Genomic DNA, 140260 nt, shown 5'->3' with positions numbered 1-140260 from the left:
GTGCAACTGGCAGAGATCACAATTCCAACAAATTCCATTGTCCTCTATCTGTAGATACTACAGCTACAGCTGTATCGATAACTACATGGCTGAAAAACCCAGCTATCACTAAATGGTGACCTAAACCTGTTTTGTTTTTTTTTTCTTTCACTCAGAGACATGTATGTGCACCTCCCTGCAAATAATTTCACCTAGTTTTGTGGTGTTATCCAACTGAAAAAGAAACCAAAATATGTGAATGAAAGTTCAAGGTTTACTTTGAAACAAAACAAATATCAAACGAACAAAAAAATCCTATTTAGAATGCAAAAAAAGTTGTGTCTGTTCTTGATTTCCTTTCCCCATTATTTTCATTCCTAGTCAATCACCCTCTTTGACAGAAGTTTGCACATAAACTCAATAAATCTTGTTTTTTCTAAGGCAGGTTTCATGTCCTGCTAACTACACCCTAGTGATAGTAGTGTGCCAAAGTGCACTATGGGGATTTGTAATTCTTTTCATGCTACCAATGTGAAAGTCAACGACCTGACTGAAAAGAATCAATTCCCCCACACTGAAGACACCAAAGGATTTCCTAGCTGCCTGTGGAGGAGTCACAGAGTTCCAGCAGTGCTCCAGCATCTGCTTCCCCTCCCTGGACATTGCAACTGAGGATTCTGCATCCTGCACTTAACCTGCCTGTCTGCTTGCTAGGGCAGAACCTCTGTGGATTCCCCTGCAGAAGCTGTTTAGTTCATTTAATAGCCACCTCTTGCTGGTTCACATATTGGTCATCTTGCAGGAAGCTTTTGTTTGCTTCTGCAGATGATTAAGTAGCTGCATACAGTTTAGGTTAAATTATCTCATAAATATTTCATTTGCTGTTTGAATAGTAATACTTCAATACATAGACCATCTGAATTTCCTATTCTGCACTCTTGCAATATGCTATTTTATTGCATTTAGCGGTTAGTAAACATTATAATTGTTATTAAATATTAAATATTATTAATGTTGGCTTGTTTCCAGATCATTTATGTAATAGATTGCATATCTAGACAATATTATTTGTATTTCTGCTTACAGAATGCCATCTGCCAAACTAGTTACCCTGTAGATCCCTTAAAGATTGGCACTGGGAAACCATTTGTGTTGTCAAAAATAAAAGAACCTACAAGGGATACAATTATGGTAAGCCTACTCATAGTATATATATTCCCCCCAGATATTAATCCAGATCTTGGAGCTGAGTACTTCTGAAAAAGATATATAAAAGCTGCTCTCAAACTGTATTATTTAGAAACTCGTTTTAATAGCTTAGAAAACCTTTTTTATGTAGACTAGACTATTGATTTTATTTGGCTGCAAAACTCTATATGGAACTGAATTTAGATAGTTTGAGGTTTCTTTAATTTAAAAAATATGTAAATAGCAGTAGCACATCTGACAGCTGAATAAATCATTACCATCTATGTTCCCACTGTGATTAATAAATAGTCATATTTTAAATGTTTCTTATCTCCTTTTCAACTTTTTTAGATATCCAATAGAAAATACATTCAAATGCTAGAACTGTGACCTGACAGATTTTCCATGCGACTGTAATTGATGATCCCATTTGAAAAGGACTAGCCCTTCACATTTAGATGAAAGAGTTACAAAGTAATTCCACTGCTGTAGTTAAGTTAGCATGTCAGGGGGAAAGTGTACAAGTGCAAGTGGAGCTTCTGGTGCAAATGAAACCATGTCATGGAAAGAGCATTTTGCCATGCTTATCATTGTCCTTCACAGATGTGACAAAGGTCTAGGCTAAGTGACTATTTCTGGCTTTTTACAACATAATCCTGCTGTACTCCCAGCTAGGAAGTGATACTAGGAGGTAAAGATACTTGAATTTTCACACACACATATTGCCCTGCTTGAGAGATTCAGGTGTCCCAAGATTTGAAAAACACTGCAGAAAAGCCATAGCTGTGTTGGTAGAAAAGCACTTGCTTTTACAAGCTGTGCCTCCTTTAGGAGATCTCTGATGACTTTTGCTCCATAACTGCAGCAACAGGTTTTTCTCAGGGCTTGCCAGCCTGCAAAAACTGAGTTCTACCACGGCATGAATATCTCAAGCTGTTTTATATACTGCAGTGTCATTTTTACATAAAAAGCTGCAGTAATTAATACCAGTTTATTATTGGTGTCATATCAAGTGATCTGTAATATATTTTACATGTTTTTATTTTAATGATGTGAAAAGTCTCTTCCTATTACCTCATGCTGGTCCCTTTTAAACAGGACTGTGATACATACAACTGTGCCGCTATTAACTGTGCCCTGATCCCATCTGACATATATCAAGTGAATGTTTCATTAAGAGTATGGAAACCTACCATCATAAAAGTAAGTAAATTCTATTTTTGTTCAGAATATTTCAGAGTTGAGAAACTTAATCCAGTGTTTCTAATGTCTATTAAAATTGTGTCTTTCATTTTCTTAAGTGGCCCCTCTAATATTTGAAATTTTTTCTTTTGCTATTTTAAAAATTTCCTTAAAACTGTTGTCACACGCACTTTCTTATCCTTAAAGTAAGTACTTAAAACTTAGCAGGAATTTAAAACCATGGTAAGAAGACAACCCTTACTTATTCTGTATTGATGGTCCTTTTTTAATAGCTACTTATCCATCCACAAAGTCTAGCCCAGCGGATATAAGGAGGAGTACAAGGATGCATATGTTTTTTTAACTAAGTCTTAATCTGGAAAGATTTCTCAACCCTAGAAAGGATTTTCTGGATCACAAAGAGCAGAAGAGAGACAGTAGCATTCAAGGATTAATTAATATTTCTTTGATATCTCTGCAATCTACCCTTTTAAGGCAGTATTGCTGTCTTGAAAACAATAATGTGTGTAATGTGTGTGCTGAAGGTGACATACATAAGCAGTTTCACTGACTTGCACATTTTTCAGCATCTCCCAAAGCATTTTTTCTTTCACCCTCCTCATTGCTACGAAGTTTTCTACTTCAAAATACCTAACTGTAAACCATAGTACCTACTCTCTTCTTTTAGGCCAGTATTCACAGCTTAACCCTTGTTGTGAAAGCATTACTTAGGAGTGAGAACTCATCACTGATTTTGAGAAATGACCATCAAAAACTAGAGGTAAGGACACGATAATTGACGTATTTGTTCTTCATAGAATTTATTGTGCTATGGAATCATTCATTTTCATTCATTACTAATGAACTGATTGTTACCTTTAGTGATGCATTATCCTACTCTAAAAAGAAGTGATTTCATATTATAGAAGAAGTCTCAGAATTAGTCAGAAAATAACACCAAAAGCCCAATACCCAACAATGTACCTGGGTAAGGATACTATCTGAATTTTTTCTGCTTGCTGCAATATAAATAATTCCTGCAGCTGTGTAAATTAAAAATATAATTAAAATTCCTTTAAAGAATCAATAGGATTTGAAAATTGTGCTGGGTCAATTAAAATTGATCTTACTTTGTATTTCTTTATTATTGTCTTATTTATTCTTTCTTTCCACTTCGTTACTCAGGATACATATTTGAAACAGGATCTTTTATTTTTCAGAAGTTCACTATCATTTTCTTAGATAAGGAAGTATATAACATGATACTAGTGGTGTCAGATATAAAGAGAAATGTCTTAAATTTTGTTAGAGGTATTATTTATCCTTTTAGTACTCTTAATTCCAAGCATTTATAGTGTTTGAACATTGGTCTTTTGTGATAACTTGTACATGCACGAGCTTATTTACTACAATGTCAATTTTTTAAGGAAAAATCTTATTATGAGTTCTTATTGATAATACCACAAAATTTAGAAAAGTAATATTCAGTGTGAATTACATCTTGCACAAAATATTTTTGAAAATTCAAAAATCAGAGGTCCACTGCTATTTAGAAATTTCTTTTAAGTGATAGATTAAAATTCAGTCCAGGAGTCAAAACACAGCTGAGAGGCTTGCAGATAATGAGACAAGGACTTTCAGATTTACCTTTTTCAGGCACAAAATTTCATGGTTAATGTTCAGCTCTTCAATGCTCTTTTGAACTATAAAGTTAGTCTCTAACAAATTCTTCAGTTAATTCAAACTCTTACACGGTCACATTTATTTAAATGTGAATATTACTTATTCCTGTATAGTTTACACCACATATGCCTTGTTTAAAATCAAATTAGTATCTACACAGCCTTTTACACTTTTGCTTACCTCCATCTTTCAGGGAGGCAGGCACTGAGTGAGGAAGAGTGTACTGAAGAAACTCCTTAGCTTATTCTTCCACTACTCATGATTTTGGTCCTGTGTCCTTTATAACAATGACTACTGACTTGTAGCAGGGACACCCTCGTGAATGAATGCACTTAGAAAGTGCAAAGTATTGTGTAAACACAGGCTTTCCTGCTGGAGATTATTTTCTTAATTCCTTCCTACAAATTCCTGTAGTTAAAATGAAGTGATACCCTGGAAAATCACTGCATAGTGATCAATCACTGCTGCTGTTTTGATATTTTAGAATGACAAATTATTTATTGCTTACATTCCTAACACTTTGCAGACCATGATTAAGATTTCCAAAGAACATCCACCAGGTACAGTGCCCTTATGGGTTATCCTCCTGAGCATCTTCGCTGGACTCTTGATTCTTGCTCTGCTTATATTTGCTCTGTGGAAGGTAAGCTGCACATCCTTGTCTTCATGAATATAAAAAAACATGCTTAAATTCTCTGTCATTTCTTTCTCATAGAACCTCAGAGACAGTAATATTATCTAATAAGTAGTGTGAAATCTTGTAGAAATTACAAAATAATTAATTACACTGCATTTTTCTGATGTGTAACAAGCGGTGCTATCCGATTGAAACCTGTAATGCCATTATGTTAGGGAAAGAAAAATAAGATATTTTAGTATGAGTAAGGGTTTATTAAGGGATTTTTCTATCAGCTTTGGCTGTGACGTTTGCCAGCTATGTTTTCTCTGTGCAAGGGATGCTAGGCCTGTGGTGTAAGTTTTGCCACAAGTGGGCACTCTTCTCCAGGCTAAATATTTTGTTCCTGATTGCATTAGACAGTTACAGCTTATAAATTTAAACATGCATGATCTCTTGAAAATGTTGACATTATAAAATTAAATATCATTTATTCAATTGAGTAAAAATATTACTATTAAGCGCTTTAACTTTGACAATATGTGAGCAAAACAGTGGTTCACCAATCACTCTGCTATATATTAAACATACTTAGTTTTTCCATTCCAGGAAAAACACTGTCATAGTTCAGTGATAGAATATTAACTAACTTTTTACAGTAGTGTAAGTATTAAAATAGTAGTAAGAACCAGCTCATGAATGTAGCCAGTATGGTTTGTATGCTTTGAGCAGTTCTTAGTCACTTTTTTTTCTTTTCTTTAGGCTGGATTTTTCAAAAGACCACTAAAGAAGAAAATGGAGAAATGAAAAAAAAAAAAAAAAAGCAGAAATTTTTGCTCAGGTCTGCCTCCAAAATGTTACTGTAAAATTATAAACTTAGATGCAGTGGTTACAATGCTTTCTAAATGCAGGTGCATTTAAAAACCCCAAGAAACAGAAAAACAAGAAGAAAATCAAGCACACATGAAAAAGAATGATGCAAAAAAAGAATGAACAACCTTGTGGCATTTTGTGATCTTCTAGTATTTACCTTTAAGCATTACTCATTTTTGGAGAGTAACTGAGTTCAAAGATTCTAATGGCTTTTAATACGGAAAATTTGTAGTTATATTTTTATATACCTGTGTCTGTGGAATAATTTTTCATTCCAAATTACACAACAAGTCAGCTTGTATGTAGCAATCCCAGTCTTTTTTATCACTTTATGATTTTCAAAAGGAAAATGCATCATTTTCAATATTCCCTCCTAATGTCAGTTCCCTGGAAGCAGATTCTCAATTCACAAGGCAGAACATGTAAACTTTGAGAATGCACCAAATACCGTGTGATAGCTGATGCAATGGCAACTCAGAAGACAGAAGCACGTCCAGAATACTGGGTGAAAATTACTGAAATACCATGGATTTCTCTTTCAACTCATTTTAGCATGTCGAGCTGAACCAAGGATACTCCAAGAAAGAGATTTTTACGGTCAAGTGGACCATAAAGGGTTGATCCATGAAATCACATAACTGTTTGAACTTAAAATATATTTTTGGCAGGCCTAAAAATGCGCAAATCATTCAAGCCCATCTGATTGCACACTGTACTCAAATAAGCAGGGGCATAATTTTTACCTGCAAATTGAAATGTCCATATTTATGCAGAAAATGTTTAGAGTCACCCTGAAAGTTTGACTCTTGCTGTATATCTTGGAGTAGCCAGCAGGGTGCTTCATAAACTGTCACTGTAAATTTCTTGTGTAGCTATTTAATCCAATGAGTATAACGTGTACAAAATAATAATTATCAGAAGAGCACAGATAGGAAATTCAGCACTGGTAAGCTTCTTCTAGTATTATAAATCACAGCTCATCTTTATTACTTACGAGTTTAAGAAGTGATGAAGAATTTGCATACTAAATAAGCACTTAACAAACGATGTTTATTTTGTGTCAAAGATTAAAAGTTTATATGAGAATACACTGAAATGTAGATAGCAAAAAGTTTCTTTAAGAAATTTTTTTCTTTCTATTTAGTTCATTTAGTTTCTTCCTTTCTTTCATGCACTTGTCTTCCTCCCATGAAGATCTCTCCCCAGGGCTCATGGCTGTGCTGTGACCTTGAGAGCTTCCTGTGTTACTTGGAGCCACACGAAATTAACAGGAGAAAAAGGATGCATGCTCGCCAAGTGTGGTGCTGCCTCAGCATGAGTCAGTATTGATTGCCAGTAGATCAGAAAATGCTGAGGAGGTGTTCTAAGTTCTGCAAGACATACTTGTTGGCAGAAAAGCTTTACCTTTCCAAGGAAGCCAGGAAAACTTGTTCCTCCTCTTGGAACAAACGTCACTGAAATACTAAAAAAAACAAATATCAAAGCAATTTTCCAAAATGTTTTTGCTTATCATTGTCTTTATAGTAATAGCTTAAAAAAAGAGTAATAAATTTTATAAAGACTTACTTTTCAAGAAGAGACTATAGATTGGGTTGAGCATGCTGACAGGTAAAACTCTGAAAGTGTGCCAGAAGGTACTTCATTGCTTGAAAGATGCTGTCACTCTTCAGTCCCATCTATTTAGTTCCTAAATTGGAGAAAGGAGTTACTGGAAAAGGCTGACATTTGTGAATGCACCAAGTAGGATTGAGTTTGAAAGTGTTTGCAATTTCTTCTTGTGTCTGTGGGAAAGGTGGTTATTTCACAGCAGCAGTCTGCTGAAGGTAGCAGTATGACTCAGAGGAGAGGGCAGAGCCCTCCATGGGAACACTGTGGGTGGCTGTGCTTCACAGAGCCTGGGAGAGACGCTGAGACAGTAGACATGGTTGCTGTGCTCGTCTGGACAGCTGGAAGTGCACCCCGCCTGAATGGGATCTGGGCACAGAATACATGAATGGAAGCAAAAAAGTGTCGTAGAGGAATTGTGGATAGAATCCCTGCATCATTCATTGTGAAGGAAGCCAAAAATGTATTTGTTGAGCTGTGAAGATAAATTAATATAGTGAAAATATAATTTTCACTCCCAAGCCAGACACAGGTTTTACTTGAAGAAAATTTATTATTTTGCTTGAATATATTTGATTGAAAGGTTTAAATGGCACTTGTGACCGTAGCATTTGAACATGTTGGAACTGTAATTTTTTTTCTCACAGTATCTCTGAAAAGGCATAGCAGTGTTGTTAACCTCTTATGGTTTTGTCAAGGAACAGAATTATGAAGGAATTTTGACTCACCTGTGCACATGTAGAAAGTCTATGGTGGCAGAGGAAATACTTGTATTTGTTATTATTCATTCAGTTTGTTAACAATGAGGTCACTTTTCCTGGCTTCATAAAATTACTCACAAGTTGTGTAAGACACACATAATTCTTATGCAGCATACTTCTAAGTGTTTCACTATTTAGTTATGATAAGCTGTTAACCGGAGCTTTTCATTTTTCTCGTGACATTTCATATCTTATTTTAAAGCATCAGCCTAACTGCAAAATGTCTAGGTCAAAAGAGCAGTCTATTTCCCTAGATAAACTATGCAAAAATAAATCAGTAGTATTTATCAAAGTAGAGTATGTTTAAGATCAGTGTTTCATTTTAGACCTTTGCACTGTAAAAACAGTAATAAGCTTAGTATAACTACACTGCTTTCCTCATTCATGATGCTTTCTCTCTTTTCACATTTTTCCTATTACCACATTTTCAATTATAGTATCTTTTAAATAAGATAAGTATACGTACATACTTACAAGTATGTCAAGGGGATAGCACTATAGCACATTATTCTTACACGATTCTTAGTGATTAGTAAACTATCTGTTTTTATCCTTACTAGCCTTTCCACACAGCACTGGAAGAGCTGTACTTTACTGCTTTTCATGATATACAACAGAAAAACCTACTGAAAGCAACATTGCAAATATCAGGAACATCTCACTTAAATTTGGCAGGCGCTAAAGGTACCGGAATCTAATTTTACAACATGTAATCAATTTTATTCCTAAAAATAGACACATTAGCATTGTAATGTGGTTCTAATAACTAATAAGATAAATAATTTTTATTTCAACAAAAGCATGTAAAAATTCATAAATTGGGTGTGTAGCCTGAGATTAAGTAACAAAAGGATTCTGGCCCTCACAGCTCAGTTCCTAACTTCAGCACTGAAGTAGGTAGCTTAGTGGGAATGGACAAGCTACTTTTCTATAGGGCAGGAATTCTCTGCACACTCCTGCTTCAATATCAGGTTGTTCTAGAGTTTGCTGATCCCATACATGATTTTAGAAGACTTAGGAAACAGCATCTGAATTAGACCAATCTCCCTGAGCAGCTGCTTGGGCTCCCTGGGCAGTTCCTTGCTTGTCTGGTTTCCCTCTAAGTCATTATTATGAGCCATTACTACGGACACAACCCACCTACCCTGACCCCTTACCTGAACCCTCTAGTACACATCCTGTCCTGAGTCATTTTGAGCACAGTGTTCCTCTTCCTCAGAGCTTGAGTCAGGGGAATCCACCTTAAACTGAAGCCAAGGGTTTTCATCTCACATGGCACCAAGAGGCTGGAGTTAGGGTCATACTCATCTAATGAGTTCCACATAATCTAACTGGTTAATTTCTTTAATTGCCTATTGTATAGATGGTCACCCATTCAAAAATAAAAGCAAATAAGATAATCAGAATGTACTGCTCTTAACTATACCACTTAACAGGAATAAAAGGGGATTTATGTACTTTTAAATAGAACCACAACATTCTGCACAGCATTTTCTTTTTCCTGTAAAAGTATTCTATGTGCTTTATTGATTAAAAAGGAAATTGAGTCTAACAAATCTCCTGTGTAGTTTGTTTGCTTGTTATTGATATAAGAATAATATAAAATCATCTCAGTACCTAAAAACAAATTCATCTAGCTGTCAATAGAAGGGCATTGTAGAAACAAGTATTCTTGCACAGCATAACATCCAGGAGAGCTTGATGTGGTCAAGCTGTCATAAATGCACTGTCATTAGATTTATGGACTTTGTGCTTACACCCATGTTTGAAAGCTTTTTAGAAGATCATATGACTTCCTGGCACAGAGTTGTTTCCATAACACTAAATAAAGTTGGAAGACATATTCATTCATTCATCTAATCATTCTTCCTGTCCAGAGATTCTTCTGTACAACTTATTCCTGTAACCCAAATAGTCCACAGTCTTGCATAATTGTGAATGATTCACATTAACTTCCTTAAACCTAGTAAACATTTGTATCAAAACTTCCTAGAAGATAAAGATTATACCTTTTATATCAGAGTTAACTTTTAGAAAAGTTTACAAAATATGTAATAACTGTTCTCTCATCAGAGACTACTTTGATGATGAATCACAATTCTCTAATAGCAACATCCTGTCTAGTCATGGGGGAGTGCTTACCATAGTAACTGCTCTGAAAGTATCTGATCATTAAGAGTTTGCTGGACATTGTCCATGGGAGCATTTCAATGAAGATCAGGGAGAAAAAATCCATTTCTATTTTTGTTTGTTTGTTTTAAATTGCTTTTCAATTGAATTAATGAATAACTAGAATCACTTTCTCACAGCAAGAAGTGTAATATGTGTGATTTGCACAGAACTGGATTAGAATTCATTGCATTTATCAGAAACAGCCCTCAGCACTTCACAGTTCAGAGATAATATCACTTCATGCAGTGGGTGTGGTTTGAGGTTTGAGCCCTGTAACAATAAAGAGTCATAAAGATTAAATTGCTGATGAAGTTTTAGTAACAACTGGCTGATACCACAGTTTAGACAGCACAGCAGGATTATGTTTAAAAAAGTGGATGATAAAATGAGCTATCATCAATGAAATCATGTTTTAGTTACAAAGACTGAGGGCTGACACCTCAGAGATAATGGATTTTGTTCATTCAGTTTAAAAAATTGAGTGAAAGACTCAAGGTAGATTTTGATTCTGACTCTAGCACAGTGGGGCATAGAGCTACTTTACCGTTTTTCCCTGCTCATGCACTCACCCTTCTGCCCTTCTTTTCCCACTTTCTGAGCATTCTCGGAAAGGACAGGATTCCTCAAGGGCTCACTGAATGTTGTGTCTCCCGGAGATTTTCAAAGAAATGGGAGAGGGAGCAGAAGTATTCAAAGTAGATTGGAGTAGATCTAGTGAGCCAGTTGTCTTGATGGACTTCATCCACCCCCTTTGCCCACTTGTTCACTTTCAGTGCTGGTGAAATCACTCTTCTTGGTTATAGTTCAGCTTGATTTGGTACTGGAAGTTACTACTTATCACAAAGCTTCACATATCTGTTTCATATACATATGGTCCTTAAGGTTTATTCATGTTCAGGGTACTGTTATTCTTCCCGGGGTAAAGAAATAGGATTTCTTTCTCTAGTGAAACTTTTTTTATATTGTTTTCCGTTACAACACATTTTCACTCTATCAGAGTGGGTAAGATGAAAAACAGAGGATGTCCTCAGTTTTCCCTGAAAAGCGGTTGAAGTTTAGCAATTCTGTGACAGTAATCTGAGAAAAGTAGATTACTTTGTATCATTTTGGAGAACACACAGAGAAATTTTGCTCAGTATTTTCTCATGGTCCAAATTAATAGCCATTCATAGCTCACTTTCTTGTATGCCACCTCATAAAATCTCACTGACAAAAGCCTTACTCTGGCCTCAGCCATTTTACACTGTGCCAGGATAGATGCTATTACATCTCAAAAATTTTAGGGCTCAGCTAAAATTTCCATTTACCCTGATAGCCAGGAAAAAAAACCTGTTCTGGTGGCACCAGTGATGAGGGTTTTGAGACTCTCAGGAACTCCACAAACTACTAAATTGCTTTTTGGTTTTTTTTTTTAATTTGAGGTTCAATTTGAGGATCTGCCAAAATTAACTCAGAGTCCTGGCTCCTGTATGTCATGAATTCCCAGTATTTGGAAAATTGCCTACAGTTCTCAGTGAACAGACAATTATTAGAGAGTAATATTTGCCTTATAACGTGCTGCTATGACATAGTTCATAGAATCATTAAGGTTGGAAAAGACCTCCAAAATCATCAAGTCCAACCTTTGACTGAACACCATATCAAACAAACCACAGCATAAGGTACCACATCCAAGTAATTTCTTGAAAACCTCTGTTCATCCTCTGGGGATGCTGATTCTACCATCTCCCTGGGTTACCCACTTCAGTGCTTGACCATACATTCACTGAAGAAATTCTCCCTAATTTCCAACCTAAATCTCCCCTGGCAGAGCTTGAAGCTATTTCCTCTTCTGTTGCATGTAACCTGGGAGAAGAGGCCAACCCCCACCTGGCTACAGCCTCCTTTCAGGCAGTTGTAGAAAGTGATAAGGTCACCCCTGAGCCTCCTTTTCTCCAGGCTAAACACCCCCAGCTCCCTCAGCTGCTCCTCACAGGACTTGTGCTCCAGACCCTTCCCCAGCTCCCCTGACCTTCTCTGGACTCCCTCCAGCACCTCAATGTCTTTCTTGCAGTGAGGGGCCCAGAACTGGACACAGCACTCGAGGTGTGGCCTCACCAGTGCCCAGTACAGGGGGACAATCCCTGCCCTGGTCCTGCTGGCCACACTATTGCTGATCCAGGCCAGGATGCCCTTGGCCTTCTTGGCCACCTGGGCACACCCTGGCTCATGTCCAGCTGCTGTCACCAGCACCCCCAGGTCCTTTCTGGCCCCTCTGTCCCAGCCTGTGCCGCTGCCTGGAGTTGTTTTTACCCACAGGTAGGACCCAGCACTTGGTCTTGTTGAACCTCACACCATTGGCCTCAGCCCATGGATCCAGCCTGTCCAGATCCCTCTGCAGGGCCTTCCTGCCCTCCAGCAGATCAACACTCCTGGCCCAACTTGTGTCATCTGTGAAGGGACTGAGGGTGCACTCAATCCCTTGTCGAGGTCATTGATGAGATACCAAGCAGAACTGGCCCCAGTACTGACAGCTGGAGAAACAGCACCAGAGACCAAATAAAATCTTTGAAAAGTGCAACATGCCCACCTTTGCACATGGCCTAACGGCACAGTTTCAGTCACATGTCACAAACCCAGAGAGGGGGCATGACCTCTCTCATCACATGGCATGACCTCCTCCTCCATGGCCATCCTGCCAGCCCTTCATGCAAAGAACTTTCAGATTTTACTCCAGTTTTTGTGGGCTGGCATGTTGGTTCTCCCCAGACATATTTTCTTAGAAGGTGAATAAGATTTTTGCAATCTGGTAAGGAATGTGTTATAAATACATTAATAACAACAGGAAGATGAAGGAAAACCTCCATTCTTTATTGAACACAGTAGGGGAAATATAGTTACCAAAATGAGAAAAAGGCTGAGGTTCCTCACACCTTCTTTGCCTCAGTCTTCAACTGTTAAGACCAGTGATCATCAGGGCAACCAGCCCCCTGAGCTGTCTGACAGGGATAGGGAGCAGAGTAGACCCCCTGGAAGGAGGGGGTCTTCCTTCTTCCCAGGAGGAAGTAGTCAGTGACCTGATGTGCCACTCTGACACCCACAAGCCTGTGGGACCAGATGGGATTCACCCACGGGTACTGAGGGAACTGGCAGAAGAGTTTGCTAAGCTGCGCTCCATCATTAATCATCAGTCATGGCTAACTGGGGAGGTCCCAGATGACTGGAGGTTGGTCGGTGTGGCTCCCATGCACAGGAAGGTCTGGGAGGAAGATACGTGAGACTACAGGCCTGTCAGCCTGACCGCGGTGCCAGGGAAGGTTATGGAACAGATCATTTTGAGCCTATGGGGATCAGAGGCATCAGACCCAGTCACTATAGGTTTAGGAAAGGCAGGTCCTGCCTGACCAACCTGATCTTCTATGACCAGGTGACCTGCCTGGTGGATGAGGGAAAGGATGTGGGTGCTGTCTACCTGGACTTCAGTAAAGCCTTTGACACTCCCCCAGCATTCTGGAACAGCTGGAAGCCCAGGGCTTGGACAGGTGCACTCTTTGCTGGGTTAAAAACTGTCTGGATGGCCAGGCTCAAAAAGTGGTGGCCACATCGAGTTCATGTCCGGTCACTGATAGGCTTCCACAAGGCTCAATATTGGGCCCAGTCCTGTTCAATATCTTTATTATCCTGTTCAATATCAAGATCTGGATTAAATGTACCCTTACTAAACTCACAGGAGACACTAGGTTGGGTGTGAATGCTGATCTGCTGGAGGGCAGGAAGGCCCTGCAGAGGGATCTGGACAGGCTGGATCCATGGGCTGAGGCCAATGGTGTGAGGTTCAACAAGACCAAGTGCTGGGTCCTACCTGTGGGTAAAAACAACTCCAGGCAGCGGCACAGGCTGGGACAGAGGGGCCAGAAAGGACCTGGGGGTGCTGGTGACAGCAGCTGGACATGAGCCAGGGTGTGCCCAGGTGGCCAAGAAGGCCAAGGGCATCCTGGCCTGGATCAGCAATAGTGTGGCCAGCAGGACCAGGGCAGGGATTGTCCTCCTGTACTGGGCACTGGTGAGGCCACACCTCGAGTGCTGTGTCCAGTTCTGGACCCCTCACTGCAAGAAAGACATTGAGGTGCTGGAGGGAGTCCAGAGAAGGTCAGGGGAGCTGGGGAAGGGTCTGGAGCACAAGTCCTGTGAGGAGCAGCTGAGGGAGCTGGGGGTGTTCAGCCTGGAGAAAAGGAGGCTCAGGGGTGACCTTATCACTCTCTACAACTGCCTGAAAGGAGGCTGTAGCCAGGTGGGGGTTGGCCTCTTCTCCCAGGTAATCAGTGACAGGATGAGTGGACATAAGTTTAAGCTGCACCAGAGGAAGTTTAGATTTGACATTGGGAGGAATTTCTTCACAGAAAGGGTGATTAGACATTGGAATGGGCTGGATGATTTCAAAAGTCTTTTCCAACCCAATTGATTCTGTGATTCTGTGAACACTTTTTTACAATCAACTAGACAACACCTGATCACGTTACCACATTTTATCTGCCACCTTTTGGTACTTCATCTTTTACTCAAGGTTTGTAGTTAATTCTAGATAATGTAGCAAATGACCAGGAGAGAATAGGTCAAGTTAAGCATATATAGATATACCAAAAGTGGGGTTTATTTTATATTCAGTGTTATTTTTTATTAGAGTCACACACTTAAGTTGCAAACAATCTAAGGAAAAAATAAGAAAATAAATCCCTCACAAAGTAATGCATTAAGACTAAAATATTTCTCACGTAATTAGTTAAAAATTCAGTGGGATTCAGTAGAATTTGTTAAGGGAGTCAGGTTTGCTAAAAATGCCTACCAAATACTTGAGCAACTTTTAATGGCAGGAAAATAAAAATGAAGAATTTATAGATCTTAATTCCAAAAAACGGAAAACAATTACGATGTTTTCAAAATAGAAATGGTCAAAAATGTAAACAAGGGCATATTCTAAGGAAATAGAGGTTCCTGTCTTCTCATCGGGTACTTTTAAATCCTCTCTGATAAATATTTTAAAGATATCCACTATTTTAAAGAGTATGTGTGATTATTGGAGCTGTATCAAGGTTAATACTTTGGTAATTGGGCTGAACTTCCTGAAGGAGTATATCAGCTGCTCTAGAGACCCTGAAATTACATATGTTGGGTTAGGCTCCCCTATAGGACCTCACTTTTGGGATCACAGGTGAACGGAACACTTCTTCACGGGCTTCATTAAGTCCCATTTATATAATTTCCCCATGACAGGTATAAGGTTTCCTAACCTGAAAAAATAATTGGTGAAAATATGTGTACATATTCTGTGCTGGGTAGAACAGTTCAGTCAAAACAGCAAGAAACAGGTAAATGTGTGTCGGTACATCCAGAGTAGGAAATGGTGCTGTGCATCAAGAGCAAGACCGGAGAATTCCTGTATAGCACTTTGAGATGATCGAACCAAAGTTGCAAAAGAGTGTTAAAAAGGTGGGGTTTGGATAGTAGCATAGCAAAGTTCTGTTTTGTCCTCTACTTGTTGCCTATGGATACCTAAAATGCCTTTTGCATATTTTTGACCTTTTCCAGTTTTATTTCAAAACTGAACTATTACTGTCTAATCTACATCCTCACAGCTAATTTTAACATTTCCTTTACAGATTTGAGTCTTTTAAGTAGCTTGTTCTTTTTCCTTTCCGAGCAGCCCTTAATGTAACATTTTTGTTACAGACACCATGTTTCTGTTAAAAACAATTACTGATATTTGGAGGCTTTCCCTCTAGCATCTTCAGACAAATCAGAGTGACCTGGAGCGATGCATCTTGGCCTCCTGTGGGTAAATTAGTCACTTTTCCAAGATTTCCCCCCAGAAATACATAAACAGAGAACTCCTAAGTTTTGCATACCACAGAAGCTCTGATTCTGTGGTCAGCCCTTGCAAATGACAAAAATGGAAATACCTGCATATTTCTCTGAGCAGGTTGGCATTAATTTGTACATTTTTTCATCACATTAAAAAGCTAGAATAACATGCATAAACTGTAAAATTGATTGTTAAATATGTCTTCACCAGAATAACTTTTAAAAGCAAATATTTGTTCATTATCTTCACTTCGCAATGTTTATTTTTTCTTGAAAATGCAAAAACTATACTGAACTTTTCCTGGTGATAAAGCGACCTACTTCACACAGTCCTTACTGTGAAAAGGGAAGTTTGTTTGGGCCTTGATAACAAAATAGATTATTCTAATGTGCAAGTAAACCATATTTGCACAGAACCAAGTCTGAAACCTTGCAAATCAGCTCAGGCAGACATGGTGGTTTTGGCAAGAGTCCCTGTAATCGATGACAAGCAGACATGACAAGGTGCTATAAAACATCATTAAACAACAAGCACGTGTACAGCAAAGGGTGTATCCGACCCCATTTTATAGCGCAGAGATAAGGAACACTAACCAAACTGTTCTCTGAGTAATTTGATTATCAGTGTAGGTGAACAGCAATAAATAATAATTTCTCTGAATATGTGCAATATATGTATAAAATTTCTGAAGTGAGTCAGAAAAGGTGAAATATTGCACAACCTAAAAACTTTTGTTTCCCATGGTATGCAAAGTACAGCTCAGGATTATATGAGAACATTGTTATCAAATGGCTTATAATAATTTAAAACAAAAGCATTCATCTAAGGGAGTATTGTTAAAGAATACAGTAATTGTCACAGTGTTTATTCTCCTACAACCTATTCTTTGTAAACACAGAAGAATGTTGCTCTAAGAAGCAACACCCTGGGAGACACCCTTAGTGTGTGAGAAATTATTCTTCAACATTGTGTCTGGATGAGAAAGAAAGTTTCATATCCTAAGGGTAAATTTATAATGAGAATGATGTAACTGAATCAAAGACATTGTTCCTTAGGAAACTGAGACATTAGTCTGCAGAGGTTATTTTAGGGTGGGGAAGAGGGTGATTCTAGGTTTATTCCATTATTAAGAAACCATTTTTCTCTATGCTGTGGATTTTTGTTTGTTGTTTTTTATTGTCCTTTCATTAGTATTTATTAATTCGTGCTCTTCTTCATCCTTGTGGAAGTATAGTTTTTCCTTCTTGTCCCGGAGAGGCACACACATGTATACACTCAGTGCAGATAGAAAGAAAAGCTGCCATGGCTGCTCTTCCCCTCACAATTTGCCTGCTGGTCACTGGATCAGTCTGTGTGCTGAAGCTGGTGTTACTACTTCCATAGCTGCACCTTGAAGTGTCTGCAGGGCTTCTGTGACACCGTGCAAAAGAAACACAGTGCTACAGTGCTCCCAGAGGCTTGCAAGTCATCGCTGGTGATGACTGACCAAGGGTTTTGGAGAAGGCTTTGGACTGGGCTTTGGAGAGGGATTTGGAGTTCAGCAGCAACAGTATCTTGGGAAGTGCTCACAGTTCATGTACAAGATCTTGCACTGGAATGGGTAACATGCCTGTGTGTCCTGTAAAGTAAATACATGGAAGAATTCAATGTAAGTTAAGCAAAGGCAGGTCTCTGCTGCACTTCCATCAAGTGGATTTTAACATCCTGATGGAAATTTCTTTAACCACATGATGTCTACATAAAATACCTGCTGAATAATTCCACCTGTTGACAAGTTTCTTCATTTTAACTTACAACTCATTTTCCGATTGTTAAAAACAACTAAGAAGCTGAGAGAATACATGTACGCCTTAAATAATAGCTACGATGTGTCACACCTAAAGGGCCGTGACCTAGAGGCTGAGACGGGTGAAGGAAGGAAGAATTTCTATTTCAATTTGCCAGGCAAACTGTCTTTTTCATTACACGATGTTATGCCAAGAAGTTCAAATTATTCAGCAGAATTCATTGTACAAAATGAAATACATTCCATATGAAAAGGTAGTCCCATAAATTTTGATATTTACTGGAACTGTGGGATGGAGAAAATGCATGTTTCTCAAATACTCTGCACATGCAGTACTCAAACAGTGCTGACAAGGCTAGGTAGGATGAAAGCTACACAGCACTTTGCATAAGAATTCTTTCTGATTTCTTAGGAAGTCAAACTTCTCACCTCCCTATTTTTACTGGCTTCGATTCTCTTTGTCTTCCTGGATATTGGCCTGGGACTTAAGACAATGTAGGCAGTTATTTTGCCTAGGCAATACATCCTCACCATCATTGCCAACTTCGAGACAGTTTTGTGGCAAGGTTTCTGGATCCTGTTGCACTACTGCATAGCTGGGGGCATATTCTGCAGGAATTTCATTTGAAGAAGAAGATATAGATTCAGCGTCATTAAACATGCAATTTAATACTTGAGCAAGTATTAAACAGCCACTCTACATTGTTTAATAAATACAGGTTTAAAGACTATTCTGCAAGTTTCTGCCACCAGAGAAAAAGAGGCATTCCCACCCCTCCACAGCGCTGTTGTCCAGGGTGCCCCGGGCGTGAATCAGGGGGATGGGAAGCAGGAGAATTAGTTTGTCAGGAACAATATATCCAGCTTGGTCAGCATACCAGGGCAGGAAGAAAAGATAAGAGAACTCTGATAAAACCAGGGGGGTCTCAGACAGATACCCTGCAAACTAGCTCAAACCAGTCTCAAAGGCCAGGGATACAAAAGAGCATGTGCAGGGAAGAAAGGTTAAAAGTTGAGGACGAGGAAGACCGTCAGCCTTCCTCCAAAAGATCCCCGAAGACCCCTACCAAGAAAACACCAAACCACACTGCGCAAGCGCAACGCGGATGTAAATGACTTTTGGGTTCATTATAATACGAAGCGAGGCTGGGCGGGGCTAGGTGATGAATATGTATAGGCGTGCTGCGAAACTTAATGAATATGGAACCTGTAACCCTGTAAATACCGAGCTGTTGGCACGCATGGCTTTGGAGGAGCGATCCCCCGTGCGTCCCAGCTGGAAATAAACATACCTACTTTACTACTTCTTTAGTAGTGGAGTTCTGTCCGCTCTTCAGGCGGGGGTGGTGGGTGTCCCGATCCCGGAGCCCTCCTTCCACTGCAGCGATGAGCAAAGGGTACGCAGCCTTGGGCAGCGCCAGGCGGGGGGAGCGCGAGGAGTTCTCCTCCAGGGAATGAAACTAAGGGAGAGCCGCTGGGAGCAGCCCGGCTGCAAAGCCTGCAGGGGACAGCACCGCCAGCAGCGCCGCGGGTGTGGGGGCGAGGGGCAGGGGACGGGAGGAGCTGCCTCCGGCCCCTCCACGGCCGTGGACCGCAGGGGGCGTGGAGGAGGAGGAGGAGGAGGAGGAGGAGGGAAAGAAGGAGGAGGAGAAGGAGTATTTGGGGGCGGCTCGGAGCAGGTGGCGCTCAGTGTCGCGCTGCGAGGCGGCCAGCTCGGGAGCGGCACCGGCCCGACCTCGCACCGCGCTGGACATGGGCTCCGCGGGCGCGGCGCTGCCCGCCCTGCTCCTCGCCATGGGTACGTGTGTCTGTCCCTCCGCTCCGGGAGGGAGGAAGGAAGGGAGGAAGGAGGGAGGGAAGGTCCACCCGCGGGTGCGAGGTGCGCAGCGGGGGGCGGCCGCGGCCCCTCCCGCGCTGCCGAGGCCGGGCAAAGACGCGTGGTGAGTGCGCGGCTGCGAGCCGGGGGGCTGTGGCTGCTGCGAGTGCGATGCATCGGCGGCGATTTTAAAGCAGGTTAAATTCCTGGAGTGGCACGGATTTCACTGTCCCGTAAATGGAGTGTGTGTGCGCTGGCGGTGTGGCGGGAACGGGAGCAGTCCGATGTGTGAATTTAGGGTTACACGATGATTATATCTTTTTAAACACGAAGATGTTATTCTCTTTGTGAATGGTGTTCCTAATTTCCAAGAGTCCTCTAGGTCTGTAACCACCCTGTTGGGCAGATGTCGCTCCTTGGAAAAGGATAGGGAAACTTGAAATCTCCTTCTTCTCTTGGCTAACTTAATTACCATTACATATATTTTCCTGGGAACTATAAGCAATCATAGTCACTTGCCATGAGCAAATTCCCAGGCAGTTTCAGAGTTTTAATATTACTGTATACTCTCACAAACCCTTAATTAGCAAGTCACCGAAGAGGCAGCATGAAAATGAGTTTTCACTGATGAGCTGTTCCAACTTGTTCTTTCAGTAACTATAGTGAACACTGCAGTGGAATGTGTGGCTTCAGGGTATGAAATAAAATACAAAAATATTAACCTGTGATGTGATATACAGTACACAAACAACCTGGCATTTTTAAAAAAGAGAAAAATTCTGAAATGTACCAGTGGGCAAAACATTCCACCCTGTACTTTTGCTTAATCTATCCTTTATTCTCCTGGTTACAGCTACTGCAAACCAGGACCATCAACATTCCCTGTAATTCATGGGGTCTTAAGACTTGCAAAGGTTTGTAGAGCAGTGCTGAAAGCAGAAGATAAGGACTGATTGTGAGAGGAGGATTCCCCTGGCATTGCACATGACAGAAGTGGGATAGGTCTACTTTGTTCAGGCATTATCCATGATTTATCTTAATTCATACACCTGAAAGCTGTCATAATTTTGATTTCAGATGTGTCACGACATTTGATGTCAGCAGATGTAATTACCAAGTTAATACTTGCTCAGGCCTTTTTGATCTTTTAGAATTGGCAAGGAAAATAAAGTTTCAGCACAGGAGGGTTTTCCCTAAGTGTTTTTGGAGTTCTGCTATGGTGGTACTCTTGTAGCTCCTCCACAATAATTTTCAAATTGCTTGAATTTTAGTGAACTGGTTTACATTCAAAGGCAATATTCTTGAATTTAATTGGGATATCTTAGCTGAGTTAGTCATTACCTCAAGAAAATATTCCAAGTTATTCCAGACTTGATTTTATGTCACTATATTAACTTCCCAAATATCATCTATATTAAATGGATCACATGGGGGAGCTTTGTTGTGTCTCCAAATTCAACTAAAATTAGTGCAACATTGAAGTAGTGGGTTACTCTTGGTTGATGTGTACTTTTGTGTCTGGAAAGTCACTAAGACTTCGTAGATGCTACAAGAAGAAAAGATTTGAAACAGAACTACCATTTTGATAATATGACTTTGCTACCAACCTTGTTAATTGTTGACCGAAAAGTATACAGCATAGAGAAGTAGATTATATTAAAAGGAATAAATGGTGCATTAACAGGGCAACCCATGCAACAGAGCACGAACATTTCTGTTGTTAAATGCTGCTGATAGGTTTGCCATGTCCAGTTCTTTAAATTTACATTTTAAGTATCTATTTTTTTTTCCTTATCCTGTTCTTAAAAGTCAAAGCCAAAACCGCCCAGCTCTCTCTGAGAGTGAGGCCAGTGGAAAATACAGTAGCTTTCCTGGGCTCAATTCTGTTAACATTTTCTTTGGAAAGCTCTAGTGCCCTCATACTTCAGAGGAGATATTTGAAATTTGGCAGGAAGGTGCTATTTGCATTGTCTACCTAAATTTGGCCAAGTAACAAGTCTTTGCAAAACTGTATTCCTCTGGAAAGAAATGTATTTTTATCAGCTAGATTCTAACTTAATTTATCTCCACCTTGTTGTGCACCTTAGTCAGATGTTTCTGTGTGAGGTCTTAGGTCTACACCTGCAAACACAAAAACATTCTCTCTTGACTTCTCATGTTATTTTTACAGTAATATTCATTGTTGTTTAAGTCACTCTGCTTTCCAGTTTGCTTCTGGATGGTAGTCTGCTGACTGTACTGCACGCTCTTAACTGCTGCCTGGGCTTCAGATGAATCAGCTTGTTCTCCTTTTTATGAGAGTCATTCACTTCAGAGTGAATTATCAACTGATAGTGTTGGAGGGCCATACCTAGGGGAGGAAGTAAAATTTGGGGTGGCCTCATCTATACTATCTCAGCAGGCCTTCATGTTGAAGCCTACTATGCACCTTCCTCCAGCAACCCAGGCTGTGAATGATACAACTCTTAGCACATCTGTAAAATCTCCACTCTGTGAAGTACACACCCCTTGAACTCTTTAACTCTGGAATGAAAAATTGCAGCGACATAAGGATTTTGCCTTTTGAACTACAGGTGTACCACAAGTGCCATGGATTCTCAAATCTCCCGGTGGGACCCAGGCAGACTGAAGGAGAAAACAGGTTTATCTGAAATTGGGTGGTGTGAGTGTATTTCTCTAAAAAGTTCAGTAGAGTAGAGGATTTCCAATGATGGGGACCTTGTAAACAATGAGCAGTAAGGCTCTATAGAGGAAGAGGAAACCCTACTTACAAACTCTTTTTCTTCAGTACGCTTTTGTTTAAACTGGGATGGAAGCTGTGATAATGGCATTTAACATGCAGAAGTTGGAAAGTGCCCAAAGTTAGCCACCTGGATTTGTCTCTTTTGCACATCAGTGCATCTTGCTGTCACCGCCTAAAAACAGAGAAAGATAGTGTGACCAGAGAACGAGCTGGAACCTCTGCCTTGCTTAGTTTTGAAATTAGAAAGTGGTCTAATGAATGAAGATGAAACATAGGATTGAGAGAAATTTTTTTTTTTCTTACAAAAGTGGATTCTTTCTCTCTCTCTCTTTCTTTTATTTTTTTTTCCACAAAAGCTGAGTACAATTTCAGATGAGTCATTTAATTCAAATCTTTGACATGTGGTTGGAGCTTTTGTGTTCTTCTCTTTCTCTTTGTTCAGCCAGGGGTTCTCAAAACTGAAGCTGCGTTTTCACGATCTGGTTAAGCTGACCTGAATGTGGAGCTGACACTGTAAGGACATTTCGTCCACTCCTGGTTGCATGTTTCCACCAGTTACTCTGTGCTATCGTTATGGCTTAGGCTGGGGAACAGGTCAGGGACCCATTTGCTTGATTAATTTTTTCCCCCTTTTGAGCCAGGTTAGTTTTGGAGATGAGCTAAACTGATCCTGCTCACTGGAGCAATTTATTTGTTAGTGCTGGCATAGGGGACAGTCAGAACTCATGGCCAGAGGAGGGAGGAAAGCTGGAAAAGTCCCTTTCACTGGTAGCTGTCACTTCCACTGGCTTGAGCTTTTTGTGCAAGTACATCTTGACACGCAAACTGCTCTGTATTCACAGCTGTTTCTGAAGTCAATGGAAATGTGAATTTCAATTTGAATGGGGAAAAAAAGGGGTTCTAGCTGTATCACTAGATATCCAAAAGTGGTAAGTACATTTGGTTTGTTGTTTTTTATTGTTGTTGTTGTTGGTTTTTTAATGGAGCTAAGGATGATGTCTCATTTCACTTGAGGGTTGAAAAATAAATCCTCTGTCACTTGCAAATACTTAAATGTTTGTGGTCAAGATATGTAGGCAACAATCCACAAGGAAGATGATAAGGTTAAAATCATACATAAAAAGTATATGGCAATGTACAGAGCAGGAAGTACTAAACTGATAACTGAAAAGCAAATGAAAATTGAACATTTGGTGCAATAAATGAAGCTAAAAGTGGGGGTGAAAATGCAAGACATGATTTTAACACATGCACATGCACACTAACTTAAGTCTGTACAGACTATTTTGATTTCTGCCTTTCTCCTTCTTTGTGATCACCTTTTGATACCTTGCTGTCTTATTATCATATTTGTGAGTAATGTTAATGTTAAAAATCACTCTATAATCTGGAGATGGATTGAAAGCAGGACTCAAACATGAATTCTTCTTAAAGTAAAGCTGTCTCTAGCTTTTCCTTTTTTCTGAGGTAGCAAGTAGTGGGAGCACTACTACGTATTATTTTTGGAGTTTTGCCTTTCACAGCATTGCAGACTGAAGTAAGGCTTCATTCATACTGCATTACAGGACTTGTATTTTGTATTATGTTTATTTTAGAAAGCATACAGGGTATTACCATCTGACACCTAAACACATTAACGGTTAATATTTATTTGTGCATAATTTGGTCAAAGTCAACACAAGATCCTACCAAAAAGTTTTAACTGTATGCTGCCTCTCTCTGGAACAACCTGTGAATTGTTCCTTGCTTTTTTGATTCAGTGTCACGGAACTTTAATTTAAGAAGTTAAGTAAAAGTACAGCTACTCCTTGTTTTCATTGTGCTTCCTAGCCACTATACAAATATTATTCATTGTGGTCTTTCTTCACTATTGTAATTTTGAATGAATGAAAGTGGGGTTTGCGTGTACTTCATGTAATGTATTTTCTTGAGGGCTAATAACTGGAGTTAGTAAGTGTAATGCCTCAATGTCTGTAAAGCTAAGTGTGAAGAAAGTACTTTCCTTTAGGATTAATGCAGGTAAGAGGGAGTTTCTGCATCTTCAGATGAGTAAAGCAAGTAGTTTTCCCCAGCAGAAATCTTGTGTAGCCTCTATCTAGTGTTGTTATTTCCATTTAAAGGTTTCCTTTGTTAGACTCTGTGCAGGCTGGTTCCCATTTCCATGGTGACCATGCTGAAATGCAGACAGGACACAGGCTGGATTCTCATCGGCATAGCCATGCACTTGCATACCAACACATGTTATCTGCTTGGCTTAGGACATTTCCATTAGCAGTTTTAATGTTTAGAGCTTCTTTTTCTCATAGAGATCTTTGGCCTTGCAATACTACACAGTGTTGGGATTTCAGACCCTGTGCAGCAAGACAGAACAAGTTGATAAGCTTATTTTTTGTGTAAATAATTTGGCTCTACTGTTCCAATTTAAATTAGTCAAGGACATCAGAGAACTTTCTGAGCCTTAGGTGCTTTTTTTTTCTATTAAAATGATAACACAGAAGGATTTTTATTTATAAACCCTTAGGTGAAAGACTGACATATATCTGTGCTAAATAGTTATAGGGACATACCCCTTCTGAAGGCACTTATAAAAGGATAATAAAAATAGGTGAGTGTGAATTAAGATAAGTGATACCTTCTGTCTATATTGGTTGAGTGTGAGCATGTATCTTTGTGAAGCAACATGCAATAATCTTCTTGCTGCTCATACTGCCCTAATTTTCTGGAGGTGGAGAATACTAAAGGCATCTAGTGGACTCAACATAGGCATTTCCCTCACTTCCAAATCAGGCTGTGATTTCTGACTTGACAAATAATCTCAATATTCTGAGTGCTGGTAATTGTTATTTTGAATTATTCCCTGAGTAGCATTTTGGGATCTTTAGAGGAGAAAATTTTATTTTCTCCTGGAGATGCATATGCTGTAAAAATAGAATAAGGCTTGCATACCATTCAGAACTTAAAAGAGCAGGCAAAGAAGTAGGATCAACACAGCCTCTTTGAATGGAGGATGAGCAAAGACATTTTGTGTGCAACTGAATGGCATCTGCATGGTTGAATGTCACACATGATGAATGTCACGGATTCTTTTGTCCCTTTCAAATTGCTGTTAGACAGGGTGAAGGGCTTGGAAGTTATGCACAGCCCTGGTAGAAATCTTGCTTTATTCCTGATTTATTTTGCCCTTTACAACCTGCTTCCAAGTTTATAATTCTTCTCTTATTTCATACAGTTTTATGCCTTTTTTTTTCTTAATCACACAGATCTCCTTGGATAATGTAGTTGGTTATTTCTAGAGAATAACAGACAATGAGGAAATATTGAGAAAAATTACTGTCAGCAGTACACTTCAGGGAGGGAGCATATTGCACAGCAGAAATACCTAAGGAAATACTGGAGTTTGAGGATGGGGAGGTGAGTGGGGGGTGGATGGCTGTGAAGGATTGAATTAGATTCTTACCTTTTATGTATATGACAGCTAACCCATCTTCCTGTCTAGCTATATGTCTCAAACATGAGTGACCTTAAGCAAGAAAGCTGGCAGTGGTTGATGCTGTGTTAAGACTGCAATACAAAGCTGTGTGTAATGACAAGACTGCAGACAACCAGGCTGCTTCACCCATTGGATTACCTGGTAAATTACTACCTCAGCCAGCTGCAAGATAAATCTTCTTACCTGACAGAGGAGCAGCTGACTTGCGCTAGGCCTGCATGTTTAGTGGAGCTAAGGATACTGTCACTAGAAGTTGTTAACCCAGGACTTTCTGGGTGTTATTGCTGTGCCGTACTCTGTGCTGCCTGAAGTAAGGCAGCTGCATGCCGGTAAACCAGCGGAATGAGCTATCAGTGTGTCTAAATTTCCACATGCACGGCAGTCACTTCTCATAATTCCTCAGTTTCTGAGACTGTTGTATTCGTGTTTCCCTTCAGCTGTGAAAACACACTGGGTAAGAAATTCTACTTCATTGCATATTTTGATAAACCAACAAAACCGTAAATTACTACATTTCAGGCCTGCATTTATTCTTGTCTGGTCCCGTTCTCTTAGTTGAGTAAATGTCTGTGTAGGTGCCAAATCAGGGCAACCTATGTCAAGAGTTTGTGTCCTGGTATCTTAATACCAACATGCTACAATAAGAGTAAAATACAAAATAATCCCCTTGAGGCACCTGTCCAAAGCAGCAGCAAGTGGAATATTCTGTCCTGAGGCAACTAGCACATCCTAGATACCAAATATCACTGCAGAGGAGGGTGTGTGACTCAAATGTCTCTGTGCCTGTATTCTTATTTGAATTTCTATTTGAAGAGAACGTTAATTGTTAACTAAAAAACTAAAATTTTAATAAATAGTTTTTCAGTGATTCTGTTTTCTTAACAGTAAACTCTAATAAGACAATGATAGCAGTCTAATAATAATGAATTTGAAAACTAATCCAATATTCCTACTGTGTAGTATAAAATTTAGTATTCTTTATATCCAGTACTATAGGTGCACATAGAACTGATTGAATTTATAGACATTAAACTCAGATTTAGCTGAAATTCCTCTAATGATAATTTATCTAACCTTTCCTGAGTAGAAAAAATTTAAGTGAGATGACATTTCCTTTAACTATGCTCACCAAATAAAATTCCCATTTAAATATGCCTGAAATACATATAGGTCAAATATAAAATAGGAGAAATGACTGAGAATGAGCTCTTACTAGGATGGGCAAAACTATAAACAGAGAAAAATCCAGCAGCACTACTCACATAGTAGTCCTTCAGTAGCTCTGCTAATAATAGTTATCCATTTAACTCTAGCCAAATATTCTTTCATTTCACTGTCTCTACTCTTTTTTTTTTTATTATTTTCTTTCTTTTGGAGGGGTTGGTTGGGGTTTTTTATTATTTTTTGTTTTCCCTTCCAAGCTGCCAAAAGCCAGTTCATCATATTGAACAGTAAAAGACATACTTGAGTCTCTGGATTTGTACTTCTGAGAAGCTGAGAGCTACAATAGACCTTGGTTCTGTGAAGACAAAAAAGCGGCTGTTCTGCTTTTGTGGAAGCAAGTATTATCTCCAGAAAACTCTTCTTAAATGTACATGGACCCTTCTTTCTGACCCCGAAATGTACAATGGCTGCATTTTACAAATAAAGAAGATAACTTCCTTCTGAGCTCTGACTACAGATAGCATGTCACCAACCTGACCGCTGGCATCTGGGTAGACGCAGTGTGGTGTGCGGGCTGAGGGCTGGGAGAGTGCCTGTTGCAGCCCCACTTCACCTAAAACAGGGTCCCTCTGCCCCAGAGTGCGGGTCAGGTGCCTTGGACTAAGCACTTTAAAACGCACAAAACCCCAACTTCTTACAAAGCAGGAAGACTCCTGCAGCTAAGAGGTGGATCAAGGGTGTTTGAACTCCATCCTTCTCAGGCACCTGCATGAGGTGCCTCCTTCTGTTGAGGTCAAGGAGGGGGAGGAATTTTGGGAGACAGGCATCCAGTTCAGCTTTTTTTCAAGAGGTTGCTGCTTCATAAGTAATGGTAATAGTCACCTGGCAAACATGGTTTAGTTCTCCCTTGAGTCTCGCAGTGATGTAGATTCACCTCTCAGTGTTTTCCAGGAGCCTCTTTGCTACCAGGCAATAAAGCAGTCAGACAAGCAGCCTCTACTCTGTATATTGAGACAAGGTCTCAGTTCATCCCGGGACGTATACTCATGTTTCCAGACAGACAGGCAAAGGTACATCTTGTCTGTGGCCTAATGTCTGGGCACTCACGTGGGAGGAGTTCCGAGTTGGCTCTTTTGGACCAACTACCCATGCGATTACATTCGGTAATTTTGTTGTGCATAAAAAGAAGTTACTTAGCTATTTAGTTAAATAATTTAATTATTTCAAGTAGAAATAATTAAGTTGAAAATCCTTCATTGCCTCTTACTATTGTATCAGAGTGGGTTAACAGTAGGATAGGTTAACAGTAGAATACTTTGCTCTTAGGGCTGTTTCTACACCTGATTCATATTCTAAACTTTTGTGCAACTTCGTGTAATGAAACCTAAGTGACAGGTAATTTTAGGTTCATTTTGGGTTAGGCAGCTGCTGAATTCTGGGCTTCCTGGATTGTTTTCCTGATTTTAATGTGCCCAAATTCTGCCTAGGCACTATCTGATGCCAGAATTGATCATTTCAAGGTGCATTAAAGTGCAATTTCAGGTGAGTGATTGGGACCACCTGCCTACCATTCAGGATGGCCAGCCATGAGCTCCTATTAAAATCAAAGGAGAGAAGGAGTCATTACTTCTGGCATAGGAGAACAAATGTTCTGATAATTATAGCTCTTCCAAGTATTGTATTATATATCCTGTGGTGCCTTGGAGGTTTTCTTGTTGCAGGAAACTGATGTAGCAAACTTTTTACAGCTGAGGCTACTGTTATTTCTGCGGCTGTCCATGAGCAGTGCAGAGAGCTAAACGCCCAGCTAGCTTCAAAAGCTGTGAGGGAGGAACAGGGTCTTAGACATGGTGTCCTAAAAATGGCATGATGACATGGTCGCTGTAGCCACTGCAGTCCTCATGCTTCAGGCTGTGACACTGCAGGGGCAGATGGATGGATGATCCCTCAGCTTTTTTCTAGTTTAGCCTTTCAGGTCACATTTAACAGTGATATTATATGATATAACACATAATACAATATGTTATAATACCGTGTAATAGCCTAGAGTGTGATATGGATAGGGAAGTACAGACACATGTGGTTACTTTCCCTTCTTCTTGATATTTGTGTGAAAATATGCATTTTTTTCTTTGTACAATCATGTTTTCATAGCAGCTGAGAGGAGCAAATGTGGCAAATGGGGTATACAGATAGCAGTAACATTGCTTTCAGTGGGATGACATGCATTTCCTCTCTTACAGTTGTAATGTGGCTCAGGCTTCTCTGGCTATATTTGGAAATATTCCTGGTTTAAAAAAGACAAAATGCAACCACTGATAGCATGGACACAAGGAAAGAGAAACTGCTGGAGTGAAATGCCACTTGGAAAGTCAGTTTTTATCATAGGGAGGCATGCTTTTTTTTTTTTTTTTGTGTATTTACCATCGTTACTTGTGAAGGCCAGTGACAACTGCATAAACAACATATATGTGTGTACAGCCTGTTAGCCTCACATACTTTTAATCTCTTTGTGGTCTTGAGAAAAAATTGTAATACTCTAAGGACAAAGTTGAACAATCCTGTTTCTACCAAGATTAAAAAAAAACGCATGGCATAATAAAAAGATGGAACTTAGGTGAATTTTCTGTAAAATAAAGCTTTTCCCCACTGAAAGCCTGGATGGAAACATGCCAGGATAATACATTTGAGATGGCTTGAATACTTGCTGTCTTTATTAAAACCTCATAGGAAGTTCTCAGTCCTGCAGGAACTGCTCCTATGCATTTTTTTGGAATCAGTCCTTGCGTGTACTGTAGGTTGTCTGGATTTCTTAACTGCAGATGAAGAGCAGTTTATTTGTCTGCTCTGGCAGCCAAGGAGGGCAGTATCTGGGCCACAAGTAGGGAGTTACCAGGAGAAAGACAAGTCTTGTAGAGTAACTAATGAAGTAGTGGGTAAGTTTAATTAGATCTCTTACTCTGCTGCGGTGTTAGAACAATAAAGTAGACAGCTCCTAGTTGTGTTACCACAGTCTGTCCAACATTTCAGTCACAATGCATGTCCTATCATGTTTGTGCTGCCTTTACAGCAGGTTATTGATAACTTCTCAGTGCAGCTCCTTGGCATTCCAAACCGTTGCAAGTGAAAGGCAGTGACTCAGGCTTTCACACACGCAGAGGCTCTCAGGCTGGAAGCTGACCTATTTCCAAGAAGAAGCAGTCAGCCAAATAAGCCAAGAAAACTTGCTGGAAAGGAGGGGAGGAAGAAGGGTGGGAGGATTGTTACTAAATGAGGCATTGTTTCTCTTTTGTTCTGAGTGGTGGATTTGGTGGAGGCTTTTTTGCCTATAATTTATTTCTACTCTAAATGCTATAATTTCTGTTAATTATTAAGTAGTTTGAGATACTGTAGCTGTTGTGAAGAAAAACTTGGTCTCAAGATAACAGAAAGTTAAACAAGTAGATGAAGTAGTAAAATGAAGATGCCTTTTTCAAGCTTCTGTAAACATAATGAAACAGCAACAAAGAAACTGATGTGAGGATTATACGATGTTTCTACTTCCAGTACAAAAGGCAGTGTCTTGCCAATGACTTTCTTTGCTCCTTTCAATTCCTGTCAGAGGTTCACATTGTGTCTATTTAGGAGGTTGTTCTCAATAAGAAATCTGTTCAGTTTTAAATTTCAGATTAAACGTGATTATAAAACAGCTGGTTTAGTATACAAGCTATCTAGATGCCATTGTGAGTATCTATCCCCGTGGGTGTGCGTATTGAAGAAAAAGTTATTACAGAAAATAGAAAAGTGAATATAAAGGAGAAAACTAATGAGACTTTTTTTTCAGTTATGTTGACTGTACTGGGTAAATGTTAATATACCTTTCCAGATGGAGTTATAAGTTGTCCTTTATTTTCCTTGCTTGTTGGGTTGGATTCCCTGTGCCATCTGTGAGTATTCTAAAGATGGATAAAAAAGATATTTTGTATTTATGTTCCTTTGAAGGAAAGTCCCAAACAGTGAAACCAATGTAGAATTGCTCTTCTAACATGAGAACTTGATTTGATGCCCTTACCTGTGCCTGCACGCAATGCACATGCCAATACAGTAAAATGGATAACAGTGGAGACTAGTACATTACAAAAGGAAAAAAATCTTCACTTTTTTGTGAAGATTTAGCTCATTGCAGTGAGAATTGCTCAGTGGCTTCTGAAAGCTATGATGAAGAACATCCCTATTGCAATTCAATAGACTAAATTAACTGCATGCTGGTTGTTTGTTTCTTCATGTTTTCACAGTCTTGTCAATAAAGCATTCAAAACATAATGTATTATGAAAGTTGGGTAGTTTTTCTGTAAGAATACTTGATTAATTCCAGTTGGATTATTGTTCTGATAATATACATTCTGAATAATAAGGGAGTAACGTTACTCTTACACCAAAACGTTGTTCCATTTAATAAAAAACAGTAAAGTAAGATTAAATATATTTAATATAAAGCAAATACTACTTTACTGCCCTTTTTCATAACTTTATTGCTTCCCCTTCCTGCCTTCATTCCACCTTCTGACTAATATTTCAAGGACAATAGGTGATTATAGTGTGAGGGGTGTCTGTAGGTGCCTGTACTCCCTCTCTAACTTTGGAATCTGTGAGCCAACTGCAGCAAACTTGTACAGGGATGAAAAAATAACCAGCTGGGCATGAGACTGAGACAAAAGTGCTTTTACAAGTTCCCTGATAACTAAGGAGATCCAGTGAGACCTTGCACAACAGAAAATAGCTGAAAATCTACCCCGAAGAGAGCACTTAGAAATCTTTCAGTCATGGAGAAAGCTTGAACCAGAGTGTGCATCCACTGTGAGAGGAAGTCAGTGGAAAACAACAGCTACAATTTCTCTCATCCCTCCCACCCCTTTCTTTTCTCTGTCCCCAGCAGGGTCTGACAGGCTTTAGGGCACTGCTGATGGGTGTTCTTTGGAGGTAGAAGTCTTTGAGACCAAGGGAAAAACTTTCCTCATGGAATTTGTAGTGGCTCTCTTGGAGCAGTATAACATAAAGGGCAGAGCAAAGCCCTCTTCTGGAATGAATAGATATTTTTAAAAATGCTAGACTGAGCAATTAAGGCAATGCCAGCAGTACACATCTTAGTGACTGCCAATCTAAGAAACTGCTTCAGGAAGCAGACAATAATCCAGTGGGGTTTTCTTGATTCATTTTTTCCCCCAATAGCAATTTGTAGATGAAAAACCATAGTGCATGGTTTTAGCATAATGCAGGTCATGGCCTTGCTTTACTTTGGTGACTACATGCTTATAACTTCCACCCTCAAATCCCTCAGTATGCTGCTGATTTTGAGTTTAGGTTTCTCAGGGTCAGCTGCCCTTCTGGAGCTGGCACAAGGGGCAGTGGTTTTAGCTGTGGCTGTGCTACCCAAGTGGAGGGGAGCTGCCAAGGATGCGCTCCGGGCATTGTGACTGACACAAATGCTCACTCACAAAGACAAAGGGTTACTCAGCTGGGTTATGTAACAAACTTTCTCTGGTTTGTAGTTAGTAGTTGTTCAAAGAAGTGAACACCATAACAGTAAGGAAAAAAGGTGACATTCCCTACTGGCAAGGTTAATATTAGATATATTTAAAACTAGTACTTAGTGTGTGGTGGATCCTTACAGACTCAGTGGTCAAACTCCATTGTCGCTTCTTTTTTCTTGATACTGTCTTTGCTAGACCTGTTTGATGGAAAGCTATAAATAACAACAGCAGAGAAAGCCTCTTTTTGACTGGATATTTCAATGAGAGGTGACATTTGGCATAACCGAGTCTGTGTAATTATGGTATTTTTTAATATATTGCCATTTTAAATTGGAAGATCACTTTTGCAATGTAGTAAAATGTGGTTGAAAATTCAATCTTTACTATTTAGAGTTTAAAAAATGACACATTTATTACGATACTTATGATACAAAATACAGACTAATAATATGTTCAGTGTATTCTATTAGAATTTTATAAATGTATTTCAGCAAACAAAATAATCAAATACATAAAAATCTGACTTCATTCTTTTTCATCCAGTTGAATTTTTTTTAATGCTGGTTAATCTGAGTAAGGGGTTTCAATCAAACAACTATGATAATCATAACATTAAATGATTGATTACCAAACAGATATTTTCTGCTTGATCCCTTTAAGCTGTGAGCTTTGCTCACAAAATCAAAACAATTATGAATTGGGTGTACCTAATATGAGTTTTACTTCATTAAAACTTGCTTCAGCTTGTACTGCAAGCAGAATGAAGCAAACAGAAGGCATTAGAGCTATCATTAGACATGACATTTATAGTTACAGAAGAATTCCCACACGTTGAGGCTTAAAGGTGCCCAGTCATGACACGTATTATTTTTTGTCCTGCTAGGAGAAAAAAAAATGTTGTTGTTAAAGCATAAAACCAGCTATACACCTACACTGCAGCTCCCATGGCTCACACTGCAATAATGCAGTTGCTGAAATATGGGAATTCCCAGGAAAAAAAACACCATGTGAAGAGATACTCGAATTTATTAGAAAGATTATAGTTTCTTTTATCCCATTATGATTTTTTTTCTTGCATTTCCTGTCTGAATCTTGATGTTGGGAGTACTCTGCTTAGTGAAGGTGTTGCGTTGTCTTTAAACCGAACTGCCCAAATGCCCTTCCCAGCAGAGGAACTGCTGCTTTTGAAGTCTGCAGAGGGGCTTTCAGAAGCTTTAGGCTTGTATCTGGCTTCCTTTGTTCCACACAGTCTGTTTACTTGACTGTAAATAAAGTGCCATTTACAGACAGAAGTTAGGAAGTGGATTTTTACTTGCCTGACTAATCTTTCATCATGATCACTAGGTCACAAAGTAGAAGTCTGTCACCAAAAGCTATTAAAATCCAGATAGTGAATTAGTTTTCTTTATTTCAAGATTCTTAAATTATCAAAGTTCATTGCCTGAAGGCAGCAACAGATACTGAATCGTTCCAGCCTAGAATATACAGTACTTTGAAGCTAGATATTTCAATGATTGGCACCCTTTTAATGCATGAGAGACCCTCTTATTTTGCACAGGCTTAAAATAGGTTTAAAAGAAACTTAGAATTTTCTCTTTTTTTGCTGCAAATGCTCGAGTTTCTTTTTCTGGATACTATATTAAGACAGATGTACAAAATGGATAAAAGATGTTCTTACAGTGTAAGCACCGTATAAGATGGAGGAAAATGGCAGGAAAAATGCCCAGTACATTATTGCCAGTATAAACTTGCTAAGCCCAAACCAACTAAGATTTGTGTGGAGTAGATGTAAAAAAACCTGCTAATTATTATAAAAATGTGGAATTTAAAATGTGACTGAAATATGCTGAAACTAGGCTCACTTGATAATGATTGTGCTGAGTCAGATTGTGTTTGCCAGCCTTTCTACTTTGATTTTTGCAAAGCAGTTGTGAGTGAGAGGCAAAGCTGATCTGTAAGAATATTGCAGACAACAGTATATCTTCAGAGGCTGGGTTTTATGATTGCTTTTTTTGCTCTTCTCTTGTCACTGTCCTCAACTGTCTGCCTGTCCAGAAAGCAAACATGATAGAGGCAGCTTTGAAGAGACCTGTGATCTGGCAGACACTTCTCCATTATTCCAGTTGGACATTTTTGCTCTCAAAGAGCAGTGCTCTGATGCTGCAGTAGTGCAATTGTTTAAAAAGAATAAAATCATGCCCCAGTGGTAAATGGGAAGGATGGGTAAAATGGTTCAATGAGTAGAAGGGGTGGGTTACTGGGAAGAGTAAAAGGGCATCGCTTCTGTAAGCTGTGGTGAAGCCCAGAGTAATTACAAGGAGTTGAAGTTTCCCAGTGCAGGGGACAGGCAATGCCCTTGCTCCTTGGGATAAGCTCCCATCTTGGAGAAAGCAGGACCACAAGGAGTGGCCCTGGGAGGTCCAGGGATGGATGCTGCACAGTGGTGGGAGGTCAAGCAAGGAGATGAACAGGCAACACATAACCCAGCACACACTGTGCTGACCCCATCTGACTTGTCACAGCACCCCATGAGAATTTGAACCAGCATGGGGACTTTACTTCAGGCTGTTGGCTGTCATACCTGCTTACCTGTAGTTTTACCCAGTTCTGGAGGAATTTTTTGCCCTGCCTTTAGAATTTAACAAAACTCTCATCTTGGACATAGATTAGAAACATCTTCCATGTATTTGCACCAAAATTGTCCAATCCACTCAGATGTTCAACAGTGTTACCATTTGGCTTGTGATGTGATTTGCTAATAAGTGTGTAACAGTCCAGAGAGTCAAGAGTTTTTCTCTAAATGTCATTATATTTTGGGTCAGACTGGAACTGTTTGTCATTCTAGATTGCTTCTGTCTCTTTGTTCGAAAGCCAGGGTTTATTTTCCTGTACAACATATAATGTGGAGGGTTCTTGTGTATTTACATGCAGGAGAGCACTGTGTTATAGTTTCCTGTGGCCTCTTGAGAATGGGACATTGCTAAATTGTGCTTGATTTCTGACTGAGGAAAATGCAATTTAACAACAGACAGAAAACAACACAGGATATGACATGGAAAAAAATGTTTTTATAAAATAAAAGTGTATTAAATCACAAAAGAATTACCAGCAATTTTCAATTTCTATCTCAATACACCTCTTCTCTCTCCTCAAAACCCAGACATAAACTGTGATTATATGAGGTTGTGTTTAGTGTCAAAAGGATTGCAAAACACAGAGTAATGAGTCTGTACATATTCTCTTCTCCAGTCTTAAATGGCATGACTCAGGAAATATATTTGTCTCTAAGGATGTTTCTCAAGGAACTACACTTTTAGCAGTGGGTGACTCCTTGCCTTCCAGAGGCTGACTGTAGATAATGGTTGTTTGAGATAACTAATATATGATTTCCTGTTTTGAATTTGTGGTAAAAAAGTAGTAACTCTTTTAGAGTTGTATTTAGTCATCTGCTAGTGATCTTTGTGTTTTGAATTCTGTGGGCGACGGTACAAAATGCATTGACAATTTTTACAGGTCATGAACTTTGCCTGCGAACCTGTGGTTGTGATTTTAATATTTTCTCTATGATGTTACTGTCATTATTACTATTACAGTTCAGCTACTGTGAAGGGCTGTTTTATGCTGACATAAACCCTGCTAACCTCTCTTCCAAAACTGCTCCTGGGACCTGGGAGAAAGTGATACCAACAGTAAGCTCTCTGCCCATTAGAACTAGAGAAGTGTTTAGAATTTGAGCTTATATTTTTAAGATGCCATCTCTCCTTAAAAGGTCCTTGTTATGAGGGAGTATGGAAGAGGCTGCTTCTTTACAACACAATGACTCATACTAAATAACCGTGGTGAGGCCTATTTGTGTGTAAAGCAGATAAAACTCATTCTGTCTGGGCACACAGGAAGGGAGGGGGAAACATGAGTGATGTTGTTTAACCCATGAGCAACTCTGTGAACCTGCCTCACCTGGGAACCTAAGGGACCAGCTTCGCAGTGCAACCACAGGCCACGATTTCTTCCATCATTGTCATTTTTGGAGGGTTTTCAGGAGCTTTAAGGTGTTTCTCAGCTGGGCTGTAGCTTGTTCCTGGGATCCCACCGTTGTCTCAATCCTTCCACCTCCATGCTGGGGAAGGAGTTGCCTACTTACAACAGAGTCTCTCAGGGGAGTCTGGCCTTTTTCCTGCAGCTGCCCCAGTGGGTATTCTCCTAGATATCCACCTATTTCTTGCTCAGACAGAAATCAAGCCCTTTGTGAATGAGGAGTGGGCCCCCATGTCCTACAAAATCAACTTTGTCCCCAGTCCACATTGCTGGTTCACCCCAGAATGGCATGGAATGGCACACCATTATTCCTAGTGCCCAGGGAAAAGCAGTTAGTAACAAAACCACATCTAAGTAGAGTTGCAGTATTAAGTGTCACGATTTATTAATGCTGTTCTACCTTGCATGTTTGTATTTCTAAGTTTTTCTGTTTGGACAACTGTTCAGACTGTTTGGACTGAAAACAAAGACTTCTGGTGTGATAATGAAATGACTCAAAAACTTAGGTTTTCTGATGCAGCAGATAATCTCATTTTTATTCCGGTGCCACAAATTAAAATATAAACAGTATTAGCAGATACAGTCAGGGCATTTTGTCTGAGCATGGAAAGTTGAGGTGAATGGAATTGCACCCAGCTGGTGGACAGTTACAAGCAGTGTTCTCCAGGGCACAGTTTTGCTTGATATCTCCATTGACCTGGATGAGGGGATTGAGTGCACGCTCAGTCAGTTTTCAGGTGGCACCGAGTTGGGTGGTGGGAGTGTTGATCTGCTGCAGATCATATGCAGAGGGATCTGGACAGGCTGGATCCATGGGCTGAGGCCAATGGTGTGAGGCTCAACAAGACCAAGTGCTGGTTCCTGCCCTTGGCTAACAACTCCAGGAAGCGGCACAGGCTGGGACAGAGGGGCCAGAAAGGACCTGGGGGTGCTGGTGACAGCAGCTGGACATGAGCCAGGGTGTGCCCAGGTGGCCAAGAAGGCCAAGGGCATCCTGGCCTGGATCAGCAGTAGTGTGGCCAGCAGGACCAGGGCAGGGATTGCCCCCTGTACTGGGCACTGGTGAGGCCACACCTCGAGTGCTGTGTCCAGTTCTGGGCCCCTCACTGCAAGAAAGACATTGAGGTGCTGGAGTGAGTCCAGAGAAGGTCAGGGGAGCTGGGGAAGGGTCTGGAGCACAAGTCCTGTGAGGAGCAGCTGAGGGAGCTGGGAGTGTTTAGCCTGGAGAAGAGGAGGCTCAGGGGAGATCTTATCATTCTCTACACCTGCCTGAAAGGAGGTCATGGCCAGGTGGGAGTCAGTATCTTCTCCCAGGTAACAAGCGACAGCACAAGCAGAAATGACCTCAAGTTGCACCAAGGAAGGTTTAAACTGGACATTAGGAAAAAATTCTTCCTGGAAAAGGTTGTCAAGTATTAGAACACTCTGCCCAGGGAAGTGATGGAATCACCACCCCTGCAAGTATTTAAAAAGATGTGTAGATGTGGCACTTGAGGACATGGTTTATTGGTGGATTTGGCAGTGGTTGGGCAAGGCTTTTTCAGCCTAAAAGATTCTGTGATTCTAATGTACCTCAGCAGGCTGTTGATGTGTTTGCTCTGCCATAAGATTAATTTATGCCTAAAGGTAAAGGAGGATAACAGACCTCTGAATCATACATTTTGCCTCCATTCAGCTAAAACATTAGTAATGCTGTGACTTTTGTTAAGGCCAACAGTGAATGAGTCATTGATCTCTGCCCACAGTATCACAACACATGTAAAGAGTGCTAGAGAGGCATTTCACAGAGGCAGGGTACTGTAGCAAAAACACTGTTTTTTCAAGCATGTGTCAAAGGCTGTATTTATTTTCTTCTGTTGTGGGAGCTGTCTCAGATGAAGAGCCTTTTTCACTGGGATCAAAATTCTTCTTTAATTGCTTCTGTGGTAATCATAATCTTTGTCTTAACAGGCATTCTTCATAACTGCTGTGAAGCCTACAATGTTGGGCTCCTGGAAGCAAAAATATTTTCTGGTCCACCAAGAGAGCAGTTTGGATATGCAGTTCAACAGTTTGTAAATGAACAAGGCAAATGGTAAGCAATTTGAATGGCTTGGTTTATGTCCAGCCAAAAGCTTAAGTAAAAAATGTTGCAACTCTTAATATTTCTTTTATAATTCCACATTTCTTTTAAATGCGTTCTGGCTAACTCCTTTTTATATTAGACCTATATTTTTACAAATAAATGCTTGGGGTTATCAGACCAAAAGTTGAGATATTCTAAAGACATATGCATGTGATGGTTCAGACTCTTTTCCTTAACACCATGTGACCTGAGGTCTTTCTTTCAGTAATCTTTTACTTTCATCTCCAGTACCCTAATTTCCTTAGGCTTACAACTTCTCTAGAATTTTAACTCACATTTCATTCCTTCATGTACCCACAGCATCTTTGTTACACTTTACATATATGTGGGATATTTTTCCCTTTTTAACATTGTTAAGGTCAAAAACAAATTATTAGAGCTGGGGAGTTCTAATTATTAATATTAAATTAAATTAAATTAAATTACATCTATATAATTTTGTGTCTGATACAGTATTAACTGCTTGCTTTTCAAGGGATGGTGTATTTGGCTGTCTTTAGTAACACAATCATAACAAAGTCTTGTGTCTGCTACATCTCTTCAGCCATAAAATTTGACCTGAAATCCAATGTTGTTACCACAACATCGGGCTTGATGAGCAATTAGTTAAAATTTTTTTTCTAGAAATGTTGTTTTAACAAATTACAGGGACTAAGCACATTTAGTGGAAGACACATTGTTTCCTCTTCTGCAGCCTCCGCAGTCACAAAGCTTAAGGTGTCCTTACATGTAAGGACTATAAGTCTGTGAAAGTAATTGAGAACTGCTGAACTCTTAAATGTCTGTTTGCGTGTACATGGCTTTAAGTCTACAGCAGGAAGCCACACCAGATAATATAAATTATGGTATGCTGAGGCACTTCAGATGTGACATCCTCCATAGACTGAAATGTGTCAGAACCCAAATAGCCACAAACTGGTGGTTTTGCTTAAGTGACAACAGACTGATACTCAGTAACTGCACTTCTCTCAGTAAAAAGAAAGCGAGAGGTCAAAATCTGAAATTCATGGAAATGCATGTGAAAATGCATTTTGCAGTTAAAATTTGGAAAAACAGGTACAAAATTACTGAGACAGCAGAGACGTTTGTGACCGCACTGCTCAGAGGCACCGCGTGGCTGCAATTGGCTACACATGCAAATGCACGACCCCTGAGATCTCAGCAGTGTTTACCTCCAGGGACCAGGAGACAGAGGAGAGCAAAGCTGTATCCTCGGAATTAAAACCTTGGCATTTCCTCTCCCTCAGCTCGGTAGGCTTCCAGCCTACCCCCACCCCTCATCTGATGCTGTGATGGCTTCTCACTGCATTTTTGCCTGCTTTAATTGTGTTTAGTCACCCATAGATCAGAGATCTCTTTTTTTTAAAAAAAACAACTTCTGTGTAAAGCCACTGAAGGAGAACAAGAATGTGCGCCATGTGCCTGTAGTGAATTGAATGCTTTTGCCTCATACATGGAGAAATTGCCTTGTGTTTTATACTTCTCAGTTTTTCTGTAAGCTTGCAGCAGAAGCAATAGGTGCCTAACTCACCCAAGCTATTTATGTTTTATATTTCCCTCTTCTATTTTTGCTTTTGATATAAAAACTCCTCCACTATCACTTTCTTGCATAATGTGTGCTGGACTGCAGGGAAAAAAAAAGTAACTTTTTAACTTTTCCTGTCTTACAGAATCATAGAATCATTTAGGTTGGAAAAGATCTTTATGGCTGTGGAATTCAATCAATCTTCTCCTAAGTATATGAATATTTTTAATCTGGTAAACTTTTCTGTATATAGGCACTTCACCATTAGTTCTTTAACTGCATGATGTCTGACCTAGCTCCAAAAGTCAGGGAAATTTTATCAGCTCATTTTCAAGTAACTAGGACTTGTTAGAGGCTCTTCAGTGAAGAAAAGCCGTTTTTAGTCTCCCGCTAAAAAAATTATTAGGCAAGCTTAAGAAAAAGGTGAGTCATGTTCTACTGTCTCGTTCTCTTGATTTCTAGGCTATTTTCTTTTTCTTGGGACAACAGAGCTTTTTCCTGCATGCATTATTAAAAAAAAAAGAAAAAACAACCAACTAAAACCCAAAACAAAAAAGCCCAACCAAGCAGACAAAAAAACCCAAACAGAACAGTCAATCTGATTCAAGCTGTTCAGTAGGAGTTGTTTTCTCCTATGAGCAACGCAGAGGCTGCAGTCCATGCAGAGAGTTCTTGTTGACATGGCTGAACTGGGAACAAGATAAACAGTCTGAGATAAGATCAGGGTGATTATTTCTGTCCAAGGCGAGCATTCATCATCATACGCTTTTGTGAAGAGATCCTCACTGTGCAGCAAGAATGTGTTGTATTAGAAAACTGTCCAGGCACAGAGTGGGGCTGCTCACCACACAATGTGCTGCTGGGGTGCCCTCTCTCCCCAAGAGAGGTTATCCAGAATCTGAGGTCCACCAGAAATTTTATCATTTCCTAGATTTTCCTTAATAAATTAACAGGGTGCTATATAAAACACAGCTTTAAAAATCCTCCTGTACACTCTCGAAGAGTAGAAAGGAGAGATAGAGAAACACAAAAGATGCAGTTATATTATTCAGCTGTATTTCTGGGAGGTGCATCTCCTGAGCCAGTAAGAACTATAGAAATGATAGAGAGAGAAAAATTTTTGCTGAATTGGTACTGGTTTTCACTTTTCTTGGAGATGAGTTCAGAGAGAAGAGGGAAGGCAGTCCAAATGGGAATGCAGGACTATTGAAGAGTTTAGTACAAGTTAGGATGCTGTAACACAAACCACTGAGGAAGACTTTTTGTGTAGAGACAAATGATCCAGGATAATTGGGCACTGGTCTGCTGTGCATTGATGAGCCTTGATGGCATGTGATGCTCATAAATAAGGACAAACTTGCAAGTCAAGCACAGCTCAAGCCTTTCGCAGTGTCTGGTGGGAATTTAAAAACAGGAGCTCTTTAATGAACTCAAGGAAAATTGTGAATACCAATAAAACCCATCAATTAGAAAAGTTTAAGCAGGTCACCACACAAGTAATCAGACACCACAGAAACATCATTCAGTTTATGCTGTGGTTCTCCCTGTCAAGAGGCCATCTGCATTTGAATCCTAAATTGAGACTAAAATTTCTGTAATTTTATAAACATAGTCTTTTATAAAGCCAGATTGTACCCTGCCAAGTTCATCTTGAATGTGCATTCCCTGAACAGCAGCTGACAGTACATTCTTCAGAGATGAAGAATGCTGAGCATTGGTTTTAGATCTGTCACAGGTGAGGAAGATTGAAATAGTTGTAGATAACTCTTAAAATATTTCCTCCTACACATATGTGTCTTCTGACACATGCTGAGCTGTGCCTGTGTGCTTATGATTTTCAATTTTTAAAATTAATTTGGTTTTGAATTTATATTGTGGGATTTTTCTGTCTTAAAGTATTTTGTTTCACTTCACATGTCGATAATGACACCTTAATATACAGTGCACTTACTGATATATCACATAGTTACTGCACTACCAAAAATAGTTTAAAAAATCATTGCCTACTGCTCAGTGGTTACCAAATACAGTGGCCTTTCTCCTGAGGGTCTGTTCTGCCCCTTCAGACCAATAAGATGTTTTTCCAAAAAGACACATTTCTGTATGAATTTCTATTGAAATAAGTACATTTTCAAAGCTTTCTGATTTTAATGAGGATGGCCATTTCTTTTGAGGAGGGCAATTTTTTTAATTTTTTTTCCTAACAGAAGCTGCCATTGTTACAGCTCTGTTGTTTCAGTGCCAGCACCATTGCTAATGCGGAGTTCTTTACCCAGCTTTTGTTTTCCCTGACTGCATGCACCACAGTTTGCCCTTTTCCTGCTTGGAGAAGCTCTAGCTGCTTTTTTGTAGGACTTCTGAGTTTGTCACTCAAACTCTCTTGCCACAGCTCACTGTAGTTTCTGAACTTTTGATTCTTGTTGAAAGGATCAAAATTTTAGATAGTGAGAAGTGTTTTAGTGTGCACAGAGAGGCATCTATGAGAGTGAAGAGTTTTCTGGTCTTCATATCTAGTCATCACTTCCTGTAATTTCCTGTAGGAAAAAAGGCCAGATGATCTAAGAGGTCCTTTCTACTTTTATTTTCCTATTAGCCATCTTCATGTTTAGAAAACAAAACAAAACACAACACAATGAAGAGCAAATACATGAAAAGAAAAAAAAAAAAAAAGAAACCAGAAAATATAAAACATGCTCTGACAACAGCTGGGAATTCAGCCCTTCACTATGAATTCTGATTTTGCTTTCTGCTACATTGCAGTTTGCTGGTTACTAGCTTTGTCATGGTGTAATTTCCCAGAAATAATTCCTGTTGCACTTTGATCTGCCACTCCTCAGCTTGTGTGGTAAGGCATTTCTGCTGAACTTCATTTGACTTCCTAGTGCTTCGTGTACAGTGTTGGAGAATGATTAGGGAGATGAATAATAAAATCAGTAGAAATATTACATTATAGTCACTATCGTATTGTGTAAAGACAGTCTGCAAGGACACATAAGGAAATTTTGTAAAAATAAATATTTAACTCATGGCTGAAAATTACCCTTAATTAATACATTATCCATGATACAGTTTATTTGGAAACAAGCATTCTCAAGTATTTTAGTACTACTTTCTTGCATTCTTTCCTGATATATTCTGTTTCACTTTGCCTCATGCATCCTGTCTAATCACAGTAAAAAGAAAATTTGTAGTTAGCAGGATGCTAGCCAGATACTCCCTTGCTGTCTTCACTTCTGATGTTTCAGAAAGATACACATGCATTTTCTCAAAGCAGCATTGTGTAACTCCCTACTGTAATGGTTTATGTTAACTTTGAAAGGCAAGTAGGACTTCCTGATTTTTAATGTAGATTAAGGTTAGTATTAAATATAAATAAGGCAAAGAATACAAGAGAAATAGAAATTATGTTATTTCCTAAAGCATTTAAGGTTGGCAATTAAAAGTAGAGGGCTAAGCTTGGCTTATGCCAGTTAATAATTTTTTCTCAGGCATGTATTGATGACAGGTTAGTTAAATCAAATAATGGAATGGGTTTAACAGCTATGTTCATTTCTGAAAATCACAGTCAGTAACAGTCAGTTCTAAGTGTTAATTTCTGTGTATGGAGTGGCATTTTTTGGCCTTCATCATAGGTATGACATTGAGATTCACAGACTCTGCAAATCTACAGGGGATATAGAAAAATAAGTTAATAAAATAACTCCAAGTAAGCTATGAGGGGTGCAAGATAAATGAAAGACAAAATAAAGTAGCTTTGTGCACACTTGGCATAGATTAAAAATTGTATCTAAAACAATAAAAGTTAATCTTGTTTTGTCTTATATTTTCCTCTTTGTACCATGCAACAGCTTCAAGGTTAGTTTCAGGGGTAGCAAAAGTAAAATTATCTTGTGAGTATCAAGTTTAAGAAGTGATGGTTCCTTGGTATAAGCAGATGTTTGGCTTGCAGTTAATGTTGAAGGCAGGGAAAATGGGAGCCAAATAATGTCCATGGAATGAGCAAAACTATGCGTGCTGAAAGGGAGAGAGCACTTTTAGCAAACACTGGGGATGATATTTGTCTCTAGTTTATGCCATTAGCAGGGGTGAAACTTGGAGATAGCTTGGAGTTAGGCTTGGATTTGGGTAAGCTAGTGCTGGACTATGCTTCTGTTTCTCTTCTTCTCTGGTTCTCACTCTGCTTGTGAGTGAAACTGTGTGCACTGGGCTCTCAGGAAAACCTGTGGCCGCACAGCAGTGCCAGCACAACACAGAGATTCACAGATTTCATGGCCAAATGGGAGTGGTTGCAGGGGTTATTTCCAAGATACAAGGTCATTCCCTGAACTCTAGCTGTCATCCTGCAAGAACTCTGAAATGTTTGCCTTCTGGGAAACTTAGAAAAAACATACAAGTGTTTATAAATGTACACAGTGCAATGTTCAGCTTGGCAGTTAATGCTGGAAAGCTGTTCCAGTTTCAGATATTGCACATGCAGTGTTGGCATCCATTTTAAAACTATTTCCTGTTTCCACGAAAACTCTTACCCCTTCTCTCCCATGAGCCCAGTTAGCATTTTAAAGCCGTACCAAAATTGGTAGTACCTAGCAAGGTGGGAGAGTGTAACACCACGTCTTCTTCCTGTTCCTCCTCCTTCTTCCTCTGACTATTGACCAGCTCCAGCCCTCTGTGTCACTGCAAGTATTTGCAGATTATGTTATCTGTTGGCACATGACCAGTGCAGTAGTTGCTTATGAGCTCTGTTTATTTGATACTGAGCTGCAGCAGTTCTGGTTTCCACTGTGCCTAAAAGACTCAGAAACACACATAAAATAAGAAAATCAGAGGCCTCCTCATGGCTTCTGTAATGTACAATGTTATGATAGAGAGAGGTGTTTATATGAACCTAAGATGCATATTTAGAGATGCTGGAAGTACACAAAGTCCTGTTCCTGCTGCCTGCATAATCAGTGTTTTCCAACAAGGTAATTGAGAAGGAGTTAGGCATTCTTAAAATATCCAGACACACGAGAAAGATAATCTGAAACCAAACCCCCAGTTGAATTGGTAAAATAATGTTACTTGTGTTTAATTGAGGTGAAATAAACTAAAAAATGAGTACGCAGATAGCAGTATTTTTTCTGAGCAAACTAGAAAGGTCTAAAACTCTTTCTTGTGCATCTAAAACTCTTTCTTTTGCATCTAAAACTTTTTTGTCACAACCATTTTATTCAAAGTAGTAATAACATTGCAGCAGAAAAATCAGATGATCCATAGGAAGTTAATACTATATATAGCAATTGCTTTGAAATATAATAATTTCACAATTTTTTTAGTAGTGTAAGGTATATTTGTGTTAGCTACCTATAAAATTTTAGAGAATAAAAATTTTGCTTCAAACAACCTATTGACACACTAAAAACAATGGTTTCTAATGGAACTCAATATTCTATATTGGGCCCCTATTACTTGTCCTCTTACTGTCCCCAAAATGCATTAATTGCTACCATGGATTGTTCTGTTTGAAAATAAAGTCATAGTGCTGCTGGAGCAAGTACCCATGATCCCTGCTTTTCAATAATCTGTTTTATTTTTAATAACCCTTGAGATCATCTTTTGGAGAGTTGTGATGAAATATAGGTGTTCTTAAGCAGTATTCCCAGAAGGTGAACTAAACAATTTTGTGAAGGCTTTCAAATAAAGATTAAAGGAGTCTTGAAGAGCAGATACTGGAGGGGAAACCTTATGGCAAATGAAGAAATGAGTCAGAGAATATTAATCACTTTGTATTGCAGGCAAAATGATCACAAGTATTAACTTTCGTGTTCAAGATCAGAGACTTTATGCAGCAGATTGTTACAACCAGCAGTACTTGCTTTCTGACTCAGTGTTATCAAGGTGTGGTAGTGTTCAAGCTCAGACGTAAGTGTTTGACTGCTGCTGAGCAGATCCTGTAGAAAACGTTTCTTATCAGTTAAAAGAATAACCTAAAAGGAACCAGTTAACCATTAACAGACAGAACAATAAATAATATGTCTCTCGATCCTCAACATATATATTTCTAAGTTTTTGTGTACCTGTATATATTGGTATCTTCACTGTGTTTCGTCTGACCTGCGACACAATGTCACATTAAAAACAGTACATGTGTTTGAGGCAGCTGAACCCCAAAGGCTCTCCCATTCTTCTTCTCCACCAAAGCTGCCCCTGGTGAATCCAGTGTAAGGTATTGACATGCAAATAAAGCTTCTGAACAGTTCTGGAGAAGACTCCTACACCTGAATGCCTTGGGTGCTATATCTCTGGAAAGCATCTTTTACCTGTTATCCATAGTGAGCCATGCATGCTGAATTTTCCAGTATCATTGAGGATCTAATGACATTCCTTTTCCTCTAGGTTGTTGGTTGGATCACCCTGGAGTGGCTATCCTGCTAACAGAACTGGAGATATATATGCATGTCCTGTTGGTGTGTCCAAAAACACATGTAAAAAACTGAATTTACAAGGTAAGTTCTAACTGGCAATGTCTTGCTGCAATTGTCCAGTTTTTCCTTGTGTATGTATGAGGCCAATCTATTTTATTAAAACTTTTTCTAACTAGCTGTCTTCATAATCTCAGATTCTGTGGGGTGTGTGTGCTGCAAGGCCTCAGTGCCAGCTGCTGATGAAACCTGTGTCTCTCTGAGCAAAAATTGGTGCCTGGCACTGGAGTCAGGCCAGGTGGTGCCAGCTGCTGGAGGCACTGGGGTCTCAGTGTCACCCACTGGAGCAACTGGGGTCTTTACCCTGCAGCCATGGGGCAGGAACAGTGTGGGTCCCAAAGCCAATGTCCGGCAGATGCAGGGCTCTGTGTCATTGAAGGGCTCCATGCTGGCATCCAGGGGTGGGTGGCTGGCAGGGCAAGTGTCTCTACTTTCCCTAAACCAAGTAGGGGTGGGCATCTGTGTTTGCCAGCTAAGTATAAAATGGAGTTCAAGTCTGGATACAGTGAAAATACAGGGCAGCAGAGTGTCCTGAGTTGCCTCCTTTATGTTTATTTGTGGTGCAGACCATATCTGCCCTCCACTGCCCCTTCCAGTTTTCTGTCTAAAGCCTGATACTGGATCAGAGGAGTCTGGTGTCCTGAGGAATGTAACAGTAGCTACTCAGCTGCAGCTACTCAGCCAGCCAAAAATATGCCATAGGTAGATCCTTTTTTCCTCTATTTCGTCTTCAGGTGTCTTGAGAGCAGATACTCTAAATGGCCATACTTAATTCATGTCTACAGTTAATGGTTAGCAATTTTTTTCCCAAAGATTGGCTTTTGTTTCTTTTGTCTCAGAATTGTACACAGCGATTTGGAAAAGGTGCCTTAGATTCTGAAAAGTCAAGTTTTTGAAAAGAATTCTAACCTAGTAAATTGCTTCTACATCTTATTTATTTATCTGTCATTACTTAATCTAATTTTATTTCAGCTTTAATAAATATTCCAAATGTGACTGAAATTAAAGAGAACATGAACCTTGGCTTGACTCTGATACAGAACTCAAAAACGGGAGGATTTTTGGTATGTATCAAGATCATATTCAGTACAGACAGACACTCCTGAGGAGACTGTAGAAACTAGAATTCTCCACATTTTTTCATAAGTCCAAGCTAAATGTATTTTATTATGCAGCGTGTATTAGTGTATCTTTTCCATATTTTAAAATATTGCATCCCACTGCAATTACCTAGGGTCCAAAAGCAATTGTGAAATGTATCATTAATGCAGGAATATTGAGAAGGCTCTCCTTGATCGTTTACCTAAGCATCCTATCCGAATTAATGACTCAGTAATTTAAGTCAGACAATATACACAAGAATATTATACAAGTCTTGTATAGTTCTGATTGTGCTTTCAAAAGACTTTATATAATCTCTCCTCCATCATTTGCACTAGCACAGGCACCTGTTCTCCTGAGATAGTAGGATTTCTAGTCCCATGGAATTGTGATGTGTTTTATTTGGTTAGCAAGCTGAAGGAGGATGCATTTTCTCTGTGTATATTCCACAAACCACTGTCCTTGGAGCCTGCAAAACAGAATCTTACTCAAAAGGAAGCGAATGCCTGTTTCATGTGCTTTTTTATGATCCTAGTCATACGCATGAAAACTGTTGCTGTGTAGGTGTACTCCACTTTGATGTAGCCATGTGCAGGAAATAAGTGAAACAATAAATTACAGACAGAAGACCTCTAGGGTGTCCTTAAGCTTTGTAATTTTTGTTGCATCTTCCTAGTAATCACAAAAATATTCAAATATTTATTGTATTCATTAATACATAGCTCAGTTTACTGAAGTACTTAGAAGTATGCCTAATTCCAACTTCTTCAGCAGCTCTCTTGGAATTAGTAAAGTTACTCATAACTTCAAAATGCAGCAACAGGGCTTTTCTTGACTTGTGGCTTGAAAAGGCACTGATTAAAAAAATCTTACTCTGTCTCTTAAATAATACTTTCAATTACAGGTAATGTCCTATGCATACCCACTTTTAATCAGTGTGAGTAACTGCAGTGTTTTAAAATATCTCATGCAAGAAAATTTGTATTTTCTAATAATATTTAAACTTCTCTCAATTAAAAAGAATTTCCTGCTCCATATGTTACTGATTGACTCTCCTTAAATTGCATGAATTAGAAAAGGTTGAATTCTAAGACATAAACAGCCACGTCGTTGTCAAAAAGGGCTTCTTTTTAACATGAGGAGAATGGAGTACTGGAGACAGGTGCTTATCTGTGACTCAGCCTCAACAAATACCAAAAGCCCCATGACTTAGTTGTGGCAGGTATTGGACCACATGCATGGACTGCCCGCTCATAATTGCAAGCTGCTGCCAGCCAGGACTTTGCTCTGAGACTCTGCCTGTGGCAGCTGGCCTCTGTGATGGGTTCTTTGGGTTCTTTCAGGGTTTCCCCCTCCCAGCTCACTGTTCTCCTTCCTCCTGTGGCCCCTCCACATGCCTGTCCTAGTCTGTGCTGCGTGCTCAGTCCCTGGGCTGCTTGGCTTGGAATGCGACCCAGGCTGGCATGTCTGTGCTGCAGCTCCCAAGCCCTGCTGGTTCAGCTGCTTGATGCCATGGGATTGGTTCCCACAGGTATTCTAAGTACAGGGCAGTCTATTCCCACACGCTCATTACATTTTTCTGAGGCATGCTTAGTCCTGTTGGAGAGGTGCTGAAGAACTTCACTGATGGTTAACAAGATTTTTCTGGATTTCCTGACTAAATTTTTATCAGTTCGTTTTCTGGGCAGTGCTTTGCCTTTAGTTGAAAGAAGAAGCTCTCATCTCCCTGCATGTAAAATCTTCTTTTTGTATTTGACACCCCACAACCACTCACCTTTCTCCTTTGCCTTGCTAAACAAATACAGAGTTTTTGGCTGAAACGTGCTTTTTGAAATACACCTCTCTCAAATATCAGTGACCACATCTGTGCTGTATTCCATGTGAGTCTTTCCCAGGCACTATACAGTGTATTTGGTATTTCCCCAACTCAACAGCTTCTCGTCACATACCTTTAAGCCATATTTGCTTTGCATGCCGGCTGCGTGCTTGCTGTCACCCTGCAGTCATCCAGGGCCCGATCCTTCTGCTTCTCTCCCTTCCATCCAGTGACCTTCCAGTTTAGGTCCACATTTCTTAATATTAGTCCTGAAGGGCAAGCCTACACCCCTTTATAATATTCTGCCTTTCAAGTTCATCAGTTTTTGATATGTGATCTCCCCTTCATTAATGATGCATCTTGAATTTCTGACTTAAACATTAGAGTTTTTCCCTTTTTCTTTCTGAAGATCAACAAAGATTATTAGAAAATCTTTGCTTTTTGCTCCAAGATTAACATCACGATTTTGAACTCCCACCAATTCAGGAAAAAAAAAAAGAAAATGGCCAAACAAGACTGATCTAAAAGGAACTTTAAATTAACTCTAAAGGCCAGTAACTCTCCTCCAGCTTCATAGTTACCATTATAGATGATTTATTTTGCACCTTTCACCTCTCTAAAAAGCTGTCTTTTCCATTAAGAACTAACCATGCCCCATGTAGCAGCTAAAAAAGCACTTATCTCAAGATCAGATAATGTGGATATACTTCCTTTCTCATCTAGAAAATCCACCATCTGGTCAAATATCTTAGGATAGTTTGATGTTGTCTCACTGGTAAACCAGTGAGTGATTTAGCTCATTTTCTATTTACTTTTGAATTTAATTACCTTTTTTTTGCCCCCCAGTATCCTTGAGAAAAGTGTAATAGTCCCTCTTTTCCTAAATAGAGGTGATGCAACCAGAGTGTATATATAAGGAAGCTATAATTTCTCACAGAACAGTTGGAGAGAGGTTATGTAGAGGTTATATTTATTTCCTTGAGTTTCTAATATTTTCTTTTAAGAAGGAAATACACCCGCCGATTCTCCACCTCAGCCTTCCCCCCCCGCCCCCACGCACACAACTCCCCCTATATTCTCACGGCAAAATGCTGTCTCTATATGTGGTTGATAAAAGCACACATAAAGATGCATAAAGACGTAAATAACAGCTGGTCGATCCAGATGAAAATACTTTTTTTTTTTTTTTTTTTTTTTACAGAGATTGTTTTCAGCACCGAAGCAGGGTTGTTTTCCCCCAAAGTCAATGAACATGGGTGGTTGGTGGGGGGGGGTTGGTGGGGGGGGGGCGGTGCGCGGCCAGGGGCAGACGTCTCCCGTTGGTGAGAATGGGACCGTGCTCACCGTGAGGAGGGAGATGAGGCAGTTTAACCTGCAAACGCGGGGTGAATTCCCGTTGGGACGAGGCTTTCGGAGGGGTCCGAGGGGTCCCCGCGCTCCGGTCACGGACCCCGCGCTCGGCGCCGCCGCGCGTTCCCCGCACCGCGTGCCCGGGGCGCTGCCGCCACCTGCCGGCCACGAGCGGCGCTGCAGCGCGGGGTGCGCGCCCGGCCCGCGGGATGGGCGCCGGGATAGCACCGGGATAGCACCGGGATCCGCACCGGGATCCGCACCGGCGGCAAATCCTCCCCGTGAGAGTCTGTGAGAGGGGTTACGCTCACTGAAGGGATTTGGCCTGGTAACCCAAGAGAGCTTTGCTGATCCTGTATCCCTGTCGTCCTGCTTGTGGTGGTTTTGTATATAGATATGGTGAGACAAGTATTGGTTATTTTTATAGTTTCTTTTTGTTGTTATTTTTTAAGACTTGTGGTCCCTTGTGGGCACAGCAGTGTGGAAGACAATACTATGCAACAGGAGTTTGTTCTGAAATCAGTCCAAGTTTCAAGATCCTAAGAAGCTTTTCTCCTGCTGTTCAAAGTAAGGTGACATGTGCAAATTTTAAAATTAAATTTTAAGTTAAATTAAAAAAAAAAAACCCAAACATATCAAACAATAGCAACATATATTGTGTTGGGGACTGTTAATTTTGATTTCTTAAAAAAGTGTATGTGCCAAAAGCAAAGCCTTGTGATTGATATGTAAAGGCTGACAAATTGTTATCCAATGCTGATGTGAATATGGTCTCAGTCCTCTGTATTCAGGGGCATCGCACCAGTGCAGGCTCAAAACCCACATATGCTCCTATTGAGTCCTCATTCTGGCAAAGCCTTCTGATCCGAAGCGTTGCCTGTGTGAGACCTAAATATGCACCTCTGGATTTAGCTGAAGAGTATACTGAGACTGCAAGTGCATTTAATGTCCACTTCTTATTTTTGTTTTAGAGTGTTCTTCTGTTATAGATGTTGTGGTGGTTTGTGATGAGTCAAACAGCATTTATCCCTGGGATGCAGTGAGAGCATTTTTGAAAAAATTTGTACAAGGCTTAGACATAGGCGTTAACAAGACTCAGGTAAGTCAAAGACATATTCAAGAAAGACCAAAAAAAACCCAAACAGAACAAAACCTAAAATAACCAATTTTAAAGGCAACCAAGTGTGATTTTGTGTAACTACAGTACCTCCCTCAAAGCCACAGATTTCACAGTTATCCTATTCAGTGCTGGGGATTTTATCTTACAGTTTTCCTATTTTGAAAGGGATTAGTAATTTGATCCAAAATACAACTGAAATAGAAGTCTAGGTTGTATCTAGGGGAGTCAGATCTCTTTCATGCATTAGGTGTAAAAGTAGTTGAAAATACAGCCTTTGGGGATATGATAAAAGTAGAACAGATTTTTAATGGGCTTTTCATACAGCTCTCACTTTCCAACTGCTGCATCTTTAAAACAGGAGCTTTTCCTGCTGGTTTACTCACTGATCTTTGAGGTTTTTTCCTTTTGATTTGATGATGGTAAGGAAAATTTTATTGCCTTTTTTTGTTTTAAACATCTTCTGTCTTTACAGTTGTCCATTTTCCCTAAACAGTTCTGAGAACAAAGACTGGGGCACTGGAAATCTCTCTCCCAAAGGCTGCCTTCTTCCTTGGGCTACTTTGGAAGTGAGGTGCTTAAAAGCTAGGCTTCCTGCTCAGCTCTTTCTGAACCTCACCTTCAGCATCTTCTCTTTTTTTCTTTCTTTTTAAATTTACATCTTATCATACAGCTTTAGCTTCACCTATATTAAAAATAAGTAGGGTTTGCAGTGCTGTAAAGTAACTAACCTTTAGGACTTCCTTAGAAGAGATCAGACTGAGGTGCTCTGAGCTTGTAGAACTATTGCTATTTTCTTATTTTACCCAGAGCTCCTTGTATTATTGCTATCCATCAGCTCTTCCAGAAGTAACCAAGCAAACATTTAATGTCTGCTGTTTCAGATTGTTTGCAGTAACGTATTGTAGTCCATAACAAATGATAGGAAGTGCAACAGCATTTTAGCTTTCTTTGCTTTTCAAATGTGTTATTTTTAACTGGTTTTACATGTGTTGAAAGAAAACCATGCATCTGCAGACCTTTTACACCAACCTGACACATAAGTAAGCATCATGATTCTATGTAATTAATTGTAAAGCATCATAATCTAATGTAATTTTTTATTGCATAGGTGGGTTTAATTCAGTATGCTAATGATCCCCGTGTAGTCTTCAACTTGAATACGTATCAAACAAAGGATGAGGTTGTTAAAGCAATGGAGAAAACATCTCAGAAGGGAGGAGATCTCACTAATACCTTCAAAGCCATTGACAATGCAAGGTGAGATGCATTGATGATTTACGGTGCAACTGTTTGACTTACTCTACGTGGCAATGAGAACATTGTGAATTTCATTCCCTTTGGAAGACCGTGTGCCCAGGACCTCTGGAGTGGATTCCCAGCACTAGGCAGAATCCATCAGGTGCATTTGCAGTGTCCCATGCAGATTGGTACAGGAATATATAAACTAGAATTGCTGAAAAGCATGTTGTTAACCATTGGGTTGAGCTCCACTCTGAAGTAATTCTGGTACCCAACTGAATTGCTTGTTCTGTCACAGATCTCTAAACATGACAGTGCATCAGAGTGGACAAGGTTTTAGGAAACATACAAAACCATTGAAAGAAGTAAAGTTTATCCAGGGATTCAGTGGGTGCAGTAACATTTGTGTTTGTGGATCAGGCTTTGGTTGATAGCAGAGAAAGTAAAACCTCTTGTCTGTTGTCTGTTTGTCACTGCAGCACCGTAAGTGTGAAAAACAGGTTAAACTTAAAGGGTTTTATGACTGAACACATATACAAACCAGGTCTGTTTCTCAACAGGAAGGTGCTGTTTTGAAGTTTTTTGAAGAACTCTAGGCCAAAATACATGCTGAATCAAATGAATTTGAGAATTTGGTTTAGGAACAGACTCAGCCTTCAATGGAGTCCATATATGCAGTAGAATTGAGAAGTTTTTTATTAATTGTCTTCCACTTTTGTCTTAGCTTGGTGATGCCAGCTCCTGATGTCATAAAACTTTAAGAGTTCTGATAAAACCCCCTTTTCATTTAGAAATACTAGTACAAAAAATATACTGTTTTTCCTGAAATTTACATTTTTATCAGAAACACCATCCAATCCTTCCAGTCTTTTTTTCTGCTTCTTTGGTTACATTACTTATGCACTACAGAAGCACCTTATTCTAATTCAGTGATGAAGGTATTCATTACAGTGTATGTGCTGGATTCCATCCATTACGGATTGAGGTGTGATAAACCAATGTTTTATAACAGACAGTATGCCTTCTCACCTGAATCGGGAGGACGCCCGACAGCCACAAAAGTAATGGTTGTTGTGACAGATGGTGAATCACATGATGGATCCAACTTGAAAACAGTGATAGGTAAATGCAATGAAGACAATATAACCAGATTTGGCATTGCTGTAAGTAATACTGAAATTATACATTACTGCATTTTCAAAAGATTGTTTTGCTGTGTATGTATGAAAGTGCATGTTCTATACATAAGTGGTATATAATGCATACATTGTTACACTGGTGAGACTGAAACTAAGTCAAATTAATCCTATGAACTGGTGAAAATATTTGTCTTTTCACTGGCTGAAAAAGCAAGACTAGAATTGCCTGAGCAACTTCAGTGGTTTTCCCCTTTGCCATACCTTATGTATTTTTCCTGTATGAATGGTCCCTTGCCTAGGAATGAACCTAATAAGCAATTCAGTAATACAAATAAAGGTAACTTTTTTTTAATACGCAGAATATTTGCTAAAATAGTATGGAAGGAAATGGAGTAGCACCATGATCTCTTTCACTTTTCTTATTTTGCTGTTTGTTTGTTTCTTTAAACAAGGTTTTGGGATACTTAATAAGGAATGAACTTGATACTAAAAACTTAATTAAAGAAATCAAGGGAATTGCTAGTCATCCAACAGAAAAGTACTTCTTCAATGTGTCATCTGAGGCTGCGCTACTGGAAGAAGCAGGAACGCTTGGAGAGCGCATTTTTAGTATAGAAGGTAAAATACTCAATGTCCCTGAAAAATTAGATCAGTTTCTCCCAGCTGACAAGCTTAGAATTTTATTTTGCTTCAGCCTAGTGCAGTATTGTGAAAATAAGTGGCAGCTGGAGCTGCAGGCTGCTCCCTGCTCACCAGGAGAGCTCTTGTTTTCACAGGTTCCCCCAGCTACTCCACCCCTAATTAGCCTGAGCTTCAAGTTAACTTTTGCAGTTTGAGGAAAACATTCCCCAGTTGATGTAAATTTCTATCATATCTTGGGCTTCAGGCATGGGAGCTTTTCCATATGCAACCAAATATACTTGGAGCTATTATCACCAGCAGAATAAAGGCATCTTCATGCTTGTGAGCTTCACCTGTGTGAATCCTAAACCATATTAAATTTATTAAAAAAAAACCAACCAAAAAAACCCAAACAAACAAACAAACAACAACAACAACAAAAAAAACCAAAGCAAACCAGAAGACTAGGTAACTAATTACAGAACTGAAAATGCAATTTGTGCGGTGCCTACCAGGCCCCCTCCCTCGCACCACCCCTACTCTTGTGTATTGTTCAGCGGAAGGTGTTGCAGAGGTGACACAGAGATGCTTTGTCTCCCTAAAGCCAGCTTTTAACTTTTAAGTTAAATTCAGACCTTGCTTCAGAGATGTGTAACCTGCCCTCAACACTCTTTAAGGAGCTTATGGCTGCCATTTTCCTGCACTCAGGATGAAATCTTCTCTTTCACTTTCACTTATTCTTTACTAGGCCCATGCTGCTACTCAAAGCAAGGGAACAGGACTTTTTCCTGAGTACTCCCACTGAATTCCTATCCAGCTTAGGAAATGGATATCACAGTATTTTTCAGGAGAATTCCAACAGTTTTTAAAAATCCTATCGGAAAATTAAAATTTCTGTTCTATTTGAAAGTTGTGAATATACAATTACTAAAGCTGTTAATTTCAGGATATTAATGCTTCCTAGAAAACACAAAAAGAGATCAGCCACAGTGACAAGGCTGTGCAAACTGATTCAAACCAACTTCATCATTATCTTCTGCCCTTTTTTTGGAAGAGACTTATAGCATGGCTCATGGTTTCATCTTATCAATTTGCCGTTAAATCCTCCAAATTTTCTACAGTTTATCAGCTCTGATTTCCATTGCTTGTAAATGCTTTAGCCAAATTGGTGTATATATACAACCCCCCTATACAGCTAAACTCAGAGGCAGCAAGGCAGGATTTTGTGTGACTACATAGAGATGACCATATATGCGTATCTGTTTTACCAGGTACAGATCAAGGTGATACTTTCCAAATGGAAATGTCACAGGTGGGCTTCAGTGCATATTATTCACAAAAAAAGGTATGTGAGTTTAATTATTTAATGATACAAATAGAAGTAAGTATGTACACTTGAGTGCAAGAAAAGAGAAATAAAAGCACAATGTCCAATTTTAAGATCTTTTTACATGCAAGGAGAATGTCAAATAATCCTTTTAATTTTTTTAACTTGAATACATATTAATAAGTAAAGCTGCATAATAGTTTGTTTCATGTAACCATCTTGAGATGTATTAATATAATTATTTCAGTGATTTCTGAGTTCATGTAGCAGGAAAAAATTAATTCCTCTATGTTTGTGACTAACGATATTGTAAAGCTGGTAGGCAATCACCAAAATATAAATAAAACAAGTCTGAAAATTATTATATCATTTCTTTATAAATTATAAAGTTAATATTTGTTTAAAGCATATTTCACTTAAAACTTAGAACCAAAATATCAGATATATTTTAATGCTAATCAATTTTAAGATTATCTTTGTAAAATCCAAGTGTGGTTCAATAAGCTTTCAACTGAAAATACAAGAAGGTTTTTTCCTTCTCATAGCCTTTAAAGATGAATGAAATAATTTTTTGAAAGTCCTCTGTATTTGCACAAATTAAAGTTTTAAATTATGAAGAACTTGATGCTAAGAAATGGCAAAAAAATGAGAAACATATGGTTGTTTATTCAGGAAAATTACACATTCAATTTTATTGCAGTTTTCTGTAACAGTATCTCAGTTTAGTGAAGAATTTTAATAACTTGAATAAACTAAACTATGTTTGCTTTCTGTGTACAAGATTAAGGATTTCTGTATGAAGTATTCTGTATAATAAGCCATGCTAATTTGGATTTTAGATCTCTCAAGAACATCTCCTTATGTAAAGAATTAAACTGTATCTATTTGCACCAGCTCTTGTGTGCTGTCATTGGCACTTTTGCTGGCCAAAACAGGGGCTTTAGCTTTTTCATACAGCTGGGTCTGTGTGATCCTCAGTCTTCTGAGGATCATGGGCGCGTAAAAGCATGGACTTAGCAAGCCCAACCCCATGGTGGACAGACTTAGGAAATTATCACAGTGTTTAAATAAACCCATTTTATCATGAGTTGCAGTGCCATGGGAACTAAAGCAGTCACTTATCCTCTTCCAGTAGACGGGTGATAATCCCTCTTAATAGGGCAGTAAAGTCTTACACATAAGTGGTAACTCTGAACAGCTCCAGTCAGCTGCCTGCTGTCTTTAGTCTGCATCACAGGCTTAAACACAGTGATGTAGGAAATTAGGCATGGTAGCTTCAGCTTTGCTCATACTTTTTCTAAATCAGGTAGTTCTAAAATGTTGACTTTTATTTTTTAAAGGATGTTCTGCTGCTAGGTGCTGTTGGGGCCTACGACTGGAGTGGAACTGTAGTTCAGGGGTCTTCAGACAGAGTCACCACCTTTCCGAGCCAGGTGTTTGAGAAGATTCTTCAGGACAGAAATCATAGCTCATACCTAGGTAAGGGGCTGAAATGCAAATCTGGAAATGTGTGAAACCTTGATTAAGATATTAAAGAAGTTGGAAAATTCTCCTCTAGCCAGATTTGTGTTAAGAAATTATTTGAGAATATGAAAAGAATTTTCGGTCAAAAAAAGATTATTTTTTACTGGTCAACAGTTCATTGAATAAAAACTTTATTGTGTTTTTAAATTCTACTAATATCAAAGTGGTAAGCTAAAAAAAAAAATCAGTCTTTGTCACTGCTGTGGTTTAATCCCAGCTGGCAACTAAGCAGACACTCAGTCAGTCCTCTTGAGGGGAGTGAGAGTGGGGGATAGTCAGAAGACCAGAAGTGGGTCAACTCATGGGTTGAGATACAGACAGGGAAAGTAAAAGTCATGCATGCAAGCAAAGCAAAACAAGAGATTGATTGACCACTTTCCATGGGCAAGCAGGTGTTCAGCCATCCCCAGGACAACAAGGCTTCAACACACACAGCTGTGACTTGGGAAGACAAATGCCATCACTCTAAACATCCCTCCTTCCTCCTTCTTCCCCTGGCTTTATATGCTGAGCATGCCACTATATGGAATGGGATACCCATGTAGTCATTTGTGGGCAGCTGTCCTGGCTGTGTCCCCTCCCAACTCCTTGTGCCCCCCCAGCCTCCTTGCTGGTGGGGTGGGGTGGGGTGAGGAGCAGAAAAGGCCTTGACACTGTGTGAGCACTGCTCAGCAGTAACTAAAGCATCCTTGTGTTATCAACAGTGTTTCCAGCATAAATCCAAATCACAGCTCCATAACAGCTGCTGTGAAGAAAATTAACTGTATTCCAGCCAAAGCCAGCACAGTCACAGAGACATAATAAATCATGGGATTTGAAAAGGCTGCTTAGTGAATCACACTGATCATTATGTGTTTCTTCTGTTACAATATTTGTGTGTTTTTCCCCAGTTTGATGTGGATGAGAAGCTGATTGGCTTTCTATTGTTTCATATATGCTTGCTGTTTTCTTAGCATTTACCACTTCAGTTTGTAGTTTTCGAATATTGCTACCATTTAATAGAGATTTTACTTATAATCTCCTTATGTATTTTTGACATGTTTTTTGACCCAATAAAGCCAGTCACTCTCTATTCTCAATTCATTTAAATGTTTTCTGTAAACTTTCAACATGCCTGCTCTGCTGTTTCATCCCTGAATAATGCCTACTACATTAAGCACCTATGAATTTCTTATTCTTGAAGTTATTTAATAATATGCTGTCTTTGCAACCAATATACTCTTTTTTCCCCTATGACTCAGCATTACTTGCATCCAACAAAATGAATAAATTAAACCAAACCTAATGAGCCATAGCTCTTTTGCATGTATGACCTCTTCAGACTTTCTGTTACTTCATTTTCTTAATAATTTTTAAAAGCTCAGGTAATTTCCTTTCTCTACAAGGCAGTTTTAGTGCATTTGCTTAAATCTTTCTGGAGAAAACAATGTCCCTTTTCTGTCCGTTCATTTCCCCTCCACTTTCTGTCCTCCAGTAGGAGCTCTCCGTACCAGCTCTCTCTCACCAGCCTGGGGGAACATAAGTTAAAGAGCTGCTAGAACATCACAACTTGCTTGATTGGCCCCTGTTCTGCACTGCACCCCCTCACATCAAATGACTGTATTCTGTATTAATTAGGAAGGTGTGTACTTAATTTGCAGAATAAAATCTTGTTTTGTTGCTCATTGAACTTCCAGTCACAAAAGTTGTCCTCACCCTAGAAAAACTGTGTCTGAACAAAACTCTGAATTAGACTGGTATAATATAAAGATCAAGGCATAATCCTTTTAGACTGTGCTCCTTGTATTGTCCTGCAGGTTGCTAAAGATCTGCATATTCTGTCCCATCACTGGCATTTTGTAATTGTCTTTAACTATAGACTTTATAAAGGATGACTTTGTTTTCTTCACTTAAAATAAATTTGCTGGAACTAAACCACCGAAATGTAAAGTGTGTACTAATGCTAGATTTATACTGCTAAAATATGGTTACATTTTTGCAGGTATTAAACAGTGTTTCCTGAAAGCAAGTAAATGCTAGAATAATGGTAATGAGGATTAAAATGTTCAAAGAAGTTCAATCAACCCTCCCAGCTGACAAGCTGTTAATGTAGCCTGTTCTATTCAGACAAACCACTGGTCTGTGGTTTGGTGAGCTGTGGGAAAATGTGCTGCAAACTTTACAGAAGCTAGGTGTTCCTCCTCCCTAGTTTGAAGACTGGTCCAAATGTAAATCTCATATTTCTCTTTATTTCTTCTTTCCCTTTTTTTTTTTTTGCACTTTTTTTTCCTATCTCCTTCACAAGCATGACATTTTCGTGGTCTGTATTTTACTGAATAGGCTAAACTATTGTCCATGTGATTCTGTAAACCTGCTTCGACTTGATGCGTGTGTTATTGTTCTCTCCAGGGGAATATTGCAAATTTTATGCTTATGTGACAGCATAACTTCCCATCTGGAACCATCATTCTCTGTGATTAACATACCAGATTGACTCATCCTCCATGCCTTTATGGATAACCAACTGATGAATTGTAATTAATGGTCTCCCACACATGTTAAATATTGGCTTCTATCCCCAGGTTATTCTGTTGCTGTTCTCTCAACTATGAGCTCTGTGTATTTTGTTGCTGGTGCGCCAAGATCCAACTACACTGGCAGAGTGGTGGTTTTTGATGTTGACAGTGATGGTAATATTGCAATTGTGCAGTCACAGAGAGGCGAGCAGGCAAGTATATTTTGGTCATGAATACAGACTTTCGGGAATCTGTTTTTATTGACCCAGCAGTAAATTGCAATTAGTTTTGAAAATTCCTCTTTCTCTCCAAGCATTTAGAATCCACTTGAAATTTTCTCTGTCACTAGACTATTTCAATGAGGTTGGCTGTAACTCTTAAACAGTATTTTAGGAAGTCATCCAATTAGTGGTGAAATATAATATACAAACCTAACTAATGTATCCTTCTGTCAACAATTCAAACTGGGAGAGACTCAGTGAACTCTGTTCTGCCTGAGAAGTTGTGAAGTAGATGACATCAGAAGACAGATCTGGGAGCTCAATCTCTTTTTCTTATTTGGAAAAGAGGAATGATTTTAGGTGGTTTTGGTATCATGCGTAAGACAAATCTGAGAGTAGATCAGAGGTTGGGTAGTTTCAAGCGCAGTTCTAAAAAAAATGTACTTCCCATATCTTACTTTCCATTGGCATTTGTATTGCTGACTGGTAAAGCCATGGTAGCAGCTACAGGACAGAAACAGTGAAACATGGTAAGGATATGATTCTTCCAACACTGAAGTATGCTACAAAGTAATTTTATTCAGCAACATTTAGTAGTACTGGAATCTTACTGGCTGTAAGTTTTCTGAATCAGGTGCTAAAACATGATTCAGAAAAAGCATATGCAGTGACAACCCATTTACTACTGATTTCAGATTGGCTCCTACTTTGGCAGTGTGGTGTGTTCAGTGGATGTCAACAGGGATTCTGTGACAGATGTGCTTCTTGTGGGTGCACCAATGTTTATGAATGACCTGAAGAAAGAAGAAGGGAGAGTATACATGTTTTCCGTCACAAAGGTAAAAATGGCTCAAGCCAGCATTCCTTAAGGCTAGTTTCTTTCAAATCAGACTGGCCACATGCAGGCTAAAAGGCCTTTGGCCTCTCCAGATCTTCTAAGTCACTATTGAGTGAACATTTTCAAAGTGTTGGAAATATTTCAAGTGACATTTTTTTTAACAAGAAACAGAGCATGTGCATTTCCTGGGATGTGGCATAAGAGCAGGGATGAATGGTGCCAAGCCTACCTGGTTAGAGGGCTGTGTGTGGAGGCCTTTCTAGTGCTGCCTCATGTGTTCTGCTTTTCAGCAGCAGCTGCAAACTTTCCCCAGAATTGCTTGTGCATGTAATCTGGGAATTAGCCAGCTGGAACAGACCAAAATGGAGCAAATGAGCAAGACAGTAGCTAAGCACTCTTAGTGGTCAGGGGCCTGGTGTTCTTGGTGTCTCCCCGGTCCTAGTACCAAGGAATGTGCTTCATGGTAATATAGCATGGGTTGGCCATATCTCTGAAAAACTTAGCACAAGGCTTTTGCTAATTAATCTGCCATTTGATCTTGGTGAATGTATTCAATGCCTGACAGTATTCTCAAAGCAGTTCGAAGAAATGCTCTTCTACCAGTTTTCTGTATTGTTTTGTAGACTCTGACACTGGATGGTTACTATAACTCTTGTTGTCCCCTCTATCCAGTAAAGCTGTGTTACTTGTCTGATGCTTGACTGATGGCGCTTTTTATTCAGACCTGTAGTAGGTGTTTCCAGAATATCTGTATTAACCATATGGAGCCCTCTGGCAGTTTTGAACAGTCTTTCATTCACTGGGTGTCTTCAAAGCAAATTAATATCTGCCATCCATCTGAGAAAACAGAAAATGGTCTCTTTACTAGGTAAATTGCAATCAAGTAAATAGAGAGAAAGGATCACCCTCCTCAGCAGGACCTCAGTCAGACCATCCTGAAGCAACAGGAAACTACCCTAAAGAAATTTCAAGGTAGATGAAGGAGCTGAAGGTTGGCAGCTGACACTGGTCTTTGTGCCTGTGGCATCAGACATGAAATATGAAAGAAAAGAAAAATGAAAGGATTTTTTTTTTTACTTTTGAAAACCAAATAAATTGGAAGACCATATTACAACTTGTAGTTGTTGTCAAATATTAGGTTTAAAATTATTTAAATTTTAAATACCAAAGAATAATGAAAGATATTTTTTAATATTTTTTAAAATAATCTGGATTTGTGCAAGTTGTCCCTGTTGTACAAGTAATACCTTTCTAGTCATTTTTAATAAATAACTTGGCTGTTATTTCTAAAATTTTAAGCACAGCATGATAACTGAGGTTAAAGGTGAGAAAGCTATTTGCCAGAATTGCATTTTATCTAGTGTAAATGGGATTACTTAACTATGAAGATTTCCAGTCTTTCTTTCTTCATTGGCATTGGAGAGGTCAGGAGTTTACGATTTGGACACATGCTTTTTGCATTAGTTTAGTAAGGAAATTCCATTTCTGTTTCAAAGAATTATGTCCAGTTACATAATTTCCATTCCCTCTGCATAAAAACTGGTAATCCAAAACTGGAAACTGTACTTTTCAACGTATTGTGAAACTTTCAGAACAGTCAGATGAGGACAGTGAGGGCATTTAAGCTTCATACATATGGTTATATTTGCTTTTAGTACTTTGCATAGCATGCTTTGATTTTGCTGTGTAATTCTTGCCAAGACTTTGAGACATAATGCAAACTGAATGGGCAATACAATGGGGAAGGAATTCAATGTTGAGCTGTCCGAGGGGAATGTACTGGAAGACAGAAACCAAAAACAATGCACATAGATACTGCTCCTATGAATAATCTGATGCAATGATAGCTGTGTTTCGGTTTTTTCTTATTTTTCAATTTTTAAAGAGAATCTTGGATCAACGAGAACTCTTGAGAGGTCCACAGGGGTCAGAAAATGCACGATTTGGATCAGCAATTGCAGCACTTGCAGACATTGATTTGGATGGCTTTAATGATGTTGTAATAGGTGCACCACTGGAAAACCAAAACTCTGGAGCAATTTACATTTATAATGGATTTCAAAAGACTATACGTACCAAATATTCTCAGGTAAATAACTTTGTTGCATAATGCTGTACTCAGTGTCCTAAGATCTGCTAGGGGAAAACTGAAGGTTTCCTGTGTTTTAATTGGCTACTGTTTCATCCTCTTAAAGGAGTACTGTTATTCTCATGGTTTATTTCACGTTTTGTGACTCTCCTTCCTTCAGCATACCCAAGTTGATGTTGTGGTGCTTATAACTGAACCATATGGAGGAAAAGGATGTGCAAGATGCTCATTCTGAGCCATTTTTGATGCCTGAGTGTGAAGTCAGCTAATATCCTAAATGTTTTTGACAGCCATTATTTCCAGGTTTTTAGTGTTGATGTACAGTGAAGATTAGATAAATCCCAGCTCTGCAAATTACCTATACATAGTATTCAAGGGAAAGTCTTTCAATGGGTTTCATATATACTATATTGGTAATCTAATATCACTTTCCATGCAGATTTTCTGGTTGCAGAAAAAGTAATTTGTTAGAACTCCTATTAAGCTTCATATTCTTTGAGTTGCTCAATGTGAATGGGAAAAGTTTCCATCTGTATCTGGCATACAGCAGTCAGTTAGCTGATCTACTCCCAAGATAGAAAAGTCTACTCCTTTGTCTGCTCCAACAGAGGAGAAAGAAGTGCTAAAAAAGCATCTGAGAAAACACCCACAAATGCATTTTGTTTAGACAATAGATTGGATATACAGGGAGTATCAGTGAAAATATATTAATCTACAGACTTAAGCATGCTTTGGCAAACTCAGTAACCAAATTCTCTTTCCCAGAAAATCTTAGGATCGGATTCTGCTTTTGGACAAAAACTCCAGTTCTTTGGAAGATCAGTAGATGGCCATAGAGACTTAGATGACAATGACATTACTGATGTATCAGTTGGTGCTGACGGAAATGTGGTTGTGCTATGGTTGGTATACTCTTTCTTAGAAAGGAAGCAATTAGTGATTCAGATGCAGCAGTTGAATATTTAGTTAATTGAAGAGGAAAATAAGCAAATTAAAAAGCTCTTTTGTTCCACATATTCAGTGCTAACACACTTAGTGCCTCATCACTGCTATCAAAACTAGCTAAAAAAAGAGCATTAGACTAAATCTCTTTTAAGCATTTACCATTAAACCATTGAAAGCCCAGGCAGCACAGAGGGAGAGCCAGGGCATGTGGGAGGAAGCCAGGTGGCAGAGCCTGCTGGGGTGGCTCAGGACACATCTGCCTGCTACTGCTGTGCAGACACATGGTCCAGAGGGAAGGGACAGCAGCAGGGAACGGGGCTTGATGGAGAGTATTTGTAACAGCAGGTTGTGTACTTCAGTAGCCACAGTATAAATTTGACAGCTGAGCCTGAGACAGATGAAACCACCTCTCACACAACCTGCATGACTTTTTCTGGCTGGTAGGCTGGTATGGGGGGAGTGTTGTCCTGCAGGGCAAGGCCAGAGAGCAGTAATAAAGAGCTGACACCTATTTCTGGCAATAAATATCTTTTTAATGGTCCATGGCCTTTGCCACAGAAGTCTGAGTACTTTCACAAAATATAAAAAGGTTTCCCAGAACCCAAATCTTTGGCCTGCCTAAGTAGGGTGTGACTTTCACGCCTTGCTTGAAGAGCTAAATTCAAATGCTGTTTCCTTTTTCTATCTGCTGCCTGTCTTCTTGCCTGAGGCTCCCCATTGTAAGAAAAATATCACTGAATTGCTGCTTCTTTCATAATGAAACAAGATAATTAAAAATGAACGGTCAGTTTGGACCTTTGACTGCTGCTGCTGCTGGGAATTTCATTCGAGATGAATTATGCTCCTTGAAGTACCAGCATTTATTTAGATTTGATTAATGAAGATGCTCATTCTTCTTTCACTCTGACATTTGGGCTGATTAATGTGTTTCATTTTGATTAAAGTGTTTGCTTTAACATGTAGGGCTCCTTTGAAACTGTTCTTCAAAATCTTCATTAATTACATGAAAGATGTTTTTTCTAAAAATTAGATTATTAAATAAAATGAAGAATTGCTCATTATCACCTTTCTAGAAGAGCTCAGTAACTTCCCTAAAGGAGCAGAAGAAGGTTACTTATTTGGAAAACAGGCCAAGGGCCTCATTCTCTGATACCTTGAGGGATTGATTAGAGCATTAGGACTAATACATTAATTATCTATTAATTTGACATGAAAATATTATTGTCATTACTGAAAGCTACTATATCAACAAATTCATTCATATGTAAGGAAAACTAATTTTACCAGTGCCACTAAAAGAAGTTTACATTGGGAACCATAAAAATCAATGCTAACATTTACAGATGTTCTTCAAAACCCATGTAACCTTTAAAACATATTTTTCAGGTCAAGAGGCATTGCAAATGTCTCCATAACTGCCTCCTTTAAACCTGAGAAAATCAGTCTGCTGAACAAGAATACGGACATAACTGTCAAAATATGTTTTCAGGCTACATTTAGACCTGCTAAGAAAAATAATCAAGTGGGTAAGAGTATTTCAATGACTTGTCTTATATTAATTTCTTCAAAAGTCCATTATTCAAATGAGTAATGGAAAGTCTAAAGACAGATTGAATGTCAAGAATCACAAAATCAATATAAACCTTAAGTTCTTGAGAAAGTGGTTTTCAGACCTAATTCACTGGCTACATAATCTTTAAAAAGTGGGGAACTAACATTATAAAGCGGAGCTGTATCCTTGTTCAACAATCCCAAAAAAAAATGTTGTTAGTGAGAAGCTGGGTTTTTCCAACCTTCTGGTTTCAACAGCAGACTCCATACTTTTCTTCTCTCTTCAGAAAAAGAAAATTAAATATTTTCCAGATATTGGTTGCAGTGCAGTTGTCAGTGGGAGGAAGCTCTTCTTTTCAGAGGACAGTGAATATTTCTGTGACCAGCAGTGGGCTCCCATTAAGTTTTTAAATTCAATCTCACAGATAACACCAGTTGGACTGCTTCAGTGCTACATGAAGTGCCTTTAGGAACTCATGATTTTAAGCTATAAATTAACCGTGAACTTTCACAGCATATTAGTCATAACACAAAGAGAAGGCAGCAGAAATTATTATGTGATTGAACAGAAGATGCAGATTCCTTAAAGTCACCTCTAAGTTCAGTGATACTGCTGCAAGGCCCCTTTACCTAGAGTAATCCTGGCCCTGCTGACTGGCTTCTTGCCTGAGCTGCAGGCTCAGACATCTGCAGTGGAGCCTGGATTGATTGCCATTTAATGTGCTCCCAGTGGACCAGAACTTATATCAATACCTAAACCTGTTTGACTGCTTTGCAAAACACAAGAGAAAGTATTTTCATTTTGAAACTGCTCTGTGTTTAGCCAGCTATGAAAAACATGAAATATTTAGTGTGGTTTGGAAAGCCTGGTCACTACAATATTGAGCATAGTAATGAGATCACAGGCAACCATGATCAGTGAAAAATGTACTGTTATTCTTCTTGTAGCTATAAAGTACAACGCAACATTGGATGCAGATCTCCAGTCCTCCAGAGTGACTTCTAGAGGATTTTTCAAAGAAAATAATGAAAGGTACATGCAGAGGGATCTTGTGGTGCATCATGAAGAGAATTGTGCTCATGAGGTCTTCAGTGTACAAGTAAGTGCAATTGCAAGTAGTCTTGCATAACAAAAGTGATCAGAGGAAGACATGGATCAATTTTTTGTTTTTAATGTGAGTTTCATGCATGGTGTACTGAATTATTTATGTTTCCCAAATCCCCCCAGCTGAAAAATACTTAATAAGATTATGATATCATAGAAACTAATAATTCTCATATTCAGTACAGATTTTTAGGACAGGAAAGGGAGTTCTTAATTATGTTATTCAGCTTTGGTGTAACACAAAGCCCATGGTCTATACTTTAAATAGACTTTAATTTCCCTCTGAGTAGATTCTTCTGTAGGAACTAAGACATACATACAAATGTTTTCTCTCACACTAACATTCAGGCAGACTTCAGGTCATTCTAACTCCTGGTATACACCAAGGAATTAAATAAAAATAACCAGGTCTCCACTTTTCTCCAGAAACAAAGACTGAACACAGCCCTGAGAGTTGCCTTAAGCCCTGTTGCATGACACTAGGTTAGGTAGAGGACTTCAGTCCCTGCTTTGATTTGCAATGACTTACTGATCACATTTAATGCCCTGTGGAGCGATGTGCCATAGGGCTGGAAGGTGATTCATCCAGTACTGAGAAAAAGAGGAAACAAGGAGTTTATTGTGTTTTAGTGTCACTCAGGCCCAGCTGCTCTTTGTGATGGTAAGGCAGAGTGGAATAGGAATTTGACTTCTGAAGCTAGATGAGAGTGAAAGCTACCTGGTGATGGCTTTGAGGACCAGCTCCTACAGCTGCAGATAATCTGCATGTTCCTTAGTGCTAGTAGTTACTGTGATGTGTACAGTCTCCAGGAATCCGAGAAAAATCAGTTTTATCATGGAAATGGCAGTTTTAATTGAAAACTATTAAGCTAGAGGAGCACATAGTAGTCAATCTCACAAAATTATTTTCATTAAAAAATGAAGCTTTGAACTGTTGTTTCTCCTTGTTTAGGGCAAGTATGATTTTACTACGCATTCTCAATTCACAATAGAAATTACCAATTTTACCCTGTTTTCTCTGCTGACAGCCATTATCTGATCCACATGTTTTACAGGAGCCTTCAGACGCAGTGAATTCACTTAGTTTGCGCATTGACATTGGCCTTGCAAATCCTGTCTCCAGCCCTGTCCTTGACATATCTTCTCCAGCATCTGTGGCCTACAGTGTAAGTATGCAGATTTACTATTCAGAAATGCGTGGTTATGCACATCCATAATGTGTGGCCCCCACAAACACCAAAGAGGTACAGGCAAGTGAAAACTGGTGTTCCGTGTTAGTCATATGGAGCGGTCCCCTGGTTCCTTTTATACCTTTGCCTGTACTGCATGAGCTTGCTCATACATACACACATCAGCAACTGTAGCATAACAGGCATGTTAGTTCAGCCATGTCACTGTTGATGTGCATTTCCAGTTGATGGCAAAGATGAGTTCTTTCAGGTCAGTTTATTCTACAATAAAAAGGTACATAAAAGAGAGATTGAACTACTTTGACTACATCACCTTTGTTGTCAGTGAAAAGTAACCTGTTTGTACCATTCTTGGATCAGTTGACGTGTAGCAACACGTTACTCATTTCACTCGTTCACATGTCAAGAATTTTTAATGTCCATCAGAGGGATTTTCTTATCTGCAAACCAAGAATGTGCTTCAGCTCGAAGGTGTTTGCACTCTAGTGTCTGCAGATAATGTTAAAGGTTGAGCCCTGTCATTCAGGAAATGTTTTTGTTTTCCCCAGATTCCTTTTATTAAAGACTGTGGTGAAGATGAACTTTGTATCTGTGATCTTGTTCTGAATGTTCAGCAGAAGGCAGATGACAGGTAAGAGCTGAATCAGTGGAACTGTTGGAGTCTAGTGTTTTCACCAGTCGGTTTGTCTGGGGGCTTTGGATGAATTTCTAGAGGAAAGTGCCTTTCTAGTTCAACATCTACTTCGAAACAGCATGGATAAAAAAAGCAATGGCATTTTAATCTAAATTTAGTCAAGGAAAAAGAGGTAAGATAGGAACACAAACATAGAAGTAGGACGCTTGTCAGCTTAGACCAATCCAAGTTTTTGTATCTCGGAGATGAGGGCATAGGGCGTATTTGGACAAATTGTGTCTGACTGGCTGCTGTTGGGAAGAGGAGCACACTGGGAGAGTAGCAGCAGCTGCAGCAGCTGTCTCCATCCCTCCTGCAGGGAGCAGCGAGGATCCTGCAGTAGCTGTGCCAGTGGGGAGCTGTGGTCAGCTATTTGGGCAGCATATAATCCAAGTCCACGTCAGATACACACTTACATGTACAGCACAAACAGACAGGGCTGTCTATGTCTGCTGTCCACTCTGCCCACCTTCCCACCAGGGTAGACCCCTTGAAAATTCAGCAAAGTCACTTTGACAACACATAAGCAAAGTCCTGCACTTTCAGAAGAAAATAATTCTATCTGGTTTTAGGGAACGCCATCACAGAATTTCTTATGCCAAGGGGTTTAGAAAGCAGAGCGTTTAAGTGTGTAGAGTGTAGGAAATGTCTTGCTGTGCTTGTTATTTGTTGTTGGCTACAGGCAATGCATTTTCCTGATTCACAGCTGTTCTGGTACCTCTAGTTACAACAATGGACTTTATTTTCCAACAGCAAACAACAGTTTATTGTCAGCAGCAAAAAGAGAAGACTAACATTCAATGTGAAATTGAGAAATAAAAAGGAAAATGCATATAACACCAGAATCCAGGCTACATTTTCAGACAACTTGTTTTTTGCTTCATCGTCTTTACCGGTGCGTGATACCCAACCTCACTGTTTCTGTTATTGCCCCTGATTTTTGAGGTTCTCAGAGAAATTTTTTCTTCTTTCTAGCAGTGCCTATTCCAGAAAAGAATGTGTGTACAAAAATCTCTCCCAATTTGTTTTCTTGGATACCAGAATTATTCCCCCGGCATATCAGTTTATTTAGGTCAAGGCAAAATACTTCCAACTCAGCATAAAAGTTGGCAACTTGTCGAGTTTGACCTCACCTCAGACATCTTTTCCTCACTTTAGGCCTTGGCACCCACATCTTCTCCTTAACTCTCAGCAACGTGCCTGAAGCAGTTGCTGTGCCACAGGGAATTTGTATTTGATAAATCAAACCACGCAGCATTGATGATGAATCCTTAAAGCACAGACTTGGGATCTAGAAATAGTGTTACTGCCAAGGTCATGTGTTCCAGCTAGACAGTTAGTCATATTGACATGATTGCTATACCAGAAACTCTTCTTCCAACAAATTTTGTCTTAGAGAAGGGGAAAGAGAGGAGTTATGCATACTATTTTGGGGAATGCAGTATACCTATAATTTAAATTGTTGCTCCCAAGTCATGAAGGATGAAATGCAGACTTCAGTGCTTGGCTTATATGGTCAGGCTGCTACTGGAGAGGTGCGTGATAATTCTCGGGGTGAAATCCAGAGAAATCCCTATACTGAAGGGAGAGGAGGGATAGCATTCATTCCTGCCTGAGACCAGTATTATTCTGAACAATGAATTGGCAAAAGTATTGCACACAGTGCTGGGGGTGCCCCTCTACCTCCCCATCCTGTTGTGCAGAAAAATTGCTCATTGCACTCCTGCCAAAAGACCACACTGGAGCTAGAACTTCCTTTTGCTTTAAAAGCCCTTTTGCTTAGAAGCACTTCAGCCTGCAAGTGAAGTTTGGACCAAAAATGTGCCTGCTTCAAAGCAGGAAGAAAAACATAAGCTGAGTATATATGGGTCTTTTGGGGAGTTTTGTTTTGAGGGGATTTTTGTAGCACAGCTCATGAATGGTAAATGTCTACTAGAAATTTTTTTTACAAAAGACAGTACTTTTTAAGAAATTTTTCTCCAAGGGTTGGTAACTGGTTCTGGTCTGTGAATTTGTCTTTGAATCAAGGACGATGACAAGCCAAATATTCTGCAGAATAGTAAATATTTACTACTAAAACAAACTATTATGTATTGCAGATTTTCCTACAGAAAGTTTGATTTCTGTAGGAATTCCCCTTTGTACACTAAATTCTATAGTGAAAGTACTTCACCAGCTCCAAGATTCTGTAAATATGTCTGCAAAAGTTCTGCAAAAATTCTGTAAAAAAGGACTGTAGAAGTTAGTGCTGGAGCTGACCTGTACTCTCTGGCCTGTATTCCTTCTTCCAAGCCCAGAACAAAGCTCTAATAAGAGGATTACAGCTCACAAGAAATCGCGTGGGAATGGTCCTTGTCCCACCTTTCTCGTGACTTCCTCCTGGCCCTGCCTATGCCCCACCCACCTGCTGCATCTCTAGAAATTACTGCCATAGCACCTATTTTCACCACTCCTTAGTATAATACAGATGCTGTTAAAGGTATACATCTCTCTACCTTATCAAAACCTGATTATTAAGATGGTGTTTCTGTCTGTTTTCTCTGCAGAGTGATGGGACTGAAGTCTCATGTCAAACAGGAACAGCACAAAGTACAGTCATTTGCCAAATAAGCTATCCTGTTTTCAGAACAGGACAACAGGTACAGCTAGCATGTTTAAATAACCTTGAATGACATCCAAAACCTTTTCTGCTGTTGTTTTTCCCTAACTCTGCATTTATTGCTGATAAGGGCTTCTTAGATTTGACAACAGAGGCATTAAAAGAAGTAAACTAGGGGTTAAATTTTTTTACTCCCTTCCAGATTAAAGGAAAAAAGACTCTCAAAGCTCATTTGTCACAACTCACAGCTTCCAAATGCTGCTGCAGTTACGTAACTTTTGGAGAGTGAAGCCTGGGGCCAGAGAAGCATAGAGCAGCATCATGTGCAGGCTCCTACAAACTGAGCACAATTCCCATCAAATCCCTCCTGCAGTGTGAACCTGGGGTAACTCCCTCACCTGCTCTGTGAATCTCATCTCTCCAAGAATGCAGTATTGTTTTGAGAAGAGATGGGAAGTCCACACAGGCCTAGGATGAATTACATACCTTTTTTTTTTCATATATACCATAAGCCTCAGGATATCCACAGTTTTATGGAATCTTTTATTCCTCAAGAAATAATAATAGAATATAAAATAGAAAGAATACAAATATGATGTTCTGTGGTGGGACATGCAGAATAATAAAAAAAAATTGTATATAAAAAAGTCAGTTTGTTCTGAATTTTAATGGAATTGCTCAAAGTGCAGTTGGAACAAATGGAAGTAAAGAGCGAATACAAAGCTTGTGTTTAGCTGGAGTTTAAAAGCAAAAAATTGTGAACACCTTTTTTTGCAGCTTGTAGCTACTTACACACAATTTTAAAATGCATATAACTCATGTTTATGTAAGAATGCCAACTTGTAGGGGAACGCAAGAATAAATCAGTTCTGAGTATTAAGAAATTACTGAAGTATTACACAGAAATCTGTAGAAAATTCAGACACAGAAGGCAGTTCTAGATTGTTGCACACATGAATAATTATGTCTGTTGGGAAGTCCTTTGGATGTTGTACCAACTCATTTACTATGTGTTCCTTGTCTTTTCCATAGGTATCCTTTGATATTAGTTTCGATTTTAATCTTAAAAACCTTCAGAACGTGGCAGTTCTAAGTTTTCATGCGTGGAGGTAAAGTACACACTGATATGAAAGCAAGTTAGGTATTAATAGCTTTCTTGTATAAAACAACATTATAACATCTGACTCAAATGTGTTTTGATGAACAGTGAGAGTAAGGAACAGCAAGACTCAGACAACCAGGTCACCTTATCAATTCCTTTGCGATATGATGCAGAAATTCACTTCACAAGGTATGCTGAATAATGTAAACAGACACTGTCATTTTGCCAAGGTGCTTGAAGTAACTGTCCTGAAAGGCCACTAAAAATATAGTGAAGTTTTGCTTTTGGTTTGGAAGTCATAAGAAATTCCTTCTTCACCAGTAGTTACAGATTTGTCTGTCCTTCAAACAACCTTACATGTAAAGAATCATGAAAGTTGTGGACCTGTGTTTACCTCTGAGCAGTTGTTACAGATGCTCCTGTGAACAGAAGTGATATAAAGGCCAAACAGTGCATGTGGTTTTGATACCATAAATCTTATATACTGTATAATAACATTAGGCTTCTTGGCTCAAGTGTAATGATACGGGATCAAATCTGGAGTTATAGTGATCAAAACTAAACAAAAGAACATCAAAAGGAAAAATATGCCCCACTCAAACTCTCAGCAAAGAGGAAAAGAAAAAAAGAAAAAAAATTATGGATGTATGAACCTGGAGCAAGAATATAAACTTTTTAGCAGTGTGAGATAATGATTTATACTAAAACCTGCTGTGCACATGGCAGATTCCCCATTGCTGCAGCTGAACGGGCACTGGGAGCAGACACCCAGCTTTCCCATGCACCCATCCAGATTCTGGCTCAAACGTACCCCTCCCTGCCTGGTGCCAGCCCTTTCTTCTCCATGTAGAAGGCAAGTCAGGGCTATTGCAAGAAGGATCCTTTACCCTGGGAAGGGTGGTTTGCAAGGAGAGGCAGCTGAGCAGACAAGGGGAGAGAGACCAACAAAAAGCCTTTTAAGAACAATCTTTATATAGTGCTCTTGAAACTTCTTACCTTGAGCCCTGGAAACCCTTGGTGATTTGGGATGCACTCAAACAGTAATTAGTCTGTAGCTGTTCCACACACACATGATTTCAGTTACAGTTTAACTTAGATTACAACTAAAACAAAAATACACTGGTTTCACTCTCGGATCAAGGTAGGATATTTTAATTTTCATCAAAGAAAAGATTTATTTATCTTTCCCAAGTACTGAATTTTAAGGATAAACATGTAATTACATTTAATGCACTTGGTCACAAATTCTTGGTGAAAAAATGCTTTTGCATCCCAAAGTGATCAAAAATTAGTAAATATAAACTGATAAAAAACAAACAGTAGTTATCCAGAGAATAACTTCAAAATGCACATCAACAATGGATCCAGGAAATTAAAATTCAGAGATGACCATAGCTACAAGAACTATTGGCTGCTGTGTAGGATGAGCTGGAATAAAGACCACAGTACAGAAGATTTAGTGTTATAACCTTCTTTGCAGAAGTAGTTTCAGAACATTGGAGGCCCTGCATCATGACTAGGTGCACCAGTCCTGGAATCATGCAGAATTTCTGAGATTATTTTAAGTGCAGAGAAGCATTTGAGTCAGTGGTGCAAGTTCTTTCAGCTCCCTGAGAAAGTTGCATGAGACTTTGTCAGAAGCAGCAGAGACTGCAAGAGCATCTGTATAGAGGGATAGCTTCTTAGGATATTCAGATGGTGCAAACTTGAATCAGCAGGTTTAATTAGCTGAGAAATATGAGCTGAAATGAAATGCTTCAGAAGAAGCAAGGAATGGAGTCTATAAAAGTTATTCAAGGGAAAACAGGGGTTTCAGTTCATCTACATCTCCTGAATATGAGAAAATGAAATTTCATATGCAAGTCAAGGAATGAAGGAATACCTCCTGCCAGAAAATGATTAGTTATTCTTGGAGATAATAAATTTTAAAGAACTAAATGAAAATACATATTAAGCTGTGTCATAACTTGGCTTGGGAAGTATTTACCTGGAACTAGTTCCTTCTTGAGGCAGGTAATACAGCCAAGAAGTAATCCCTTAAAATACAAGAGTTGAGAAAAAAGTATTGTTTTGATGAAGTGAAGTCTTTCTAGGGATAATTTCCTGAGTTTCTAGGAGAAGGTGTAGCAATATGTCTTACCAGAGACTTCTGAAAGGACACGGAAGCTGATACTGTGCATCTTGGAAGAACTGGAGTCTTCAGCAGTAAGGAAGCAGAAAATATGTCATGTGTGTTTTCCTTGGAGTCTTTGTGAGGAAGCCCGTCAAGGAAAGGGCCCATGGGAGAAAGTATGGAGGGTCAAAAAGGATCCACAGTGCAGTATGGAGGACCACAACTGATCAGGAAGTACATCTGTGAGACTGCACACATGTTAATTTGGTATTGAATGCACAGGTGTTACCCAGATTAAACAGGGAGAGTGGTAAAGAAGATAGATTCCCTGTGTAACAGGAAGAGCTGATGTAGGAGTTGTAATAGCCCCTATTTCTTGTTCACTCAGTCACCAGCTTGCTTTTTGACTGCTCAAATTATCCTTCTGAAGAAAGCTAATGATGAAGAGCAGACACCGTTCTGGGATGGTTTAGCAGAGGGGCTGTTCACAGGTAGCAGGCGGTGGGTGTGATGCACGGGGATATTTTCCTTGCCTTTGAGCATGGTTCTGTCTGACTGACTCAGCTCCTTGAGCACCCACAGGTCCTTGCACCATGTCCTTTCATCACACACCTGCCATTCCATGCTGCAGTGGGCTGAAACCACCCTTACCTTACTTTGCAAATTCATATTTTAAACCCCATAATGACTCAAGAAAATGACCCAGAGAGGACTGAGGGCTATGTGATATGTACCATGTAAATAAGCAGGGTGATGCCTGTGTTTCCCCACCCAGCCAGTTACAGATGTACCAAGGGAGACAGCCAAGGAGACCCTTTCTGAAGATGACTGCAAGGCTGGATGTTGTAGTTTGTGCCCAGGAAAGGAGTTTGCAGTATGGCCCTGAAACAATGCAGGGTCTAGAAGCCTGAGAGAGCCTGTACCCTGTACAACTCTCTTGTCTTAATTTCACATGTTTGTTCCAGCTCTGGGCTTTAGTACACCATTTTCTTAACCAACTTTGTAAAATTAAAACAGCAATCTAAGTGACGGACTTTTTCTCTGTCTGTACTTCTGACCTGTTTTACAAAGTCATATCCAGTAACATATGTTTTCAAAGCGGCTGCCAAATTGAAATGTATTGTTTTATGGTTGTTAACTAGGCTTGCCAACATCAACTTTTATGAAGTATACTCTGGTCGTAACATTCCTTCCACTGTGAATAATTTTGAAGATATTGGCCCCACGTTCAACTTCTCAGTTAAGGTTAGTAAGTGTGTTTTGTTCTGGTTCAAGAAGTTGCCTTAGCTCCCTCTGTAGCCTGCTCCCAAAAACTAGTTTAAAAAAAACCACTCCTGCTTTCATTGTCTGATTTTGAGGCTTTTGAATAGGTCAAGTAAGAAAAAAATTTGCAAATAGTGTAAATGCTTAGAGTCTTCATAAGGTTAAGGATGACATTTGCACAAGCAGAATGGGGGAGGGATTGGTCCTGCACCATTTACATATTTAGAAGATGGTTAATGGTTAACCTTAGGCCAACTTAGACTGTTTTTTCACAGAGTCTCCTAACAACTTGATAAAGAAGAACAAGTCTTTGCAGGCTTGGACTTTAAAACTTGAAGTTTGGCAAGGGTTAAGGGATCAAACCTGATGCAAGAACCAGCCAAATCACAGTGCTTATTATGTAACACAGAAAAAACTTAGATCCAAATATGCCAGGTGGAAGAAACTTAAATTATGTTCCATTTCCATTCCTGTAACTGCTACTCCAAAGGACTAAACAGGCATATTGGCCATGGCAGAATATTTGCTTTTCAAAACATATTTCATGCAGTTAATATGAGCTTTGCTAAGAAAACAGACAGGAACCTGGAGCTATATAGTATGCTTTCTGCTTTACTATTCACAAAATTACTACCCCAGTGTCTTAGTAAAAAATACATTGATGTAAAAGGATTCCAGTTTTTCCATACTCATCCATTATTTCTAATTTTCTTGCTATATCAAATGATTTATGCATAGCTACCTGAATTAACTCTTGAATTATTTGCTTTGCAGGTAACAACAGGAAGTATTCCAGTAAAGATGGCATATGTAACTATCAACCTTCCAGAACTGACCAGCAAAGACAACCCATTGATGTACCTAACTGCAGTCACCACAGATGAGGTATAGAACTAAACTGTGTTTCGGGGGTTTAGCAGTACTATAAACATCAATTATCTCCCCAGTATTATGGCTTAGTTTAAGAGAATCCATGCCCTTTCTCTTTGTCCTTTCCTCATAAAGGGGGGGACCACAATGCCCATAGTACACTAGCTTATTACTTGGCAAAGTCCAATCTGAATGTCCTCAGTTAGGTCTTTCTCCAAGTTCCTAGGAAAATTATCATAAAAATGAAATTTTTAGGTGAGGAAAAACCCTTCAGGTCAATCTCGGGAGAAAAAAAGAGTGTTGTAAGAATTATTTACTTCTGACCAAAACCACATACTCTTAGTTTCCTAATGAATTCAGTGTTCACAATGTAGCCTTTAACAGCTACCATCTAATCCCAGACATATAAATTACTATGATGACTATAAACTCCCAAGTATCATATCATCCAGTCTCATTTCCCCCATCTTTCCTAGGCCAGAGGTGTTACTTGCGATGCTCAGATAAATCCACTACAAATAGGGAAAAGACCTTACTCTCCATCTTTCACAAAAGAGAACTTCAGAGCTTCCAAAGAACTGGTGAGTAAAACTCAGGGCTACAGTAAGCAGGACCTTCTGAGCTGAGGTAAGCAAAGCTGACCTTCTGAGCCCATTGCTGTACTTGTGAGGAAAGGTGTGATGGGGTGGCATTCCCCATTTACAGAGCCGGAGCTCAGCCTATGGATGTTGTCACAGATATTGCATCTGCTTTAGCACTGCAAGCACTTAATTTGTATGCACAGAACAGCATATGCAAGGGCAGAAAGTCTAGATGTTGAAAGAACATTTTAAAAGCGTATTTTTAATTCATGCTGTTGCCTCTTCTTGCTGTTTCCCCTGGAAGAACTGTAAGAATGTGAAGTGCAGTACCATCACATGCAAACTGGAAGACATTATGCTGAAGGGAGAATACTTTGTGAACGTGTCCACCCAAATCTGGAACGGCACTTTCGCTGCTGTGAGTATCAGCTGCATCTTTGTGGAGGATCCAATACTCAAGTTTTTTCAAAGTCCAGTAAAGAGACCTTACAATCTAGAAAGACCTTCATTTACTTTATATTAGTTTGTGTGTTTTACGTTTGTTTTTCCAGAAAACTTGAGACCTAAAAGTAGTGAGGTTGCATGATAAAACTTCAGTCCAGCAAAGGGTCTAAGAAAATACTGTGATAATGCAACCTTCACAGCCGAATAAAACATTTCCTACATCTGTTATGCTCATTCTAGGGGAACTACAGTTTCCACAAACTCATCATAGGACAGCAGAGCACAGTATCATCATAGCCTGTAAAATAATCATGCTTTTAGCTTTTGAACATCATGGCCTACATAGTGATCATTTTAAATCACATCAAAATATCAAAACCCCGTTAGTGCTGCCAGTTTTATTTGATATAGAATGTGGAAAACATCTTTAATTGATTTTTTGTCTTTATTAGAGTAGGTGTTAAAGAAGCAGCCCTTGCTTAGAGACCTACAGGATGTTTAAAATACCCATCAGTAATATCTCAGCCTTTTTTAAATCACCATGTGTCCTCCAGGATATAACTTATCATGAGTTACCAGACTTTTGAAGTTAGACCATGTTTGCTTCTTAGCTAGGCAACCAACCAAATGGTCTTGGAGTCCTGGATTTGCCTAACGTGTCGGGAACATGACGCAGTCTCCTTAGTGTGTCTGGCGAGTCTTGTGGCAGGTATTGACATTTAACAGCAGGGCTGTTGTCAGCTTTAGCATTCATCTCTTAAAAGGAAAAAGTCAGGTTGATATTGTAAAATGTGTTATGGAAATGTGTGACAAAAAGTATCTGTCTGTCTTTAGAGTTTGTATTTTTCTAATCAGCTGGGTCAAGACCATTTGTTAGTGCTGTTAGGTACGCAGAAGGTGGAGACCTGAAAAAAAGGTTACTACCCTCACAAAAAAGTGAGTGGGAATGGTTTGTTTACCCCTGGCCAATGGGAAGGAAAGATCATGTCACAGTTCTCACATCTCCCATTTTGTAATTTTCTATTTGATTCATTGCAAATAATTTTGCAAGCACTCACTCAATCTGCACATCATCAGCCTTTTTATTTAGTGGCAATCAGCTGTTGTCCCAGAAGGGGATAGCAGGCTTGCCAGTACCTGCTAAGCAAAGAAAAGATGTGTTTAGGAATTGAGGTGCTTTGAATAGTGCTCAGGTATGTTTCTAAACTTTTAGAAACTTTTTTTGGGCAGATGGCCACAGTGCAGGGATGCAGTAACTTACACTGCAGAGACAGTTTGGTATGTGTGGGCTGCTACAGACCCATGGCTGCCCTTGTGTCCGATGTCAGGTCCATAGTACCTGGCCCTGCCACAGAGAAATGGCTGAGGAGGCAAAATGACAGAGCAGGCTTTGCCTTTGGTTCATCTGGAGAGTGGTGCTGTGTTCCCATGAACTTGAGGCCATTCCTCGTAGTGCTGTAGGAGAAGAGCAGTAGTGAGCTATCAGTTTCTACACAGCCATGCACCTCTCCTCCAGTACATCTACAGAGGGAAGTGGGATCTGGCACAAAGACCCTTTTCAAACAGGAATTGGCTTAAGATTTTTGTTATCTTCTCTGTTTAAACTGAGAGAGCCATGTCAGAATTTGAGACGTGGAGAGGAACATAGTGAAAGGAAAAAATAAATGGGGGAAAACAGAAGCATTGGATAGAGGTGAAGGCGGGGGGAAGTAAAAGAACATCCAGTTTCCATTTCTTGCAAAGGCCAGAGATATATTCCCATCTGTCTTTTGTTGCCGTGTCTCCTTTTCTTTTACCCCATCTCTTCCCTGCTAGCAGCAGTGACAGCTTTGAAATAACTATGAAAAGGGTTACATAAATCATTCTTTCTGTTTTGCTTGAATTATACATTAAAGAAAAAGAAAAATGAGTTTCCCAGTGTCATTGCTAAGTGGATTACTGATATATTGTTACTTTGATTAACATGTTAGCTGGGGAAAAATAAAAAAAATAATTTAAATTTTCTTAATACTATGATTTTCTTTTCTGGTTGCAAAGTCTTCATTTCAAGGCAAGAGAATCATTTTAGGACATTCTACTTTTAATTGAGTTGCCCTATAACAGAGCTTTACAGTTGTTTTAATCTTCTCTTTCAGGTAACTTTCCAGACATTACAACTCTCTGCAGAAGCAAAAATTGATACACATAACACTGAGTTATTTATAATTGGAGAGAATACCCTAACTGTAAGTGATAGATAAGTATATTTTTTCAACTTCTCTATCTTTGACTGTATCAAAGTGATAGTATTTCATTTTCTGTGTCCTTTAGGAGTACATAGCAATTTGATTATGTTGAACTAATATATCCTTCTGATTATACAGCTCCCTTAAATTATTAAATTTTTTTCATTTCAGCCCACTGCTATATAAACCAAACATAGTTAAAACCTGTAGGTCTCAAATAAACTGTAGAACTATGAGAAAAAGTCAGCTAGAAACTTCTGAAATTCAGATAGCTTCTTGTTCATGAAAAGACCAAAATTTGGACTTCTTTCTGGAATGGAATTAATTCTTATAGATAAATGAGCTCTGAGAAGCATGTTCACAAATCTGATTTATAGTCTTACTTACTTCTATAAGTATATACAGTTTGATATTTCTACACAAATGTTTGGCAAAGTCTCCAGAAAATAATTTTATTTGTAAAGGAATGTGGAATATTTTTAGCATTTGGAATAGCCATTTTAGCATATGGACAATGTGGACACAGCTAATCTAAAGAGAAGTGTCCAAACTACTGCTTTATTAGTACAGAATTCTTCTCCCAAGCCTTCCATCTGCTATACACAAACATAAAAAGCACTGGAAGAATACAGTAGCACTGTGGTACTGTTGTAATAAAAGAGGATACCTTACTCTCTTAGTCAGTCTTGAGAGGAACGCCCTTCCATTTGCAGGACTAACTTCAGATTTATTTTTACAGGACTTAATAGCCTGTTTTATCCATAAAATAACCAAGGCCACTGAAGACCAAAATGCAAATTAGTAAATGAGAAAAATATGTGTAAGAATGTGCAGCATAGCCCATTCACAGGCAATGGAGACTTCAACTAAATATATACAAAAGCAGTTATAGATTGATCTATCTCTCTGTGTGATAAGACCATACCATTTTTAATCATTGGTTTCTCATGGATCACTCTATTTCTTGTGAAGAACCTCTAAATAAACCATTTTGGAATCAGGAAAACCTCCAGTGCCTGAAGAACAAAGGAAGAATGTTTTTGCAGAAAAATTACATGCCAGTGTTTGAAGTGTTCTGAGTGCTTCAGTTTGGCATGGTATCATTTCTAGTAGGAGCTGAAACTCATTACTATACAATGCAAATATTCCAGGTAATTGCACAGGCTTTTTAGGTAGCTCATAAGCCATGTATTAATAGGTATTTTTCCACCTTCCATTTTGAAGCATGGTACTGTCAATCTACATTACCAGAAGTTCTGATGGTAATTTCAGGAGAACCAGAAAAATGGTAGTTGACAAGTAAAAGTTGATTCCTCCTCCAGCCACATGTGGAGCTGGGACTTTTACACCTTTGAGGCAGTAGCTGAACAGACCCTGAAAGTTTTCCACAGGGTTCCTAAGAAACACGGTGGCTTTTGGTGACTTCCAGCCTGATCTTCACTCAATGGCCTACTGCCCCGTGAGAAGTCTTGGTAAATGTGCCAGGTTGTGGAGGTACATTCTCCCTACAGCAGACAGTTTCACACTTGGGGCCCGTACTCAGAACTGCGCTTACTTCTTGTCAGGCCAACAGGGATACCCAGTCTGCCCTTCCCACTTCCTTGGGAACAGAACAGTGCAGAGGCAAATGGAGCTTATTTCCCTACTTACCCTGTTAATTTAGATGGATGTGATAGGATTCATCCAATTTAATATCTGCATTAGTCATCCACATTCTATAAACCCTAGTCCCTGAAAAGAACAGGTATTTCTGAAATGCAGTTCGTCTCATCCTAAAGATGATCCTGAAAATAACTAGGGTGAATTAGGCTCTTAAAAACCCTATTCTCCTTTGGAAGTCAAGGAACCATGTTGTAGATATAATACTAGATGAGGTGCATCCCAGTCTCATGGTGTCTTATTGACCACAGTTTAACTTCAGGAAAGATAATTTGTTCTTAGGCATCAATTGTCCTTTCCAACAGTGCCACTTCATTGTTAATCTAATGGAGAAAGCACTACTAGGCAAACTGCATATATGAAATTGGCTTTTTACATTGGATGAACTGGGTTGTTGTTTAGCCAAATGAATGAATATTGCCTTGTGATGCTATGTGGGGAAGCTGCTTAGGTATTTTTACGTAAAAGCTGTCAGATTTTTTCCAAGTTGGACAGGACTGCCAGCTGGAGGACAGAATGTTAACCTGCTAGAATCATCATTATGGCCATTCAGTTAGAAAATACACAAAGCCATCCTGCCTTGGTGAAATGAATACACACAACCACACCTAGCACAACACTGGAGACTTCCAACAGAAATGACTTAAATCACTGAAATGTCAGTCCAGTGCAAGTTTCCCAGAAGGTTTAAGATTAAATTACTCCAGACAAATGCACCGAACAAGCAACCCTGAGAAAGTAAAACAGTGTGATTTGTTTTATCATGTTTCAGGAAGGGAAAGAACTTTCAGCTAACTGCATGTCATTCCAAGATTAAATCCAAAAATTTGACAGTTCATAAATATTATAGCAATGTCTCCCTGAGAAACCCTGTTATATGTAATTATATATTTAGTTATACCTAAGCCAGCTAGATAGGGTATCAGTTGAAAACTAACTTCCAGACACTGTATACTCTTCTGGGAGCTCTCTGGTATTGCTTGTGGTTCAGGAAATGTAGGTGTGCTAGAAGTTCTCTTGTTTGACCCACGCATCTTGCAGCAAATTCATGCAGTTGACCCCAGAAAATACAGATCACCATGAGAAGATTTGTCAAGTCATTAGTGGTTTTACAGAAGGTAGGAACAGCAGGCAAAGGAGACAGAGGTACCTGCCCAGCAGGAGGGTTGGAATTTCAGCAGATGCAATGGTGTCTGGCCTCAGTGACTAGTACTGCCTCTTACAGCTGCCCACCACAGATAATGGGCTCTGACAACACTTGGTGGAAAGTAGTTCTTCTCCAGCATTCTGATTTTGGGGTTCTACACCAGGCTGTTCCCCACCTTCATGAAACATGTCTACACAATGATGGTGTGTGGAGCCTCTGAAAGGCCTCCTGTTAATGGAGAGGCAGCTGGCATGAGAGATTGGTTCTCTGCCTGGTATGCATGGCCAAGAGCGATGAGGGCCTCTAGTCCTTAGCTGGCACTGCTGTGTGCCACAGTGGTGCAGCCAGGCACCCACGGACACCAGTGAAAGGGCTGTAATTGCTTGGTGTTTTCCAGTCATTGATCCTAGAATGTATGCAGTCCACACATTCTTGATCCTTGGTTTATAAATCCTACCTTATTTGCAGTTAACATTAACCCCTAAGACACAATCTCTCCGCTTTCAGATCCCAGTTACAATAATGAAGCCAGATGAGGAAGCTGAGGTACCAGTAGGTGTTGTGATTGGCAGTATATTGGCTGGACTTCTGTTGCTGTTGGTACTGGTTGCTGTTTTGTGGAAAGTAAGTAGGTATTTATATGCTTAAAACCAGAAAGAGATAAATGCATTTGGGCTATTTTCTTTGGAATCTCTCTTCTCTAGTATGAAACAAAACCACATCTGCAGTTTGGTGGTAATAATACTGCTTTGGCATTACACCCTTGATGTATTTCAGAAGGGTTTATAAAATGGGTCCTCATAGAAACTGGCAACATGAAGATGATAAATGAGTTCTCAGTCATTCAAAACAGGGGCTGTGGTATTTACTCTTCTCCTTCTGACACTGTCTATCTCCTTCCATAATACCCTAGCTGGGCTCTGAACACCCATGATATTCCCAGTGGACAAAGGTGGGGATTACAAACAAGGTGGGAGAGGATATATATTGAACAAACCACAAAAGAACAGAGAAAGGGCAAGGGGAAGAAGCAAATTACGAAGGTTACATAGAAAAAGTGGAAGGTTTTTCTGTGTGCCAGGGCATTGGTGGCACACCAAGGCATCATGGAAATGTCCTATTTTGGCAGGGAGAAAACTGGCTAGTCAGGACTGCTGCTCTAGCATTTAGTTGCACCAGGCAAGACTTTAGGGCCCACCTCCTCTCATTTTAGAGGCAGGAATTGTCTACAAATCAAACTCTATACTGTGGGCATGCACATATGTGCATTTCTACTATCACAGTATTTAGCTTTGCTGAGAAATGAATTATCCGTGACTGACTGCAATGTGGTGTTATTTTAATACTTCTCACAGCTTGGCTTCTTCAAGAGACAGTATGAGAAAATGACACAGGATATAGAAGATGTCGATGAAATTGCAGAACTCACAAAGGACAAAGACTGAAGATGAGTTATGTGGATAAAAAGGAGATCTGAGCCACCAACAGTAGCTGTGATCAGTCAGTTCTTCAGCTGGAGTGCCTTAAAGCTTAGTAACGTTAAACATTTTTAATGGAAGTGTCTTTATAGATGAAACTATTTTACAGATTCTACTCTATTGTAAGAGTAACTGCAGGACAGTTTGGTTTTTTCAAAAATGATTTATAGTGCCTTTTCTTGTAAATTTTTGCCTTTCAAACAAACTTAACCCGTAGAACTGGCAGGTCCGGAGTATACAGTAACATACTGTACCAGCAGCCCTTCTCTTGATCCACTGCAGAGTGAAACAGAAGAATTTATTTCAGATTATTGTGGAACAGCATCAGTTGGTAATTCAGTTGACAAGTACCATATGTGTTAAAGGACATTTTCTATTAAGTTGATGATGAATGTGTGGTGAATACTGCTTCCAGACTGGGAGAAGAAGTCATTTTTTCATTGACTAGCTCCATCCTTATTGTTTCAGAAAAGTAATTTCCACCATCAAACCTTTGCTTTAACTAATCTATAAACTAGGAACTGTGTATGAAGATGTCTGTCTGGGTGCTACAGGACAACTGGTTGGGCAGTCTTCCAAAAGTTCACCATATTTCTTGCACTAAGGTCACAGCTAAATTACTGAAGGATATTGTTTTGGGGAAATACTGCCAAATGGTATGTAAAACTGTCTTCTGAATACTTTCTCCCTGAGAAGAAAATATTAATTTCATAATCACTTACAGCATGTACTCTGCAATGTTATTACTGATTTTCATCTTGAGAAGCACTACCACTACTGTTACACTGGCCTTTACACTCCCGGTCCTTCTGATATCAGTTTGGCTTTTGACATAAATAGGAAAGACAGTCAAGATCTTGTCTTTAATTCTGTACTGAAAGATTTTGCAAGACTAAGAGCATAGAGAGAACTAAAGGGGATAGCTGACTGAGGAATTATGCACGTTACAAAAGGGGATAGTGAAGATCTAAGCTCTGTAAAATGTTTACTGCACTTACTTCTTTAGCATCTCAGTGCCCTCCAGAAGACCAAAGTTCAGTACAACCTCCTTACCTGTCACATTATTTTTTGGTTCCACCTGTTCATGTCTTGATGAAGTGAACTTATGTTTTATACAGTGAAGTACTGTAGTGCTCTGGAATGAGCTCTAAGCACAACACTTGAGTGACTTTGTGTTGGTTACGCACCTCAAGTTTATCACTTGCTGTTACGCTGCCTGGTTATAATGAAAGCTCAGTCTTACAAAGGCCCATGCAGTAAGACTGGTAACAGTCAGGGGAATTGGCCTTTTGGCTGCCTTTCTCTCTCACAGCTGGCAGTTACACTTACAATTGATTGTGAGAGAAGATGTGTGTTTTTCTTATGTATGCTGCCATGCAAATGAGATTGTTTCCAACTTGAGGTGATTTACTTGAAGAGTAAAACATGCAAATGTGCCTGACTGAGAACACAAAGTCATGTCTTCTTTCCCCCAAAGCTGGATTGTAATTATGCTTAGGCACTTTTTCCATTATTTTCTGAGGGACTAGGCTTGAGCACGTTTGAAAGTTTTACTTTTTTAATAGGTAATCAGTCAAAAGCCAACCATCTCTTTGGCAAATAACAGCTTCATTTGCAGCAACAGCTGCTCAGTGTAGTTTCATATGTGTTTTGAATTTATTTTATATCTATGAAATGTTATGTTTTGGGATGTTTGGGGTTTTTTTTTAAATTCTGAAAAAAGATTCTTGCCATCAACTAAGTCTGTGACCAAAACAACTATTTAAAAAGTGGGGGGAAAGAATAGCAATTTCCTAAACCTAAAGAATAAGCTCCTGACTTGTAATTATAAACTTTGAGGGCAAATGCTCTGAAAGTAAAGATAAAAAATTTGTCTGCCTCAATTCTTATATAAACTTGTTCAGAAAAAAATAACCCCTACAGCCATGTATGTGGGAAGCTCCTACATAATCAGGGTCATGCGCTCCAGAGCAGAGGGGGAATTTCACAATAGACCAGATGGTAGAGTCTTTGATTTTTGGTGCTGCCGGCAAGGGCAATTCAGGCATTCACCCAGATTTCCTTCTTCCACCTTTGGCGGAAGGTACAGGTCAATCAATATCTAATATGCAACTTCTTTGGGGATTTAACAGTTTATCAATCAGGTAGCAATGATTCAATTCACTAGACTTCACTGGGTTGTATTTTGACATGGGCAGCAGGATTCTCCTTCCTAGCCTGGACACAATACTGCTTTTCCAAAAAAAAGGGGAGGCATAGCAATGGGTAAGGTTTTTGTATCCTAACCACTTCAAGTTACTAGTTTTCTTTTACAATTAATACTTAAAAGGTTAATTCAGTTTTTGTAATGGGTGAGTCTATTGCACTTTTAAGTTGGCACAGCCGCAAATAATACTGGAATATTATGTATATTTTGTATTGTGTGCAAGGGTTTCGTTGTTTTGGTTTTTTTTAATTTACTTTTTTAAAGCAGCATGTTTTAAATATCCTGAAATTTTGAGCTTCAGCATGTACTTCTGTTTGTGCTGGCAGCAAGAAAAGTCAGCAATACCTTCAGCAAACTCATTACATCTGATTCTGGTCTTGAAATCTAGCTGCTGATTTCCTGAAGTACTAGAATCAAGTCCAAAATCAGAGTTGGTTTCATATGAGCCTATGTATAAATTTGGGATGTACAAGAGAATTTATATTAAAGTTGACTTCTAAAAGCTAGCATGTAAGCTCTATGGGAGCAGGGACTGTATCACTGTGGTGGCCTGTCAGAGGGCCTAACAGCATTACTGCAATAAAACCCAAGACTACTGCTGAATGCAGACTCATTTGTTTTTAAACAGCACCCTAAAGAGAAGCAGTGCGACTGAAAAACCCCTGCATAGAAGGGGGCAAATATGGCTTTGTTCCAGTAGCACACAGTAAGAACCCTACAGGAATGACTCTGCTAGGTATACAAAGAAACTGCACGTGAAGACTTGTAGATCACAGTCAGGAGTGTAACACTACCAGTAAGCTGTACTGTAGTATAACCCAGTTCACATTAGAGTAAAATATTTGGAAAGCTCTAGCTGAATAGATGGTGTTAAAACATTACCATGGCCAGGCCATCCTATAAACATGGGGTTATCATCACTGGTATCTAAAATTACACACACATATCTATTCTGTAAATAGATAAAGTCTCTGCATTTTATCTATTTACAGAACTGGTCAGCAGTAGTGTGTCATGATTCTGGCTCTGGCTACACCCCACCATATGTCAGAAAAGCTGAATTCAACTTTTCAGTGGGAAAAATGTGGCAAAGGAAGAGAGGAGGAACTTGGCTATGAGTAGAAAGACAAGAAGACAATATTGTCAGAAATTACCACCTGAAAACTACATGCTGTCACAGAGCTTTTTATTTCCACTTTCAACTCATCCATACTTTTTTTAACAGTGGTACATAAACATTTAGGTAGGCTACCAGTTTTAACACTTACATAATACTAGATGAACCTAATCTTAAGGCACAAAACTCTGTCTTTCACCAAGTCTCAGTGTGCAGAATTAAAAGCCAGATTCCTTACACACTGACTTATGCATGTGCTGGTTTTGACTGGAGTAGAGGTACATTTCTTGACAGTACCTAGCATGGGGCTGTGTTTTGAATTTGTGCTGGAAACTGTTGATAACACAGGGATGTTTTACCTGTCACTAAGCAATGCTCACAGGTTCAAGGCCTTTTCTGCTCTTCACCTCACCTCACCAGCGAGGAGGCTGGGGGGCATAGGAAGGTGGGAAGCAACAGAGCTGCGACAGCTGCCCACAACTGACCACAGGTATTCGAAGTGTTTGGTGTTTGTCTTCCCAAGACACTGTTACATGCAATGGAGTTCTGCTTTCCTGGGGATGACTCAACCTGCCTGCCGATGGGAAGTGGTGAATGCATTCCTTGTTTTGCTTTGCTTGCATGAGCAGTTTTTACTTTCCCTATTAACCTGTCTTCATCTCAACCCATGAGACTTCTCAATTTTACTCTTCCTATTCTCTCCCCCATTCCATGAGTGGCAGAGTAAGTGAGTGGCTGGGTGGGGCTGAGTTGCTGACTGGGGTTAAATCACATCCAAAATTGAACTACAACAAAAGCTTGCAAATTAAAGACCAAAAAAAATGAAGGTATGAAAATGCATCTCAAAATTTATAGCTAACTGCCTCAATTTTTTATTGTCTTTGAAAGTAATTAAGTGTACATTTTCACAGCTTCAGAAAAGTTGAGTCCTATATTTTAAGTCAACCTTTCTGTTCCGAGTTAATTGGTCAGTTACTTGTATGCAATCACAGGCTTTGGTATGCTCGCAGTTTTAAAAATGTACTTGCCTCTTAAAATAGTCAAAACGGAACTTTTATAAAAAGAACTGCTATAAAGATACATCAGGATGCTAATTTGTGTAACACTTGATAAAATCAAATTTTATGGTGTGTTTGTTTTTCAAAAAACAGGCCTAAGGTACTCAAAGAAACTGGTAATTTACAGTCATCAGCCTATTCTGAACCCTCTTCAGTCACCTCTACTTCAGTACACTTAATGGTACTGAATGGCATTTAATGCTCAAGACTTATTTTTCACATCATTTTAACAGGGAAAGGGCAGCACTGTCTGCTTTAACATAAAATTTGTTAATAATTAGATTTAGCAGTTCTTTCTTTTAAATGCTTCTGAAGCAATAAATGAATGTGCTACTCTATAAAACTACAACTTTCTTGGAACAGCTGTGCATAAAGTGAGCTGAGAGAAAGGCCAAAAATCTAGTTCAAAGTCTAACAATCTAAAGGTTTCATTCTTGACTGCAACAGTGGCACTTTCATGAGCGACAGCCGACGCAAGGGCCTGTATTTGCCAGCACGGCCAGCACCTGAGTGGGCCAGGAGCCGCTCGTCCCGCTCAGCCATCTCTCGGCTGCCATCTCCTGGGTAGGCGCCTTATAACACAACCCTCTTCCTCCCCCGCCCCGTTTTTCCGCGACAATCCATCAGTTACTGTTTTCATCATGCACATCAGGCTGAGCTTCTCTTGAGAACAGAGCACAATGCTCAAAATCAGGAAAGCAAACTCTTAAAATCAATGCTGGTATACGGATGTTCAGCCAGACAACAGGGGTAGATCAGTGTATTCAAATTTTGCCAGCCAAGACTAAGACATCTTTTCAGAAGGACAAATTATCACCCTGAAGACATGCACTCCCCTTCCACAGACAGCCCTCATCTGGCAGATCTCTACAGGAATCACATGGTGACCCTCTGCATCTGCAGCATTTGTTTCTAGGAACATCCCTCTATACCAGAGCCACCAACTCAACACAGCTGATCTCATGGAGAGGTGGGATTACCCTTCCCTATGGACAAGGCAGAGAAACAGCTGGACTCATTCCAGAAAGCTGGGACTTCCTTGTAGATAGGCAGATCTGCAGCTGTCTATCCCACTCAATGGACCTCACCATAACACGGAGTAGCCCTCATCCAGCACTGTAGTTCTCCATGTGAGGGACAGCAGGACATACACAGCCACATCTTTTCCTAACACACAGTGAGCCACAGCTGGGATTCATCCCCTGGCCTGGCAATTTGGAAACACTTCTAAGTCACTCCAGACACAGCCTTTGGCATTTATCTTAGAACACAGTAATCTGCCTTCTTATGATAACACTGCCCTAGCAGAGAGGGGTAGCCCTACAGAGGGAGACAGAACACTGAGTTCAGAGCATGGACTTTTTTCAGTGAGATACATTTTACCTCTAATTAGCACACCATCCCTCCCAGAGACATTTGCATTTCGCTTTTACATGCCAGCTGAAGAACCCAAAGTTACACAAGACTGATATATCATTGTTCCAGAACAAAGCAGAACTTGCCTCATGCACAGCTAGGGACACAAAATGACATTTCATTGTTTTTACCATGGCAGCATACACACATTGTAACACTCAGCTGTGACTCAGTACAACATCTCTTCCATTCATTGTTCCTGGTCACTGTGGGGAAGTACACAATTATTCTCTCTTCTTTTCTGCACCATCCTTCCCAGCTGCATTACTGATGGGGAAGGTGCACTTAAGGTCACCCTGGAGAAATCTTCCACGAGACTGAAGTGCTAGAAAGGCCCTAAAGAGACACTACTGCGACTCAGGAATTGCCCCTGATCATGGGGTCCCAAGTAGAATTTAACTGTTCTAAACACCATGTTTTTCTGTATCAGAGCACAGCACTAGTATCCAAGCAGTGCATAACTTTTACTTCATTCATAAACCATCCACTGAAAGACAAGCTAAACATTTGTTTTTGTGAAATTAATACACTAATTAGTTGCATGGTAACAGCAAATATGAACATGGAAAAATGAACACCAAATACAAAGAAGTTAATGTATTTCTTTCTCTTCTAAAGAGAAAAATAATTATTTCACGGAGGAAGTGATTGTGCTGAGGATTCTGTACAATTCCCATTAAAAATGACATTCAAACAGAAGAGGGTTTCTTTCCAACCTCTGAAACAAAGGAAACCTCAGTCTTCAACTTGACCAGCTCTGCCTAGGTAACAGGGCCCACATGGTTTGTAGGGTGCGTATCTGTAAGCACACAACGAGCAGCTGCTGTCCTGCAGAGGAAAGACTGACTTCCACTGAGGAAGTGCATCAGTAAGTTAAGAAGCCCAGATTAACTATGTTTCTGCCTGAAGCTGTATGTTTCATTACAATTTACTTAATTCAGTACAGTATCTAAGACACAGTAACTAAGTATTAAAAGTGATTAAAATCCCTGGGGGGAAAAAGGTCACCACCTACTTTCCTCATTTTACTTTGTGCAGTTAGCAGTTGTTAGTAGATTTTTGCTGCAGACACAAAAAAATGAAATATACAGCTGAGGCTTCACTAGTGCGTGAAATAATGATTACAGAATAAAAGTCTGGTTTGGATTGGAAGGGACATTACGGATCATCTAGTTGCAACCATCCTTCTACAGGCTGGGACACCTGCCACCAGACCAGGTTACTCAGAGCTCCGTCCAGCCTGGCCTTAAACATTTCCAGGGATGGGGCAGCCACAGCTTCTCTGGGCAACCTGTTCCAGTATCTCATCACCCTCACAGTAAAGAGTTTCTTCCTAATATCTGATGTAAACCTACCCTCACTTCAGTGTAAGGCCATCCCCCCCCCATCCTATCACTACATGCTGTTGTGAAAATTCCCCCTCCAAACTTCTTGTAAGCCCCCTTTAGGTACTGAAAGGTGATGCAAGGTGTCCCTGGAGCCTTCTGCAAGCTGAACAACCCCAGCTTTCAGCCTGTCTTCATAGGAGAGGTGTTCTAGTCCTCTGATCAACTTAGTGGCTCTCCTCTGGACTCACTCCCAACAAATCTACATCCTTCTTGTGTTGGGCGCTCCAGAGCCAGATGCAGTGCTCCAGGTGGGGTCTCCTGAAGGCACAGTAGAGGGGCAGAATCAAACCCTTTGTCCTGCTTTTGATACAGCCCAGGACACACCCAGCTTTCTGGGCTGCATGTGCGCACTGCCAGCTCATATTGAGATTTTTGTTCACGAACACCCTCAAATGTTTCTCCCCAGGGCTAGTCTTGATCCATTCTCCCTCCAGCCTGTACTTGTGCTTGGGATTGCCCTGACTCAGGAGCATGACCTTGCACCTGTGTTATAAATAACTATATACGATATAGGAACATATATATGAGCAACTGAGCAAATCATTTTGCTTTATCTTACTTCCCTTCCCTTGTACCTTCTTTGTCTACACTGATAATGATGACTAGATAAAACTGCCTCTCAGAATTAGTAGAAATGCCATACACAATGGGGCCTTGAACTCTTACTATCTAAATACTATCATGGCACAGTGGAATAACAAATAAAATGACCTTACTCAGATAGGTAACCCATTATCTCCAGTGAAGCCCAGGCATATTATGTCAGTTCATTTAACTAGTCTTTAAAACAGCAACAAGAGAAAAACTGTATTAAAATTAAATCTTAAACATGAATATAAATGCATATATGAATTGCAGTAAGTTCAATAAACTCCCTTTTCTTCAAAAAACTATTCCATTTGATGAATTTTAATCCTAACATATATGAAGTCCAATTACTAAAACTAATTACATTATAGTTGTGTATTTGTAATAATAGCTGATTTGGGTTTTTTTCCTGCAGCACCATACAATTACACAACCAAAAAGTCACCTTCAAAATTTTGTCTAGACATCATTAAGTAGTTACAGGTTGGCATGTTATTCCTAATGCAAGTCTTTTGCTGGTAGAGTACTAGATTTAACTTTGAATCAACCTCTATCCATATTTTTTTAATGCAATTATTTTGTAATACCAGCTGCACAGTAAAAATGTTTCTGTGAAACAGAGGTACTGGAACATAACCACTACTAAAAAGTTAATAACTCTGGGGTATAATTTGTATTTTCTTCTCTGTCTGTACTAAAATAGTTCGTCTACTTCAAGTAGCTTTCATGTTACAAGAACGTCAAAATAGCATAAAGCCTGCAAACTAAGTCTGCAGTCATATAAAATTAAACAGCTCTGAAACCTTCTTTAAGATTAAAAAAAATGCAATTGTCCTGCGGTAACCTCCCATGCAGACAGAGAACACCAACTACCAAGGTAAAAGCATTAAAACAGTATTTATCAAAGAGTAGTCTAAACACCTTGCAACCAAGAATTTTAGGGAAGATGCTTTTAAAAGCTCACTCCATGTTAAAATGCACAAAAAAGCAATTCCAAAGCAGAGTTAAGAACACCTAAAACCCCTAATTAATCCTCATCCTTTTCACTCAGTCCAGACTACATGATTGAGATTGAAACAGCTACAAGAACTGTTTAGAAACATAGAGATACTCTGTAAGAATTCATAAGTAAAATACGCTCATCAGGAAGAGTAACACTTTATTTTTGAAAGAGTACAATTATTTTTCTGAATTTGCCCAAAAGCATTCCTTGTTTTCTTTCCAAGAATATTCATCCTCATAAATCTCCTGTAATATAAACAAAGAATGAGAAACATTGTGAGTCTGCTACATACAGCCACAAACCAGGCCAAATAACTCAATAGCCATTCCACTATTATTTACTGATCACAACAGCACTGCACAGCACTTGGCTGGCAAGCAGAAGAGAGGGCAGCACCCTCAGAACATATGAACTTGGCTGAACCTTGGGCTGATCCCCACTGAATTTAAAAGGGCCCATCTATACTGAAGTCAATTGAACAAAGAGATCTAGAAGAAATTATGTAAAAACTGTAGAATACACAGCATTCATACTGCCACATTAGCCTACTGTACCATCATTTTGAGAAGAGTATTTAGATGTAACAAAAAATATTAAAAAAATTACATTAATACACTAAATACATTACTATCAGATCCTAAGGACAGACTGGATGACCCAGCTGCAGTCCAGTCCTAAGCAGCAAATTCAGAGTCCCTGACTACTCATTCTGAGAGAATTTCAGTCTCCTCAAGTAGGCATCAGAAAAGTGTAGAGCGAAGAATATCACTTTTAACCTCATGCCAAGTTCTGCCAGGGAGAGAAGGCAGAGATAATGCTCATTACTTGCATGCATCACTGTGGTTATACAATGAGGCTCTTTCTAGACCTGGGCTGGTTTCTCCACACACTGTTGTGTGCCTATATTAGCTTTGGGACTTCTGCTCATCCCTTCATTGTGTGCTGTTGCTTAATGCTTTGTGCTTTCTCATGGCCACAGCAATGAGCAGAAAAGAGAAAGGCAAGAAATGCTCCTTTTACTTGCAAACTGCAATGCTGTCCAAAGCAAAGCTGACTCAAAAGTTCTTGCAAAAGCCAGTGCAGAACGGAGTTTTGCTACTCAAAAGAGGAGAACGCAGGCCTTCTTCACTTTGACCCCAGGATGGCTTCAAAATAAAGAGGAACTGGATGGTACAGGTACAGGAGAATCCTCCAGATACTCTACCTGTCACATATGGGCCTGGCTGCATTAGAGGGAACTCACTGGTGCTAGACACTGACAGCCCATCTGGAGCAGCTGCCTGTAATGCTTCTAAGGCAGCCCAGACATCTAAGACTAGCATATGCCTAAATTTGAATTTGTCCCCAGACATACCTTTTTCCATATCGGGACAGATGCTTTTAAGGTATTGATGCAGTACATTACAGCTTCAAGGGATTCTGCTCTGTGTGGAGAGGAGACTGCAATAATTACACTTGCTTCAGTTATTGGAACCACACTAGGGAGAGAAGAGGAACAACAGCAGCTTTAGCTAACACTTAACATCAAGAGTATCCAAAAGTTGTAGCCATGTCACGTCAGTATTCTGGTCACATGCTCTCCTGACTCATTCATATGAAGCAAGTGTCAAACCACATCCAAAAGATTATACACTTTTTAAAAGAAAGAAAACCACAACTAAAAGCAGTACCAGATGTTAGAATTCCACACTTTAGAGTAAATAAACCCACCAGACGTAGGCTTTTTTCTTCCATTCTTCCTTTTTTTAAATTAAGCCTATGGAATTAAGAGGGGGAAGTTGTTAACTTGTAACAATACATAGGAAACTCAGTGGAAGCTGGCTTAGTACTGAACAATAACAAGTTAGAACAGCCAGTTCTTATCTGAAAACCTAAGAAATCATCTCAGTTTGCATAAGAATTTGTGAAAGAAATTAAGCGCCTCACACTATGCAGATTTTGCAATGAAACCCAATTTTTGATGAATCCTGATTTTACATTCTGAAGTTTCCTACTTGGTGTATTGTGTTACAAACTTAACAGAAGCACAAGGTTTTGTGTTCCTCCTCACAATTGCAGTATTCCCAAAATCTTCCTCCCAGTCCTCCTTGAATAGTAAGACTTCTCCAGCACAGTCCATAGGAAGAAATCTCAGCTTAAATGCTTTGAGCTGCCCTCAAGACAGCCACCCTCTCTGTTGACTGTAGAGGAAATCTAGGGAAACTACCCCTCAGACCTAGTATCTTACTTACCCTTTGCAATTACATCCTAAGTTCCTTCAGGATTTCTGCAAATCCTGCTAGTTTCAGCAAGAAATCTTCCCCGAACAGGGAAGACCCAAGAATACGTCAGACACTAGTATTCCATGTTTTGAATCTAAAGGAAAATGCTTATCTAAGACACAAGGAACAACAGGAGGTTCTCCCACAAGCATGGTTGGCAATTACTATGCCCCATATCCTAAGCTTTCACACTTTTTATAGCATAAATAGACTTAAATCTGACAATAAGCACATTCTGCAGCCTCTCAACAGGAGAAAGAAGAAAAAAAGAAAGTGCTGCCAGCTTCAGACCTTTTAAAAATAAAGAACAAAACAAACCAACAGCCTCCACTTCCCTGGAGTGAAATATCTCCCCACTTTCAAAACATCACACCAGCATCAAAGATCCTGCCAGGCTAAGCGTGGACTCCAGCAAACCCTACCAATAAACACAGTTTTGAAAATAAAATTTTTGAAACTTAGCTTCAGAGCAAGAGCTTGATCCTGCAGCCAGCTTTGCTGCACTATGGTTTCTAAACACTCCTGCAGGTTCTGCAACTACGTAAGCATAGCCATGCATCAGACAAGGATTAATACTCCAGTCGCAGAAGAATGGAGTCTGGACATACATACCCAAGTCTATGGTGCACTGCAATATGTTTGACTGAAGGCCATTTCTGTCTAACAGCTCTGCAGATTTTCTTTATTTCAGTCTCTGCCATTGAAGTATATGCGTCATATTCTAAGTGGATCACTTTTTTTCCTTCAAAATTATTTCTTGTAGTACCTAAACAAAAGTGATTTATCAACTAAAAGCACTGAGTAAATAATACATATTGTATCCTTATAATACCTATTATGCATTTACTGCATAATAATATATACTATATTAATACGGACTAAGATCCAGGATCTCCTGCTATGGTCAAGGTCAGCACTGTGAAAATATAAACAACCTCCCCTAATCATGGCTGCATAATGACATTATTTGAACAAGATAAATCTTTACTTAAAAAGGAAGAGTTTAGTTCACACATTATATAGGTCTGCAGCCCATAACGCCCAAGGCTGGGACATCTTCTGCAGTAACTGCTAAGTTACGTGGCATTTGCCCATGCAATTTTTAAATGTCCAGTACTTAGGAGCCTAGTAGCACTATGGTTTAAGCACAAAGGGGTTTCATATGTGTGCCACGTGCATTAAGCACAGGACAGAGTTACCAGCCTTACCTTCACCAGCCCATTAGTAGAAGAGTGCTTCACTTTCAACTAAGACCTGAGTTGCAGGACCTCACATACAGGTGTGGACATGAGGCTGGCCTAGCCACAATATTCCATTTCCCACCTTGAACAAGTTCTATCCCAGGGGACAGGAGAACAACTCCTAAGCAGTTCTCTACTCCAGAGCTGAGGTTCTGTTCAGTCCTAGGATAGCTATACCAGCCAGAAAGCTTCTCACCACTTCAGCCCACTGCAGCTATTTATGAGCTGCCATGGTCTTGCTCTAATAATTCAGAACCTGTTTTCTAGAAAACTTCCTGGGTTCAGACCAGGAATTGATTTATTTGAGAACTACAAGTCTGGAATGTGGACAGCCTAGGTTCCATTTATTAGACTATTAACATACCCACAGACTTAGCTCACAAATATGAAACTCACCAATGAACAGAGACACTGCCCCACAGTATGGTGAAACGACCAGCTCTGACACTTCATCTACAGAGAGCTTTTCAGACTTGAGCTTGATAAAATCTTTTGGCACATCTTCGCTTTCTTCCATATCGCCCTAGAAAAACTGAAACCAAACAGACTGTTGTTCGTGGAGATACTACCATCAGGTAACTGCTTTTAATCCAGTGCTGATGCTTCAATTTATGCAGAACACAGGCACTATCTATTTGCCCAAGAGACTAGCCTACATGTGAAATTCACTTCTCAGCAGTCTCACTGAGAGAATATTAGCTGCAAATAACAAGCAATGACCTGGTTTTAATGCATACATATTTCTTTCTGATAGGAAAGTCTCATACAGTGGGATGAAACTATAACTAGCCTGATGCCCTGGTTTAACACTACGTTCAACCAGCACAGACCACCGTGTGCTGCTGGTAAAGCTGTGGTGATATTGTCAGTCCCTCCTACTTACCAAATCAAGTAATATATAACAGAGATTTCTGATAAACAGCGATTGGAGTTCTAATCCTAAAGCTGAGTATGCTCTCCAGGACATTCAGGATCTGATACTATCAGTCTGTTTCAGACACACAGGAGACACTTCTCACTTTTTTGAGTAGAAACCAGTCATCAGATTACCTAAGAATGAGAAGTATTTTGATCAGCAGCAATGGAACAAGCTCCAGTGAATAGACAGACAGGCACTTGAAAGTGGGCAAAGAAATGAAGCTATTCTAAGGACACCGCTTTAACAGCAACAAACTAACAGAATTTCTAAGCAGCAGAAAATTATTTTTTCTGTATTATCTTTCTGTTAAAAAGTGGCAGGAAATATTTCATTATTATCTTACTTAGGCAAGCCAAGTATCTATTGGTAGGAAGAAACAACCAGGAAAGAGGAACAAGACCTAAAACCCAGATTCAAAGCAATGCCTGACCTCTCTGCCATTTACTGAATACATGTTAATCATTTACAGCGGCACTGGCTTATAGTTTCTGCTCAGCACAACTGCACTCTCCAGACAGAAATACAAGCTGGGTTCTCTCAAAAGAGTACTGGGGTGGAGGGAGAGAATTGCAGCCACATCTCCGGACCTAAACAAGAAAAGGTTCTTGTAACATCATACAGAATTCCTGAGGTGTTTTAGCACAGGATTACACACCACAGGAAACTAGGCAATGAGTGACACCTACCTAACAGAACCTGCACAGGTTCAGCCTCCACTAATCGGTGGGATGATGGCCACCTCGTCTCCAGGCTGCAGGACCAGGAGCTGATCTCCAAGAAGCACGTACTCCTGCCGAACAGCAAAAACCACTTGATCCCGGATGACAGCAAGCCTGAGGGGGATTGGCAAGAGCATAAATAGGTTTCCAAACAAAGTTTGCATTTAACCATGAGATTTCATTAAATCACCAGCAAACTGGTACACAGTCTAGGGCAGCTGAGGTAAACCACTGAGATTTACACAACTTTGCTTCCAAGACATTGTCAAAAATACAACACCCACCTCCTAATCTTGGATTTTCTTGTAATGGCCAGGAAGAAACAAGATCAGTGTGATTTTCAGAAATCAGGAATTGAATTTGTCATAGGCCTATGTCAGAAAAAACCAATGCATACTAGACCCACTTCAGAAGCTTACAATAAAGAAGTTGGTAACTCAAGAGGCAGCAACCATACAATTTAGAATTAGAAGGAAATATTGTCCTGATGCAGTCTGGCTGGACTGGAGTAATTTTCTTACACACCAAGAAGCATTGTGGTATGCTGTTCATGAGATCTCATGAAGATTCAGTGGTCAAAGAGTTGCTCTTGTGTGTGCTCAGACTTTATGAGGCTTTCGGTCTTTTGTACTTACTTACAGGTCTGAAATCTGCTATTCATAAGGAGTGGCCACAGAACTAAGAGAGTAAATGTGATGTGTCTTCTGGCAGATCTTCTACATATTTTTTTATGTGAGATATTGCTGAGAGAGTCCATAGCTCTGGATATCATGAGACAGGGAGTCATTTCCAGGACTAAGTGCAATTACACAGCAAGCATGAGGGCCACAGCAGTTAGACATCAGAAAAAAGAATTGCATTTTACTTCAGATGGTGCAGGCATAATAACAATTCCTGTTTGAGACTACAAAATCTGGCACAGCCAGCTCAGCTGTATTGCCTAGTAACAAATAAGCATACCAAAAGAGTAAAAGTAAAAATCATCTTATTTCCTACCAGCCAGATAGACAAAAGTAGTCAAGGCACAGGCTGAGCACTGTTCAGTCTGTCCTCTGAATCAGTAGTACTGATTCAGAGGACAGACTGAAGGGAGGAATTGTATGAAAGCAAAGCAAGCCACTAAAGAACTGCACATAACCATGAAACTGAAGTGCCCATTAGAAGGACGGGCTCTTATTGAAGTCCCTTGCAAGCTAATTAGTTGGGGAACAGAAGAGCACTGTCAAGTATGCTCAAGATGCAATTTGAATATCCATTAGCAATATGAATAGAAGTCTGTGGTCAATGCCCTACAATTATATTGAGTTTTTCCAGCAAAGCTAGGAACAGAAGCATTTTTCAAGGAGGCTGCTGTGAAGTAACTGCAAATGCAAATTGTGCTGCCCCAAGTCATCATTCATAAAAGGACAAAGTTGACAAATTATGGCAAAACGACCAACGATGATGCTGCTGCATTTGACACAGAGGAATAGGCTGCAAAGTAAAATACACACATTCCCTACTGCCTCTCCCACCCAAACATACTTTATTTCAACTCTCTGTGAGAAAAAGGCCCCTGGTCCAGCATTTTGTAAAGAGTTTCTCCCTTGTAAACAGACACCACTGTTAAATAGCTCATTTCTTTCATAGTGTTGAGAGTATTTTACTAAAGAAAGGTTGTGCCTAAAGGAAGACTTTGACATGTAAGTCCAAAGTTATGGAAATTCTAGAGCACTGAGCACTAAATCCTGAGGACCACAACCTCTCTTATACCTTACTTTTTTTTACCCCCTTCTATCCCTCCAAAATGGTGTTGCACCTTTGTCTGTCAGACTAGTTCTTGACAAGACTGAGCATCTTCCCTCAGCCTTAAACAGAGGGGACATTTCTGTTGACACCCCCAAAGAGCACCAGTACTGTAGAGGCCCTTACAGCAAACACAATGCTTTCTCAGGACCAGACTCCTCATGAAATGCAACCAGCAGTGGTGCGGGTCTTTTTCAAAGCATTGAAGTGGCTGAACTTATTTTCTGTGTCAGGGCTGAGTGGATGGAAGCCTGTGGGGGCTTCAGTTCCCTTCCTGACCTGCCTTCCAGGGTGTGCCATAAACTCGTACCCATGGCTTACAGTAGTTAATCACAGAATCAATTAAATTTGAAAAGCACTCTGAGATCATCAAGTTCAACCTAAGACTGAACACCACCATGTCAACTAGATCACGGCACTAAGCCCAGTCCTTCGTTAAAAACCTACAAGGACAGTGACTCCACCACCTCCCTGGGCAATCCATTCCAATGTCTACGAACCCTTTCAGTGAAGAACTTCATCCGAACGTCTAACCTAAGAGACTGAAAACACCGGCATATTATAATTTATTTCTCATTTATTGTCCTGGCTGTGCTTGATCCCTCCTTGAGACATCTCACCTTCTCCACAGGCCAATAACAGTACAGCTTTCAGGTTACCACACCGCAGCCCTCCTGGACAATGGGCCACGTGTATCTCTGAGGCCCAGTTTTGCGTACATGTACTGGACCTGGGCTTTCCTTGTGTATACATAAAGCTACTACATTTCCAGCTGTGCAAAATAAAAAACATTTGGTGCAGGTTACCAAAAGAAGGCGGTAGCGCCACTGGTTTTGTGCTGTCGAAGTATTGCTATGTGTTCCAGCTCAATGCTAAACGCCGAATTTGTATTAAAAAAAAAAAAAAAAAAAAAAGGCAACCACACTTCTTTGCGCACCCTAAGGGTAAGTTCCTGGATACCTGGGGTGAGCCTTGACGATCTCCTCCCAGAGCTGCAGAGAGGTGATCTCCCGTGGCACCGAGAGGGTCTCGCAGCGCAGCCCCGCCAGCTCCGCACTCCTGGCGAAATACAGCACCGAGACCTGCCCGGGGAACAAACAGCGCTCAGGGGCGCGGGGCCTGCCCAAAACACTGCTCCCAAAATACCAGCACACAACCGGAACGAGAGCGCCAGGAAATGCTTTCCCCGGCTTTTCTCGAAGCCGATCGGTTCTGCCGCGTATCTGCTGCCCCGGCTGTCAGGAGAGCGGGGAAAAGACGGAGAAGGCGGGGGGCGGTGAGTGACCGCGGATCCGCGCCCGCTCCCGCCGCCCAGGCCGTTCCCGCTGCCCGCCGAGGCCAGGGGCAGCGGGAGCCCTGCCTCCCTGCACTGCCCGGCACCAGCGGAGCCTCCGGCAGGGCCGGCCGCAGGGTCGCCGACAGGTTGCACCTACCTGGCAGCGCATGGAGCCGCCGTCCCGGGGCAAGCTGCCTTCAGCCGCGGGCCCACGGCGGCGCCTGCGCCCGGGAGAGCGGCGCCGGGCCCGGACCGCCCCCTGCGGCCTAGCCGGGAGCGCGGTGGCCCCGCTTGCGCTGTCGGGCCGGGCAGCCCCGGCTCCTGTTCCGGACGGGTGGGTGGCGAAGGTGGGAGAGGCTGCGGCTTTGCCCCAAAACTCAGGCTGAGGTTTTGGGAACGGCACTTTTACAAGCCGGATGTTCAGGGGGACTCGGAGCCCCGCGCGCATCGGGATTGCAGATGTTCGCAAACATTACGTGTCCACAGCCTTGCACGTGTTAAACATCTACTAAATGCACAGGTATAGTTGGCGTGTAAAAGCCACGGATCCGTCCCAAGACACAGTACTTCAGGGTTAGGGCCTGTTTTAGCGCGGGATGGACAACTACACCTTTGCTTTCAGTAGCTAAGCATGGAAGGACAGAGGGTGGGAAAACGCTGGCTCTCACCGGGAGGGAAGAGTGGCATGGTGTGTGTAGAAAGTGCTGCCGAGAGACCTACAGCAGTTGTTCCACAACGCACAACTGTGCACCGATTCCTTGTGGGTGGCGAGGGTTGTTTCTGTAGTGCTTGTCTGGTGACACTCAACCTCACAGCAGTAATGGAGGAGCTCCTCCAGGCAGACAAACCAGGGCAAGTCCACAGTTGTTACCAGTGTGCAGAAAATCATATTGCCAAAGGCCAGTGTCCACAAACAAGTCAGAGGAGTCCTGCAAAAATCAACTTTACTCAAAACTAGGGAGATTCTGCTGGGGCATACCCATCTGGGGTGTCTCGAGAGTTTTTAGGGGACACAGCCTCCATTTATTCTAAACGTCCTCCTACTTTCCCCATTGGGTGAGGTACTAGGAAGATACAGCCTTCCAGATCTGCATACTGCATATCTCCCCTCCAACATGCACCCCCACACCCATTCTTCCAGAACCTGATTGGTTCTTTCAGGTCATCTAGTCATTTGTAAAGACATGCACACCCATTTCTCCTGTCATCAGTGACACAGAATTTGTGGTCAGTTATTGTGATTTGGGATGGTGGTCATTGAGTTGTTAAGGTTGGAAAAGACCATTGAGATCATTGAGTCCAATCATTACCCCAGCACCACTAGACCATATCCCTGGGTGTCACATCCACAGGTTTTTTGAACCCTTCCAGGGCCAGTGATTCCACCACTTTCTTGAGCAGCCTGTTCCAAGGCCTGATCACCCTTTCAGTGAAGTAATGGTTCCTCATATACAAACTAAACCTTCCCTGGTGCAACTTGAGGCCATTTCCTCTTGTCCTGCTGCTTGTTACTTGGGAGAAGAGACCCCCACCTGGCTACAGCCTCCTTTCAGGGAGTTGTAGAGAGTGGTAATGTCACCCCCGAGCCTCCTTTTCTCCAGGCTAAACAATTCCAGCTCCCTCAGCTGCTCCTCACAGGACTTGTGCTCCAGACCCTTCACCAGCTCTGTTGCCCTTCTCTGGATATGAACATCAATCCTTGCTGGATGCAACACTGTCAGTTAAAAAAAAAAAAAAAAGCCCTCAAATAATTAAAAAGATGGCTGAGAAAGGAAGCAGACCTTTCTGCGTAATAATTCTTGCCTCTGAGTTACAAACACAATGAAACTTAAAGTGGTTACGTTTTCCAAAAAGTGTGTGATAGAAATACAATCATTTCTGCAGAGCAATTGTACTGCACCAGTTATTCAGTACATTGTGTCTTAATCCTCTGCTGTGAGGAACAAATAAGTTACTTTTTAAAACTCTGTTCTTTTGTGAATGATTAACTAGTGTTACAAATTGAACTCTCCTAAACACAGCATGTGTCAAGTGCATAAAATAATTGGTTTCTTTTTACTCTGGGATGTGTAATTTTGGATCTATACATCTTAAATGGAATAGATCACTTTGACATGGTGTGTATGACCCAGCCAGTAGCTAGCAAGTGGCTGGTACATTTTTCCCATGCAAAAGGTGTACCATAGGTGTTCATAGAGTGAAGTGAGGGAGTGCTGGGCTCAGCCAGAGAAAATTAGCCTCTCAGCCTAGAAAACAGTGAGCTTTGAAGGATTCATCTGTACATTTAGGGTTAAGAAAACTATGGAATAAGGAGAGAAGCTTTGCTTCTGGATTTCTTTCTTTTTTCTTCTGAATTTTCTTTCTTTGAGCTCCATCTTTGAGATGTAGTATTAGTGTCTAAAACAAAATTCTCCCTGAGTACCTCTTCATTCTGGAGGCCTTATCTTCCAGGAACATCAGCCTCAGCAAGAGGTGGGGCAACTACACTGCTTGGTTTGCAAGAATGAGCTTGATCCGGATTGATTTTATTTGATTGTGTGGTTGTTTGGCTTGTTTGATGATTTTGGGAGGAGACTATGGATACCTACATAAGATTAAATAAGAGATGTTTTTATAGCTCTGGAGGAGATAAGTGAGCTATGTAGAGACCAGGATTCAAAATTATCCATAATTCTATAGACCAGCTCTCTATGATTTTCCCTTAAAATATTTCCTGTTCTGTATCATTTTTTCAGGCACCATTTTCTTCTTGAAGCTTTTGGTTTGGAATATGAGTATCTGTAATGTATAACGTCTAGTTCTATTACTTACTGAGTCGACTATTTTCAATTAAATCTTATCCTAAGCAATGGGGTCTTTGCTGTAGCTGGAAGGTGTGTATGTATCCTCCCACACCAATAGGTACATCAGCCAGGATGTAGTATGTGTACATTTTCAGAATGTATTTCTTTCAGATGTCTAAAATTTCTAAAAAGTTGTGTTATAAAGTCCTCCAAAGCAGGTATTTCCTATTCCACTTCCCAACTTTTCTTTGTTTTAATAATGTTTAATACTGAAAAACTGCAAATTGTCCTGTATGTATGGGATTTCCTTACACTGCCCAAATAGTGACTTAAAGAAGTTCAGTTTTAATAATACTAAGGAATGATAAGGGTGTGTTTTTCCTACTAAATTCTTTCTTACTTACCAGCAGCAAACTTTGAACTTTTAGATGTAGCTGGAGTATGCCCAGACACTGTGCTTACAGTCTAAGGCACTGATTCTGCATGTGATGTTGAATGTCTACATGTGATGTTGAATAGAGAGAACCACAGCAAAGTCAGCAATACATGTACAGCATGGGTACACTAGCCTGTCTGCTAGTCCTAAGCTAATTTTGTAACAACTTATTACAAGAATTGGTATAAAATATGACTGGCTGCACTGCGAAAACCAAAGAGGAATGAACTGGAGACATGTTGTTAATCTTTAATTCTTTTTACCATTATTTACCTAATGTCACTGCAGAAAAAAAAGCCTCTCTAGGACTGCACAAGATTGTGATTCTCTAATTTCTAGCAGATTTTCTGTTTCCCTTTGTTTTCATTTTAGATCTTTTCTCAGGACTATTTGGTATAAATCATGAGTTGCTGCTCTGAAGTTCAGATTTATACTTGGGAAATCTTCAGAGAATGCTTTTTACTCCAGTTTTGTTGTTGCGAGGAATTTAGGCCATGTTGATGGCAGACCTGAGTGCTTTTTTTTTTTATATGCTTGAGATGTAGATATTGATGCATAAGACTTTCTTTAGAAGAACAGAGACAATTCCTTTACTTCAGACTTCCTTAAGTAACTAGGAAAAATAAAGATTATCACTCATGATATGGAATAACCCTTCATTACCTCATTCACCCTTCATTTTCCTTGGGCAACCAGCCAAATTGGAAGTCATTTTAGCATTAAATTCTTGCTATTGATTTCATTTTAAAAAGCCAAACAAGGAATAAAAGAGAAAAACCAACACCCCAACCCCCCAAAAAGCTCCAAAAAACCATTTGGAATAATCTACAAGGATCCAGAAGTGAGGCAGGTATGGGAGACATGTCTGTGACACTGTGAATTCCAGTCATTCCACTGAATTCAGGTCTGAATTTGGCCATGTACATGTCAACACTGGTAATAATCTGGAAAACATCTCCGTACTATTTTGGGAGGAAGAAGAGCTTTTCTTTGAGTTTCCGTAGTGGAACAATGGAGAGAAGAACTTGGAAATATGAATCTGTCTGAGGCACTGTGACCTCTAGGATTCTTGTGTGTGAGGTATATTGTGGCCATTTGACCAATGTATTTAACATTCCCCTTGGCACTCTTTGAAATTGTCTATTACAAAACAGATGGTGCAGTAGTTACTTTTTGAAGGGCTAGAAGAGCATGACTACATCTGGAATTAATCTTTAGCTCCCTAAACCAATAGATCACCCAGTTTTAAGAGGGCCTTCTAATATAATTGCATTGCACAAGTACAGAGAAAGAATACACAGCTTTAAGGCAGAGTATAAGCAGTCCTGAACAATAATTCATAGGCACACAAGTCTTTCTGTTCAACTGTCGCATTTATGGGCAAGTCTTTTCTACAAGAATTTATTTTTATTGAGCAACAGCAGTAAGTGAAATGTGTAACTCCTTCAATAAGATTTTAAAAACCCACAATTTTTCAGGGTTTGTATAAAAGTGTTTTTCTTTTCTGTTGGCAACTATAGTATTCTTAGAGAGGTGACCTCTTTCATTTTTATACTCTCCTTTACCCAAAAAGGTATCTCAAGCTTGTGTTAAACTAGAATGCACACCATCATCATTCAAATAAAGCCAGTTATGGAGTTTTGGATGATTATTAAGTTGTACAACACATGCTCTGAAGAAGGATGGGAAAGGGCATTAGGGCATTCAGTGTTGATGCTAACGTAATCAGTGCCAAAGGAAAGTGCAAGTTTTAACCCACAGAACCTCATATTAGAAAGTGCCTTGTACTGAACTGCCTGGCTAATATTTGATCTGGATAATCTAAATATTTAAAATATCAAATGTGTTATTTGTCTTGGAAAAAAAAGAGATTGTATTGTCAAAAATGCATTGCTTCCTGCAAAGTTCTTGAATTTCTGTAACGAAGTGGTTAAAGGGCCAGAAATTTTGAATGCTATCAAATCAGATATCTGAAATAATGTTTAGAAAGATAAAATATCTCTCATTTGTAGTATTTCAGTGGGTTTGTATGCTTTTCTGTCCTTCTTTTGTAAAGCACCTAGAGCAGGGAGATGTGAAAGGTTGGCAGATAAATAATACATTGTTAGTTTACATTCCCAGGTGTAAAAATGTTAAATTTTTGGCACTCTAGTTATCATGATGTGTAAGAATTTGAAACACAGCACGAAGTAAGCAGCATTTCACAATATCAGTTTGCTGAAGCCAATGGAATTCCCCAGGAACTACTCAGATCTGTGGGTGGCAGATGAAAATGAAGTCAACCTATTTATCTACCGGTTCAGAACTTGTAATGTCAAATTACAGATTGCAGTTACCTTGCCTTTCAATTCTTTATAATCATTGTTGCTGCTTTACTCAGCTTGGAAGTGGAAGTTTTGCAGAAGTTTTTACTTACTATTATTTCAGATTAATATTTTAGTTCAGTATCTTTATTGCAGGTCAGTGTCTTTAGCTGCCACTGGGGGCACAGATAGCACAATTGTGACAGGGTATTCTGCAAATAGCAGTCCATCTTAGGTTTAGATTCTGGTTATATGACAGGGTGATTCTTTTGATATCTGTTAAAACATTCTGGAAGTTTTGCTTCAATCTTCCTTACACTTAAGGTGTAAATATTATATAGCTGGTTCTGTAGAATACTGCACAACTTGATTAATTCTACACTTAGAGTTTAACATTTACATGTAATAGAGTTAAAAATGCGTACACATTTATAAGCACTCCAAAGGAACAGTTGTACAGTAGACAGTAGAAGTGTACCTGCTCTGTCCATGGCAGGGAGTGTATTACAGCTGGTGGTGGGGGTCAGCGGCTCTGACCCAGGAAGAGATGACCGGTCCGGGCAGATGGTCCCGAAAGGAATCGCCTTCCCGAGGCCCGGTGTCTTCCCTCAGCTGCTGGCAGGAGGGCCCTTGCAGAAGCTGTCAGCTCTTCAGTGATTGTCAGCTCGTGATTTCAGCTCAGCTCTGCAGGGCAGCCTCCAGGCCAGACAAGGGACAGAGAGAGAGACGAGAGGTTCGTGTGGCTGGTTCTGCACAGAGGTAGCTTTATTGTTGGTCCCCTCCGGTGAAGGGGGGAGCCAGGGACAAGAACCCTCTCTGAGCTACAGGGGCCCATTGAGCTTGCTTTTATAGGGATACAGGGGATCAGCAAGGGATCAACGGATTACAGAGGATCTGGGACAGACCAGTGGGTTACAGAATGATCTGCATAGTGTCTCCCAAAGGATTGTGGGTCGTGACCAGAGAAGTGGTTGCCCTTCCAGGGAGTCCTGCTGGGAGATTGCCCAATCTCCTTATCTCAGCAGACATCCCTCCAGGGCAGTGGCTGGGCATACCCCACAGAGTAGGCTGCAGCTTGCATCATGCCCGCTCTCATACTTACCTACTTGCCATCCACAGGATCTCAGCTGACAGTCTGCAGATGTTCATCATCACACAGTCGGTAAATAAAACTGAATTAGTATTCTTATCTGTGCTTTTCACTTACCTGTTTTGCACACTTCCAGAAAACCACGTCTAGATCTGGACTGATAATTTCTTCCACTGAGGCTGATCAGAAGGGAATTATTTCCACCAGCCCATATGCCCTGTGCTTATTCAACTCTTCTCTGTGATGGCTGGCAGCTGGAATACTTTCTTTGTAAATAAGAAAGGCATTTCTTCAAAAAGATTATATTCTGTTGAAATTTTTCCAAACCCTGGAAAAAGGTTGTGTGATTAGTTCTGAAAGCCAGTCACTTGATAACTTCTACATTTTAGAATGAATCTGTAGGGGTTTTTTGAGGGAGAGAGATTGTGGTTCTGCAGATAAGAATGAGTTCAGTTTCATACTTAAAATTTACATTAAGACCTATGCTATATCCTGGCATCCAGGTAGAAAATTCTGCTTATAACTAAGTAAATGGCATTGCCTATACTGCAAGTGAATAATTAAAGACCCTTAAACAATCTTTCCAAATTCTGTGTGCAAATCTGAGATGCTAAAGTTTCTGTGGCTTTGTTTTGACTAAAAGTTTCATTTTCCATTATATATAATGGCACACTTATCCACATGAGGGCACCAGCTGACATCTTATTCTTGGACCAGTGTGTAATCTGTTTCTGGGATGAACATGTTTATCAATGGTCATTCCATCTTTACAGAGCTAGAGTAAAGATTAAGCAGTTAAATGTTACAGTTCTGCAAATTTGACTGTTTTTTCCAATTCTTAGGGCAGCAATATTTTCACTTTCCCTAGACTCTACATGCAACAGAAATCTTGAAATATAGTTTAATTACATAGAGATGTGGGGATGTTAAGTTTTTAAAAGAAAGAAAATCAAAATTATTTTTTAACTTGGCTACATAATAGAATCTGAGGGAACATTCATTAAAATTTGAAAACTTTATTATTTCTTAGCTTTGGAAACAGAACAAAAATCCCAAGGTTTTAGCTTCATTCTTATTAAACCCACAACAATATGCAGTCAACACCCATTCCATTTGTAGGCAAGAATACAATCAGGTTATTTTTAATATTTTATTTTTATATATAATAAAAGTTGTACAATCTTAAAAAAGAAATAAATAAAGGCAGAGAGTAATTGATACTGTACTCTGGGTTAGGCTGAGGATCCAAGACCAAGCTTGTCCCCTTCCTTTCCCTGCTGAATATTAAGATCATTGACCAATGTACAGTTTCCTCTCCTGTCTCCTAAAGTGTCAGGCAATCAAAACCACAACGGCTTGAGGCTTTCCTCAGGGACCAGCAGACTGCATGTTGTAAGGAGGAGGTATCAGTCTGTTACCTGCATAGGGAAGGTTACCCAAGCAGACTGCAGGGTTTGACCGAGGAGAGTGCACACAACATGAAGATACATAAAGGTTATGTTTCTTTGAAATCAATTTGACAGCTTTTTGAAGGAAAGAAAAACTTGTCAGGAACTTCAAAAATGCTTCAGAGAATATTCACAAAAAGTTTTAGCCTAGTGAGGCTAATCTCCCTAGACTCTTAAGCAGTGTAAACCCATAGGCTTTCCCAAAGAATGATTTTGAAGAAATTAACTTCCTCCCTGAATTCTCTGAGTGGAGTGGAGAAATCCTAGGAAAATTTCTTCTCAGCAGAGATCCCATGCAGCTGGAAAAATCAGAAAAGGTGTTAAACTATCCTCAGTCCTTGTTAAAGCACAGTTACAGACAGAAACATGTTTTGTAGCATGAGAAGTAACCTGAGCATTGGAACAGGTACTAAAAAATTGAGAAAATGTGAATCTACTGAAAATCCTAGTGCAAAATGTCAACTTAATAGCCTATTTTTTTAATTAAAAAAAAATAGCCAGTAAGTATTTCAAGTGTTGCAATAGAAGAGGTTCTGCTTGATCCATAAAGTATTTGATCAGCTATCTAGAAGGCTGGATTAGCTGCATATATACAAATCTAATGATGCACAAGAGAGAACCTGAGACTTCAGCATGCACACTGAGCCAACAGGAGTTAGGCAGAAAATGTAGCTTTGTTGCTGAGTAAAGCCCTGAGAGGGTCAGTGGCCTAAACACTACAGAAGTGTCCATACCTGAGGAGACTTGTAAAGCTGATAACACTCTGTGTGCCAGGATTTTTGGCACATATGAGTCACAGCCTCTTGCATCTAAGTGGTACAAACAACTTAGAGAAACTTTCAAAGTCATCGCAGGAGCAAGAAGAACTAAGAAAAAGATGAAAAACAAAAGACTGTAAGCTGAAGCTGTAGCACAGAGCAGTGGCAACTCTGGCTAGAGTAGCAGTGATTTCTGCAGGAAACTGAGAGGGAATGTGTCAGAAAGGATGGGAGTAGTGTGACCTACTTTTAGCTGTCCAATATAATGAACCTTATTTTGTTGCCTAGGTTTCTCTTATAGCTGATGAAGAGGTGGAGACATCTTCAGGTACTGGTTCAGGTCTTTTATACCAATCTAACTTTGATACTTATCCTGGGCAAGATATCTGCTGTCTAGAGGCAACTGTACAGTTTCACTGACTATAGTAGGATCATCTGGGACTAGATTAGACACATAACTTTTAGACAGCCAAAGTTAAGTGAAACAGTCCCATCAATTTCTAAGTGGTGGTGTGCATTTATAACTTTTGTCTGATTAAAGGTGTCTTCTGCAAAGAATCGTAGAATCATCAAGGTTGGAAGCTACCTCTCAGACCATTGAGTCCAACCATTAACCTAATAGCGACATTTTCACCACTGAACCACGTCCCCAGGTGCCATATCTAGACATTGGATGGGTAACCTGACCTTCTTCTCTGACAAGGTGACCCACTTGTGGATGAGGGAAAGGCTGTAGAGGTTAATCAAGCAGGACCTGCCTGCTACATGGCTTACAATTCTATCTAAGAAACTTCTAATATTTAGCCTGGTATGTGGAGACCCAGGTGCTAAAAGTAACACACAAATAAGGACACCAGTGCAACACAGGAGAAAGCTGTGATGTAGACAGAAGTTCAGAAGCATGCAGGCTTTGAATACACAGGTATCCTGTGGGAAGTGGCAACTCTGGAAAAAATTTAGAAGTAATAACAGGAATCATGTGTGGTGTTTTCTTCGACTCTTCTCTCGTTAATAAGTATTCAATGAGAATATGTATCTTTCTGTATACTTAAAAGCTCCTCTTCCTTGGCACTTCGAAACACAAATAAGAGTAAGTTGGTTCAAGTGGACCGTTTCCCAGACTGAATCCAAATGTGCTAACAACATGAAGGTTCTGTGATACAAGACCTAAAGTTTCCTTAAAGGCTTCTGATTTCCCAGTGACATATTTGAAATGATGATTAAAATTAAAATTAATGGAAAAAAACCCCAAACTCAACAATCTGTTTATTAAAAGAGTAATCCTTCCATGAGGAAAAGCACTAAGATGTTTTCCATAGATTAACTCAGATGATTTATCAGATATCTCTACCTTGGAGATCACTTAGTGGTATGATTGGTAAAGATACTGCAGTGAACTAAAGTTATGGCAACTTTTGTCAAACTGCCTGTTGAAGCAAACATTTGCTAGTATAAATTATATTCAAGTATTCAAGTAGAATTAAGATGTTCTGTTACCTTTTTTTATTTTTTCCCAGTTAGGGGAATGTCCCACTTTTTTTCCCCAGCACAGCCTCAAGGCAGACTTTTGGCCTCCCCTTCCTCAGTCTGGACTTCTGGACTCCTCAAATTTTTACCTTTATTAACATATAAGCAGTTTTATTTAATAAATATATATACTGACAGGGACCCCCAACCTTTTTTCCAGGCAGCAGCAGGACCTGAACATACTTGTTTCTGACTGGTGTTTGCTCTGCAGGACAGATGGCAGCAGCTTTTTTTCCCCCCACCTTTACAATGAGTCTAGATCTGCTACAGAATGTTTCAAGAGTGTGCCAAAAGTAATACCTGTAGCAGCTTGAGAGAAGCTTACTCCATACTTATGTACAGCAGCTTTACAGGGCTCTGGAAACTGCAAACCTGCTCTTTTACAGAGACCTGATGACCCTCTGCAGGACTGGTACAAATGGCAAGTGAATATTGATTAAAATAAAAAAATGTCTCTCTGCCTTTCCAAGGGTAAAACTACTACCAAATTTCAGTTTTTTCCTGGCTGGCCAGAATTTACAGCTAATCTTAAGAATAATCTTGTTACTTCCTCTTAAGCTTGTACATCTAAACCACAAAATGTAAGAACAGCCAAAACTTTGAAACATACCATGTCTCCTTATTATATGCAGCATGGTATCTGTCGGCTTGAGTTTCACACATCTTTATGTACTTTCTGCAATGAGGATATTTAATGTCTCTTTTGAAGAATTTGCACTTACAAGTCTTTTCAAAAATCAGAATACCCTGAAAGATTTGCAGATAACCACCTAGTGATTATGCCTTTTTTTGGTAATGTGCAGATACACTTCAACTAACCTGACGCTAATGATTACTGGCCTAGTATTAAAAGACTAACAAAAACATTTGTTGCCATAGTAGATACATATGTAGCATTTTTAATTCTGTGAGCGCTTCTGGTTAGTGTGGCCAGCCTCACAATCAAATGTGGTAACTGCTGAAAGATGTCCAGCCTCAGCCAAAAAAACTTTGCAGAGAAAGTGTATCAGTTCACCATGCAGGTGCATGGACATTGATGCCAGCTCAGGAGAGAAGATATGGGTAGGAGCTAGATGGAAAGTGGAATCATTTATTTCATCAGCGTATGCCAAAATAAACTGCTCATGGGTCTGCTGACTTAAGGGTTGCCAATATAACAATGATATGTAAGTAGAAACTCACTACTGATAAAGTCTTTTGATAGTCATTCATAAATTTAAGAATAGAAAACTGGACTGAGATCTAAAAAGAACCCCAGATGTTTGATACTAGGATGTAATTGTTCTCTCAAAATTAAATCCAAAGAAGAAACGGTCGGAAACTTGTCCATGAAGATAGGCATGCTGTTGCCAAAGAAATGAAGGTTTAAATTAATGAGGTTGAGTGCCTTTCATTTTGCTGTCCATGCACATCAGCAGCTGCTCTATGCAGCTGGAGCGAGGGTGCTGATAGCTCCAAGACACAGGCCATGATTTTGTGCAGACCTAGGAGTAGTTCCTGAAAAGTAAAATTGTCCTATATTTTGAGAATAAATCCAGACTCTGTGACTGGTTTGTCAAAATAAAGACTCACAAGTGGTTAGCTAAACTGAAAAAAAAATATTTGAAGTTCCAATCAGAAATTGCTAGAATATTAAGTAAGATCCTACCTTTACACCAGGGCCTATGGATTGCTCAACTAATCTGGAATAAAGCTTTCCCTGTAAAAGTAAACTCTCCAAAGTATAAAATTATATGGAATTTCCTTTGGGCTCAGTACTCAGATCTCAGGCCTGGGAAATAAATGTGGTCTGTAACAAACCTAATAGGGGCTCAAATACTACATAGCCTCCTCTAGTGACCCCAAGGTAATCATTCTTTTCCTCTGTGCTTCTGTTGCTACATCTTGAGAATGCTTCTCAGGACTGAGGGGAAAATGTCTCTTTTTAGACTGCACCTCCTAAGTTCTCATCACATTTTCACCCAGCACTGGCATTAGACCAATTTAAAACCGGTCACGTCCAGTTGTAGCCTCTTTATTACTAAGATTGAATAATGCACACAGTTATCCACACATAAATTAAAAAGATGAGTGGAAGCCTGTATCTTACAAGCCTAAGGTTTTTGCTTCGGATCTTTCCTTTGGATTCAAATATAGATAGAATGGACATATTTGTTATTTCTTTTTCAAAAAATTGCTGCTCAGTTTAGCGATACTTTTTCTCTACAATGAGATGAGTGGGAGTTGTTACTTAAAAGACTTGAGTTTATAATCCAGCATACATATGACAATGCATATGGTATACATGAGCAGCTGTGTTTTGGAAATCACTTCTACTGTGTTGTCCATTTTTCACTCTGTTGATATGTGACAATCCTGGCTTTTAGACTCTCTTGGCATGCCAGAGATTGTGAAGCTGAAAGTAACAGGGCAAGAATTAAATTCAAATAATTTCTGACCAGTCTCAATATTATTTATACCTTCTGTGCCTGTTTCAGCCTGTCACAATTCCCTTTAACACAGCACAGATAAAGGAAATTTAATACTTGGTGCAAAGCCCAGCACCACTTTAGCTGCACATGCAAACTGTGAAAAATTTTCACCTTGGTGTTGCCTTTGTAGGTTGCTGAATGAGATTTGTCTTCTGTCTCTTCCAACAGTGGATCTATTTTCCTTTTTTTTTTTTGGTCCTTTCGTGTGGATAGGGCAAATTATAGCACATTGCTTTTGGCAGCGATGAAGGAAAAATAATGTCCCCGCATTCAAAGGCCAATATTTGAAAGAACTATGTATAGATGAGCCATATATTACTGTCACATGAATGGGACAGAACAACACTGTCAAGAAGTGCTGGGAAGGAAAAGTAGAGTATCTTTCTTTCAAAGCCTTTGCATTACCACTGCTTTTACATTTTCATCTTGGAATTTCTTCAGTTCTGGCTTGACCACTGTCAAAGACATTCTGTTGTTAAAATCAGATTATTGGTGCTTCAGAGATTTTACTACAGTTTAGTAAATGCAGAGGAAAGTGTCACAGCTTTAGTTATAAGCATATAAAAGGGAAAAATAATGTGAATTATCAAGTACACATTGTATGTCATTCTCTAGGAGCTAAAGTACAGTAAAAATCTTTAAAATTTCAATATTTCCCAGACGATAAGAGTTTTCACAATGGTGCTACCCCAAGAAGAAAATTTAAATGTCATCCAGTAAAATGATTCAACTAAGTATTCTATTTAAGACCAGTTTGTTTAATTTCACTGTCATGCAGACTAAAGCAACCTAGATCACCATAATCTTAAAGCTTAAACACATGTCAAGCTGGAAAGAGGGCACAACAGCACAAAAATCCTAAGAGAACCTGTTAACATTCATGGAGGGTGTGATACTAAGGGACACTATATGTATATATATGTGTTTCCAGAAGAAACATAACACCACTCTGTCTCTAGGTGAGAAATATGGATGGATATTCACTGACATATGCTTGTCACGGATATCTGCCAGAACTGGCGCATCTTGGTCACTGGCTCTGACCAGAGGTTACACCACACTCCCAAAACTCTCCTCCTTCCTTCTTGGTTGGTAGGAAGTGTGTGCAAACCTGGCCTCAGCAGATGAACCTGTGGACTATGGCTTCCCCCAGACCAAACCCAGACAGGGATGATTTTCAGGATAGCTGCTGGGTTTGGCTTTCTTGTGGATACATTATTCTCCCTTAGTCTTGTTTACTTGCCCTCAGACCTGAGGTAATTGAACAGTAGTGTTACCATTTTCATATCTCAAGTTCCATTAGGCAGCTTAAATCACAGTCCAAAGTCAGCTCAAGGTCACAGTTGGTGAAGGAGGGGTGGTCTCAGCCTCTTTACATGGTTTTGCTGTAATGGGCAAAACTGCTTCATAGCAGTGTTTAAGCTATTACCCATAACATTTCAGTCTCTGACAGCCCTGATGTGCCCAGAGTCCCTTTGGACACAGTGCCACGTGGCACCCCAAGCCCCACACTGCAGAGGCCTGGCTTCAGAGGGTGGGCTATGCAGGGCATGAGGAATTGGCCAGATGGATGCATCCAGTGGGTTTTGCTCAGTGGCTCCATGTGCAGGTGGAGGCCAGGGACAAGGGGTGTCCCTCAGGGCTCTGCCCTGGCACGAGGGCTCTTTAGTGGTTTCGCCAATAACACAGAGTGGATGGAGCTTCCCCTCAGCTCATTTGCAGGGAACAGGAAGCTGAGAGGGGCAGGGGCTGAGTAGAAGGACTTAGGGGTGCTGATGGACGAGAAGCTCAGCATGAGCCAGCAGTCTGTGCTCACAGCCCAGAAAGCCACCCATGTCCTGGACTGCATGAAAATGGGCAAAGAGCAGCAGGTCAAGGGAGGTGATTCTGGCCCTCTACTCCACTTTTGTCAGAGCCCACCTACACTACATCTGTGTCTGGGGGCCCCAGCACAAGAAGGATGTGGACCTGTTAGAATGAGTTCAGAGGAGAGCGATGGAGATGCCCAGAGAGCTGCAGCAGCTCTGCTATGAAGACAGGTGGGGCAGAGAATGAGTTCCAATCCAGTTAGGGAGAGATGCATCTGCCCAAACCAAGGCACAAATGATGCCAACATGCAGATTTTATTTAATATAGATTTTATTTAATGAGAAATGTGGAGTAGCGGGATAGAAAGAAATAGGAAAGAAGGTCTCAGAGAGAAAGACAGCAGAAGGTAGTCAAATGGAACTAGAGGATCTTTAAGGCCCTTCCCAACCCAAAACATTCTGTGATTCTAGAAGATGTGTGGGTGTGTATTTTAACTTGATATTATTATTATTAATATTATCATCAATATAATTATCATTATTATTTACTACCACTATTTCTTCTTATTATTATTTCTAGACTTATTTTGATTTTCATTAGTAGTATTATTTACTACTACTACTATTTCTTTATCTTAGTAGTCTTATTATTTTCCTTCTTTTACTTATTGTGATTTTTACTACTATTACTATTTCTTCTTCTACATCATCTTATTCTTCTTATTCCTATTCTTATTCTTATTCTTTACTACTATTATTTCTTCTACATCTTCTTCCTCGTCTTCTTTGTCTTCTTCTTCTTCTTTTTCTTTTTCTTTTTCTTTTTCTTTTTCTTTTTCTTTTTCTTTTTCTTTTTCTTTTTCTTTTTCTTTTTCTTTTTCTTTTTCTTTTTCTTTTTCTTTTTCTTTTTCTTTTTCTTTTTCTTTTTCTTCTTCTCATTCTCATTTTTATTCTCATTCTTATTCTTATTTAGTACTACTATTTCTTCATCTTCTAAATCTTATTATTATTATTCCTATTCTTATTCTTCATTTTGTGTTTTTTTTGTTGTGAGGTTTTTTTGTGGGTTTTTTGGTGTGGGTTTTCTTTTTTTTACTACTACTATAACTTAAACCCAACTTTCATTTGTTTTAGATGAGCTGCGTGTGTCGCAATCCTGCAGTGTGCATTGGAGTCCTGGGAGCAATACCTTCTGTCTGTGCCCATTCCTCGTGGATAAAATCCCGAAGGATCAGCATGTAATCCTTTCAGGATGAGAGGAAATGGCCTTTCCTCCAGAGAAGGTTCTGCCAGGGGAGGTTCAGATTAAACTTCAGAAACAATTTTTCCCTGACAGAGTTGTCAGGCATTGGAAAAAGCTGCTCAGGGAGGTGGTGGAGTCACTATCTCTGGAAGTATTAAAGAGTCATCTGGATGTGGCACTTGGGGACATGGTTTCAGGGTGATGATGGTGGTGCCAGGGTGATGGTGGGACTGGATGACTTTCAAGGTCTCTTCCCACCTTGATGATTCTCTGTGATTCACCGCTGAGCCATCTGGCACCAAATGTCCCCCAGGGCTGCTTATTTGGGGCTGGCCACATCAGTAATATTTGGTCTTCGGGACACCCACTTGGGATGATCCAAAGCAGCCAGGGATTATTCAGGCTGTAGGGACATGTCCAGGCAAGGGCAGTATGTGTGGCTTCCTCAGGACGCTGGGCAGGCTGCAGGCCAGCCACCATCTGCAGGGCCTGGCCTGGTGCTGGGAGAGGGCATTAACCCTCCAGCGGTGGCATCAGGCAAGGGCAGCAGAACAGGCTGCGCAGTGCCTGCAGGATCCGTCTGGCAAGGGAAGGATGTTTTTTGTGGGGAGCTTGCTGCCACCTGAGGGCCTGGGCTCCCACCTGGGGAGCTGAGCAACTGGGGCAGCTGCACAGGGCAGGGCAGGCCTCTGGCACCTTCTCCTTGAAGGCAGGAGAAACTGGACGTCCTCTGGTGGCTTGGGCTTTCAGATGGAGAGGCAAGGCCCAGAACAGCACTTGGGGGCGCGTCTCGAATGCCTGGTGCTCAACCCAAGCCTCCCGAGGGACAGGCACTTGGAGCCCATCTTCTGCAAAGCGTCTCAGTCTTTGCTCCCTGTCTTCTTCTTCAGGCAGCTCGAGGATGCTCAGTTCATCCGACCTGTCCTCCTGCAGCAAGGGCTTGACCCAGGTGCTGTGGACACTCACGTGTTCCCAGCTGTCCTGCATGAGCTCTTTATAACTGTTGTTTTCCCAGCGGGACTGCACAGAAGGTCTATTAACATTCCCTTTGGACACCTCCTGGACAATAGAGTCTTCCTCTTCAGAAAGCTCTTGGCCGATGGACTCTTCCAGATCAGAGAGTTCTTCATACCTACCAACTTCATGGGACAGCTTTTGCTCACTGTATTCTTCGCAGTTAGACAGTTTTTGGGAGCTACTGACTTCTCCTTGGGAAGGCTTTTTCTCTGTGCATTCTTCCCAAAATTCTAGGGAGCTCCTGGCTTCTCCTGGGCACGGCTCTTGCTCCGTGCAGGCTTCCCCTTGGGACAATTTCTGGGAGCTCCTGGCTTCTCCTGGGCACAGCTCTTGCTCTGTGCAGGCTTCCCCTTGGGACAATTTCTGGGAGCTCCTGGCTTCTCCTGGGCACAGCTCTTGCTTGTTGGAGGCTTCCCCTTGGGACAATTCCTGATAGCTACCAACTTCTCCTGGGGACAGCTCTTGCTTGTTGGAGGCTTCCCCTTGGGACAATTCCTGGTAGCTACCAGCTTCTCCTGGGGACAGCTCTTGCTCGTTGGAGGCTTCCCCTTGGGACAATTCCTGATAGCTACCAACTTCTCCTGGGGACAGCTCTTGCTCGTTGGAGGCTTCCCCTTGGGACAATTCCTGATAGCTGCCGACTTCTCCTGGGGACAGCTCTTGCTTGTTGGAGGCTTCCCCTTGGGACAATTCCTGGCAGCTACCAACTTCTCCTGGGGACAGCTCTTGCTCGTTGGAGGCTTCCCCTTGGGACAATTCCTGGGAGCCACCAGCTTCTCCTGGGGACAGCTCTTGCTCGTTGGAGGCTTCCCCTTGGGACAATTCCTGATAGCTGCCAACTTCTCCTGGGGACAGCTCTTGCTCGTTGGAGGCTTCCCCTTGGGACAATTCCTGATAGCTGCCAACTTCTCCTGGGGACAGCTCTTGCTCGTTGGAGGCTTCCCCTTGGGACAATTCCTGATAGCTGCCGACTTCTCCTGGGGACAGCTCTTGCTTGTTGGAGGCTTCCCCTTGGGACAATTCCTGGTAGCTGCCAACTTCTCCTGGGGACAGCTCTTGCTCGTTGGAGGCTTCCCCTTGGGACAATTCCTGATAGCTGCCAACTTCTCCTGGGGACAGCTCTTGCTCCATGGAGACTTCCCCTTGGGACACTTCTTGGTATTTGTTTGTTTCACGTTGGGAAAGCTCTGGGTCTTCTTCATCGTTGTCAAGCTCCCCAGCCAAGGTGCCCTCCTTGCTCTCTTGCTCTGCCACGACTGACCACCTCTCTGCCTCCTCCTGCTGCTCACTGCGCACCTGGGTTCCCTGCAGGCTGGGCAAGGGGCTGGGCAGGCAGCGGGTGCTGTGTGGGGCAGAGGCTGAGCTCTCTTCCCTTTCTTCTGGAGCTTCCAGTTCTGCAGCCATGCTTTGCTCCAGGTCCCTCTGTTCCTCTGACTGCTGGCCTGATGCCTGGACCTCAAGCAAAGCCTGGCTCACGATATCACAGCTGATGCTCTGCGCAAAGTCCAGCAGAGCCTGGCTGCAGCCTGGGGGGCTGGGTGGGGCAGGGACTGGGCTCTCAGTCCCTGCTGATGGCACCTCCTCACTGAGGACAGGAGAAGCTGGTCCATTTTCCACATTGGGAGCTAGAGGCTCGGGAGGCTCCTCCTCAGCAGCTCCAGCCAGGGCAGCAACAGCTGCTGGCTTGGCCTCCATGGGACTTCCTGGGGCAGGAGAGGTGCTGGGCAGCTCATGGGCCACCTGTCCTGACATCTCAGTGCCCGCACTGCTGGGAGAGCTGGGCCTCTTCTGCGCACAAGTCTGGGCATCGTTATCATTCTGTGTGTGCAAGGCTTTGTCCCTGCTCTTGTAACTGACTCCTTGTCCCCATTGGGATAGACCCTGGCTGCTCATACTTTCTTTCTGTTGGGACAGCTTTTGGTCACTCCCATATTTTTCCCATTGGGGCCACTCTTGGACATTGTAGTCTTTTCCTTGGCATAGCTCCTTGTCGCTGTTTTCTCCCACTTGGGACAGCTCTGAGTCTCTCTCGTCCACTTCCCATTGGTACATGTGCGGACAGCCTCGCACATGTTCCAGAAGAGACAGTTCCTGGTGTCCCTCCCCTTTGCTCTGGGGCAGCTCTTGGCCTGTCACATCTTCTTCCCAGTGGGACAACTCTTGGTATCTGTGATCATCTTCATCCCATGGGTACAGCTCCTGAACTGTCATGCTTTCTTCCCTGTGGTACAGCTCTTGCTGTGTCCCATCTCCCCAATGGACTGTCACACGTACCTCCCACTGGACTGTCACTTCTTCCCATTGGTAAAACTCTCGGACTCTCACTTCTTCCCATGGGCAAAGCTCTCGGCCACTAATATTTCCCCCTTGGGAAAGCTGTAGATCCATGTCATCTTCCCACTCTTCATCCATGTTGACAAAGGCCCCCTCCTCCTCAGTGTCCAACTGGGGCAGGCCGGAGCCGCCACCTGCCCCCGCCCACTGCCCGCTGAGGGCCTGGTCTTCCTGCCAGCTGGGCAAAGCACTAGATGGCTGGGAGTTGGGGTTCACCTTGTCCTCTTCCATCTCGGATCTCTGGGACGGAGGGGTCCCAGGAGCTGCTTTCTCCTGAGAGAGTGGCTCTTACAGGACTGGGCACCCCAGGGCTCTGTGCCCCTTAAATATGTGACTCTGCCTTGTCACAAGGGCCTCTGGGCATCACAATGTCCTGCATCACCAAGGGCCCTGACACAATACACCTGTGTCACAAAGGGCCGTACCTGACACCCTTTCAACAGCCAAACCTGCTGGAACTGTGGGCTTCTAGCCCTCTCGTAACTTTATGATTCCTTTATTAAAATTATCAGAAATGCCTCTGCCCGAGTTAAGGTGCAAACAAGACCATATACCAAAGTAATTAGTATAGTTTTTATTCAACAGTAAATGAGAGAGAGACAGAGAGAGAGAGAGAGAGAAAGAAAGAAAGAAAGAGAAAGAAATAGAAAAGAGGTGGGGGCGAGAAAGAGAGTGACAGAAACAAATTAAGTAGAAAATATCATCACCCTGTGGATCCCAATGGTGTCCCGTTGGTGCTCTCCATGAGGGCTTTTTGATGGTGAGGGCCCCCTGAAAACATGGAGTTCAGTGGATTGATATACACTTGGGCCAGGTGGGAAGGCCCAGGTGCCTCCCCTGGCAGAGGTGAGTTTAATACAGTCTGTTGCCGATCTCTCTGAATCTTGCATCACTTTGCAGTGCACGCAGTGGTCTGCTGCAAGACTACTGCAATGAGTCTCGGGAGAGATTTGGGGGTCTTTGATGGATTATGACACCTCCTCAGCTGCCCCTCATGTGCATGTCCCATGGATGTGGCCTTGCTGGGGTGGGGGGTTTTACAGCTGAGCCAGGTTGTGTAAGGGAGGATGGCTCACTGACGTGCTGGGAATTCAGTTGCCTTCCCCAGAGTGGGGCATGTCTAGGGAGCTCCTCAGCTTTATTTCACCATGCAATCTCAAGCAGCTAGAATACCTATGGCAGGACAGACAAATTTACAGAGTATTTTCCAGGAAATTGTTAGGTATTGATAATATGCAATTATACGGATCATAAATTTTGCAACTATTCCATGTTCAATATCTTCTTGAAGGAAAATTTGCAAGTGGGTAATTCTCATATCACTGGCCTTTAGCTCTTGGCATTTATCAACGGTATTGGCCATTACATCAGTGTTACATTTAGTCGTGGGGAAAGAAGTTGCTGTAAACAGTCTCTCAAAACAGGGATCAAGGGCAGAATTGATTTAAACTGACCCTGACAATGAAGTGGTCTCATTATAGGGCTCTGCAGCTAGGGCCCGTTAAAATAATCGGGTGTTTTTTCCTTGTTGTTTTTGAGACACTGAAACTTTTGTCAACATTGAAATAGAATGAACTGCCAGGAGTGTATTTGTAGATGGCAATGACATCTCTTTCAATATTGTTCCAATTCCACTGAGTGCAAAACACAAAAGTATAGGTTACTCTGTGACATTTACGCAAAGAAAACAAAAATCTTAGTAACTCTATTATCTGCCCCTTTTATTTTCATTTTTCTTTGGCATCTCTAAGGTTTCCAGTTATAACAGCTTCTGAAGGGGCTATTCTTCCAAGAACAATTTTCTTAGGGGGCAAATGGAAGAAGAATATACTTGTAACATGAATTTTTAAAGTTTCCAGAGAGAAAATACTTTTTTTATCTCTTCCAGGAAATGTTTTCTGTAATGCAAACATTCGACCTTTGAATCAGTTCAAGATAATTGGATACCTGCTGTTACTCTGGGAATTACCCTTTCAAGATGCTAAGGAAAATATTTTCCAAGTGGGATCAGGCAGCCACTAGAACATGTTGCCCCAAAGGGATGTGGAGCCTCCATTCAGCTCATCTGAGCAAGGCACTGAGCGTCCTGAGCTGATATTGCAGGTTGTCCTGCTCTGAGCAGATTCTTGGATTGGGTGATATCCCACACTCCCTTCTAAAGTCAGTTCTTCTCTTAATCTATTGTCTTGAGGACTTACACAGAAAGTGCTAATTTCTTCAACTCTTGCACTTCAGTTGACAACAGATCTCTGTGCTCAGTTACATTTACTGTCTACTCAAGCCTGGGCCTTTATTAATTAGTAAAATAAAATAACTGACTGAGAAGGAGGAAATGAGGATTTTTACAAAATAAGTGTGATTTAAAAAGTGGGGCACTTTTCTTTTGACCTTAAGTAAGTGCTGAATAATCATGGTTATCAATAATAAAAAGTGAATTTCTTTTTACAAAAACTACTTTTACAGCAGCCTAACACAAATTTCTTGAATGGGGTTAGCTCTGATCTACATATTCTTGAGAACAGAAGCCGGTCATTGCCTCTTAATAGCTTGGATGTCAAAATACTTTTTTGTACTGACTGTTCTGACTGTGGTTTCACATGGCCAGAAGTATTAGAAATTTGAAATCAGCCCTGATACAGACAAAAAACCCAAACAAGTTCATGTTTTTCTTTAGCTGAGGCATGGTCTGGATTTTTTCTTTCTGTCCAGGTAGTGGGTTTGGACCACAAAATTCTGATCCACAGATAGAACTAACCCAACCTGTAGGACTCTTCCTATCCAGATTTTTTCTCGACCCATTAGGTTGTAAACTGCTCAGTTGCAGAAAATGTCATTGTTTGTGTATATTCCTTGGAGAGTAGGAGACCTGGTTCCATTACTTGACTCATTTTTGTGTGTTTCCTTCAGACCTCTCAACATTTGTTTCTTGCTGGCTGAGTCTCTGGGGATGTAGGAAACAAAGATCGGCACGTTTTTTTGCCTTTAGCACTGAGCAGCGCTGTGGCTTCTCTGGTTACCGTATGTCCCAAAAAGCAAATTCAGGGTGCCAGATGATGCAATGACATGCGCCGTGCTACTGGCTGAATAAAAGTGTCACACAGGATTCAGCTGCACCACTTTCTTGCCTGCAGGTCTACACTCTCATTCTTCCTCAGTTTTATGCATTCAGAGTTAAAGTTTGTGAGGCACAACTGAATGCAAAAGACAAAGATCTAATTCTCTCAGTTTGACTGAGGGACTGAAATCAGGATCATATTTGCAGTAGGCTATCTTAGTAGTTTGTTAAGAAACAGGCTTTTTCAGGAGAGCGTTAAGGCTGAGCTGCATAAGAGACATCCCCTTCTCTTTCAAGAGGGAGCTAACGATGAATACATTTCTGATTAAGGTATCTGGATAGCTACCCAGAGTTAGGGGAGAGGAAACCAGACAGAGCACAAATGCTAACAAGGCCAGTCCTAATCCAAACAGTCTGAATCCACAATTTAATTTTCCTAGGAGTCACACAGACCCAGACTCTTTAACCTTTTTTCTGTGCTTCTGTCCTTCACTTTTCATATGCCAATGGCATTGTCCTTACTAGCAATGTGGGGGTTCCTACTCCACACTAATTAATTTTTCTTTTATGGAGGAGTTAACAATAGCAGCTAGCTGGCATGTCTCAAGGTCCAAACCTGCTCACAGGCAGGAGCCACAGACCATAGATGAACAGATGCATGGAATAGTTTTTGGAGGCAGAACAGCAGACAGGCAGAGGAGAGGGAAAAAGGAGATGCTGAGCTGAGGAGATGAAAGATAGGAAGAAGAGAGGAAGATGAGGGATGATAGAAAGTCTTGGGTTGTGAGAATATGCATCTGGGCTTTTGGGAGACATGTAGAAGCCCTAATTGCTGGCAACATCCACAGCTGTGTGAAGTCTGCCTTGGTGCAAGTAAGTGATCAGCATATCACCCTGTACTACAGCCCTTCCATCCTGTTACAGAATGGAATCCAGCAATAGCTCAAAAATCATCCATGAGATTCAGAGCCTGATTTGGATTTCATTCTGCCCTGCAAATATCGAGTGACAAAATAGTTTGGAAGTACAGGAAAAGTACAATGTGAGAAATTAAAAGAAGGGAGAAATGCAAAGCTGACTAAGACCAGAAAGGTGAATTGCAGCTGGTATGCTTGGATTCTGTAGGGATTTCTTTTTCCTCTTTTGCTTAAGTATTTCCAGTTTATGTATCTGGCTGTCATTTTGCAAATATTTAATAGCTATCCACTAGTCAATACCAGGTGCACCTTGCTAGCCTCGACCCTTGACTTCTGGGGTCAGAGAGCTTTCTCTACTTCTTGTCAGCTTTATCAGTTGTTATCCACTTTTTTTCCTGGGAAAATATTTCAATCTGCTGCAAAGGAGTCCTGCAGTTGTTTGGGACTCCTCCTATCCCACTGAAGTTTGTATACATGAATAACTGCAGTGGATCTGGTGCATTCCTTTTCACTGCTGAGTCTACATTTGGAGCCATTTTGTATCTCATTAGAGACACACAGAATCTCTTAGCATTTTAAATGTCAGTGTTTTCTGGAAGATATTTTACTTCATTCATAATATCCAAAGAATTAATATCCTGGATTTATATGCCAGACTGGCAAATAGAAGAGGGAATGGGGTCTAGCAATAGTGTTTCAGTTTTTGCCTTGTTTCCTAATTTTTCTCTGACCATCTATCTTTGTGCATGATTATTCTATTATAAACCTTGTTATGATACCAGAATAATTTTATAAATATGCAATTAGAGGTGGGCCCAGTTCAGCCTGAACATTCGTGTTTATGTTTGTGTGTTTATCTTTGCCTCTTTGTATGAAGTTCATTTCCAAGGAATCCAAACCTGGATCCAAGTCCAAAGACCTCAAATGGTCCCTGTCATTGCAGAAGGCTAAACCAAAACAGCTGAGCACAACTTTGAAGACATTTTGATCCTAAATCCTGGTCCAAATAACTAGAATTCCTTTCCTTCTCCCATCCCTTTAATCTAGATTGAAGATAAGATCTAGGGAGCACGGGAAAAAGAAAATACAATATCAACAGTTGATAATTGCCCTTTGTCAATCCCTGAAGAGTTCTCAAAATATATAAACAATCTGCTCTAAGTAACAACATTAATAAACCAAATGTGAGAAAGAACAAAAGCCAGTATTTACAGCAGAGTTTAAACATCACATCTGATAAGTAACAAAGACGTCTAAATTAAACAAATAAAAAAGATAAAACAGAAAGCATAGTAAAGAAAAAAAAAATCAAAGCATTGTCCTAAATGGCATAGAGGTCACATGAATTAAGCCTCTAAAGTCTTTCCAGAAAGAAAACATCATTAAAAGCCTGGAAGAACTGAGTTCTAAATTAATGCTTCATCAACATTCAAAGCGCTTCCCCCTCCCTTCTATCCCAGCATTTTCCTAAGGCCTCTTGCTTGACCCATAAAAACAATGTAATTGTCATAAACAAAAAATAAACTTTTGACCATTAATGGAAGATTAGAGCATTGTAGGAAGTAGTTGGATTATGAAAGCCTTATGCCAGGAGTATGTTCAAGGTCTGAGAGAGGCTCTTTATATGGAATATATATGAAATACGTGGAATTTATTTGTTATTTATTGCAATTATGCTCTGTGTTTGCTAACCAATTATATTTAGGAAGTGTCAGTTACTAGCAGATTCATTTGATTTAAAGGTAAAATATTTGTCAGTTTTTTATGCCAGTTCTGCAATGTTGTAGAACCCAAATTTTTGCCAAAATGATCCCAGTCAGTGCAATTTGCAAAAGCTTGTGGTGTGTTAGCTTGACCCAACCTTTTGGGTTAGAGATAAGGTTGCCGAATTGTTTCATACATGATTTATCTTTAACTGAACTTGAATGGACAGATACCTAAAATCCACTTTTATTTAATTTGTACAAGGCCTTTGAGCAAGCAGCTGTTCAGCAACCTCTGCCAGCACTTCCTTCTCCCTACTTCTGAAACCTCCTCACCTTCATTCTTCTTGTTTTACATCGCTGATATTCTTGTCTTTCATCAGTCACTTCTAACGAAGTGAGACAGTGGAGTTCAATATACTTCACTCTAGGGTAGCAAGTATTTTTTTTTTCTGGTTTTGCTTGCATTTACTATTAAGAAGTTACATTTTTATGCAACTCTACAATAATTTCATTAAGATGAAACACTGGAGGCATTTCCATTGAGATGAAAGATATGTCAGAATTTTAAGACTGTTTCTCATGTGGTTCTTCAGTGACATATATTTTTTCCTGTTAAAAAGAAGAAAAAAATGGAAAAAGAAAAGAAAACCCAACAAAGGAAATTGGCCTGGGGAAAATGCCACTGAGATACTGTTAAGAAGCCTGACTTAAAGCCAAGCAGCATATGCAGGGCGAATGCTCAGTCCACCCATTGTGCTTACAGCCACAGGGGGCTGAGAATAATACCCTATGAGATTTTACTAGAAGTGTGGTAAAAAATATTAGTATAGCTGCCTCTCTTTCTGAAATGAGAAACCTTAGTTTTTACTTCAGCTTATACTATCTACTTTGACACAGGTTTTTATTTCTATGTTGACACTTCATCATTATGCATTCAAAGAAGTGCAGTGAAGAAAGTGCAGCCTACTCCTTAGAATACTGCAAAGTTAGTTGTAACCTGGGTATCACTTATTCCAGTGCAGGTGATGAGTGGCCAGTGAGTCCATGGCTGCAGAAGTTATGGCCATGGTGCATTTACTAGTTAGTTCTTTTACCAGAACGCAGCCTATGGAGACCTATTTCAGTCTAGTCTAATTTTGAACGATTTTCAGACTGTTTTGAGTTGTACTAAGGAAAAATCATTTTCAGGCACAGGGCAGAATTAGGAAGGTGAAGAGAAGAATCACCTTTGTTCATTTTGAATTCTCCTGTTCTAAGAACAGTGTGGTTTACCAGAGAATCTGATTCATGTTTGACAGTTTTTCTTTTCCTTTAAATTAAAATAAGGAAATTAATGTAGGGCTATCTGATAGCTTGGAAGTACGGAAGTGCAAAGCATGCTGTGCTAGCTGATCTCCTGTGAAACACACCCTTTAAAAGGCAGACACCTGGTGTAATCACTGCTTCCTCACCCCACTGAGGTGGCCAAAGCACACGGTGGTTCCTAAAATTGTGAGCACAGCCCTGGTCTTTGCTGATGGCAGTGCACGATGCTCTTCCTCTTTCTCCAGGCTTGGAATAAATCTGCTGTTCAGCCTTAAGGAAAGGCAAGTTTGTCAGCTAGAGTATTAGCTACAACCTTCGAAAGAAAACTTGTTAATATATTGTCACAGAATGCCTGTAGATTTATGAGGCCTTGGGAATACAATAAATTAATTGCAGTAGTACTTGTTTGTTTTTACAAAGGTTTGCAAAACAAGTAATAAAGTGTTGATGTGGTTTTTTTTTTACTCCAAAATCCATTAGATACTGATCTGAGTCTACTTTTCTTTAAAATGAGCTGTTCTAGAATGCATCTAGAGTCATGAGTTGGTTGAATGTAATTAGGATTTTCAGGAGTTATAGTCACGAGTCAAAAATCATCAGATCCTAAGTTTGATCTCCATTTTATTTGTTCTTTAGCTACAATAGTAATCTATAAATTTTACAAAAACTACATGCTACGATTTATATTATTAAAAAGAGCTAGCGAGGGGGGAAAAAAGGAGGATTATTAAAGGAAATAAGCACTGACTTTCCAGTAAAATAAATGGAAGTATAAAATAGTTTTACTTTATCTCTTGAAGTAATTAATAATTTAATGGAAGCTTTCTATTTTAGAACTCAGATGTTTTTTATTACGACTGCTAAAATGCTTAACAAGCCATTTAATAATTTGTCAAATTACCAACTGCTCTAACTAATAAAATACTCATTTTCAGTAGTTCTGAAGAGGTATTAATTCAAAAGTTGGTGTACAAATCATTCTTCAAAATCTAATTCTGTTCCTGTTCTGCATCTCACTTTACATTGAAAACCACCACGTCTTACACCTAAAACATGCTGAAACCACAGGTATCCCTGCATGCTCCAGCAATGGCAGCCTCAGCTCCTGGGGATGCCTGCTATCTTCATTCTACATTGCCTCTTGAAGGAGTATGTTTTCTCAATTGATGACATTGCACAGCTTTTATTTTTGTCAAGGCTTTTTCAGTAGAGTGACATGATGTGGAAGAGAATAACCTGATGAAATACAGTAAGTTAATAATAGTGCTGTACACAGAGCACCTTTCATCATGGCAGATCCCAAAGAGTTTAACTTAGACTGTACATATAAAAATCATTCTTCACCCACCACTGAAATGCAGTTACTGTTACAGAAGAATAGGGTAACCATACCATGCCAGGAATAACAGCTTTTTTTGAGTAAGAGAAATTAAGAAAAACATCTTCATATGAAACAATAATGGGAATACTTCGGGATGCTGAATCTAATTACTAGCATTTGCATTTGGTCAACGTGTTTAAGGGATTTCTTGTAAGTATATGAATCAGTAATAAGAATACGGGTATCCATAAATATTTAATTTGCCACAAGTTCTTGTGACTTTATTTCATCTTTTCTCAGAAATGGCACCTTGAGCAGCAAAAAAAGAAGAAAAAACCCATATATTTAAGGATTGCTTCAAAATTTAGTCAAAGAAGGGAATGTCATTTATTCATGAACAATCGGCTCTACAATGTTCACATTTTTGCCCCAAATGCTGGACAATTCTAACTCTTCCATCTGGTGTAATTCAACAAAAAAAACCCGTTTTGGGTGTTGTTGCAACCTGCTGCAGAATGTAAAGGTGACCCAGGTTCTTTTAATAGATCCCTTGGGGCAGATTAGAGTGAACAACTGTGAATAATTGGTGTTTATAAATATACACATGTAGGGTTTATTATGAAACAATTTGGTTGCAAAGCAAAGAAAGTATGTAGGCATTTTGGTTATTATCACCTATAAATATGTGAAGAAAATCATGCTATGAAAAGCCAGTGTCCATGAAGGAGACAAAGGAGTCCTGCAACTTTATTTGAATAAAAGGAGACTCCACTGGGGTCATGGGGTTTCTCGAGGTTTTGGAGGACGCAACCTTCTTTGATCCTAAACTCCCAGCCGCTTGTTGCCCTCTTCCTTTCCCCTTGGCTGAGGTACTAGGAAAGTACAGCCTTCCCAAACCGCATACCACATATTCCCCCCTTGAACATGTCATTTTCCTCCAAAATTCAGAAATTCAGGCTATCTGGGTCCTGCAATAGACTTTGTGCACACCTATTTGTCTATTGCCCTAAAGTTCAGGAGTTCAAACTGTAGTCAAACCGTCTGGTTTCTGCAACAAATTTGTGCAGCTTGAGGTTGGTAGAGACATTAAGGCCCATTTCAAAGACATAAACACTCATTTCTCCTAAAGACCCTCACCCATCGAATTGTTTGCAAAGACATTAGGACCCACCTTTCCTATCAGTAATACAACCACATGAAAGCATTGCAATATGAAAGTACAACATCACCCAAGAACATACACAAGGGAAAAGAGAGAGAGAGAAAGGACAAGAGTGTGAAGATCTCACCACCCATAGGCCCCACAACAAGCCTTGATTGCTTCACAGTCTTCGTTGAAGTAGTGGTCACAAACTGGATCCATTGGGTCATGGGGAAGTCCCGAAGAAGTGGTGGGGAAAAATCCACAGGAAAATCCATGGAACACAAAATCTACTGGGTTTATATCCACTCAGGTTCTGGTGGGAATGCCCAGGTACCTCCCCCAGGGTGGGGGCCCTTTGTGAATCCTTGACACCTTCTGAGACAACACAGCTGCCCATCACACCAGTACAGTTGAGTTGATTATGGCCCATTATGGCCATTAACAGAGATGAACACTCTCAGGCCACAGTCAATGGCCCAGTACTTCCTCAGGGTGGGATGGAGAGGGAGCCCCACAGCCCAGTGTTCTGTGCAAGGCAGGACAACTCAGCATGGCAAGAGGCACCTGCCCGACTCCACAGGACCCTCTGCTGTCTCATTCATAGCCCATCCTTCACCCTCTGTCTTTTTAGATCAGAGATTTAGCCACTGCACACCCAACTGCTCACCTCCTCTGCCTCAGCAAAGCACTCTGGCATCTCCACAAATTGAATGGTTTGAGTTGTTATCCCTCAACAATTCAGTGTCTCACAGGTATGTCCAGGTAGAATCCTGTCACACCAAAATCAGAGTCCCAGCGCCATTCAATGTGATACAATACTGGCAGTGGCAAGACAGATGCTATATTTGTTCTCAATAGTTCGTGATATATGAATATATTGATATGGGAATATCAGAGCCAATGGAACTGTGATCCATAAGCATTTACAATACAGATTTATCACTCTTGACTTAAAAATGCAGTTAAAGTTCCATAAGTTATTCAAGGCATGGTAATTGTGTGGGGTTTTTAGCCTCCACTAGTCACAAAGTAATTTAAAAACACAAACATTTACCTTTGTAGATTAAGTCCATTTGCTGCAGGCTAACAGCACTCCCCGTCAGTAGGCTCAGTTAATGTACTGCACACTTTGCAGCCTGGTCATTGTTCTTGCTGCAATTTCTGAAAAATGGAAATGATCATATCAAGATAGTTACGGAGAGAGAGAAGAATACCCATTGCAGCATGTAAGTCAGCATCAGTGACATTTATGACACTGTATATGTAGGAAATCTAGCCAGATATGAGAGAGGAATTTTTTTGATGCTTCTCAAAAACTTGGAAAGTTATTGTAAATTCACTGGAAGAGAATGAGCTCAAGAGTTAAAAATGGAAGTAACAGTTCATTGCAATAAGTTAAGCTGGTGATGAATTATCCATGCAGTGTCATAGGCATTAGTCTCATTGCATGTCATTATTGATTCAACAGAAAAGGATACAGTAATTAGGTTTGGAAACTGAAATAAACATGAAGGAGGCCAGAAGTAATAATAAAGTCCACACTAAAAAGTAAGGAATATGGATTGAAAGTATTATACTGTGATTCAGTATGAAAAAAATGCAACCTAATATAACCAAAGAATCTAGAATTTATGGATATCAGCAAAAATGAAAGGTAATAATGATGGACAGTGGTTTGGATATGTGTAATATGATCTAGTGCCTAAAAAGTGTGTTTCAGGGCCAGACACGCATAGGAAAAGGCAGTGAGTGGCAGCAGGAACTGAGATACAAATCAACTTGAAAAACTAAACCTACCTGCAGCTCTGACAGGAGAGCCAGCACTGCTAGGTAATAGCCATGTAGGGCTCCTAAGTTTGGTACACTTCTAAAAAGTATAAAGCATCACTCTTATGATTTTTTTTGCCCACTGCTATAAGGAAATTCTCCCATCCCCTCCCTCCTTCAGGCCTCACTTGAATATCTGTCTCACTGATATCACAAAACTTACCTTCAAGTTGTGCTTGTAAATCTATATCCCTTATCTCAGATTTTTCTCTCATTCCAATCCTCCATTCTGAGAAAAAGCCATCCAGATTGTAGAAAAGGGAAATAAATAATTTTCGTAGAATTTTTGCCAACTTTACAGAATTCCCCATCTTGAAAAACATCACAGCAAAGATAATACTGGGAGGGTGAAGCATGCAGTAATTAAGGCTTTAGTCAATGATCAGGAAGGTTTCAATTCATACCCTACTGAGGCCTGAATCACCTATTTGATCCCAGCGTTGTTCTGGCTCTCATTCCTCATTCTTAAAATGAATTTAAAATGGATTTAATAGTCCCTCTATATATCACAGGAGTCTTGTGAGAATAAATATGCCACAGATGGTAAAGTACTCAGACATTAAACTCCTGAGGGCCAGAGGAAATCGAAAGTTATATCCTTGTATCTGACTTCGGAATCATTTGAAATTGAGTGCACAAAGCTTTCAGAGAGCGTACTAGACACAATTGCCTAACTTATAGCACACATTTTATTCAATTAATTAAATTTCCTTTATGCTTATGAATTGTCCATGAGTGGTTTAGGAACACAAGAATTCCCACCCCATCAAGAGGAGAGTTTAATAGAAGGCAGGCACTGTGGCACGTCAGCAGGGTGAGCAGCACATGGCCTCCCCCAGGACCAACCTCCCAGCTCTCCACCATCTGTGCAACTCCGATTTCCACAGTTAGTGGGTTTTGATAGATGTTGTTGAGTTGATTGTTTCCCCCCACACACTTTTTTTTTTAAATTTTTTGATGTTTTGAGGTATGCTGTGAAGCTCACTAGAGAGTCGAATATCCCAATAGAAATGATGGGATGTTTTTCTCAGAAGAGAAACCAAAATGAGCCCATTACCGTCAAGCTGTTGCAAATATGGATGGAATTCAGTGAATATGTCATCACCCAACAAGAAGAATCTCAGCATCAGCCAGCCCACCTAATGTATTTTATCAGTAATACTCTGTGTGTGGTAGTGCTTATCTGTATGTTAGCTACTACATTTATAAATTTGACCTATTTTCTGTGACTAGACAGGATCTGTATTCAAGTGAATTTGGGGTATGGTATAAACATTTGCAAATATTTACAAACAGGGCCTTGAATACTCTGCATTTCTAATCTGGAGCTGCTTTTTCCAATAATAGACTTTCTACGTTTTCAACGCTCTGGTTTGACTAAAAGATATTTTTTTCTTGATTAAATCTGTTTTCTTTATGCCACCTTTTAATCAGGAAAAGACTCACTCATGCTCAAGATCACTTTCTTGTTACACAAAACTGCTTGTTGACATTATCAACACACATTGTTATTAACTAATTCTTAGAGCAAGCTTTGAGATCATTATCCCCTCACTGAACTGCTCACATGTGGAAGCAAAGGCAGGCAGAATATGCAGTATTCCTCCAGGCCACAAAGAAATCATTAGCAGAAGACAGATTAAAACCCTTATTCTTTGTCCATTATTTAGATTATGCCTTTTCCTTGCTAACTTCCCCTGTTGTTCACCACGCTAATACAGTACAGTACAGTACAGTACTTCTTAGAGCACTCATATTTTGGTTTTAGAGGAACATAATAACTACAGTAGTAATAGCTGAACCCTTTCGGGTTTCTTGGAGTCCAAGAGAAGAACTGAAATAGAGATAAACACAGCTCTGGGAATGTGGCATGGTTTTGAACCTCTGTAAGGTGAAGCTGCCCAAAGAGATCACTACGTAGTAGCTAACTAACCTCTTCCAGCTTACAGGAGAAGAAACTTCACAGTTTTTTCATAACCCCAGCAAATCTGTCTTATTTTACAGAAATAAGCCTAAATTGCCCCCCTTTAATTTGAATGCTGTTTTTGTTCTGGGAGAAATGTTGACTTTTTCTACAAGAAGATATCTATGAAACTCTACAATGTGATATGTGGTTCTTTTTTACAGTTTTTAATAAAAAAAAAAAAAAAAGAAAACTTTTAGGTCTTGGCTACTTTTTTACTATTAAATATTACTTGGCACTTGCCTAGATTATGGAGTAATCGCTTGCACAACATCATCCTTTAAATAGGTCAGCCAAGACTCTACTTCCAAATACATTCTAAGCTTTACTCAGATCTCAGACTTTTACAGTTGGGTTCTGTCACTCTAATGGTCTGAATCAAAATTCTGGATACATCCAAATACCCTGAAGCAAGGGTATTGCAAATGCAGATCCAGCATGTCTGGCACAAGTCTATCATTTTCAGGCTTGTTTTTTTTAATTCTCCTCTTCCCCGCCCCCATCTCCTCCCCTTCAATTGGGCAAAAGCATATTGTTATTTCATGACATCTAGAAGAGATTATTTTCCATGATATTCACATGTGAAAAATGATAAAGTGATTAACTTGCAATACATCTTGAGTAAAACCCACAGAGAAGAATAAAAAGATGGAAATTCAGCACATATGTTTTGTAAAGAAAACCTATTGTCCTCTCTGGGAGGTTTTATTTCCCGAGCTTTTTAGACAACATTTCTTTGGCCCATAAATCAGTATGGAGGAGGTCCTGGTGCTCAAGCCTCTGTTACTAGCTACAGTTGCAGAAGGGTTATATGTATAGTAGGATAGGCACCAAAAGTCTGGAAGAGTCCTCTCAGGACATTACAGTAGTTATGAGTAGTTGAGGTAATCATATTATATACAATGCTTATTGTTTTTTTGTGGCTGATACTTGGCTTTCTATCTTAAAAGCAGAGTCAGAACTCTAATTAATCCTGAACCATCACAGTGACACATTTTCCAGAGGATAGGCGAACTGAGACTAATTTTTCCATGGTTTTTTTTGAGTCTCCCCTTTACTTGATTGCTTTTTTAAGTCCATGCTGTTGCCACAGACAAGCATAGGATAAGATCTCAGTATTTGTTATGTCTTGCCCTCCAGGATATAATTTTTCCTAACTATCTTTAATTGAATGGAATTAACTTTCTTTTATAAGTCTACAAAATATAAGGTGTGCTCAGATGCCTAAATACAAGCATTAACATTCTATTAACCCAGTCTAGTTTTGTGACTGAGATGCCTAGAAGAGCATACCAAAGCTTGGTTTTGGCATACTGGAGCCTGTCTCCTGGCTGCTGGTGCTTATATGCCAACATGTCCTTTCATAAAAAAATTAACTTCATATTTACAAATTATTCTGTGCATAATAACTAACAGGATTTATGGATACTTTCTTCTATTCTTGTCATTTTAATCATCTGTTGAGCACTTAAATTTGCTCTTTTGGCATTGCTATCTCTCTCTGTCGTTCCTGGGGTGACAGCTTTGATGCCCCATTCATCTCAAAAAGGCAGCTTTACACATCGTCTCAGATTTCATCTGCACCTTTTCCTCCACTGTGCCTTGGTTTGTTCTCACTTTTGGGTCCCTCAGGCCAAGAAACATGGCCTACATTAACAACTTTATTTCTGTAAAGACCAGAGCTGGAAAATAAAAAATATATTATCCCAAGCTGGTCACATGCCTTCTCTAACTACCAGCAATCTCAGTACTTTATCTTGTCCTTCATCTTTTATTAATTCACAACTTCTACTTCCCCTTTTTTGTCTCATCCCATCCAAACTCAGACAGGGAGAGGTCCATGCCAAAGGCAGCTTTCTCCCTCTGCTCTAGCTCTAGCACAGCTGTGGGTGCCGGTAAATAAAACCTCTTCAGGCAGATGGAAGACACAGTGCTGCCTCAAGGACTGCACAGACTAAAGGCTTTAACTGTTTTTCTAGCTGGGTCATGCTGCTCTTCCACATGGCTCAGCACCCACTTCAACATCTGTTGTAAAAGGGTATCTTGGATAAGGACTGGCCTTTCCATCTCATCACAGAGTCAAAGCTGGGGTAACACTTCCATACTAGAACAATGTCTGAAAGTCCCTCTGAGTTCCCAGCTACTACACAAGAGTAGTCCTCACCTCAAATAAGTCAGTCTTTGGGTCTTTTGTTTGTTTTGGTTTTTTGGTTTGTTTTTTTCTATTTTAGCCCAAGTACCAACATTAGGACAGTCTGTGCCTGAGACCATGAGAAAGGAGATGCCCATTCTACATTCCTATGCCACTAACACCAAAATCTGACTGTAAGTTTTGCTGGTTTTTTGCAAGTCCTAGTTACTATTGATTCATGTTTTGTTTTATAATAGTACCCAGATGTCCCAATCAGGGTCCTGCTGTGTTCAACACCATAGAAACATATAAGAAGAAACAGGCTTTTCTCTGGAGAACTTAAAATTACTTTGGGAAACAGATGCAGTATTGTAAAGAAGGTGAGATAGGCATCAGGGTGACTAGTTGCTATAGGCTGGTATGGTCACCAAAGAACAGAGCTACATCATGCACTGGGACTTCTATGGTGTTGGAGAGCATTGGTCACTGACGCACTGTGGCTCTGTCAGTTGGTGTCAGGAGCAAGTCCTGAAACAGAATTTGAAGGTGACAAGATGAATTAAGTAGACAAAGCCATGCAGACTGAGGGGGAGGAATATGGCTTGGTTAGTTTTTTTTTCTTTATTGCCCTAATGAGGGGACAGTAAATCCCTGACAAGGTAATGCTGGGTAGGCTTGCGGAACAAAAGCTGTAGAAAAGTATTAAAGGGGAAAAAAGGCTCCTTCATGCAGCAGTGAAGGGACAAATCTCAGTTCAGATGTGGGATGATCAGATATCAGTGAGGAAATGGTGTAATAAAGGCTGGAACTGAAAGAATGAAGGATAGGAAAGGCATTTTAAAAGGTTAGGCAATTGTATTTAATACAATAATAATTTTCCTTTGGATCTGAAACATCTATCATTCTATTTTCTGTTCTTGAAATACTAAGTACTGTATGCAATTTATTATTTTATAAATAAAGCCATGTTTTTTGTACAAACAACATAAGTATTTTCTGAGAATACTGGTCATTTTGCCTGGTGTATAGGAGAAATGTGCTTTTCATTTAATTGACCATTTGGTGGCAGTACACGTTAGCCTCACTTTTGGATGATAACGTGTTATTCATTACGGTTGTATCTCAAATTTGTTCCTCTCAAATGTGTCAAGTACAGGAGCCAAATCTTTATATAAATTCTGCAATGCAAAGGGGTGAGTGCCTGTTCTTAAAGCCTACTAAGAGAAACAGGTAAATAGGATATTCATATGAAAAAATGGTGTTCATTAACATTTTGTAGTAAGTCTTTAATCTATGACAAAACAGTTCATTTTATTTCCTACCATTCTTTCTTCTATAGTAGTGTGACATATTTTCACAGAAATTATGCTTATAATGAAATATCAACAGTATGCCTGGATTACTTTCTTCTTTACATGGAAATGAAAACGACGACAAAATAAATAAAATTAATGACCTGCACACAAAGGAAAAATTCCAGCTATATGATAAAAAACATGGCAGGACTTCCCCTGGTAAAAGGCACATGTTACCACACTCCTGCAATGCAAAGCACACTACACTCTGAGTGAACAGTTCTATCTGGTACAGTTTAGAGAAGCATACAATATCCTGTTTTTAATGCAGCACAGGTGTTGGCAGATCGAAATACTGTCTCATTAAATCATATATATATCATCATGAAACCAAAATTCTATTTCCAATACTAGTGTACTAGATCAGACTGTTAAAACTAAGATGAAGGCGAAAAGGGATCAGTTATGGTGCTCGGAGGCGTTGATACTTGCTAATCTCAGTTTTGATACAAGCAGTATTTCACTGGATTGTTTATTTTCACTAAGTTGTTTTTTGAACTTATTTATTGAGCTGTGATACTTCTTGGGAACTATTTCTGGCTGTGGACAAAAGCCATCTGCAGTAGAGTAAGCTTGTGTATAAAGAAGCTCATTAGGACAAGCTGAAACCAGGAAAGGATCCTAGAAAGGGCCCAAGGAGGAGACCTGTAAAAGTAATGACAGGATGGAAGGGCAGAAGGACACTGAGCTTCAGTGCTGGACAACAGTAAGGCTTCAAGCTAAACAACGTGTAGTCGGCTTGTATTAATGTTACTGTGTGCTCTCAAGCAGGCTGCAACCACCTGCAAAACATTCCTGGATGCAAAATAATTTCTGAAATATGAACATAGAGGTGCAGAACGCACGAAGTATAGATCACATATATATCTAAATATTTATGCATAGTAATGCTTATGTATACAAAAACAGAGAATATAACCTCTGCATTTTAAAGTCTCTGTGAATTTGAAGACTGTAATCTGAATGAACAGTCTTAACTTCGGAAGTCCCTCAATTTTCAACAAGACCTACAGGTGCACTCTAGTTTGTAGTAGAGATGGGCATCCCTAATGCTTGAATAGAGAACTGGCAGTTTGATTTGATTTGATCGTCTCTGGTTTGACAGTCTGGCTTCCTACATTTTATAGTGTTTGCATTTTTTCAGTATGGGACATTTATGAAACCTCACAACACCTGTCTGCAGGAGACAAGTGTCACTACACCTGAGTTTTGGGTTCTGGAAATGAAAGAACAGAATCGTTTAAAATATTGCTATGCCATACAATGGTCAGAAATATAGAAACAGTAACACTCTTGGGATAGAACACTTAGTAGTTTCTGAGTCATATTGTTAATATCCTTCTTGTTTTGGCATCCAATTAGTATATTACACTGAGAACTACACTGGATTCAGTTTAGAATTTAGACATTAATTTAAAGCATAGCTTTTCACAGCAACAACACATTTTGAACTAAGAAGCAGTAAGTATACTTGAAAATTGACTGATATTTTCTGAAGATATTTGGAAAAAACATTGTTAGCGGTAGTCACAGTGTTTGAGTGTTACTTGCAATTATTTATTCCTGCCAGTGGGAATACCTAAGTTTCTCTAAATCAGGAAAGACCTGGGAGTTTTCACTGAAGACCTCAATAATAGAAGAGGTGGATCTGTCACCTGCTCCTCACCCTCAGCAGCTGTAAAGGAGCTCTCCTAAAATAAGAAGATTTCACTGGCGAAGGAAAGTTTCTTTAAGTTTACAGTTTCAACAGTTAAAAGGAAGATAAGCAATATATCAGGCAATATATATAATGAGATACTGTTTGCAAAAGGTGGTGTCAGATTTCTTAATGGGCATTTGCTTCAGTCACAGGAGTGATTTGTGACAGGAAAATCACCCTGGAAGATGGATAGACCTGCTGCACACTTACACTTTTTTTTTTGTCTTCATTAGGAAGGATCCAAGTTCACTGAGCTCACCTATGCTGGGACTTTGTCATATAAACTTGTTGCCACAGAGCCATGCATTAATTTGGTTGCTCTGTATTTGTTCCTTGCACATCATATTCTGCAGTAAGTACAAACTATCCTACTCCTGCTGCCGTGAAGGAGTCAATTCCATGAAAAAAGACACCAGGATAGTTATCACAAGCAGTCCTGTGCTTATTCCATGCCTGCAGTGACTTGCTCCTCTGCTACGAACCAGAATAAACATAGGGTAGAATCCTGCTGAAGACAGCTCTGCTTCTGTTCCTAGTGTAAAGTAGCTTACCTGTACCTGGCAGCCGAAGGGGACCCTGTGCCACAGATGATAGCGCAGCTCATAATCAAAGCCAGATCAAGGTTGCTATCAACCTATGGCCTTGTATTTTCCTGCTATCTGCAGGGCCTCCCGAAATGTGTAAAATCTTTAATCTGCCTTCTCTTCACTAAGATTTTGGTATTGTGGTAGTCTTAATAGTTAAGAACAAATCAATTTTCATAATAGAGAGGTACCATGTCTCTGTTTCCTACCTTTGCAGTGGTACAGACTTTTCCTACAGATTTTTGGTTTTTTTCATACTGCTGAAATGGAAAATGAACTCAGGGTGGTTTTTTTAAAAGCCTAAACTTTTTCAGTTTTTCAAATTAGTGAGTTTGTCAATGAGAATAGTAATTCCAATATGCATCTACTCTTTGCTGAGTTGAGGCACAAATATCTCTAAGTAACATGATTCTTGTCCAAGGGATACAAAAACTACAAACCTTTACCTTGAAGGAAGCCTGGTAAGCCAAAATATTTATGTTTTCAGGAAACTGATGTCTTCTCAAGTGCACTGGGACAATCTGGGCTGACATTGCTTGTGCTTTACTCTTCCTTGTAGCTCTAAGATTATTATCATAGAATCATAAAATATACAGAGATGGGATGGACCTGTCAGTATCATTGAGTCTAATGCCTGGCCCTGCATAGGACATCCCCAAGAATTACACCATGTGCCTGAG

The 140260-nt window shown here is 40.1% G+C and overlaps 4 protein-coding genes across 8 annotated transcripts; 2 read left to right on the top strand and 2 right to left on the bottom strand.

Annotated features, from left to right (window-relative positions):
• The first annotated feature begins 13 nt into the window (after positions 1-13).
• On the top strand, positions 14-9443 carry LOC104686656 (integrin alpha-1). Its single transcript, XM_039567706.1, has 5 exons — positions 14-1170; positions 2266-2370; positions 3038-3130; positions 4559-4675; positions 5411-9443. Exons 1-5 carry the CDS (start codon positions 991-993, stop codon positions 5453-5455), a joined length of 540 nt encoding a protein of 179 aa, XP_039423640.1. The 5' UTR covers positions 14-990; the 3' UTR covers positions 5456-9443.
• A 9883-nt stretch (positions 9444-19326) lies between these two features.
• Positions 19327-87187, top strand: ITGA2 (integrin subunit alpha 2). 2 transcript variants are annotated; one of them, XM_010395252.4, is made up of 30 exons: positions 19327-19482; positions 38393-38516; positions 46468-46577; positions 47526-47617; positions 51273-51387; positions 51792-51919; positions 53049-53197; positions 54192-54342; positions 54771-54936; positions 56211-56284; positions 57607-57745; positions 60352-60497; positions 61202-61345; positions 63230-63433; positions 64199-64335; positions 65765-65904; positions 66878-67029; positions 68090-68200; positions 68773-68855; positions 69651-69792; positions 71444-71536; positions 72529-72605; positions 72704-72787; positions 75854-75956; positions 76749-76859; positions 77321-77425; positions 77730-77843; positions 80005-80094; positions 83408-83524; positions 84256-87187. In XM_010395252.4, the coding sequence occupies exons 1-30, from the start codon at positions 19437-19439 to the stop codon at positions 84343-84345; spliced, it is 3537 nt and encodes a 1178-aa protein (XP_010393554.2). In that variant the 5' UTR covers positions 19327-19436; the 3' UTR covers positions 84346-87187. The 2 variants fall into 2 exon arrangements, with proteins under 2 accessions (XP_010393554.2, XP_039423339.1); XM_039567405.1 differs by lacking the exons at positions 19327-19482; positions 38393-38516; positions 46468-46577; ... (1 more) ...; positions 51273-51387; positions 51792-51919 and adding an exon at positions 51993-52511.
• LOC104686659 lies at positions 78252-101818 on the bottom strand. Of its 3 annotated transcripts, none has more exons than XM_039567407.1 (7): positions 101513-101818; positions 101040-101161; positions 98262-98408; positions 97540-97706; positions 97053-97188; positions 94509-94632; positions 78252-84654 (listed from the first exon to the last, which is right to left on the bottom strand). In XM_039567407.1, the coding sequence occupies exons 1-3, from the start codon at positions 101801-101803 to the stop codon at positions 98282-98284; spliced, it is 540 nt and encodes a 179-aa protein (XP_039423341.1). In that variant the 5' UTR covers positions 101804-101818; the 3' UTR covers positions 78252-84654; positions 94509-94632; positions 97053-97188; positions 97540-97706; positions 98262-98281. The 3 variants fall into 3 exon arrangements, with proteins under 3 accessions (XP_039423341.1, XP_039423340.1, XP_039423342.1); XM_039567406.1 differs by lacking the exons at positions 78252-84654; positions 97540-97706 and adding exons at positions 87757-93399; positions 96028-96181; XM_039567408.1 differs by lacking the exons at positions 78252-84654; positions 94509-94632 and adding exons at positions 96158-96181; positions 98006-98162.
• MOCS2 (molybdenum cofactor synthesis 2) lies at positions 93281-101600 on the bottom strand. 2 transcript variants are annotated; one of them, XM_019283321.2, is made up of 7 exons: positions 101513-101543; positions 101040-101161; positions 98262-98408; positions 97053-97188; positions 96028-96181; positions 94509-94632; positions 93281-93399 (listed from the first exon to the last, which is right to left on the bottom strand). In XM_019283321.2, the coding sequence occupies exons 4-7, from the start codon at positions 97171-97173 to the stop codon at positions 93331-93333; spliced, it is 468 nt and encodes a 155-aa protein (XP_019138866.1). In that variant the 5' UTR covers positions 97174-97188; positions 98262-98408; positions 101040-101161; positions 101513-101543; the 3' UTR covers positions 93281-93330. The 2 variants fall into 2 exon arrangements, with proteins under 2 accessions (XP_019138866.1, XP_019138867.1); XM_019283322.2 differs by lacking the exon at positions 101040-101161 and having other exon boundaries at positions 101513-101600.
• Positions 101819-140260: the final 38442 nt, after the last annotated feature.

Source organism: Corvus cornix, chromosome Z (assembly GCF_000738735.6).
Source record: "Corvus cornix cornix isolate S_Up_H32 chromosome Z, ASM73873v5, whole genome shotgun sequence".
Classification (NCBI taxonomy): Eukaryota; Metazoa; Chordata; class Aves; order Passeriformes; family Corvidae; genus Corvus; species Corvus cornix.
This window is presented reverse-complemented; position numbering and strand designations above follow the sequence as displayed.

Bases quoted from the DNA above. Each gene is read 5' to 3' on its own strand.
- LOC104686656 (XM_039567706.1), top strand. From the start codon at position 991: ATGTTGGCTTGTTTCCAGATCATTTATGTAATAGATTGCATATCTAGA. The intron at 1,171-2,265 runs GTAAGCCTACTC...CCTTTTAAACAG, and splicing joins CTACAAGGGATACAATTATG to GACTGTGATACATACAACTG. The intron at 3,131-4,558 runs GTAAGGACACGA...AACACTTTGCAG, and splicing joins ATGACCATCAAAAACTAGAG to ACCATGATTAAGATTTCCAA.
- ITGA2 (XM_010395252.4), top strand. From the start codon at position 19,437: ATGGGCTCCGCGGGCGCGGCGCTGCCCGCCCTGCTCCTCGCCATGG. The intron at 63,434-64,198 runs GTAAATAACTTT...TCTCTTTCCCAG, and splicing joins TACGTACCAAATATTCTCAG to AAAATCTTAGGATCGGATTC. The intron at 71,537-72,528 runs GTACAGCTAGCA...TCTTTTCCATAG, and splicing joins TTTTCAGAACAGGACAACAG to GTATCCTTTGATATTAGTTT.
- MOCS2 (XM_019283322.2), bottom strand. From the start codon at position 97,173: ATGGAAGAAAGCGAAGATGTGCCAAAAGATTTTATCAAGCTCAAGTCT. The intron at 94,633-96,027 runs GTATGTATGTCC...TTCTCTCCCTAG, and splicing joins GCAGTGCACCATAGACTTGG to TGTGGTTCCAATAACTGAAG. The intron at 93,400-94,508 runs GTATGTCTGGGG...TTTATATTACAG, and splicing joins CTGTCCCGATATGGAAAAAG to GAGATTTATGAGGATGAATA.
- LOC104686659 (XM_039567407.1), bottom strand. From the start codon at position 101,803: ATGCGCGCGGGGCTCCGAGTCCCCCTGAACATCCGGCTTGTAAAAGTG. The intron at 101,162-101,512 runs GTAGGTGCAACC...TTCCCCGGGCAG, and splicing joins GCGGCTCCATGCGCTGCCAG to GTCTCGGTGCTGTATTTCGC. The intron at 98,409-101,039 runs GTATCCAGGAAC...AATCCCCCTCAG, and splicing joins ATCGTCAAGGCTCACCCCAG to GCTTGCTGTCATCCGGGATC.